The following is a 144,179-nucleotide window of genomic DNA, read 5'->3' on the forward strand; positions in this document are numbered from 1 at the left end:
TGTTTAGTTAGAGGGCCCCTTGTTATTACACTGCCTCGGTTCACACTTTGTCTCTCCTTAAGACCTGAGGGGGCATCGGAGTTGGGCAGACGTAATCCGCTCTTCAAACCCGGCTGCCATGGGCCCAAGAAACCATAGTCTCGCAAGAGTGAACTGACAGCACGGGTAAGACAACGGAGGTAGGGCGCCAGGGGCTATTCCCATTCCGTTTCCCCTTTCCAGCATTACATCCTGGTACTCAGGTCTCACAGTATAAGATCTCCCCTGACCTGAGTGTCTGGATCATAACAATTAGGTACCGAGATGAGATCCTCAGACCCCTTGTGAGACCATATGCTGGTGCGGTTGGCCCTGGGTTCCTCCTAATGCAAGACAATGCTAGACCTCATGTGGCTGGAGTGTGTCAGCAGTTCCTGCAAGACAAAGGCATTGATGCTATGGACTGGCCCGCCCGTTCCCCAGACCTGAATCCAATTGAGCACATCTGGGACATCATGTCTCGCTCCATCCACCAACGCCACGTTGCACCACAGACTGTCCAGGAGTTGGCGGATGCTTTAGTCCAGGTCTGGGAGGAGATCCCTCAGGAGACCATCCGCCACCTCATCAGGAGCATGCCCAGGTGTTATAGGAAGGTCATACAGGCACGTGGAGGCCACATACACTACTGAGCCTCATTTTGACTTGTTTTAAGGACATTACATCAAAGTTGGATCAGCCTGTAGTGTGTTTTTTAACTTTAATTTTGTGTGTGACTCCAAATCCAGACCTCCATGGGTTAATAAATTTCCATTGATAATTTTTGTGGGATTTTGTTGTCAGCACATTCAACTATGTAAAGAACAAAGTATTTCATAAGAATATTTTTTTCATTCAGATCTAGGATGTGTTATTTTAGTGTTCCCTTTATTTTTTTGAGCAGTGTATGGAGGAACCGCATCCCAGCATCCACAGCAGCGCCGGGCAGCCAATACGGAAGGAGAGGGGGATGCTGCAGCAGCGCTTACTACCAATGAAATAGCGCTGCTGCAGCTCCAGTCCTCCCTCCCTCCTCCTTCTCACCTGCCCGGCGCTGTAGCTCTCCTCCACAGCGCGGCGGCGGCGCACGGCGCAGACTTCAGAGGCATGTAATGAGTCAATTTGACTCATTACATGCCGCTGGCCGTGCGCCCTCAGGGCAACTGCGCTGTGTGCCAAGCCCACTTGGCACACACGTAGTTTCGGCCCTGGCGCCGGCCGCCAACCAATCAGAGCTGGCAGACCGGCAGCCAATCAGGGAAGCGGCAGCAGCCGCGGCTCCTGATTGGCTGCCAGACTGCCAGTTCTGTCTGGCTGGCGGCCAGCGCTACATTTGAAATGCCGCCAGCGCGGTCAGTGTGTGTGTGTGTCCATAGCTGCTGCCCGCGGCCCGCCTAATTAGTAAGTGATATTGCTACCTATACCCACACTCCCTCACTGCTCCAGACATCCTCCCTCTCTACTCCAGACATCCTCCCTGCTCCCTACACCCACCCTCCCTTCCTCCTCCTTACATGCTCCCTACACCCACCCTCCCTTCCTCCTCCTTACATGCTCCGTACACCCACCCTCCCTTCCTCCTCCTTACATGCTCCCTACACCCACCCTCCCTTCCTCCTCCTTACATGCTCCCTACACCCACCCTCCCTTCCTCCTCCTTACATGCTCCGTACACCCACCCTCCCTTCCTCCTCCTTACATGCTCCCTACACCCACCCTCCCTTCCTCCTCCTTGCATGCTCCTTACACCCACCCTCCCTTCCTCCTCCTTACATGCTCCCTACACCCACCCTCCCTTCCTCCTCCTTACATGCTCCCTACACCCACCCTCCCTTCCTCCTCCTTACATGCTCCCTACACCCACCCTCCCTTCCTGCTCCTTACATGCTCCCTACACCCACCCTCCCTTCCTGCTCCTTACATGCCTCCTACACCCACCCTCCCTTCCTCCTCCTTACATGCTCCCTACACCCACCCTCCCTTCCTCCTCCTTACATGCTCCCTACACCCACCCTCCCTTCCTCCTCCTTACATGCTTCCTACACCCACCCTCCCTTCCTGCTCCTTACATGCTCCCTACACCCACCCTCCCTTCCTGCTCCATACATGCAGTCTACACCCACCCTCCCTTCCTGCTCCTTACATGCTTCCTACACCCACCCTCCCTTCCTCCTCCTTGCATGCTTCCTACACCCACCCTCCCTTCCTCATCCTTACATGCTTCCTACACACACCCTCCCTTCCTCCTCCTTACATGCTCCCTACACCCACCCTCCCTTCCTGCTCCTTACATGCTTCCTACACCCACCCTCCCTTCCTGCTCCTTACATGCTTCCTACACCCACCCTCCCTTCCTGCTCCTTACATGCTTCCTACACCCACCCTCCCTTCCTGCTCCTTACATGCTCCCTACATCCACCCTCCCTTCCTCATCCTTACATGCTTCCTACACCCACCCTCCCTTCCACCTCCTTACATGCTCCCTACACCCACCCTCCCTTCCTGCTCCTTACATGCTTCCTACACCCACCCTCCCTTCCTCCTCCTTACATGCTTCCTACACCCACCCTCCCTTCCTCCTCCTTACATGCTCCCTACACCCACCCTCCCTTCCTCCTCCTTACATGCTCCCTACACCCACCCTCCCTTCCTGCTCCTTACATGCTCCCTACACCCACCCTCCCTTCCTGCTCCTTACATGCAGTCTACACCCACCCTCCCTTCCTGCTCCTTACATGCTTCCTACACCCACCCTCCCTTCCTCCTCCTTACATGCTTCCTACACCCACCCTCCCTTCCTCCTCCTTACATGCTCCCTACACCCACCCTCCCTTCCTGCTCCTTACATGCTCCCTACACCCACCCTCCCTTCCTGCTCCTTATATGCAGTCTACACCCACCCTCCCTTCCTGCTCCTTACATGCTTCCTACACCCACCCTCCCTTCCTCCTCCTTACATGCTTCCTACACCCACCCTCCCTTCCTCATCCTTACATGCTTCCTACACCCACCCTCCCTTCCTCCTCCTTACATGCTCCCTACACCCACCCTCCCTTCCTGCTCCTTACATGCTTCCTACACCCACCCTCCCTTCCTCCTCCTTACATGCTTCCTACGCCCACCCTCCCTTCCTCCTCCTTACATGCTTCCTACACCCACCCTCCCTTCCTCCTCCTTACATGCGTCCTACACCCACCCTCCCTTCCTGCTCCTTACATGCTTCCTACACCCACCCTCCCTTCCTGCTCCTTACATGCTTCCTACACCCACCCTCCCTTCCTCCTCCTTACATGCTTCCTACACCCACCCTCCCTTCCTCCTCCTTACATGCTCCCTACACCCACCCTCCCTTCCTGCTCCTTACATGCTTCCTACACCCACCCTCCCTTCCTGCTCCTTACATGCTCCCTACATCCACCCTCCCTTGCTACCCTCCACATATACTCTCCCTGCTCTCTACACTGATCCCTACTGCAATCCCGGGATCCCTGGATTAAGCATTTTTCAATCCCGAATCCCGGAATTGAAAAAATGCCCCGGGATTGGCCTCCCTATTCAGACCCGATCGTAGCTTTTGCACAGCTACGATCAGCCACCCTGACATGCGGGGGGATGCCCAGCACAGGGCTAGTCCGCCCGGCATGTCTTGCCCTCCCTCCCCCTGCTGCTCGGGTGCGATAGCATCACACGGCGGCAATGCTATCTCACCCGGCGAGTAAGTCCCTACCTGCACAGCATTGCTGCACTGGTAGGCAACTTTTTGCCGGGTTCACTACGATATGCCGGCGGTCAGGCTCCCGGCGACCAGCATACCGGCGCCGGGAGCCCGACCACCGGCTTACCGACAGTGTGGTGAGCGCAAATGAGCCCCTTGCGGGCTCGCTGCGCTCGCCACGCTACGGGCACGGTGGCGCGCTACGCGCGCCACACTATTTTATTCTCCCTCCAGGGGGGTCATGGACCCCCACGAGGGAGAATAAGTGTCGGTATGCCGGCTGTCGGGATCCGATCCCGTCAGTCGGCATACAGAAGACCACCCCTTTTTGCCACGACCCAGGTCGCAGCGGCTGCATGTGATGTCATGCAGCCACCGTGGCCTGCACCCTGCACGGTCCGGGCACGCCTGCGTTGTCCGGACCGCGTCCCCAAAACGGCAGCCAAATACCGCTGGCCCACCCCCTCCTGCCCAGCGTATGCCTCTGCCTGTCAATCAGGCAGAGGCGATCGCTGGGCTGAGATGCCGATCGCATCTCTGGCATGTACATGCGCAGTTCAGACCTGATCGCCCGCTGTGCAAAAACACACAGCAGCGATCAGGTGTGAATTAGCCCCAATATGCTGATATGTGTGACAAGTCTAGACAGAGCTAATGCAATATACATCTAATGATAACATAACGCTTCATTAAGGCTCAGACGTTGGTGATAGCACAGGAGAAATTATATAGTCCTTTGTGTGTGCAAATGACACTAATGATCTTACACACATGTATGAGCCCTTGTGCAAAGTGCTTCTCTTTAGCCCTCATTCCGACCCGATCGAACACTGCACTTTTTCGTAGCGGTGCGATCGGGTCTAGAATGCGCGTGCGCAATGACGCTGACAGCAAAGAAAGCAGTTGCAGCGGCGACCGCAAGAAGATTGACAGCAGGAAGGCGTTCCGGGGCACCAGCTGACCGTTTGAAGCCGTTTTCGGGGAGTGGTAAGAAAAACGCAGGCGTGTCCAGGCGAACGGAGGGCGGATGTCTGATGTCAAAGCCGTGACCATCATCGCTGGATCAATCGCACTGGGTAAGTAGCTGCAGGGCTGGTCTTGTTTTGTGTGAAACTTTTTTAGCATAGCAGGGCTGCACAAGCGTTCGCAGCCCTGCTATGCTAAAATACACTCCCCCATAGGCGGAGATTAGTTGATCGCACCAGCAGCAAAAAGTTGCTACGTGCAATCAACTCGGAATGAGGGCCTGTGTTCACATCCCATTATTGGTTACTAGCAGACAGATCTCTGAGGAGCTTTTACAAGTGTCCAAGCTCTAATCAGAAAGAAGAGGCAGCATCATGTTGGGGCGTATTTATTAACATTTTTTTACTAAAAGAATATGAAAAAGGTTGCTCAAATCCTTTTTATTCACTATTTATAGTAAGCAAGATCGCATTTCCCATACTTATAATGGGAAATGCAATCTAACCGATTTACTAAAAGAAAAAGTAAAAAAACACAGCAGTGAGCCCTGTGATAATTATGCCAGCTATAGCCGCGGATCCTGTATTCTTACACAGCTGTCACGACAAGGGAAGGGGGGGTTGACCCAGCAGCAGCGGTGCTTACGCAGCATATACTCGGGGTATTTTTTACGAAAAATACCCATATAATGCTGCGGAGAGGCATCACAGGGACGTGCGATGTAGTCAATTATCGCAATGTGGATTGGATCGATTTTATCACATCCGACCCATATCCTCAGATGCAGATGGTGATTAAGCGGCCCTTTTGTAGGTGTAAGGTGGACTCATGTGCATATAACTGCAGACAGACAAAGGAGCGGGGTTACATAAATAACCCCAATTTTCCATTATAATGCCTTATTATTTTATGAAAGAACTGCAGCCAGAAAACGACTTTGGAAACAGGGTCATTTATTGCATAGTCTGGATACCGGGTCCTGGTCCGGAAATGAGGAGCTGCGATAGTTACACGGTACAGATACACAAAGCGGTGACTGCGTCTAGGCGTGGGCAGGCTGCATAGGAATACACAGAGGCTGTAGCAGAGATCACATGGGGCGTCTCAGGACCGCTCAGCTTCGGAATAATCTCAGTATGGATCATTAAATGGATACATGGGGTGGCTGGCGTCCACTGGAACGGCCTTTCCACCCACCTGTAAATAGAAAAAGGAATTAAATGGATAGAATGTGTAATATTTATTATTTGCCATGGCTCCAACTACCACAAGATATTTATTATTTATTAACAGTTTCTTATATAGCGCAGCATATTCCGTTGCGATTTACAATTAGAACAGTTATAGAACAAAATTGGGTAAAAGCAGACAGACATAGAGGTAGGAAGGCCCTGCTCGCAAGCTTACACTCTATAGGGAAATAGGCAATGATACACAAGGATAGATGCTACCTGTTACATAATGGTCCCCCAGATTGCTAGGTTCTTAATGGGTTGTATGATATGATCACCCAGCAATGTTGGCCAAGGGTCAGGAGGGTGTGAGAGTCAAGAAAGACAAGATATGTGATGTTATGTGTACTGTACAGACAGGATGTAATTAGATAGGGAAGCACTGAAGGTTATGTGGGTGGGTCTGGAATTTGATAGGCTTGTCTGATATGACAATGACATGAGCGGGTTGTTTGAGAATGGACTACAATTCCCTTGTGATACATATGGGAACTGCAGAGATACATTTAGAAGTGCTTTTGTTATCTTATTAACGGAGTGTGCACAGGCCGAGTGGTCTAGGCACCATACAGCAAGTGCGCCCAAAGTGATCAGATTTGGACCAGAGTGTCTGGTCAACCGTTGTCATGTGTGGGGTGACCTGCTGACCAGACGGCAATGCTAAGGCTCCCATATGATCAGGGATAATCCCATTCCATATCTTCAACTCAAAATGTGTAGACAGGATTATCCAACCTGGGCAAGAGAAAGAAGAATATGCTCCTGCAATGGTTTTACATTATCTGGGACCTAATGTATGTTAGAATACCATCACTGTGTAGTCATCCTGGAAACTTATATAACAGAACTTTGTGGCAAAGCCTGCATCTACTGCTTACTAGACGCTTCACTAAAGCCACCTACCTCTCCCCACTGGCCCCCTCTCTCACCAGCGTCCTCTATCCGTGTCATCACCTCCAGTTTCTGCTCCAACCCTCTACCTCATGTGCAGGTCCTCCTTACTGTTGAATCTTCCAAAACTGGTTCCTTACCCTGCAGTGTCCCTCAGTGTTTAGTGGGTATTATGTATTTTCGCTCTGCATGATGCTACTGTCCAAAGCATATCCCTCTCATCAAAGCCTAGCAGCCAACGGTCACCATCATTACATGTAACAATGTAATGGCTGATGACTGCAAACTGGTAGCACTGGTGAGTGCGGGGCACCAAATTAACTGAAATGCCACTATCCTTTGTATAGGATAATGGGTAAAGTTGCAGCCACATTAGAAGCAGCGCTGGGTGAATGGCTAAAGTTGCAGCCAAATTAGAAGCAGCGCCGGGGGAATGGATAAAGCTGCAGCAACATTAGAAGCAGCGCCGGGGGAATGGATAAAGCTGCAGCAACATTAGAAGCAGCGCTGGGGGAATGGATAAAGCTGCAGCCACATTAGAAGCAGCGCTGGGTGAATGGATAAAGCTGCAGCAACATTAGCAGCAGCGCTGGGTGAATGGATAAAGCTGCAGCTACATTAGCAGCAGCGCTGGGTGAATGGCTAAAGTTGCAGCCACATTAGCAGCAGCGCTGTGTGAAGGGATAAAGCTGCAGTCACATTAGCAGCAGCGCTGTGTGAAGGGATAAAGCTGCAGCCACATTAGCAGCAGCTCTGGTAAATGGATAAAGCTGCAGCCACATTAGAAGCAGCGCTGAGTGAATGGATAAAGCTGCAGCCACATTAGAAGCAGCGCTGAGTGAATGGATAAAGCTGCAGCAACATTAGAAGCAGTGCTGGGGGAATGGATAAAGCTGCAGCCACATTAGCAGCAGCGCTGTGTGAAGGGATAAAGCTACAGCCACATTAGCAGCAGCGCTGGGTGAATGGATAAAGCTGCAGCCACATTAGAAGCAGCGCTGGGTGAATGGATAAAGCTGCAGCCACATTAGCAGCAGCGCTGGGTGAATGGCTAAAGTTGCAGCCACATTAGAAGCAGCGCCGGGGGAATGGATAAAGCTGCAGCAACATTAGAAGCAGCGCCGGGGGGATGGATAAAGCTGCAGCAACATCAGAAGCAGCGCTGGGGGAATGTATAAAGCTGCAGCCACATTAGAAGCAGCGCTGGGGGAATGGATAAAGCTGCAGCAACATTAGAAGCAGTGCTGGGTGAATGGCTAAAGTTGCAGCCACATTAGCAGTAGCGCTGGGTGAATGGATAAAGCTGCAGCCACATTAGAAGCAGCGCTGGGTGAATGGCTAAAGTTGCAGACACATTAGAAGCAGTGCCGGGGGAATGGATAAAGCTGCAGCAACATTAGAAGCAGTGCTGGGGGAATGGATAAAGCTGCAGCAACATTAGAAGCAGCGCTGGGGGGAATGGATAAAGCTGCAGCCACATTAGCAGCAGTACTGGGTGAATGGCTAAAGCTGCAGCAACATTAGAAGCAGTGCTGGGTGAATAGATAAAGCTGCAGCCACATTAGAAGCAGTGCCAGGGGAATGGGTAAAGCTGCAGCCACATTTGCAGCAGCGCTGGGTGAATGGATAAAGCTGCAGCCACATTAGAAGCAGCGCTGGGTGAATGGATAAAGCTGCAGCCACATTAGAAGCAGCGCTGTGTGAAGGGATAAAGCTGCAGTCACATTAGCAGCAGCGCTGGGTGAATGGATAAAGCTGCAGCAACATTAGAAGCAGCACTGGGTGAATGGATAAAGCTGCAGTCACATTATCAGCAGGCTGGGTGAATGGATAAAGCTGCAGCCACACAAGCAGTAGCGCTGGATTTATTGATAAAGCTGTAGGATACACCCAGTGTTGCTGAGCTGGTGCTGGAGTATCCTCTGGATACAATAAGACTGGGTGCACTGAGGGCATGGGTAAAGATCCCAGGGAAGGTACAGTGCCAGATTGAGCAGGGTGGCAGGGGTGCCATGTGCCCCTCCATGGCGCTCTGTCACAGAGTGTTGCAGAGCTCCTCCACATACAATGCTAAAATAGCCCTGGTGGTCCAGTGCTTTATGCGGCGGCAGCTGCGTCTGCTATCTGACCATGACTGTCGGCTGCAGCATCGGTCACGTGATCTCTCCACACCAGGGCCTTATTAGTGAATCCTCTGGCTGCTAGCTGCAGGGGAGGTCATATGTTACATGTAAAACCCACACAAGCATGGAGAAACATACAAACTCCACACATATACAATCTTCATCAGGGATTGAACCAATGACCTCAGTCCTGTGAGGTCCCACGCTCTCCTAGCTATATCTTACGCTCTCCTCACTAGATCTGATTTAATCCATTTTAGACTTTGTGAAATGGGAGCAGACTATATCATGCATGTATGTGGTATGCCCTAGTGCATTATATCTAGATATGTCCTCATAAACATAGAAGTCAATCCAATTACCAGCGACTTCAATGAGGCACTAATACAGTACTGCTGGACTCGCTGATTTTTTAGCACATCCCCACAGGACTGCGAAAAAGAATCTGAGAGTCCTTTGTGAGATCAGGCAAAATGGAGGGGGGTTGAAAGTTCTGCAGTTTGTTTGACACCGCAAAACAGCACTCACAGTGTACTAGGGATGCTGGACTTCCTCCAAAGCCGCAGATGAAGCACAACTAAACTTTTTAATGAGAAAAAGCTGTGATTGCTGTATCAATCCAGTTCAAATTCCCACTGCAAGGCACGCAGCCAATGTCCTGGGATGCAGTTAATTTGGTAACTGTCGTGATCCCGGCGGTCAGGATACCGACACTGGAAACCCGACAGCCGACAATGCCAACAGCTGGAAACCCACCGCACAGGAGCTATTCCCACTCGTGGGTGTCCTCGACACCCACAGAGTGGGTATAGAACCTGTGGCGAGCCCACAAGTGTACTTTCTCTGCAAGTTACATCTGTCCCCCCATGCAGTGCACATGGTTTTGCCCATTACAGAACAATTTTGCTGCTGCGATCAGGTATGAATTAGGCCCATAGTCCGTTGTTGGTAATAAAACATCTGCATGCTCCCTGTTCATTGCATAATCTGGGGGAGTGGTTTATTTAATGTGCGATTATGTAATAGATTGCAGCATAGTACAATATTGGATCGTTTTGCCAAAATATATACTAATATGCCTCCCGAATTAACAAACTTGTTTTTAATTGGCCAAAGGTGGATTCTGACAAGGATTGGGTGGCTATATGTGCCTTATTATAATTATGCTCAGCAGGAGTTTGTGTATCTGACATAGGAGTCAGAAGCCAGGAGCAACAGCCATAGCCTAAATAACCTTTTTGGATGGAAGAGGAACATATTACAACAATACAGTAGGATACACCCAGTGTTGCTGAGCTGTTTTATTAGCACATACTGGTATCTAACACAACAACCATCCCTTTGGAATTTGCCCCAGTAGAATTTTTGCAGACACGGATGAATTGCTGAGGATGTAGGCATCATGGGATGAACCAGGATAGCCAGTTACAACACTCTTTATATCATCCGACAAAATTGTCAGATTTTGTGCTATGCTGCATTCTATTGCACATTCATGGACTAGGTTTGATGCCAATTTGTATTAAAAATGTGTATTATTCAACTCATGAAGCTGCTGATGGTGCTCTGATTGATTCTTCAGGGTTATCTCATTCAAGTGGTGATTTGCATACTGCAGGTAGGTGCACAAAATAACATAACCATAATGCTCCACATGCTTTTGGGTACTTTAAAAGTCATCACAATAAATTTCCTACCAATAGAATGGTGTTTAGAAGCACAAATCGAATGTCTAACATGATTCAATCATTTGGGGATTTGAAGTTCGATTTCAAATTGATTTGCAAATCGAGTTTTAGTAAATGAGGGGATCTTATATCCAACTATGGGAAAACAGATGTTTTTCAGAAATTCAATTTTGAGTGGGACATGAGTTGAATTCTATTTTAGAATCGATTTGACATTTAATATTGACTTTAGTAAATTTCTTTAGTCAAAATCGAATGAAGATCAAATGGAGATCGAATTCCAAATCCTTAGAAAATAAAAATCGAATAGTAAATATACCCCATGGTACGGTTACCAGGTAAGGGGGGGGGGGGGGGGGGGAGTGGGGGTTAAGGCAAGATAGTAAAAATGTGTTGATATATTACATTATTGGCCAGCATTTTCCACTGACCCTCTATTCATACCCATTACTGGAATGCACTTTTTTTCATGGTTTAGCACCATATAAACAAAACCTCCCATAATCATATCTGTATAAAACCATTTTTACAACATCTGCCATTTCTATCATGGGTGAAATGTATGCAGTCCAGGTGGGCCCACACCGCACACACTGCACCCATGTTGTTTTAATACTTACCTTTCTGGAGTCCAGCAAATTGGTGCAGCAAAAATTGCTTCCAAAATGGCTGCTGCGTATGTGCAATAGGTAATTAGTTTCTGGACCATGGCAGGCGCCATGTTTCTGGAGACCTGAACAATGCCGAAGCCTATGGTGTCGTGGAGAGGAGGAAGCCCACCCAGAGCCTGCACATGGGCCCCCTCCTCTCTTAAAACGCCCCTCCTCCCCCTAATGTAATATGTTACAGATACTAGAAGTCACACAGGATTCCTGCAACATGTATACAGTATGTCTTTATACGACCTCTAACATCCTTATAAATTGCAGTATAGGGGTTCGGTTTCCCATATAGAATATTACCGGCATATGCGGAATAATATATCTCCAGTTCTTGTTAAGGGCTCCAATTTGTTTCATTTCCTCCTCAGTTAGACAGAAATCAAACACCTGAAAAATTAGAACAGAAATTTGTTTAATTCACAAATGCTGCGTCTGTTACTAAGCAGTAATCAGGGGCATCCCTATCCCTTGGCCAGGATGGCACTCGCCAGGGGTGCCGGCCAAGTAGGGGTGCGCCATCCGGTGGTGCCATCCATGGCCAGAGTGGTGCGTGAAGCACCTGCTATGCCCACCCGCCACCATGCAACACCCTACTGCCTGCCAGGTCACTAGCAGCGCACCCGACTCCTTCTCTGTATGGGGACTGGAGAATCATGAAGCAGATGGAGGAGGAGCATCCAGCACCCACAGACAAGCGCCAGAGGTTCCTCCCATCATACAGAGCTCACAGGGGTTTGTGGGAGAGCTCTTTGTCTGCCGAGATCCGAACTTGCACAGGAGGACAGGTGTGTAGTGTTATATGTAGTATTGGCATAATGTGTAAGGGGCAATACTACTGTGTGGGCATAATGTGTAATGGGCACTACTACTGTGGGCATAATGTGTATAAGGTGTATTACTGTGTAGTGTAACGTAAATAAGGGACACTACTGTGTGGCATAATTTGAATTGGGGGCTACTATTGTGTGGAAACACCCCTTACCCATAAGACCATGTGACTTTTTCGGCACACACACCTTTCTTGTGTCAAATATGGAGGGGCACCAATCCCTTGCTTTGCCAGATACACCTCTGGCAGTAATCATGTCAGGATAAATGTGAACAAAGTAGTACATAAGAAGCATACAATGACCTTCACCACAGTTAAGTGCTACTGAACAGAACTGGGGGGGGAGGAGGGGGGGACACGACACAAACACCTACCTTCCCCAAATACATACACACTCCCCACAAAAAGCCTACTTATTATATGGGAGGGAGTGTCAGGACATAGGGGACTATTTACTAATCCTTGGCTGGAGATAAAGTCGCTGGAGATAAAGTATCAGCCAATCAGCTCCTATCTGCCATGCCACAGGCTGTGTTTGAAAAATGACAGGAGCCGATTGGCTGGTACTTTAACTCCAGCGACTTTATCTCCATCCAGGGCTTAGTAAATAGACCCCATAATGAGAAGGAGGAGGGTATTGAAGATGGCGGGCCAAATGTAACATCTACTAACTGCCATTTTAAACTAGTGACTATATGACTATCTTGCCAGAATGGCGCCTCCTCCCTCACACTGCAGGCTATTACCTCTGGCCTGGAGGGAGAAGCAGCCACAGACAGACAGTGTGCACAGACCACAAGCAGGAGGCACTGCTGAAATCATTTAATTTTCATTCACTACAGAATACTACTGATGCAGTGGCATTAGTGACACTTGCAGGGGTGCCCTGGATTGGTGGTCCAGGACCAATTCAAATTTATTTCTGTCAATGTAATAGACAAAACCAGTGCTGGTGGCTTCCAATCACAAAATATGTGGACAAACAGAAGTGAATCCTGTCCCTCACCTCATAACTGAACATAAGGATGACATAGAAACACAATTCTCTTAACTTAATATTTTTTTTCTGAATTGCTCAATAATCAACTTCTGGCCCAGGGGTGCTGTGAAAGAATTTCTAATACTCTGGGGCGCAGTGATTTTAAAAAATTTGGGAACCACTGACCTAATGTATAGAACCAGTTTCCCCACAAGGTATAGGATACACAGGGACGGTTCTAGGCCTTGTGGTGCCCCGGGCGAAAATAGGGGTGTGGCTTCGTAAAGGGGCGTGGTCAGTTATGCCACCTGTAAAGTTGTGCCCCTAGTAGAGTTGTGCCCCCAGTAGTATTGTCCCCAGTAGAGTTGTGCCCCCGTTTGTGCCCCCAGTATAGTTGTGCCGCTTACAAAAAATAAAATAAAAATAAATTAATTAATACTCACCATTCCCGCTCCTGATTCCCGACCGCTGCTGACCTCCGTCTCCGTCCGCCGGCGCCACTCCTCGAATCTATGGGAGAGACATCATGATGTCTCTCCCATAGCACAGCATAGACACTAGAGGTCAATTATGTCCCCTAGCGTCTATGTGCCGATGACGTCATCGCGCACCGCACAGCAGTGAAAGCACAGCACTGCTCAGCACCGGGGGGCACCACCAGTAGCGGATCTTGCCTTCCGGGAGGCGGAGCCCCGGGCAAAAATCCAGTGTGCCCGTACCAAGATCCGCTACTGAGGATGCAGAAAGATCCAGTTAAAATGCCACCTGACGGGATCCCGGCGTCCAAAATACCTACACCGGAATCCCGACCAACAACAGAATCTCTGCGTCAGAATGCTGGCATGAATCGGGATCCCGGCATCATCATACCGACAGCAGGAATCCAGATTTCAATGGGACACGCTCGCGTCCTGCCACGTGGGGATGGGGGGAGTTTAGGTTTAGGTATTAGAAGAGGTAGTCAGGGTTAGGGTGCAGGAACGGGAAGGTTAGGGTTTGGTAATCGGGAGGGAGGGTTAGATTTAGGGTTTCACATAGAAAGGTAGGTTAGGCTTAGGCACCAAGCGGGGAGGGTTAGGTTTACGCAGCGGGGAATGGAGGGTTAGGGTTAGGCACCACCTGGGAGGGTTAGGGTTAGGCCCACACAAGGGAGAGATAGGGCAGGGGGCAGGGGAAGGTTATGGTGCTTTTGAAAGGGGCTGTCGGTATTCTGACAGCCGGCCAGAGGCGGAACTACCGGCAGTGCAGGCAGTGCACTGCACTGGGGCCCGCCTCTGTCCAGGGGCCCAAGCATGTAATGAGTCAAACTGACTCATTACATGCCGCTGTGCGCTGCGGGCAACCGCTGCCCGCAGCGCACAGCCGCCCGGCGAAGAGAGGAGAGGAGAGGAGCAGCGGTACTACAGACGGGGGAAGGAGGAGGAGGGAGGCTGAGAAGGGAGCCGCAGCAGCGCTTTGTTACTGGTGGAGGCGCTGCTGCTGCTGCCCCTCTGCTTCCCTATAGGCTGTCTTCCGAGAACAGCCTATAGGGAAGCAGAGGGGCAGCAGCAGCAGCGCCTCCACCAGTAACACAGCGCTGCTGCGGCTCCCTTCTCAGCCTCCCTCCTCCTCCTTCTCTCCAGCCCGGGAATCGTCTCTGACGCTGCACCGAGGAGCCTGAGCCAGCGAGAGGGTAAGTATAATTCTTCTTTCTTTCTTTCTTTCTTTCTTTCTTTCTTTCCTTCTTTCCTTCTTTCCTTCTTTCTTTCCTTCTTTCCTTCTTTCTTGTGCCTGCCTGCCGCAATGTGTAAAAATGGGGGACTACCTGCCGCACTGTGTAAAAAGGGGGGACTACCTGCTGCACTGTGTAAAAAGGGGGGACTACCTGCCGCAATGTGTAAAAAGGGGGGCATACCTGCCGCAATGTGTAAAAAGGGGGGACTGCCTGCAGCAATGTGTAAAAAGGGGGGACTGCCTGCAGCAATGTGTAAAAAGGGGGGATTGCCTGCCGCAATGTGTAAAAAGGGGGGACTGCCTGCCGCAATGTGTAAAAAGGGGGGACTGCCTGCCGCAATGTGTAAAAAGGGGGAATCAGCCTGCCGCAATGTGTAAAAATGGGGGACTGCCTGCCGCTATGTGTAAAAAGGGGTAATCTGCCCGACGCAATGTGTAAAAAGGGGAATCTGCCTGCCGTAATGTGTAAAAAAGGGGGACTGCCTGACGCTATGTGTAAAACAGGGGGACTGCCTGACGCTATGTGTAAAAATGGGGAATCTGCCTGCTGCTATGTGTAAAAATGGGGAATCTGCCTGCCGTAATGTGTAAAAATGGGGACGCTGTCTGCCGTAATGTGTAACAAGGGCACGCTGTCTGCCGTAATGTGTAACAAGGGCACGCGGTCTGCCGTAATGTGTAACAAGGGCACGCTGTCTGCCGTAATGTGTAAAAAGGGCACGCTGTCTGCCGCTATGTGTAACAAGGGCACGCTGTCTGCTGTAATGTGTAAAAAGGGCACGCTGTCTGCCGTAATGTGTAACAAGGGCACGCGGTCTGCCGTTATGTGTAAAAAGGGCACGCTGTCTGCTGTAATGTGTAAAAAGAAGAATCTGTTCGCTGTAAGGTGTAAAAGGGTCTCTACCTGGTGTAGTGGTGCTACTGTGCGGCGTAATTTGAATAATGGAGACTACTGTGTTGGTATTATTTTGTGGCCACACCCCTTCCCCACGAAGCCACGCCACTATGTATTTTTGCGCGCGCCTACGGCGCGCACTGCCCCTGGGGTGGACTTCGATGGGGGGGGGGGGCCCAAAGCATTTTGTCGCACCTGGGCCCACCGCTTGCTTGTTCCGCCACTGCAGCCGGCATTCCGTTCATCGGGATTACATTCTGAGCCCGATACAGATCATACACATGAATATAGATTGGGAGATTATACATCATAGACAAGAACTGTACCTGGATATTCTGCAGAATCCGAGCAGGGGTGACACTTTTTGGGATGACAACGACCTTCCGCTGCACCACCCACCTGGTAGATTACAGTGAAATGTTAAATGAATTCCACAGATAACTCTGTATATAGGGGGTCATTTCGAGTTGTTCGCTCGCAAGGCGATTTTAGCAGAGTTGCTCACGCTAAGCCGCCGCCTACTGGGAGTGAATCTTAGCATCTTAAAATTGCGAACGATGTATTCGCAATATTGCGATTACAAACTTCTTAGCAGTTTCAGAGTAGCTTCAGACTTACTCGGCATCTGCGATCAGTTCAGTGCTTGTCGTTCCTGTGTAGACGTCACAAACACACCCAGCGTTCGCCCAGACACTCCCCCGTTTCTCCGGCCACTCCTGCGTTTTTTCCGGAAACCGGTAGCGTTTTTACCCACACGCCCATAAAACGGCCAGTTTCCGCCCAGAAACACCCATTTCCTGTCAATCACACTACGATCGCCTGAGCGATGAAAAAGCCGTGAGTAAAAATCCTAACTGCATAGCAAAATTACTTGGCGCAGTCGCAGTGCGGACATTGCGCATGCGCACTAAGCGGAAAATCGCTGCGATGCGATGAAATTTACCGAGCTAACAACTCGGAATGACCACCATAATGTAGAATTCTGCTGGAACACATGGTAAGACCTTCCTAATCTACTGTCTACAAATACCCCCTCCTAACAACCCGGACCATTTACCTGATGACGTGGTCATATACGAGTGTGTCGTTTGCTGCGTTCCTGTGGCTGGTAATGTGGAAATCCGTGTGCAGAACGGATGTCCCCCCCCCTGACCCAGCCCCCTGGCAGTGATATAAAAGGTATGTGACCACGTATGGTATTCTGGGGTGCATGTGCCAAATTCAAAACTGCTATGAGGGGAACATAGTTCCCCTCCGAGCAAATATGCTCATCTCATGCGTAGAGACCAGCTGCAGCGGGAGGGACTGCAAAACACCCCTTTAAGTATATATTTTTAATAAAAATGTATAAATCTATTTTAAAAAATACTTTAGAAATGACATACTTTCAAAAATGTCAATTTCTGTCCGTTTGTGGGAAAATAATGCATCAGTTAAGTGGTTATAAAAGCTTTAATATGCAAGAGTGCCTCATTGGGAAGCTGCAGGTCTCGCCTATAGGAGGCCATTTATCATAGAGTGCATATTCAATGCGATCTGGGCGGGCTATTATCGTACAGGATCGAACTGCAAAATGCAATCATATCGGCTTGATGTATTATCCAGCACCCGCAGGGACAGGAGCTTGGAGATGAGCCTGTCCATGCAATAGCTGCCTGGGAGTGGAGGTCTCGGCATGTGCGGTCAACGCGCCCGCACAAGCACAGTGGGCACTTCTGTGCAGAGTTTTGGGCGAACAATGGGCATACCGCCATCTTCAGATGGCAGTAGCTGTGGGAGCCAATCAGAAGCCTGGTTGGCTGATATTGGTCAGAGCTACCTGTAATTTAGAACACTTTAAAAAAATGCCCCCAGTTGTATCATGATGTGGTCACGGATCAGTGGACACGCCAGTGACAGGAGCTCATGGCTACCCGCCAGGGCAGGGATCATACATGTACCTGAGAAGGATCTGGGCTTCAGATTTCCCATATTTTTTGGCCATCTCCAGTAGACATGGTTCCTCCAGCAGAATAGGTTCCCCTGGCTTTCTCCAACCACGGTCTGGAGAACCTAGCGGACTGTACGCAGTGACAACAAGTCCATTGGCATGACAGTAAGCGATCAGCTCGTTCTGAGCCAGGTAGGGGTGGCACTCCACCTGCAAGAGACATCAATGTGTTATACCGGCTACACGCCGTGTGTGCGCTGAGTGACGGGGTCGGAGTGCAGGAGAGGTCCCTATGAGCCGCGTTCTGATATTGGGCCAAATACTGATATTGCAGCGCACATTACCCTGCTCCACAGATCTCTATGGGGTTTTAGGTGGGTTACCAGAAAATGACACTAGATCCTTATATCCGAGACACAAAGTTATAGAAGGGACAAGTAAAACAAATCCCTACAAGATCATCGCCATTTGCCTCCAGCTGACCAGGGGGTTAATAAAATATCTCCAAATGTTTAGTGGACCCAAGGGCTGGTAATGTTCCATCAAAATGTACTAACCAGAGAATTATCCTTCATTTCTAGGTCACATCTTTATAGCACAAACATTCTGGAACATCTCCACCAACGTGAAGGTACATTTGCACTGTAACATAACCAGATTTATAAAAAAATAAAAGTGTTGTCATGTTTCTCTATGGTCTAGTACGGTCTAGTAAATGTGATGTTTCTCTATGGTCTAGCAAATGTTATGAAATACACTGCTTTATCTTTCTGGCTTTTATCTGTGTTTTTCATTAATGCATTTATATCATAGGACAGGGTTGTTTATTCTTATTGTTCTAGAACAGTGGTTCTCAAACTCGGTCCTCAGGACCCCCACACAGTGCATGTTTTGCAGGTCACCCAGCAAGTGCACAGGTGTATTAATTACTCACTGACACATTTTAAAAGGTCCACAGGTGGAGCTAATTATTTCACTTGCGATTCTGTGAGGAGACCTGCAAAACATGCACTGTGTGGGGTCCTGAGGACCGAGTTTGAGAACCTGTGTTCTAGAATATGACTCTCGACATTGGATAAGACAACACCTACAGCGTTTTCCTCATTGTATACAGCTGTATCTAGAGATGCCATTTGCGTCTAGCCCAGCACGATGACATCTAACAACTCTGCCTGATATAACTATAGGGCGGAAAAGCACAGAGGGAATCCAGAAATGTAGGGCCTAATGCAGTGTGCGAAGTGTGTGCGTAGCTCAATACTTACTCCTCCAGTGCGAAGAAATCAGGCCGAGGACACTCCTAGAAAATGGGCAGTTACCACCCACAAACATCCGCTTGCTGTCAATCACCTTGTGAACGGCCGTGCAATCGAAATTTTCGCACTGTCCTGTCGCTGCTTGGCGATGCGCGTGCGCATTGCGTGGCATATGTATGCACAGTAGTCTGATTATCGCCCGCTGTGCGAAAACGCACTGCAGTGATCAGGACTGAATCGGGCCCGTAAAGCAACATGATTGGTACAATTTGCAGGATGATGTGTGCAGGAAGACAAAATGGGAGCTATATCAAGTCTTCTGAAGAGTGGATTTTTTGACAAGTGATGAAGTTGCCCATAGCAACCAATCAAGTTCTAGATAGCATATATCAAGCACATTCAATAAAATGATAAGTAGGAGGTGGTTGGTTGATATGGGCAACATGCCTACTCTCTAAAATGCTTGACACAGATATATTGCTTAAAATCCCCACCGGGAGACGCCCTGCAGTGTGACCCTGGTGATCTCTGTCACTCCTTCCTGTGGGAAGGTCAGAGAGATTCCTACCTGCAGTGCGGCCGGCTTTATGGTGGCAATGCTGAGGATATCATCAATTTGCCTTTTGTTAAAGTTGGACAAGCCAATGGCCTTTGTCAGCCCCTTCTGTACCAGCTTCTCCATGGCTTTCCATGTATCCTTGTAGTCTGTGCAGTCGTACTGCATTGTCCCATCTGGGTTGTGTGGGAAGCTGTCATCCCCTCTCCTGTAACAGAGAAATAGCCTCAGCTGCTTATACATCTCACCAGATCCCACTTACACTGGTCACACACGCCGCAACTTCACTGCCAACACGCAGCATTGGCTCATCGGTGTGACTGGTACCCTCAAACGCAGCTCGGGACTGACTTTCACATTCAAACTTAGCTGGGGATCAAGGACCTGTAAAATCTGTCCCCCTTGTTCCTCTGTAAAATGTAGCCTCATATTTGCCTTGTTACACAAATTACCTGGTGCTACAGTATTTTCTGCTTCTCTGCAAACGCTACCAGCTTAAATCAGACCCCTACACTCTCAATAGGTATCGAAGCTTTACCGCACACTGGCCAAATTTTATTACCCAATGAAAAGATTATATCATTCACCAGTCTGGTAAAGGTCAGATCATAATTACTAGTAAACCCCATCCTGGCCTTGTATAGCCTCCTCCAGAACCTGCCCTCACCCCTTGTTCTGTCCTGCCCCATCCCCTGATCTATGTGTTTCAGCTCCCTTTGGCCGCTTCTTCACCCTGTCCAACTGATCTGTCCCACTCTCCCCCTCTCCATCCGCGGCTCCGTCCTGCCTCCTCCCACAGGTACACACTTGCCTCCTGGTGGGTCCTCCCCTCCTGCTAGGATCTGTCCTGTCGCACTAGCAGTGGGAGCGGCTGTAGATGTAGCGCGAGCTCTGGCTCCCACTACCCATGCATGTTAGAGAAGGGGCAATTTTAGTAGATTATAATATAGACTGGACTTCAAAGCTCACACTCACTTGAATGAAAACGGAAAGTGTATGAGATACAGGTCCAGATAGCCCAGCTTGAGATCTTTCAGTGTCTTCTTCAGGGCGCCTTCCACATCATCAGGGTGGTGTTTGTTATTCCACAGTTTAGAGGTGACAAATATTTCTTCTCGTTTTAAACCCTGCATATAAATCCAGGATAATGTATTAAATATAACAGTGCCATGTAATACATGTTCTGGGACAGCAGGAGAGATCTACCCTACAAGGTGAAGCCATGGATTGATAAATCAGAGTGAGATAACTAGTACCCATACAGATATCATACTTTCCTTATCTCGCAAATGAGTTCCTGATTAGTCGTGTATCTCCAACTGTACTATAACTCCCATCATACCCTCCCAGCCTGCGTCAGGCACTCCTGGCAGGTCTCTTATGTGAGCAGTGCAATGTTTGGAAGAAGGTTAGTGAGCAGAACCTGGGACTGTGCTCACCATTGATGGTTGCTATTGATTGGTTAGCCATCAATGGTAACACACTATGCAATGGAAGACCATTGATGGTTTTACCCAGTGATGGTCATCCCTGTACTTTCACTGATTGGCCCACACTCCAAGCATAGCCTTGGGGCGGGGCTTTGTGGGCGTCAGCGATGGAGCTATGTTCTGTGTCCCCGCACTCAAAGAAGGAATAAATCGTTGAGGCCTTCTCTGAGACCCGAGATCCCTTGCTGTTACTGTCACTGGATACAGAGAAGGCCTTTGATAAACTTCTCTGGGGCTACCTTAATGCAGTGCTTTGTAAATTTGGATTTTGCTGGGCGTATTTTGACATCGATAGTTGCTTTGCACCCGTATTCGTATAGGGTATTCGTGAATGGTCTACCCCCCATCTCCATTGGTCTTCGCGCTAGCTATTGAGCCATTGCCCGAAGCATTTCAAACAGCAGACACGGTAAGGGGCCTGACTATTTCTGGCAAGATGTATAAAATCTGCTTATTCGCAGACGATGTTCTGTTGACTATTATAGGCCCAGAAACGTTGTTCCCAATCTACATAGTATCCTTGCTGACTGTTCTATGGTCTCTTATTATAGCTTGAATGGGTCCAAAATTGAAGAGCTCCCTATTAATTTCAACCCTGATTTTCTTCGAGTTATACGCTCTGATTACTCATACAACTGGCAGGATGGAAGCCTCAAATATCTCGGTATCCAGATTACCCCTAATTTAGAAAATGTTATATCAGCTAACTATAATCCTCTTCTTCACAAATTATCCTTGATGTCATCTGATTGGATGATGTTGAATGTTTGGTGGTTGGGTTGAATCGCGGCTCTGAAAATGATGCTACTACCCAAAATCGTATATCTTTTTTTCTATCATCCATAAGGGATATTGGAGGAATCTAGTACGATGGGGTATAGACGGGGTCCAAAGGAGCCGGTGCACTTTAAATTTTTTCCACTGGGTGTGCTGGCTCCTCCCCTCTATGCCCCCTCCCACAAGCAGTTTAGAAAAAAGTGCCCTCAGGAGAGGAAACACACTCTGGAGTTCCAGAGAGTTTTCTTCAGTTTCTTTTAAATCTTTGTTATTTTCGGTATGCTGTTTTGGCAACAGCATACCTGCACCGTGGGAGTTAGGGGGGAAGGGGGCGGTCACCAGCCTTGCAAGGTGTCAGAGCCGCTTCCCCGCTTCAGGACCACCCTCCTGAGAGGTTTTTGCACAGCGGGGCACTGCGCCTTAGCGGTCACAATTGCAGCACGCCGCACACCCCTAACAGTAGCCTGAAGGTGACGACAGTGGTGAGTACACACCGCTGGCGGGGATATAGAGGAGGCGGTGCAGTGCATCCTGGGAACAGTCAAAGCTTTAGCCTGTTGGTGCCTGGGATCAAGATCCACCTCTACACCCTGTTATTCCCTGTGGAATACCAGTGTACCCCACTGCAGAAAGTATTTGACAATGGGCATAGACCATCAATGATGTTGAATCATCGATGGTAGATGTCCATCCCTAGCCTGTAGCAGAGTTATGGGGTTGGTTCTGAGGCGGACGCATCCTCTGTCTCTTTTCCGTCTGTCCGCAGCTGCCTGCTTACTACTGCATTATGGGAATGCGAGAATGCAACTTTGTATAGTAACATCTGTATGGGGAAGCCTGTCCCACCCACTGTTCTTACGTCCACACCACACCCATCATTGCACAAAATACAATACAAACAACTACAATATATACACTGAGTGGCCAGTTTATTATGATCGCCTGGAGACAGTTCCACAGATAATGCTGACGTAGGATGTCCGACTCTAGGGCAGCACGGAACGGCGAAGGTCTGCAGAGACTCATGAAATAATGGGGTGAGGATGCTATCTGATGGACATTGTACGTTGAATGATTGTTGGCGCCCGCAGCAGCTGTGTGAGCATTAGACAAATGGCTACACTGGTGAATCGCGAGAGAGCGGCAACTTGTAAAGTGTTACACAGAATGGACCAGCAATCAAAACACAATGATGAGATTTACTAAGCCTTGGAGAGAGATAAAGAACCGAACAATCAGCTCCTAACAGCCATGTTACAGGCTGTGTTTGAAAAATGACAGTTAGTAGCTGATTGGTTGGTAGTTTATCTGTCTCCATTTTCTCACTCTCAAAGGCTCTCTTAATACATCTGCCCCTAGGTCTGAGCACAAGGCCCGTGGTCATAAATGCTTGAGTGGAACGGAGAGTGGGCAGGCTTGTTCAGTCCCACAGACTGGCAACAGAGCACTTACAGATATTCTGAGTCATGGGCCAATTCAGATGGCTTCTCTGTGAACAGTACGCAGCACATTACATTGTATGGGCTGCAGAAGCAGAAGGCCTGTACGTACGCCATTGTTACCTGCTGCAAACAGGGTGACCCACCTCCAGTTTGCTCAGGAACACAGGAATTGGACAGCAAATGTTTGGAAACGGGAGATGTGGGGGCTTATGTAATAGAAACATAGAATGTGACAGCAGATAAGAACCACTTGGCCCATCTAGCCTGCCCACTCTTATGCACTAGGGTACATTTTGGTCAGGCGCCAATTAACCTACCAGTATATTTTTGGATTATGAGAGGAAACTGGAGTACCCTGGGGAAACCCACGCAAGCATGGGGAGTATACACAAACTCCACACAATAGAACTGTGATGGGAATCGGCCCGATGACCTTCAGTGCTGTGAGGCAGTAATGTTGTCCATTACGCCATCCGTACTGCCCCAATAGCCTGCAAGCTGGTTATACCTGGTTTTACCTTTTAAATGATTGCCGCTTCAAAAATATGGGCAGGCTCCTCTGAATTCCCACACAGCCTGCAGCTCGCGGTCAGTTACATAGGCCCCACGGACAAGTCACGTTTTCAATTGCACCATGCAGGTGGTAGTTTCATGATAAGGAGACAACAGCACAAAACCATGGAGATCCTTCCTGCATTGTCCCCACTCTTCAGGCTGATGAAGATGCAGCTCATCGTATTTGGGCTAATATTCCCCACGAAACATACTAACAGTAGGTTCCATGCCCAGCACAATTCAATCTGTATTAAGGGCAAAAGGTAGCCCAAAAAGAGCCTGATTTTGATTTGGGAATAAGGAGCAAGTAACTGTTATTGCTGGCCCTCACACCCGACTTTGAGGGACGTATTTAATATGGCAATACCAATACATACAAATACCCATGAGTCACACTAGCTGTATAATTGGGTATAAGCAGTTCTATGATTGATGTACATTAGACGTTTTACCTTGTTAGATGAGAGACTTTCTTTGATACCTTCTCCCACTTCAGTTTCATTTTCATACACCGAGGCGCAATCTATGTTGCGATAGCCAACTCCGATCGCGTATTTCACGGCTTCTTTCACCTGTCACCAGAGACGACACAGTGGGTCAGTCTTTTTACTAAATGCATACACTGCAGCTATTGGGATCAATCATTTCTAGACAAATACTGAACATCAAATTATTGCTCCAATAGAACAAATGACGCAGCTGAGGCTTTCTTACAATTATGAAAATGCTCCATAATTTCTCCCAATTCTGTTAATGTGATGCCACAGACGGCAACTCATCTGCCCATCTGAACGTACATAATTCTCAAGTATTATTTTAACATGTGATATCTGTTATGAGTTTGAGTTGAGGAGATAACAGAATCCTAATATAGTATAAAACAAAAGTCCCAGGAAGGCATCTGTCTGTTTTTTCGGGCTAATCTCATGAACCATTGGGCGGATTTTGATGCCGTTTCCAGAATTCTTTAGAGCATTTGTCGCGGAAGGTTTAGGTGTATGAAATATTAATCTATGACAAAAGGAAGCTGATCAGTGACAATTTTAGTAAAAAGTAAATTTGCTGATGGAAAAGTGAAAAACACGCTTTATCCACTAGAGGGCAGTGTTGGATCATTAAATTTTACTGACAAACGTAACTACATAGCATAAAAAATAAATCCATGTTACAGGAAAAGCCACCAACAAATTGAAACTACATTACAATCTCTTCATCTCTATATAGTATAAAATGAAGTCCCCGATAGGTGTCTGTCGGTTTATTGGGGTTAATCTCGAGAACCACTGGACAGATTTTGATGCGTTTATCACAATACCATAGAGCATTTGTCTAGGAAGGTTTAGGTATGAAACATTAATCTATGACAAAAGGGAGCCGAGCAGTGGCGATTTTAGTGAAGTAATTCAAAGAAACAACGGTTGTCTGAGCACTTTCTTGGCTTAAGATGCCTAAACCCATTAAAGATATATCACAACAATGGACTTTGGGGGTGATTCAGACCTGATCGCTGGGCTGCTAAATTGTTGTGCTGCGTTCAGATAGTCACCGCCCAAAGGTAGTGTATATTTGCCGTGCAAGTGTGCAATCGCATGTGTACGCCGAGCTGCTAAAAACCCCTCAGTCAGCGGACTGCTGCAAATCCGTTCGCACCTCATTCCCCAGTGAATGATTTTTCCAGTGTGCGCAGTCTGTGCGCAGCCCAGGACTTACTCCTTACAGTGTGATCAGAACGGGCTGATCGGGTCCGGATCTGACGTCGCACACCCTCCCTGAAAACGCTTGGGAATGTCTGTGTTTTCCTTGACACTCCCAGAAAATGGTCAGTTACCACCAACAAACGGCCTCTTAATGTTAATCACCTTGTGAACACCCGTGCGATCTAAATTTTCGCACCATCCTGTCACTGTCCGGCGATGCCTGTTGTTTGCCAATGCGCGTGTGCATTGTGGTGCATACGCATGCACAATCTATTCCTGATTTCAAGTTTCCCACTTTTTACTATTGCTATTTAATTTATGTGAAAAACAATTGTTTTTCCTCAAAGCGATCTTTTAAGACCTCAGTTAAAAAAAAAGCCTAAACGTAAATTCAAAATTGCTCCTGTGTAAAGCCATGGCATGTCGCTAGTGTTAGCTTAATATACTGCACATACAATACAATAGAATACAATACATCCAATACTATACTGGCACACAATTAAAGTGGTGCGATTTGACAACTGACCACAAGAGGTCACTGTTGAGCAGTAACTCAGAATTCTACGTTGACATTAGAATATTTACCACTATGGTGGTTCCCAAACATTTCTTTCCTGCTGACACAGACATTTGATTTGTTTTTCCATGACACACTTTTAAAATACTGTGTTTAATACCAGAATCAAGGCTAAAATAGGATTTTAGTACCTACCGGTAAATCCTTTTCTCCTAGTCCGTAGAGGATGCTGGGGACTCCAAAAGTAGCATGGGGTATAGACGGGATCCGCAGGAGCTTGGGCACACTGAAAAGACTTTGACTGGGTGTGAACTGGCTCCTCCCTCTATGCCCCTCCTCCAGACCGGAGTAACAGTAAACCAGATAACAGTATGAATTAACTACAGCAACAAGCTGAAACAACAAATACATAACCCGTGTGTAAACTAATGCAACCAGCAAGAATACACTGCAAGTAACCGTCCGCACTGGGATGGGCGCCCAGCATCCTCTATGGACTAGGAGAAAAGGATTTACCGGTAGGTACTAAAATCCTATTTTCTCTTACGTCCTAGAGGATGCTGGGGACTCCAAAAGGACCATGAGGTCTATACCAAAGCTCCAACACGGGCGGGAGAGTGCGGACGACTCTGCAGCACCGATTGAGCAAGCATGAGGTCCTCCTCAGCTAGGGTATCAAACTTGTAAAACTTAGCAAAGGTATTTGAACCCGACCACGTAGCTGCTCGGCAAAGCAGCCGCCCAAGATGAGCCCACCTTCCTGGTAGAATGGGCCTTCACTGATTTCGGCACCGGTAGCCCAGCCGAAGAATGAGCTTGCTGAATCGTACTACAAATCCAGCGTGCAATAGTCTGCTTCGAAGCAGGATGACCAATCTTGTTGGAAGCATACAAGACAAACAGCGCCTCTGACTTCCTGGCCACCGCCGTTCTGGCGACGTAGATCTTCAAAGCTCTCACAACATCAAGAGACTTTGGAACTGCCACAGCATCCGTAGCCACAGGGACCACAATAGGTTGGTTAATGTGAAACGAACAAACCACATTCGGCAGAAATTGTTGACGAGTCCTCAATTCCGCTCTATTCGAATGGAAAATCAAGTACGGAGTCTTGTAAGATAAGGCCGCCAACTCTGACACTCGCCTGGCAGACGCCAGAGCCAACAGCATGACTACCTTCCAAGTGAGAAACTTTAACTCAACCTTACGCAAAAGTTCAAACCAGGAAGACATAAGAAACTGTAAGACCACGTCAAGATCCCATGGTGCCACCGGGGGCACAAACGGAGGATGGATATGCATCACTCCCTTCACAAAAGTCTGAACCTCTGGGAGAACAGCCAATTCCTTTTGATAGAAGATAGATAAAGCCAAAATCTGCACTTTGATGGAACCCAATTTCAGGCCTGTATCGATGCCTGCCTGCAAAAAAATGGAGAAACCGACCCAAGTGAAATTCTTCCGCAGGAGCAGCTTTAGTCTCACACCACGAAACATACTTTCTCCAAATACGGTGATAATGTTTCGCCGTAACCTCCTTCCTCGCCTTAAGGAGAGTGGGAATGACCTCCCCGGGAATACCTTTTTCGAGCTAAGATTTGGCGCTCAACTTCCATGCCGTCAAACACAGCCGCGGTAAGTCTGGAAACACGCATGGTCCCTGCAATAACAGGTCCTCTCTTAGAGGGAGCGGCCAAGGATCTTCCACAAGTAATTCCTGAAGATCTGGATACCAGGCCCTTCTTGGCCAATCTGGAACGACAAGAATCGCTTGACCCCTTGCTCGTCGAATGATTCCCAGTACCTTTGGAATGAGAGGAAGCGGAGGGAACACATACACCGACTGAAACACCCACGGAGTTACCAGGGCGTCCACTGCACTGGCTTGGGGGACCCTTGCCCTGGAACAATACCTCGGAAGCTTCTTGTTGAGGCGAAAACATCTTTTATAGCCACAATCATGTACTGAATACTCTTAACTAACCGTGGGTGTAAAGCAGCCTCAGTGAAGTCTACATCGGAATCAGAATCCGTGTCGGTATCCGTATCTACCAACTGGGTAAACGGCCGCTTTTGCGACCCTGATGGGGTCTGCACCTGAGACAAAGCATCCTCCATGGATTTCCTCCACACCTGTGTCTGAGACTCCGATTTATCTAACCTTTTAGACAAAGAGGCCACATTTGTATTAAGTGTACTTAACATTGCAAGTAAGTCAGGTGTCGGCTGCGCCGACAGTGCCAACTCCAGACCCACACTGCTCCCCCAGCAACCTCCTCCGGGGAATAACACTCAGCCTCGGACATGCCGACACGGAGCATCGACACACCGACACACACACACTGCCTCAGCTAGGGGACAGACCCACAAGGAAGCCTGGATAGAGAAACACAGAGGGAGTATGCCAGCCCACACCCCAGCGCCCATATATCCCACTAAACAATATATGTTGAAAGCGCTGCTAGAAATAACAAAAATTATTACCCACAACTGTGCCCCCTCCCCCCCCCCCCCCCCTCCCCGATTAGCTCCCTGTTACTTGTAGTGGAGCTTGGAGGTCCCGGGCCAGCGTCTCATGCAGCGGCGTGGATGAAAGAAAATGGCGCTGGTGAGCCGCGCTGGTGAGCCGCGCGGCTAAGCCCCGCCCCTTCCCGGCGCGCTTCAGCCCGCTAAAATGTGAAAAATGAAAATGCTGGCGGGGGTACGAAAATGGTGCCGAGGCACAGAAAAGCCTTCTGCCAGCTTCCCAGACCCAGTAACATGCTGCCCAGGGCGCTCCCCCCCCCCCCCAGCGCCCTGCACCCTGTGAGTGCCGTTGGTGAAGTGTGTGGGAGCATGGAGCGCAGCGCTGTACCTCGTTACTGGAGTCTTCTGCCGTCACTGAAGTCTTCTGTCTTCTGCATACTCACCCGGCTTCTTTCTTCTGGCTTCTGTGAGGGGGGTGACGGCGCGGCTTCGGGAACAAGCAGCTAGGCGCACCAAGTGATCGAACCATCTGGAGCTAATGGTGTCCAGTAGCCTAAGAAGCAGAGCCCTTAACTAAGTAGAAGTAGGTCTGACTTCTCTCCCCTCAATCCCACGATGCAGGGAGCCTGTAGCCAGCAGGTCTCCCTGAAAATAAAAAACCTAACATAAAGTCTTTTCTTAGGAACTCATGGGGAGCTCCTCTAGTGAGTGTCCAGTCAGTCCTTGGCACAAAGTCTAACTGAGGTCTGGAGGAGGGGCATAGAGGGAGGAGCCAGTTCACACCCAGTCAAAGTCTTTTCAGTGTGCCCAAGCTCCTGCGGATCCCGTCTATACCCCATGGTCCTTTTGGAGTCCCCAGCATCCTCTAGGACGTAAGAGAAATATATTTGGTAAACCAAAGTGAAATGTAACCAAGTTGTTTTATATGCATTATTAGTATAGTGGAGAGATAAATTCATGTTTGCACATTTAGGGGTTTATTCAATTAAAGTCAGATCCATTCCGACATGCATTTATCGCAGGCATTCCCAACCACGGTCCTCAAGGCACACCAACAGTGCAGGTTTTAGTGATATCCAGGCTTCAGCACAGATGGTTAAATCAAAATAACTGAGGTACTAATTAAGTCACCTGTGTTCAAGCCTGGATATCACTAAAACCAGGACTGTTAGTGTGCCTTGAGGACCGAGGTTGGGAAACACTGATTTATCGGAATGGATCCAACAAGGGCTATTCATGTCGGATTTGGCCGTTCTTGACCTTCTCAATCCGACTTAAAAAAAAGTCGGATTGAGATGAGGGGCTGCAGCAATGTTCTACACACTGTATTTCTACAGACGCAAGAGAGAGTTCATCTTTCTACCAGCTCCCAGGCTACTGAGACACCAAGAAAAACCACAAGAACAACTAATATAGATGTCTGGCCAGTAACATTCTGTGCGCCCCTCTTCGCTGTGATCTGCCCTACACAGGCAGATCCTGGGGAAATGCCCCCTACATGGCCTGGGTCAGGAAGCCTTACCTACACAACCTGAGCCAGACCGGCAGTATATATGAATAATTAACAATCACTGTTATCAATTGTATATCAGTTTTTTGTTTTGCAATTTTTTTGCAACCTTCATACCCACGTCAGCTCAGTCATAATCTGGTAATCATATTTATATAGTAATGTGGACCTAGCCCCGATCACTGTGCACTGCTCCTGGGGTTCCAGCAGGAATATGTTCTACTTACAGACTATAATGGAAGTCTCAGTTCCTGCTTCATCGCTGCTATAACAGATTATCAGTGATTGCATATTATGGTCTTGCACTTTATAATCAGCTGTAACCGCCAGAAGCGGGATACTGACACTAATACACCTTGGGGGTAATTCCAAGTTGATCCCAGCAGGACATTTTTTAGCAGTTGGGCAAAACCATGTGCACTGCAGGGGGGGGGGGGGGGGGGGGGGGCAGATATAACATGTGCAGAGAGAGTTAGATTTGGGTGGGGTGTGTTCAATCTGCAATCTAATTTGCAGTGTAAAAATAAAGCAGCCAGTATTTACCCTGCACAGAAATAAAATAACCAACCCAAATCTAACTTTCTCTGTACATGTTATATCTGCCCCCCCCCCCCCCCCCCCCCCCCCCTCTGCACTGCACATGGTTTTGCACAACTGCTAAAAAATTTCCTGCTGCGATCAACTTGGAATTACCCCCCTTGTGCAGAGCAGTCGGAGCTGGACTGTCATCTGGAAAATTAGCTTTAGGTGCGGTGGCGTTATAGACACATGTTAGACAATACTTACACATGTGACCTTGCGCCCTTATGGTTTAATTTCAACACAATTACGGCTTACAAGTGTCATAAAAACGTAAACGCATAATTTTCCACTTTGCAAAGATGAACAGGAGAAGATGGAAGAAACATTTAGTTATTGCGCCGTTTAACAAATGCTCCACACACAATCAGTCCCCCCTCCCCCCAGGCCAACAGTACAATTAACAAGCCTTACACGCGGACGCCCTTTATGTTTTACTCTTTCATGTATTGATTAGCAGCCATTGTGTCTACATCCAATATCATTTCACTTCATAAACAGGCCAGCCGCTGACTCTCAGTGATAGCAGAATCTCATTACTACAGAGAGCCGCCAGCTGCAGCCTCTGAGCTCACAGAGCAAAGACTTAAGCTCAGTACACACTATTCAATTATTGGCCCAATTTGCCAATAATCGGGAGAATGACCAAAGTTATTGTATAGCGTGTACAAACAATTGTTTCAGTATTTTGCAGATCATTCTGAATAATCTTGCCCACACACACGAATCGCCCCAAACCAAAAATCTCGGCCAAAACCCCCCGATATTGACCAGTGTGTGCATTCTCAATAATCTGACCACATATGTCATTCGATTTTTTTGTCCATACATCATCCGCCTTGTGGGCGGCAACATACTGTGTTTGCAAATCGGCTGTTAGTAAGTACCTTGGACAGCTCAGACAGCGTCCCAGGCCCTGTGTAAACCCTACAATGCATGTTGTACAGTTATTTTGTAAGGGGGTAATTCAGACCTGATCATAGCAGCAAATTTGTTGGCAGTTGGGCAAAACCATGTGCACTGCAGAAGGGGGGGGGGGGGTTAGATCAGATATAACATGTGCAGAGAGAGTTAGATTTGGGTGGGTTATATTGTTTCTGTGCTGGGTAAATACTGGCTGCTTTATTTTTACACTGCAATTTACATTTCAGTTTGAACACACCCCTCCCAGATCTAACTCTCTCTGCACATGTTACATCTGCCTCCCCTGCCATGCACATGGTTTTGCCCAACTGCTAACAAATTTGCTGCTGCGATCAACTCTGAAATAAGCTCCATGGGGGTCATTCCGAGTTGTTCGCTCGTTATTTTTTTTCGCTACGGAGCAATTAGTCGCAAACTGCGCATGCGCAATGTTCGCAATGCGCCTGCGCCAAGTAAATTAGCACAAAAGCTTGGTATTTTACTCACGGCCTAACAAAGTTTTTTCATTGTTCTGCTGATCGGAGTGTGATTGACAGGAAGTGGGTGTTTCTGGGCGGAAACTGGCCGTTTTATGGGAGTGTGCGGAAAAACGCTGGCGTTTCTGGGAAAAACGCAGGAGTGGCTGGAGAAACGGGGGAGTGTCTGGGCGAACGCTGGGTGTGTTTGTGACGTCAAACCAGGAACGAAACTGACTGAACTGATCGCAATGTAGGAGTAAGTCTCGAGCTACTCAGAAACTGCTAAGAAATTTCTATTCGCAATTCTGCTAATATTTCGTTCACAATTCTGCTAAGCTAAGATACACTCCCAGAGGGCGGCGGCTTAGCGTGTGCAATGCTGCTAAAAGCAGCTAGCGAGCGAACAACTCGGAATGAGGGCCCATGTTCACTGCAGGGTCGGCAGATGTGCAAAGAGAGTTAGATTTGGCTGGAGTGTGTTCAAACTGAAATCTAAATTGCAGTGTAAAAATAAAGCAGCCAGTATTTACCCTGCACAGAAACAAAATAACCCACCCAAATCTAACTCTCTCTGCAAATTTTATATCTGCCCCACCTGCAGTGCAGATGGATTTGCCCAACTGCTAACAAATTTTCTGCTACGATCAGGTCTGAATTACCCCCTAAGAATGCACGACACACTATTACTACGGTTTATGGGGGTCATTCCGAGTTGATCGCATGTAGCAACTTTTTGCTGCTCGTGCGATCAACTAGACGCCGCCTATGGGGGAGTGTATTTTAGCATAGCAGGGCTGCGATCGCTTGTGCAGCCCTGCTATGCTAAAAAAGTTTTGTGTGAAACAAGACTAGCCCTGCAGTTACTTACCCTGTGCGATGGATCCAGCGATGAAGGTCCCGGAATTGACGTCAGACATCCGCCCTCCAAATTCCTGGACACGCCTGCGTTCGGATCCCACGCCCGGAAAACGGTGAGTTGACGCCTCGGAACGCCTTCCTCCTGTCAATCTTCTTGCGGTCGCTGCTGCAACCGCTTTCTTCGTACGCGCCATCGCCAGGCAACAACGCACCTGCGCAATGCGGCTGCCGCGCATGCTCAGTTCTGACCCTTTTGCACCCCTGCGATGAACCGCAGCGTGCGAATGGGTCGGAATGACCCCCTATGTTTTAGTATGTATTAAACCCTAAAGCAGGCTTTCCCAACCACGGTCCTTAAGGCACACCAACAGTGCAGGTTTCAGTGACATCCAGGCTGCAGCACAGATGGTTACATCAAAATAAGTGAGCTACTAATTAAGTCACCTGTTCTGAAGCCTGGATATCACTAAAACATGCACTGTTATGGGCCCTACTGACACGGCGATCCGCCGCCGAGCTGCTCAACCGGCGATACGGCAGACGGGTGACCCGGCGGCAGGGGGGGGCAGTGACGGGGGAGTGAAGTTTCTTCACTCCCCCCGTCACCCGGCTCCATACAAGTGCAGGCAAATATGGACGAGATCGTCCATATTGGCCTGCATGCACAGCCAGCGGAGTACCAGCGATGAACGAGCGCGGCCGCGCATCGTTCATCGCTGGTGACTCCACACTCAAAGATATGAACGTTATCTCTTTCAATAATGAACAAGATCGTTCATATCTTTGAGGATTGTTGGCCAGTGTGTAGGGTCTATAAGTGTGCCTTGAGGACCGTGTTTGGGAAAGCCTGCCCTAAAGCCACTTTCACACATGAAAAACAAAATGTGAAAATATATGGCAAACATTTTTGATATACTGCTGACCACATGAAAACACTTCGTTTTCTCAGGAGAAACTCCTACAATCAGTAATGTGGCTATTTAATTAAGCACAACAATTTACATAAACCAATGCCAAAGCCAAAACTGGTTCCTCAAGGAACCCCCACAGTCCAGGTGTTAAGGATATCCATGCATAACCACAAATCACTTAATTATTAAGTTGCCCAGTTTGTTTCAAGCATGTTACACAAACCACAGATATCCTGGCCTGTTGGGGTGGCTGAGGAACCCAGTTTGAATTCCCCACAACTATTGCGTGACTGCACTCCAACAAACGCTCACAAATGGGGTTATATGTCCGACATGTGACTATATGTACTTTACATAAACAGGTGCAGTCGGAGGGCACACATCATTTACCTCACAACATGGCTCATTTCTATGATAAACTGTATTACAATAACTACACACATTGTACTGTCCCTTTGGTAGAATGTTGCTATTACAGTCTGATGTAGTCACATTCAGGATATATTTTTAGGTAGACTCCACATTACGAGTTCGTTCCTTTATGAGGATTGTTTTAGCCATGCACTCCTTCACCAGAATGGCAAGCTCTTCTGCTGGGCTGTGTTTGCTTATGTGTTGTTGCTGTCTGGACACCACGTCTCTTCCATCCTCCATTTGTGTAGGTATGTCGTCCTCAGTGCCTCCATTTGCTATCACTATAGGATCTTTAGCAGAAGATACGTGTCGTTACTGATTTCCTCTATGTGAGTGTGGGCCTAATTCAGCATGAGACGCATCTGCGATACGTTAGCATGCTGAAGCCCCCATGCAGTGTGCGCACGCGCAGGAGCCGTACTGCACAGGTGCACACAGTGAGAGGCGTTCGTGGGGTGGGCGGGGGTATCGACACAGCGTATTGGAGGCATCGACGTGGCATTGGGAGGGCACAGTCTGGACAACAGAGCCGTGTCCAGACCGTTAGTGTGGCGGCCTGCGGTGGCTGTGTGATGTCACACGCAGCCGCTGCGACCCAAAATATGGCTACCCTAAACATGCGAGCGCTTCGCTGTTTAGCAAATCGCGTGTGTTGTAGGAGGTCCTTCTGCTTAAAATATTGTCACTAATAAACGTTCCTTTGTGAGGGATGGTGAGACACACACACACCGACACTGTCGGGTTATGGTTGTAAACAATGTTTAAGAGCATTATTGTATGCATGATGTGTTGATTATTACATTACCTTAAAATGTTGATCCTTCAGAGCAGCAAATAGTGCTGTACAGGTTTCTGGTATTATGAGCCCCAAAGCTTGAGGAGATATAGCACATGCAACTTTCAAATCTTGCAGGGACCTCCCAGTGGCCAAACCCTTAATGTTGCAAGTTGGTCAGGTGGAACGGCTGTTCTTAAGATGGTGTCTTGTTTCTTGATGTATGGGGTGACAAGTTCCAACAACTCCATATAATATTCATCAGTCATCCTGAGATCATTTCATCAGGATCATTCTGACAAATTAGCATCAGCTAATGCACATGGGAGAACATTTGTCTATTTAGCAGCCATTCCTTTGTCCAGCAGAGCCTTCTCCTAAATCTTCCCCTTCTTTTCATGTCATTTAAAATAGTGACAGCAGCAAGTGCAAATTTGCAAATACAGCACGGGGCTCTTGCACAGGATCCTGTGTGGTGGGCAAAAGCAAGAGAACACACAGGAGACCACTAAATATATAGGCCCAAAATAAGGTAATGATACCTTCCACTTGGGATTAAAAAAACATCCATCTTTTCCTTTAACCCAACCTTTTACCCCAAAAACACACCAATGATCCATGCCCCCAAGTGGAGAAATTGTGTAGTGTGTAGTGGAAACAGATTTTTTTAGCGACCGTCTTATTTACAAAAAAAACCCCGAAAAATCAGCCGATTTTTCTGTGGTAAAAATAAAGTGTGTATGACGGATATCAGCAGCGCCGTCTAGACAAAAAATTGATCAGATTATCGGGTCGAACAAAAATAACTGCCAGTGTGTACCTAGCTTAATTCTGAGATCAAAGGAGGTGACCTGGGGAGGTTCCAGTGATAAATACCGGACCCATCTCAGGTAAGGATATAGGACTGATGCCATGACCCAGCACATACCAACTCTGGAAAACAATATAGTAAGGTTAGATTTGTATTTTCTATAGCATGAAAAAAGCCTACTCATCTGACTTAGATAACCGAACAAATGGGAAGCTCTTGGGGGTCATTCAGGTGCGGCCGTTGGTGCTATCACAGCTGCTTCCTTGGAAGTGATAGCGTTGTATGATGACGTAGCAGCAGGCGTCTATTACAAGCAGACGCCTCCTGCTAGAGTAGTGATCTGACCTGCGTCCTAGGACTTAGCATCAGATCAGGCACCCACCATCCGGCAGCTTACATCACCCATGGTTCTGTGCAAGCCGCACATCGCAGAGGCCAGGAAATTGTCATCCCAGGACAGAGATTCCTGACCTCTTCCCTCCACCAAAACTGTGGCGACACGCCTCCATTTTCACAAAAGGAGGCAGTCACCGACCCCTCCCCCCCTGAAAACGGCATCAGACTGTCATTAATTGCTTGCGCCGTCTGTACTTTGCGCCGATGGTCGCAGGTGCAACCGCACCTGAATGACCCCCCTTATGAGCAGAATGGTCACTCTATTTGTCTAATTTTCTGTAATGTATGTAATGTTTATATATCTCCATTAGACGGTAAAACAAATAAAATTCAGTAAAGGTGATAAAATGCATTTATGTCTCTATAGATAAGGTATTTGAGTCTGGGGGCACGTGTATTAATGCTATAATGGAATCGCCCACATTCAATGACTGATTTAATTCTGGATGCATTTTACACCTAAACATAAGTGTATATTGTCCAATTTATGGAGCTTGCAGGCTAGTTGTATCTCAGGATGTATCCTACCCTACAGCTGTACAATACGCATCAGTTTAATACTAGGGGCGGGATGTACTAAAGACTAAAAATGCTGCCAAAAGTTTGAAAATCAAGTTTTTTAAGTTTTGGCTACATTTTCATTAGTGATGAGCGGGTTCGGTTCCTCGGAAACCGAACCCCCCCGAACTTCACCCATTTTACACGGGTCCGAGGCATACTCGGATTCTCCCGTATGGCTCGGTTAACCCGAGCGCGCCCGAACGTCATCATCCCGCTGTCGGATTCTCGCGAGATTCGGATTCTATATAAGCAGCCGCGCGTCGCCGCCATTTTCACTCGTGCATTGGAAATGTTAGCGAGAGGACGTGGCTGGCGTCCTCTCCGTTTATTAATCTTGATGCAAAAATATTTGTGCTTATTCCTTAATTGTGGGGACTGGGGAGCAGCTGTATTATATAGGAGGAGTACAGTGCAGAGTTTTGCTGACAGTGACCACCAGTATACGTTGTCTGCCTGAAAAACACTCCATATCTGTGCTCAGTGTGCTGCATATATCTGTGCTCACACTGCTTAATTGTGGGGACTGGGGAGCAGCTGTATTATATAGGAGGAGTACAGTGCAGAGTTTTGCTGACAGTGACCACCAGTATACGTTGTCTGCCTGAAAAACACTCCATATCTGTGCTCAGTGTGCTGCATATATCTGTGCTCACACTGCTTTATTGTGGGCACTGGGGACCACCAGTATATTATATAGGAGGAGTACAGTGCAGAGTTTTGCTGACCAGTGACCACCAGTATACGTTGTCTGCCTGAAAAACACTCCATATCTGTGCTCAGTGTGCTGCATATATCTGTGCTCACACTGCTTTATTGTGGGCACTGGGGACCACCAGTATATTATATAGGAGGAGTACAGTGCAGAGTTTTGCTGACCAGTGACCACCAGTATACGCATACTTGCCGACTTCTGGGCTGCTCTCTCCGGGAGAGAGCAGCCGGTCGGCTCATCAGGGCAGGCAGGAAGTGAGGTGACGTCCAGAGGGGGGCGGGCCAGAGGCGGAACGGGGCGGGCCAGAGGCGGAATGGGGGCGTGGCTGATTGATCGTGTCATGTAAGCCACGCCCCCCGCTGTGTAATGCCGCTATTCTCAGCATTATACAGCAGGGGGCGTGGCTATGATGACGCGATTCAACAAGAATTGCGTCATCGCCTGCTCGGACCGCCCACTTTACTCGCTAAGTGGGCGGCCGGGCAGGGGGTGACCGCTGAAATCGGGAGACTTGTCTGCCCTTCCGGGGGGCCGGGAGGGTCACCCGATTTTCGGGAGCCTCCCGCCCATACCGGGAGGGTAGGCAAGTATGAGTATACGTTGTCTGCCTGAAAAACACTCCATATCTGTGCTCAGTGTGCTGCATATATCTGTGCTCACACTGCTTTAGTGTGGGCACTGGGGACCACCAGTATATTATATAGGAGGAGTACAGTGCAGAGTTTTGCTGACCAGTGACCACCAGTATACGTTGTCTGCCTGAAAAACACTCCATATCTGTGCTCAGTGTGCTGCATATATCTGTGCTTACACTGCTTTATTGTGGGCAGTGGGGACCACCAGTATATTATATAGGAGGAGTACAGTGCAGAGTTTTGCTGACCAGTGACCACCAGTATACGTTGTCTGCCTGAAAAACACTCCATATCTGTGCTCAGTGTGCTGCATATATCTGTGCTCACACTGCTTTATTGTGGGCACTGGGGACCACCAGTATATTATATAGGAGGAGTACAGTGCAGAGTTTTGCTGACAGTGACCACCAGTATATATAGCAGTACGGTACGGAAGGCCACTGCTCTACCTACCTCTGTGTCGTCAAGTATACTATCCATCCATACCTGTGGTGCATTTCAGTTGTGCGCAGTATATATAGTAGTAGGCCATTGCTATTGATACTGGCATATAATTCCACACATTAAAAAATGGAGAACAAAAATGTGGAGGTTAAAATAGGGAAAGATCAAGATCCACTTCCACCTCGTGCTGAAGCTGCTGCCACTAGTCATGGCCGAGACGATGAAATGCCATCAACTTCGTCTGCCAAGGCCGATGCCCAATGTCATAGTAGAGAGCATGTAAAATCCAAAAAATAAAAGTTCAGTAAAATGACCCAAAAATCAAAATTGAAAGCGTCTGATGAGAAGCGTAAACTTGCCAATATGCCATTTACGGCACGGAGTGGCAAGGAACGGCTGAGGCCCTGGCCTATGTTCATGGCTAGTGGTTCAGATTCACATGAGGATGGAAGCACTCATCCTCTCGCTAGAAAACTGCAGTGCCACTCCTAGATGGGCCAGGTGTTTGTGTCGGCCACTTGGGTCGCTTAGCTTAGTCACACAGCTACCTCATTGCGCCTCTTTTTTTCTTTGCATCATGTGCTGTTTGGGGACAATTTCTTTGAAGTGCCATCCTGCCTGACACTGCAGTGCCACTCCTAGATGGGCCAGGTGTTTGTTTCGGCCACTTGTGTCGCTTAGCTTAGTCACACAGCGACCTTGGTGCGCCTCTTTTTTTCTTTACATCATGTGCTGTTTGGGGACTATTTTTTTGAAGTGCCATCCTGCCTGACACTGCAGTGCCACTCCTAGATGGGCCAGGTGTTTGTGTCGGCCACTTGTGTCGATTAGCTTAGCCATCCAGCGACCTCGGTGCAAATTTTAGGACTAAAAATAATATTGTGAGGTGTGAGGTGTTCAGAATAGACTGAAAATGAGTGGAAATTATGGTTATTGAGGTTAATAATACTATGGGATCAAAATGACCCCCAAATTCTATGATTTAAGCTGTTTTTGAGGGTTTTTTGTAAAAAAACACCCGAATCCAAAACACACCCGAATCCGACAAAAAATTTTCAGGGAGGTTTTGCCAAAACGCGTCCGAATCCAAAACACGGCCGCGGATCCGAATCCAAAACCAAAACACAAAACCCGAAAAATTTCCGGTGCACATCACTAATTTTCATACTGTATGTACCAAGCTCCGGGATGAGATACATTCTGGAGCTTGGAGCCGGGGAGTAGCACATTGTTACCCAATAGAAGCCTATTGGCTTCATCTTGCATTTTCCCCTGAGAGGGATCCAATTGGATCCCTTCCAGCACACCCCAGGCACCATGCTCAAAAGGATTACTTGGTCCTAAACCTGGAAAATTAAAAAAAGCTGTCTTCTGTAATTTTAATCGCATTTGTAAGTACATACCGGTGTTACTATGTACTAGATAAGTGGTGGGATGTATTACGCATAGTACATCCCGGGCAAGGAGAAAACAGTTGTGTATACTCCAGGAGATGTGGGCAACAGTGTTAGTAGTAAATTATAAAGGGTGGGATGTACTAAAAGGAAAATGCAGTGAAAACCCTGAAAACGGGCGTTTTTTGGACTTTGGCCGCATTTTCCATATGTGCCAAGCTCTGGAATGTGATGCATTCTGGGACTTGGATGTGGTGGGTATCGTCAGCTTTTGCCATAGATTTTATCCTATAGAAGCCTATGGGCTTCATTCACAGCATCGGGCATCTAAACAGCAAACGGCGGCACCAGCAGCGGATCTTGCCACGGCGGCAGCGCCCTCCGGAAGGCGGTTCCCCCGGGCAAAAATCCTGCTTGCCCGTAGCAAGATCCGCTACTGGGCAGGATGTACCGCATTGCGGATGTGATACTTACTGTAGTCACCCAAAGTCACACACAATATACAGTACTTTACGTATCATAAGTAGGTCTGCGTCTGACCAGTGTTATTAATATTTACAAAGTCACATTTGTCATGTAAGATATATTTAAATATAGATGCAAATACACAATAATAGCACTAATTAAGTTCAATTAAATAAACACATCCATGTATTCCCTCTTCAAATAAAAATCTGTGTTTCTACTGCAGATTGTAGATATCCAATAAGTTATGCGCACAGATCGCAGCTGCCGCTCTGATACCAGTAACAGGAGGATATGTATCAAGCAGTGTAAAGAGTCTAGAAGTGGACCAGTGAAGAAGTTGCCCATAGCAACCAAATCAGCCACGACCTATCATTTTATTGAATGTACTTGATCAATGCTACCTTGAAACTAGCTGGTTGCTATGGGCAACTTCTCCACTCTACACACTGCTTGATACTGTACATCTCTCTGTGGGAGGGATCAAGCCACAATCAGCCAATCAACAGCGACTGCTGCTCTTCCTCATCATCTACATAGGGAGGGATGTGTTTGAAGTTTTTGAGCACTTACGCTCTAGAAAAGCGCTTGATCTGCCCACAAATAAATAACAATCAGTGCACTTACGCCCAACTTTATATTAGCCCCTCAACATCTATGAACTGATCTTATCCCAATAAGGTTTTTTTATGTTGACTCTGGAATCAGTGGCATATCTATAATGGGTGCAGTGTGTGCGGTGCACACGGTCCCCTGGTCCAGAGGGGGCCCACACCGCACACACTGCACCCATTTCGTCCATACTTACCTTTCTGGTGTCCATCGGCGTCTCCGCGTGGGTTGTGTCTATGTTCCCTTCATGATCAGAACCAGGAAGTGACAGCACGAGAGGGCAGTAGATAACTTCCGCCCTTACAGCATCTAAATATTTTCTCTGTTCTCCGTTTGTTTGAGTTTATTTCGTTTTTTCTATGCACCATTGGACGCTCGCCACGCTTTGGGCTCGGTGTCTCGCTCCGCTTCGCTCGCCACAGGTTACTACTCCAAATAATTTGTGACATGGACCCAGGGGCTTATGGGAAAGGTCCTCTTCACTAAGGGAAACTAGACACTACCCTCCAGCGTGTGGGCCCCCTCCTCCTCCGTAGCCGGCAGCGCAGTTAGTGCTCTGAGCACTAGAGAGACTCTGGCACTGTGCCAGAGTCTAAAGCGCTTGTGCAGGTCTCCGGAAAAATGGCCGCCGTGCCATTTACTCGGACACCTGCGCAAGCCGTTCCGCCTCCACCACGCCACCGTTCCGCCTCTGGCCCGCCCCTCTCTGCACGTCACGTCACTGCCCGCCCCCCTGCTGAGCCGACCTGGCTGCTCTCTCCCGGAGAGAGCAGCCATAGAGTCGGCAAGTATGGTCTGCTGGGGCAAATAATACTTATCTCTTTTGCAGGGCAAATGGGAGTTACACCCACAGCAGTGAGACAGTCAGGCTCTCTCTACATTCTCATCCTGCGCAGAGGATTTCACGCATGACAGGGCAACTTACCTGTCCAGGTTCACTCTTCCAGGTGCCGAGTCCTACCATCGGCATCTTCTGGCCAGTGCGTAATGTCTGGAACAGCTGAACAGCTTTCGCCATGTTTGCCTTAAATGGAAAAGATTAGAAAGAAATGCAAAATGTGAAACAGAGCAGCAAGTTATATAGCTCGTTAACAGTAATTAAAACAATGTGTGCTTACAGATCAGGAAATAAAGGTAACGAGGCTGTGGCGTAGGGCGGGGCCATTTGTTTGTACAGCAGGCGTATCTTGGGCACCATTTTCTTGGCATAGTTATTGAGTAAATAGTAATTTTGATTACAGCAAATGACAAAGTCACCGATCATTTGGTCAGTAAAAGAAATAGGTGAGGTCTGAATATTTTATGTTCTGCTCCTGAAGTAGATTTACTTTTAGGCTGAATTTATATTTAAATGAGGCCTCATACAGGCCAAATACATAATAAGAGCTGGACGTTCCCTGTGTGAGATACGTCCAGTGTCCATAAATCTTTGTCTGCGGCACATTGTCACGTGGAACCTAGAGACAGGGCTGCCACCAAAAAAAATGGGGCCCAGGGACTGACAAAATAGACAGTGCCCCTCCCTGCCCCCCAAAAAAAGATTCTGCCGCACTGCTCTTCCCCTATGTGATGTCCTACATTGTGACGTTACATGCAGGTGGAGTGCTGCGGACCTACAGGAACATTTACAGAGAGCAGATAAGGCTTGAAGAAGTCCTCCTTGCGCATCAGACTGCTGTTGAGTCACAGACTGGTGAAGCGCTACAGGTATTGGTGGTAGGAGCCAGGGGTGGGGCCCCCCTCTGTGTATGGGCCCGGGACACCAGTCCCCACAGATGGCTGCCCTGCCTGGAGATATTTTATTTCAGTCTCCTCCTGAAGATAAACTGAGAGCAGAAAACCTCCCATCTGTGGCCCTCATTCCGAGTTGTTCGCTCGCTGCTAATTTTAGCAGAATTGCTAATAGGCTCAAATCCAGCAGTTCTGCGCATGTGTATGCATCTCAGGGCGCACGCGCTAAGCAAATTTACACAAAACTATGCTATTTTACTCACAGGCGAACAAAGCTTTTCAATCGCTCTGCTGATTGGCAGGAAGTGGGTGTTTCTGGGCGGAAACTGGCCGTTTTCAGGGAGTGTGCTAAAAAACGCAGGCGTGCCAGGTAAAAACGCAGGAGTGTCTGGAGAAACAGAGGAGTGGCTGGTCGGACGCTGGGCATGTTTGTGACGTCAAACCAGGAACTAAACGGACTGAGGTGATCGCATTCTAGGAGTAGGTCTGGAGCTACTCAGAAACTGCAAGGAAATTGCTTTCGTTAGCAATTCTGCTATGCTAAGATACACTCCCAGAGGGCGGCGGCTTTGTGTTTGCAATTCTGCTAAAAGTAGCTAGCGAGCGAACAACTCGGAATGAGGGCCTGTGAGAGATCGCTGAGAGCCGGGGCTGTCTCTATACATGACACAATCTCCCAGCATGCCCTGCAGGACCACCTGCCAGTACTACGGCGCTTGTGATTGGTGGGGATAAACATAGACACACTCTACAATCATTTATTAATATAATACAGGACACACAGTGTCAGGAATAACAGTAATTATAATTTCTTTATATGATGGCAGCATAATCTGCATTGTTGTTGTGTCAATCAGAGTCATTTGTGCAGGTCAATGGCAGTGGTGTAACTAGAGTGGGCAACTCGTTTCCCCAGTCAGTTTGGGGTATACACTTGTCTCAGGAGCTAACACTCACTAGGTGGGTTCTTTTCCTAAATCTCTTAGCGTGAATCCGCTGTCTTGAATTCTGATCCCCCAGGAAATCAATACACGCATATAAACTCTACCCAGCAACCTAGCTGGGAATCAAAGCCAAGGCCACAGAAACGGTGACACCAGCAATATGTCTTTCAGTGGCGATGGATAGACACAGGGATAATAGGGAGTCGTACAACCCTTTACCACCAGCCGAGGAGAGAAACCAGAAAGAGCAAGAGACAGGACTAGTCTGTATTTATTTATTATTTATTAGCAGTCTCTTATATAGTGCAGCATATTCCGTTGCGCTTTACAATTAGAACAACAGTAATAGAACAAAACTGGGTAAAAACAGACAGACATAGAGGTAGGAGGGCCCTGCATCTCAAGCTTACAGTCTATAGTATTTAGCCATTTGCTATAGTCCTGCCAGAGTGTAATATAAGAAGCGGGTGGCAGCGATTATACAGAGCCAGCAGGGGCAAACGCAGGAATTCTAGAGGGGGGTTGTCCCCATGAAAGGTGCATAATTATCATGTAAGTTTAAGTTGTAGTCTGTCCAAAACAAAGTGTAGGTTATGTTATACCCCTTTCAGATCGCCTGAGGCAGGTCGCAACCGGGAGCCTGACACGGGAGCTCCCAGGGTGCGATATGCCTCAGATGCCCCTCGGCCGCTGTCTGCAACCTGGCATATCGCCGGGTTGGTGGCGTCAGTGGTGACGCGGCAGGGGCGGCACTTGGAGATCTCATGATCTCCAAGTGCCGCCTGTCCACACAATGTGAACGGGAAATGGGTCGCATTGACCCGGCTCCCGTTCACACCGCACAGCGAGCCGGGTTGAACACGAGTTCATCCCTGCTCACGACCAGGGTTGAAATACCGACCCGGTATATTTCCCCTGGCATCTTTCAGACCGCACAGGAACACGGGTTATGCATGCTCATGTGCCAAGCAATAACCCATGTTTAAAGCTGGCGGTCTGAAAGGGGTATAAGGGAGTGCTGCAGACGTATGCAGGCCATACTTACCTACTCTCCCGGATTCTGCGGGAGACACCCGGTTTTTCGAGTAGTCCCCCGCAGCCCCGGAAGAGTGGGCACACCTCCCGCATTGTGCCCACTTCCTAGTGAAGTGGGCAGAATGTGGAGAAAGACAGAGCAAAATCGCGGACTGGTGGAGGGGGCGGAGCCTAATGACGTGATTATATGCTAATCGTGTCATTTAGCTCCGCCCCTATGCAAATATTAACCTGCTGTGGGCTTTTCCTGGCGAGTAGGTGGGGCTTAATGATGTAATTATCTCAGCCCCGCCCTCGCCGCCGCCCACCTGCTTCTCCTCTCCGGGCATCTCCCGGAGAGGAGATTTCAGATGTTGGTAAGTATGATGCAGGCCCAATGATCAAAGTAAGCCACTTACTAGATTCTCTCTCTGGTGCACTCAGATCCCCAGACACACACACTGCAGACTTGATAGGAAAATCTGCTGACACTGGGCATATGCAGCAACTCCATTCTGCCCTTTGTACTGCATATAGTGGCCGCTGGCCAGGCTGTGGGGTAGGGGTGTTTTCGGGCAACTGGAAACCCCTCCTGCATTTGGCCATTGGGGCTAATTTAGACCTGAGCGCTGCTGTCTTATGACTGCCTGCATCCTGAACGCCGGTAAAATGTTTCACACCCTGCACAACCTACTTTACCCTCATTATTCATATCTGCATATTTACCTTTTTTTCTTTTTGTAAAGCTTTCCAACCCTTGTATGCTGCATCTAAGCCTCATGTTTACTATAACTGACTCACACTGCCGGCTGTTCCTAATTCCAGCGCTTGGGTCATGTCAGGCAACCACACAAGTATTTCAGTACAGAAGACGCAAACTGAGAAAGTGATATTTTATGTCAGATCCATTCCACCCAACATGCACTGGGAAAATGCTATCTGCAAAAGGAGAGCAGAATAACCATACTTGGATGGAGGGAGGTAAACCTCCTTGACTGGGGGTGGATCGATATGGCATGACAGGTTATGGGCCAATAGGAAAGATAGGGGGCGGGGTCAGTGGATAAATCTGTCTGTGTCTGGTTTTTTATTGTCTCTTTCTTTTTGCCTTCTCACCCTCCCACCCCTTTCAAGGTTAGTTATTCTCAGTGGTGTTATGGTTTAGGGTTGTTAGCGTTTGTTTTTCATTGCTATTTGTTTGGCAAAAAATAGCGTCAGGTTCTCGGTGTTTGAGTTAGAAGTCGCAGTTTTTTGGGCCCTACACACTGGTGGGGGGGGGGGGGGAGGAGTGAAGTTTCTTTACTCCCCCTGTCACCCGGCCCCATAGCCCTGCATGCTACTATGGATGAGATTGTCCATATTGGCCTGCACGTATATACGACCAGGCACCAACGATGAACGAGTGCGGGGCTGCGCATCGTTTATCGTTGGTGCCTACCAGAGCCGGCCCTAACCAATATGATGCTCTAGGCAAGATTTTGGCTGGTGCCCCTAGCACCACCGCTAATTCCGCCTCTGACCTTGCACCCCGTTCCCAGCACCATCACCCCCCACCCATAGAAGTACTTTTTTTTTTCCCCTACCCCCTGTAATTTAAATAAGAACAGTGTGCACATTCAGTGCACAGCCCAAAAACGTATGTGTGTTTGCTGGCAAGGGGCATAGCCACACAATAGTACCCCCTATTTAACTTATGCCTCACAGTAGTGCAACTTTATTCACAATTTATAATGCGATAGTGTCCCTTATTCACATTACATGCATCACACAGTAGTCACATAGCATCATACTGGATTGCTCTTTATTCTCATTACACCACACAGTAGTGCCCTTTCTATACGTTACGCCACACAGTAGAGCACCTTATGCACATAATGCCACACATTGGTAATGCCCTTATACACATAATGATACACATAATGTCCCTTACACATATGCTGCACATTATTTGTGCCCTTATACATATAATGACACACATAGTGCCCCTTACACATATGTTACACATTATTAATGCCCTTATACACATAATGACACATATAGTTCCTGGCGTGAGTCAACTGGCAGCTCTGCTAACGTCGGGTGCCTATTTTTTATGAAAATGCATCTTACTTGCATTGCTATGTGGCTAGGATGCACAAGCAGCTTCTGTTGATTAAAATGATATGCAGCATGCCTATATACTGTGTGCGACCTGTATCTGCATCCGAAATGCTACACACAGAATATAGGCATGTCACATATCATTTTAATCAGCAGAAGCTGCTTGTGCCCCTAGGCATACCAGATGCCCTAGGCAATTGCCTGGTTTGCCTATGCCTAGGGCCGGCTCTGGCGCCTACACACTGAAAGAGATATGAACGAGCTCTCAATCATTAATGAACAAGATTGTTCATATCTTTCAGTGAAATCGCTAAGTGTGTAGGGCCCTTTAGTCGGTTTGGTGCTGTTTAGGTGCACTCGCTTTCATTGACTGTTATAGTTGCTGGACCACCCAGTGCAGCGTCATCACCCTTCAGGGTGGGTAGTGAAGGTAGAAGGTCTGAGTGGATACCTATGTTTGTCTGGTAGTTTGATTGGTTCACTGATTGATGTTTGGGAGGCATGACATGCGGTTACTGCTCCGTTTTTCGTCATGCAGAGGAGAGGGCTTGCTCAGCGGTCCAGCCCCCTCCTGCAGCGTGTGGATGATGTGGCCATTCACCACTGCTCAGATATGCAGACTAGCTCTCCCCTTCCCCCACCACGGAATGTGGCCAAATACCGGGACTGTCCCACTGAATTCGGGACAGTTAGAGGGTATTGTGCCATACACAATGGTGGATGGAGCTTGTATCTCCTATTAGATAATGATTCATTTGGTTACCAGGCTTTTTTAGGCCATACCGACCCATCAGGCAATCAGCCCTTCTGGAATTTGCCAGAAATGCCAGATGGCCAGTCCAGGCCTAGTTACTGATAGGGTGTGGTTGTGTGTTGACACAAGTCCACTCTTGTCAGATATCAGTATTTGGACGTGAGCATAGAACACTGTAACACTACCAGGTGTGTCAGGTTATGTGAGGTAATCAGTGCTATACACAATAGGGGTTGGAGCTGGTATCAGGACACTCCTATTTAGAGAATGATTCATTTGGCTACTGCTGGCATTTGCACCAGCAAGTGTACCATGGGACATTTACTAAGCAGTGATAAGAGCAGAGAAATGAGCCAGTGGAGAGGTTGCCCATGGCAACCAATCAGCACTGAAGTAACATCTATAATTTGCATACTATAAAATGATACAGAGCTGCTGATTGGTTGATGGGACCACTTCTCCACTGGCTCACTTCTCCGCTCTTATCACTGCTTAGTAAATGTCCCCCATAGTGTCCCACTAAGAATGTTAAGCCAACAGGAGAAGCCTGAATTCCAAGCGCTCAGCACACATCTCTCCCACATCGGCCCGTGAATACGGGCCTTTAGAATCCAGGTCTGTCTACAATACTGAGATCATCCATCCTATTTGTTGGCAGAGTGTTGCGGTGTCGATATGGATGTTAGTCCAACCAGATTGGAGGTTTATTCAGAGAACAGAGGTAGCAGTTCATTATACACAGAAGAGGTTCTGCAGCAGCAGGAACTTACATCAGAATGACAGCACAGTACAGCAGTTTCACAGCGGCTACACATATGCATGATGCTGCAGCAGACAGACAAGGTCACACTACGCAGGAGAGCATAAGCTGTCTCTCCCAGGAAGAACTCGGAAGAAGTGCGCGGTCCCGCCCGGACAGCAACATCGGGCACCTCCTCCCACATTGAGCTGACACTAGAGGGTAAACGCTAGAGCAGGGAAGCTGCCTCTAGCGCTGGGACGGAGACAAGTCACTGAGTGCTCTCTTGTCTAACATTATTTACAATATCAAAGCATTTGCACCTTCCAGAGCTCAATGTCTAGTATTCCTTGGAGAAAGTACAGTACACGTTTAAAAGCAGAAATGCGGCCTTCACAATGAACATATAATTCTATTTTGATTTTCCATCACCCTCTGTATCTGTCCGTGTCCAATATTGATCTTCTAGAGGGAGGGGCTACTCTGACAGGGCAGACAGAGAGTGACTGACAGCTTTACCCAGCTTTGATTTGCAAAAGCAGGTTGTGAGCTATTCAATTCTGTGTGAGGGCTGCACAGTGCCTCCAAGATGGCTGATGGGAGTCACTTGGTGACTGGCGCCTTTGCTGATTTTTTCCTGCAACCCTGTAGAGGAGGCTGGACAATTATCAAATATTGAACAATAAAAATAAGGTGTGTGTGAATTCTGGCGCGAATAAAGTTAGCAGCCCAATCCTAACCCTCCTATGATCTGCCCAAATCCAGATCACGTGAAGAACAAGTGAAAAACAGTAAATGGAAAGAAGATCAAAGGCGCTACTTTACATAAAACTTGTATATAAAGAAAGAGATATAATATACATCACATTAATTCTTTGTAGTCCCTTGTTAGTCTCTTTATATTATTCCAGTAATTGCCGGGTGTTTACATGCAAAAAAACAGAATTGAACACAAAATGTGTAGTAATGTTTGTAATAAAGTCAATTTCTGTGAGTTCTCCGGCGGAAAAGAGCCCTATATTGTTGTGAGGATTTCTTGATAGCAGATAAGGATAGTTTCTCACCACCACTTCATAGGCACAGATAAACGTACCAAAACTCACTTAGAATTATATACAGGTTGAGTATCCCATATCCAAATATTCCAAAATACGGAATATTCTGAAATACGGACTTTTTTGAGTGAAAGTGAGATAGTGAAACCTTTGTTTTCTGATGGCTCAATGTACACAAACTTTGTTTAATACACAAAGTTATTAAAAATATTGTATTAAATGACCTTCAGGCTGTGTGTATAAGGTGTATATGAAACATACATGAACTGTGTGAATGTAGACACACTTTGTTTAATGTACAAAGTTATTAAAAATATTGGCTAAAATGACCTTTAGGCTGTGTGTATAAGGTGTATATGAAACATAAATGCAGTCTGTGCTTAGACCTGGGTCCTATCGCCATGATATCTCATTACGGTATGCAATTATTCCAAAATACGGAAAAATCCGATATCCAAAATACTTCTGGTCCCAAGCATTTTGGATAAGGGATACTCAACCTGTATCACCATACATGTAAAGGTTTCTTTTACACTTCTGATCATAGCACATGAAGCAAGCTCTGTTCAATAAAACGTACCACACTCACTTTTCGGCAGATGGAGTTCCATACATAGCGGTTTCTTTAAACAGATGAATCACTCTTCTCTCCAAATTTTTTTATTTATTTCCATATAATAAAATTAAACAATCAGATAAAAATCTCCATATTCAAAATCCAAAAACTTAGTTCCAAGATAAAACAAATGTGTGTCAGAATAGAATAAGACAATCACAAGTAAATTCCGGACTTATACTTGTGGACACAAATGCTATATTACCTTGGAATGGTATGAATGGAGAAGGATAAAAAGCACTGTCTGTTTAATTTTATTATATGGAAATAAATAAAAAATTTTGGAGAGAAGAGTGATTCATCTGTTTAAAGAAACCGCTATGTATGGAACTCCATCTGCCGAAAAGTGAGTGTGGTACGTTTTATTGAACAGAGCTTGCTTCATGTGCTATGATCAGAAGTGTAAAAGAAACCTTTACATGTATGGTGATATATAATTCTAAGTGAGTTTTGGCACGTTTATCTGTGCCTATGAAGTGGTGGTGAGAAACTATCCTTATCTGCTATCAAGAAATCCTCACAATATAGGGCTCTTTTCCGCCGGAGAACTCACAGAAATTGACTTTATTACAAACATTACTACACATTTTGTGTTCAATTCTGTTTTTTTGCATGTAAACACCCGACAATTACTGGAATAATAGAAAGAGATTAACAAGGGACTACAAAGAATTCATGTGATGTATATTGTATCTCTTTCTTTATATACAAGTTTTATGTAAAGTAGCGCCTTTGATCTTCTTTCCATTTACTGTTTTTCAATTATCAAATATTGTCAACCATAATAAACTGTAAAATGCGCAGCCAGACATCATTCGGCCAGGGCTGGTTCTACACCTTGTGGCGCCCAGTGCGAAAGTTTCCACTGGCGCCCCCCGTGGTAAAACAAAGCGCGGCGGAGGTGCGAGTTAAAAAATAGGGGCGTGGCTTCATAGGGGAGGGGAGTGGCTACAGTTATGCCCCCAGTAGCTGTGCCCCCCAGATTTGCCCCAAGTAGTTGTGCCCCCCAGTTGATTTGCCCCCAGTTGATTTGCCCCCAGTAGCTGTGCCCCCTGTAGCTATGCCCCCAGTGGATTTGCCCCAGTAGATTTGCCCCCTATAGCTATTCCCCCAGTAGATTTGCCCCAGTAGTTGTGCCCCGTCGCTCTGCCCCCTGTTGCTTTGCCCCCAGTTGTTGTGCCCCCTGTCGCTGTGCCCCCAATAGTTGTGCCCCCTGTAGCTATGCCCCCAGTAGATTTGCCCCAATAGTTGTGCCCTCTGTTGCTTTGCCCCCAGTAGTTGTGCCCTCTGTTGCTGTGCCCCCTGTTGCTTTGCCCCCAGTAGTTTTGCCCCCTGTTGCTGTGCCCCTTAGTAGCCGCTTACAAACACACACAAAAATAAAAAACAATACTTACCACTGCCCCGCTCCTGCTTCCCGACCGCTGCTTCTGCTGCTCTGTCTGGCCTCCCGCGTCTCCTCTCTATAGGACAGACGTCATGACGTCTCTCCCATAGCAGTGCCGCACTGACACTAGAGGTCAATAATGACCTCTAGTGTCTATCACTGGAGCCGGCTGCAGCGGATGCCCACGGCGTCTGCTGCAGCCGGGGAGCAGGGTAGGCAGCGGTGCCTGTGGGGTGACTGCGGCCGCGCCCACAGCCCACATCGCCTCGGACGCAGGCACTGCTTGCCCGCACCAAGAACCGCTCCTGCATTCGGCACATAGTGAGGAATTACCTATGCCCAGTTATGTATGATGGATGATTCCTATATCAGGGACAGGGCAATTCAGCTTTTAAACAGGTTTCAGATACTACCAGGACACTGTCCTACAGATGTGGGAGGAGCTTTTGCTCTCTGTATTGGGAGATGGGCGGGGTGGTGGAATAAATGATCAGAGGGCCTGATTCAGTGATGGAAGCAATGCCGGTGTTTGCAGACCTGAGCAAAAATTTTTCGATTGCACACGTGTAAGAGTCTCACTGCTCCTGTGCCAATTTAGATTACAGGCGGCTGCAGCGTGGACTTGGGCGCAGTGTGATTGACAGGGAGCATTTGTGAGAGGTAAAAGGCATGTCGCAACCATTTTAGGGGCGTGTCTGAACTTGCGACTATGGGCCTAATTCAGACCTGGTCGCTGCAGTGGCAGTGATCGCAGGCTGAAGCCCTATGTGTTGTGCACACGCGCAGCAGAACGTTGCTGGGGCGGATCGCGACGGCTGCGTGACGTCACACGCAGCCACTGCGACCAAAAACATGGCAGGTAGCTGCGTAGGAAGGAAGCTACTCGCCAGGTGCGAAAGCATCGCTGCTGCGTGATGCTTTCGCAAATGTGTGTGTGTGTGTGTGGGGGGGGGGGGGGGAGGGCCTGGCATGCGAGGCAGACTAGCCCTGTGCTGGGAGTCCCCCCACACGTCAGAGTTTTTGATCGTAGATGTGCGTTTTTACTCTGAGCGACCATAGGACTGGGTTTAGGTCATTAGGTTGACCACACTTACTGTAGGTTGACAGCCATTAGGTCGACCACTATTGGTCGACATGCATTAGGTCGACATGGTCATTAGGTCGATATGAACAAGGTCGACATAGAAAAAGGTTGACGTGCATTTTTTTAAACTTTTTTTGGTGTCATTTTCTTCGTAAAGTGACGGGGAACCCCCAATTAGTGCACCGTGTCCCCTCGCATACTATTCCCAATCGTAGTCCACGTGGATCATAAAGTATGAAAAAGGAAAAAAAAAGGAAAATAATTCATGTCGACCTTGTTCATGTCGACCTAATGACAATGTTGACCTAGTTACTATGTCGACCTAATGGCCGTATCCCATAGGGCTACATAGATGTCCGATAGTGGGACTGACATGATATCCATTCGACATTGGATCTTTGGGGATAATTCAGACCTGATCGCAGCAGCAAATTTGTTAGCAGTTGGGCAAAACCATGTGCAGTGCACAGGGTCGGACTGGGTTAATGCTAGATTCAAGTGGCCTAAGGGACCTTTTACATCAGGGGTAGGAGCCACGACACAAGGGGGAGGAGCTAGGCCAGCGGGATAGTTCCTCTACTATCCACGCCACCAACTATTACCTTTAGAAATGAGGTGGCGAGTGAAGCGGAGCGGAGCGAGCCACCGAGCCCAAAGCGTGGCGAGTGAAGCAAGCCCGCGAGGGTACTTTTCAGTTACCCTCGTCGGCTGTAGCTCCTCCCCCTGGTGGCGTGTCTCCTCCCCTAGTGACGTCAGAAGGTCCCTTCTCCCACTCCGATTTAGACCCAACCTATCGGACTGGCCCACAGGGGAACAGTGGAAACCACCAGTGAGCCCCACTGCCTGTGGGCCCTCCTCCTCCTCTAGAGATCAGGTGCCAGACTCTATCCTAGTGCACTTGAATTATGCATTATACTTATGTTACATAACATTATACTTCACAAGAATATGGTTTATTATATATTTACCAAGGGGAACAGAACATGTACACTGTAATTGTTAGCCAAACCTCTGTGGTGGCCGGCCACGCCCCAGTGGAGCCTAGCCACACCCTTAAGCATGGGCCCCTACAACAGCATCCCCCCGGTGGGCCCTTCATGCCCCATTCCGACACCGGCACTGCAGTGGGGTAGTGTGTGTGTGTGTGTGGTGTGGGGGGTGTGGGGGCAGATGTATCATGTGCAGAGAGAGTTAGAATTGGGTGGGTAATATTGTTTCTGTGCAGGGTAAATACTGGCTGCTTTATTTTTACACTACAATTTAGATTTCAGTTTGAACACACCCCACCCAAATCTCTCTATGCACATGTTACAGCTGCCCCCCCCCCCCCTGCACTGCACATGGTTTTGCCCAACTGCTAACAAATTTGCTGCTGCGATCAACTCTGAATTACCCCATTGTACATAGGGGGTCATTCCGAGTTGATCGCTAGCTGAATTTGTTCACAGCGCAGCGATCAGGCTAAAAATCGGCAGTTCTGCGCATGCGTATGTGGGGCAGTCCGCACGCACGACGAACAATGTCATTTCGCACAGGGTCTAGCGATGCATTTCAGTCACACTGCTTGCCGCAGAGTGATTGACATGAAGTGGGTGTTTCTGGGTGGCAACTGACCGTTTTCAGGGAGTGTGCGGAAAAACGCAGGATGACTGGGCAAATGCTGGGCGGGTGTGTGATGTCAAATCCGGGATTGAATAGTCTGAAGTGATCGCAAGCGCTGAGTAGGTTTTGAGCTACTCTGAAACGACAGAATTTTTTTTTGCAGGCGCTCTGCGATACAACCGTTCGCACTTCTGCTAAGCTAAAAATACACTCCCAGTGGGCAGCGGCATAGCGTTTGCACGGCTGCTAAAACTAGCTAGCGAGCGATCAACTCGGAATGACCCCCATAAGCAGTGGATTTGAGGTACGGAATGTGAGTGTCTAAGTACGGAATTGTAGTGTTTTTAAAGCTTTCCATCCCTTGTATGCTGCATCCAATGTTTATTGTAACTGACTCACACTGCTGGCTGTTCAATAGACCACAGGCTGATCACTATGTAAAAAAAGTTAGAAAAACAAAGTTAAGGGTAAATCAAGTAATACCTGCACCCAGGGTCCAGTGATTGGTGATCCGGCGAAGTAGCTGTAGCAATACATCACATCTAAAATGTTACCTTCAAAATGAAATCATACCCCCCTTATTGATTAGGTGCAGGGTGCTAGAATGGACACTAAGGATGGTTAGGGACCTGCTGGGGGGTAGGGAGTGTATGGGGACAGCCATAACATACCAGAACTGCCACTCATCACACCTGACTCACATGACCGCATGGACCAAGTAAGTGACCGCTGGGCCACCAGAGATGTTAGGTCGACATTCCATCATGACGTCAACATGATTAATATGGATTTGGTCACTGTTGACATATTAAGCATGCTGTGTTGCATTAGGACCTAGTGGTCGTGGCAACATTCTCATGTCGCCCTGATGCATTTAGACCTAACAAGCCACACCCCATCATGACAACACGTACCGATACAATGGTTGCAGAATCAAGTTCTGGTCCCTAAATCACGGTCCTGACCACTAGTTATTCATCTTTGCCCATCAGACCACACAAACTGATCTAGCAGCGGAGAGACCCCCACCCAGCACAGGATAACCCTGGAATTGCAGTATGGTAACTGGCAGCAGCCGCTGCGGAGCTGTAGGTTATATGGAGGGCACCAGAACTGTTCTGCAAAAATCTGCTGGAGCAACGTTACATCAGCATTTTCTGTTATTTACATTATTGTATCTGGGAGCAAGATAGGGCCCATCCCAGTGTAATTACTGAGTACACAGAGCTGCAGGCAGCGGTCACACCCTGAGCTGTGATACAACGGTTACTACCTACAGTACTGTTAGTATAATGATATTATACTCTGGAGATTATACTTAGATGACTAAACAGAATGAATAGTAAAAGTGCTCAGCAATTAAATATGTAGAGTTTTAAAACCAGATGGAACGGTTAAAAAGCATACATATTAAATAAATAAATATCACTGATTTCATGTGAAATTTCATATATGAGCAAACAACAATATCTCTGTCCACAGTCCATGTAGGTACTTAAAACTCTAAGAGGGGGGTATTCAATTGTTTGAAAGTTATGTTGGGAGTCTGTTTTTCCTATCTAATAGACAGGAGAAAACAGACACCAACCGACTTTTCAAACAATTGAATTCCACCCTAAGTATATATAGAAGCCTGTTCCCCTCCAGTCAGTGACCCAAGTATCAATCAGAGATGTGCCACTCCTTTCGTTCTGCTTTAGTTCTAATGAATCCTGTTCCTATTGTATCCTCCAGTTAGTGACACATGTATGAGATATAGCACTCTGTTACAGTCCAGCAATGTATAGTTACCACCTCTGCATGTCAACTGATGGGGTCCTTTTAGTGGAAAAACATCACGCCCACAACTGGATCCCTTATAGACTGTGGTATATCCAGCCGGGATGGAGCCGAGTGCCGGAAGATAGGGCTCAGTAATAGATAGAGTTTTGTAGTAAGTGGTCCAGAAGTTTAATGTAAGCTTCTTAATACCATGATGTAAATCCCATGAGATAGAGGCAATGGGGGATAGCTGTACAACCGACGCGTTTCAGTGTTATCTACAGCTTTTTCAACAGTAAAACGCGTCAGCGGTACAGCTGTCTCTCAATCTAACTCATGGGACTTGCAGCATGGAATTAAGAAGCCTGAACCAAACTTCCACACCACTTATAACTACATCTATCACCGAGTCTATCATCCAGCACCAGGGCCCATCCCGGCTGGAAATACCACTGTCTACAAGGGATCCAGTTGTGGGTGCTATGTTTTTCCGCTACAAGGACCCCATCAATTGACATGTAGAGTTGGTAACTATACATTGCTGGACTGTAACAGAGTGCTATAGCTCATACATGTGTCACTAACTGGAGGATACAATAGGAACAGGCTTTATTATAAACTTCATGTTTTTAGTCCCTACATGAACAATGGACTGATATTCGATTTCTAGAGGAACGGGGATTTTTTATTGTTGTTTGCTCATATATATATTTCACATTAAATCATTTATATCTATTTATTTTATATTACAATGTATGTTTTTAACCATTCCATCTGGTTTAATAAATCTATATATTTAATTGCTGAGCGCTGTTCTATTCATTCTGTTTAGTTCTACATGTATAGGGGCTGATTTCCCTTTTATCAACAGCTGGTAGGGAAATGCAGCCTTATGTAGCACCCAAAATAAATACATATTTCTTCTTCTGTTGCACTTATACCCCTTATTCACACAGTACATACTGGGAAATTGCCGTGTCAATCCAGCCGACAAATTCCCGGATCTCAGCCAGACCCTGGTAAAGAGCAAGGTCGTGGATCCGGGACTTTGTCCCATGTAGTTTTCTTTGACACGTACCAAAAACTCGGGTTGCAGCGCATTCACAGGCAAAAACCCAGATTTTTAGATCTATGGACCTGATTCAGTAACATTGCAAATTCTGCTAAGTAGCAAAATTTGAGATCCTTTGGATCGCATGTTGGGGGCCGTCCATCGCAGGGCACGGCCGCCCAGCATGCTAACAGACCCCCCCCCCCCCTTGACCACGCTGAAATTGTGGCAGCTGCGTTTGAGGTCACGCAGCTGCCCCGATCACGCCCACCATTCGCACCACCTCGCCCCTGGTTCTTATGCCACGCCCCTGCAACGCTCCATCTCTGCCGGATCTTTCCACACCCCAGCGAAGGCTGCTGCTTGATTGACAGGCGCATTTTCTGCGGGGCACCGCAGAAAATGCGGGCGCATGCGCAGAACGGCTCCTGCGCATTCGCCAGCATCCTGTTAGCAGATTTTGCGGTTGGATTGCGTATTGCGACCCAACCTGAATCAGGCCCCATGTGTGAAAGGGGAATTTGAGGAGCATTACATGCAAGTGAATCCAAATACATGAAAACGCTTATTCTGAAAGTCTGTATCATGACTCACAATGTATACAGAAGAAAGAGAAAAACTAGATTAACTGGTGATTAAATTATTAAGACACTTAAAAGACATATTAAGCTGTGTCAGTTGGCATTAACAATTAGATCACTATAAGACCACTGGCTGCAGCGGAGGATAACACTATTTGTAGAGGACACTATAATAAATGATTGACAGCTTTCAGTGTCCTGGCACCTTCCTCCGGGCTGCTGAAGAACCTCTTGGTTAATATTGTGCTTATTCACTTTTACAAACTCCTGAATGGTAATCGATCAGGAACTACAGAGATTGTCAGTGATAAATAGCTGCTGATTCACAGCTACAGACGGGTCTGGTATCATAAACCAGTAGATGGGATGCCAGCAGCGGTATCCGTTCACATGGTCGACCATGTTATGGTCGACAGTCATTAGGTCGACCACTATTGGTCGACATTGACATGGTCGACATGGACACATGGTCGACACATGAAAATGGTCGACACGTGAAAGGTCGCCACATGAAAAGGTCGACATGAGTTGTTTAACTTTTTTTTCTTTTGGGGAACTTTTCCATACTTTACGATCCACGTGGACTACGGATGGAATGGTAATCTGTGCCGAGCGAAGCGGTAGCGGAGCGAAGGCACCATGCCCGAAGCATGGCGAGCAAAGCGAGCCATGCGAGGGGACGCGGTGCACTAATTGGGGTTCCCAGTCACTTTACGCAAAAAACGACACCAAAAAAAAGTTAAAAAACTCATGTCGACCTTTACATGTGTCGACCTTTCATGTGTCGACCATTTTCATGTGTCGACCATGTCAATGTCGACCAATAGTGGTCGACCTAATGACTGTCGACCATAACATGGTCGACCATTCATACCGGAACCGCCAGCAGCGAGGCAGCTTTCCTCGCCACAGTTTCTAGTCCCACTCAGTTGGTAGGCGTGGACCCACCAACTGAGTGTGATTTAGGGGCGGGTGTCAGCATGACGACCGTCGGCAAAATGCTGGCTGTCGGGATTCCAGCGTCGGTCTCCTGATCCAGACCGTCGGCATTTTGACTGCATCCCCTATAGACAGCACACAGTGATTGATGGGATGACAGTGAGTAATAGACTGACAGCTACAGATTATTACAGTGATACTGACAGTGATAGATACAGGTTGAGTATCCCATATCCAAATATTCCGAAATACGGAATATTCCAAAATACGGACTTTTTTGAGTGAGAGTGAGATAGTGAAACCTTTGTTTTTTGATGGCTCAATGTACATAAACTTTGTTTAATACACAAAGTTATTAATAATATTGTATTAATTGACCTTCATGCTGTGTGTATAAGGTGTATATGAAACATAAATGAATTGTGTGAATGTAGACACACTTTGTTTAATGCACAAAGTTATAAAATATATTGGCTAAAATTACCTTCAGGCTGTGTGTATAAGGTGTATATGAAACATAAATGCATTCTGTGCTTAGATTTAGGTCCCATCACCATGATATCTCATTATGGGATGCAATTATTCCAAAATACGGAAAAATCCCATATCCAAAATACCTCTGGTCCCAAGCATTTTGGATAAGGGATACTCAACCTGTATAATGACGGTGATTTATAGTAATTGGTAGTGACAGGCTGTCAGCGATTGGTAGCTATAGACGGGTGGTCTTCAGGTTGCCGACTGTCGGGATCCTGGCACACAGTATACCGGCGCCGGAATCCCGACAGCCGGCATACCGACAGTTTTTCTCCCTTGTGGGGGTCCACGACCCCCCTGGAGGGAGAATAAATAGCGTGGCGTGCATAGCGTGCCACCGTGCCCGCAGCGAGCCCGCAATGGGCTCATTTGCGTTCGCCACGCTGTCGGTATGCCGGCGGTCAGGCTTCCGGCGCCGGTATGCTGGTCGCCAGGAGCCCGGCCACCGGCATACCATACCACACCCACTATAGACAGCAGGCAGTGACATATATACTGGCAGTGATTGGTAGCTATAGACAGCAGGCAGTGCCATATATACTGGCAGTGATTGGTAGCTATAGACAGCAGGCAGTGCCATATATACTGGCAGCGATTGGTAGGGGATGTAGTTATGTGACCGGCGGTCAGGAGACCCCCGGTCACAATACCGGCACCTACATTCCACCCCCTCACAATCCCTACAGATGGCATGCCGACTAACAGGGTTCTATTCCCACTCGTGGGTGTCCACGACACCTACAGAGTGGAAATAGAACCTGCGGCGAGCGCTGCGAACCCGCAAGGGGCTCCGTTGCACTCGCCCCACCGCCGGGCATCTCAGTGCCAGGATCCCGGCGTTGTTATGGTGACCAGTCTCCACTTTTATCTGCATCAATGTGTAGATAATGTAGTTCGCAATGGTATTAAGGGATTTTTAAGTACTATGACCCCATTCAACCTAATAGAAAATAGCAGCCAGTCCCACTATAACCTAATAACATAGCACAGCAGAGACCCTGCTGCAGCCGCCAATATATAACAGAACAGCAGAGACATATAACAGGACAGCAGAGACCCTCCATCCCAAATATATAACAGAACAGCAGAGACCCTCCCTCCCCAATATATAACAGACTAGCAGAGATCTTCCCTAACCCAATATAACAGACCAGAACAGCAGGGACCCTCCATCCCTCCCTCTGATGTAATGGAGCAGCAGAGCCCCCACCGACCTGTGGCAGCACAACAAGTATAAGTTGGAGTGCAGAGTGCTCCTGCATGTCCCCCGGGGAACTTCCCCCCCAGCCTCCCCCCAGGACCCCGCACAGCAGCACTCTCACCTGTGTATTATGCTGCCCACAGCTCAGTCACAGAGTGTGCCTGTCATGCTGGAGAGGGTGTATTATGGGCACAGTGAGTGGGGAGTGGAGAAAACTGGGAGGGCCGTTTCCCGAAAGGAGAACCTGCACAATATTAACCCATACTTGCCAGGACTCCCTGAAATAGCAGCAATCTCCCTGACTCCCTGAAGAGTCTAGCGATCTTCCTGATTCTACCTTACCCCCACTATGTAGCTAAATAAAAAGAAATCATGTAGAAATCATATATATATATATATATATATACACTAGGTGATTCATCGCACCCTACGGGTGCTCTTCACACCGGCGTAAGGGGCTACGCCCCCTTAACCCTTGCACACCCTTGTGGCGTGCAATATTTTTAAATATGGTGTATTACATCCAATCATAATTGTGTGAGTGGTTAAATATTGCACGGACAAAGGGCGTGCAATGGTTAAGGGGTGGAAGGCCCTTGCAACGGCGTGAACAGCGCACGCAGGGCCTGGTGAATCACCTAGTAGGTGCTTTGGTTGGGGGAGTAGGGGGTGCGGGGAAGAGGTGGATGGGATCCTGGGGTGCCACGGGAGGGGCGGTTGCAGTGGTGCCGCAGGTGGGGGAGGGTGCGTGGGTGCTGCGGCTGGTGGTCCGGAGCCACTGCGGGTGGGGGAGGAGCAGTTTCAGGGTTGGGCCGGGTGGGGGAGGGGCGGATGCGGTGGTGTGGCGAGAGGTACGGGTGCGGGGTCGCTGTGGGTGGGGGAGGGGTCCGGAGCTATCGCGGTTGCTAGAGGGGGTGTGTGGGGGTGCCGCGGATGGGGCCCGGAGGTACTGTGAGTGGGGGAGGGGCGGGTAATGCTTATCCTGCTTCTCCTCCTGTCAGCAGCTAAGCTGCTGTCTTCCCTTTGGCAGTGGCTCTCCCGGAGACTCGCACAGCAGGCAGTCACTATTGTTTGCGCCGGTGTCCCAATGCGCCGCATTACAGGGAAGAAGATGTACGCAATAAACTACAGCTCCCAGCAGGCCTAAGGGGCGGAATGCTTCTGTGCTAAGGGCTGCTGGGAGCTGTAGTTTATGTAGTGCGTCTACTTCCCTGTAATGCGTTGGGACACTGGTGCTAACAATAGTGACTGGCTGGCAGAACTGTGTGACTGGCTGAATCAGTGTAAAAGATGAGAGTGTTGTGCAGTGTCAGCTGACACTGCACACAGGGCCGGCGCTAGCTGCTCAGCAAAGGGATGCAGTGCAGGGAGGCACCAGGAAGGAGAGACGTTCTCCCTGCTCTGCATCCCTGTGCTGAGCTTCTGCTGCTATCCCTGCTACTGGCGGCTGCTGTCACACATGCAGCTGTGCCGGAAGCACAAAACCTTTTCTCCCCCTCGGCACCGGCAGCACAAAGCCTCCTCTCCCCCTCGGCGCCGGCAGCACAAAACCTCTTCTCCCCCTCCCCTTCCCTCCCCTCCCCTGTGGGACATTCAGTGGCCGGGAGGGAGGCAAAGTGGGCAGAGCTAGATGGGAGTAAGGGGCGGAGCTACACGGGACCATGCTGCAGCAGGAGGATGAGCTGCTACAGCTTCGGCCAGCCAGACTTCATTAGATAAGTGTCTGGAAAGAAAGGGAGTGTGTGTGTGTGTGTATACAGTGTCTGTGTATACTGTATATATGTGTGACTGTGTATGTGTGTAATGTATGTACAGTATGTATGTGTGTGTGTTTGTATATATATATATATATATATATATATATGTGTCTGTTGTGTGTGTGTATGTATGACTGCTGCATAATGGGGGTCATTCCGAGTTGTTCGCTCGTTGCCGATTTTCGCAACGGAGCGATTAAGACAAAAATGCGCATGCGCATGGTACGCAGTGCGCATGCGCTAAGTATTTTAGCACAAAACTTAGTAGATTTACTTAGTGATGAGCGGGTTCGGTTCCTCGGAATCCGAACCCCCCGAACTTCAGCCTTTTTACACGGGTCCGAGGCAGACTCGGATCTTCCCGCCTTGCTCCGTTAACCCGAGCGCCCCCGAACGTCATCATCCCGCTGTCGGATTCTCGCGAGGCTCGGATTCTATCGCGAGACTCGGATTCTATATAAGGAGCTGCGCGTCGCCGCCATTTTCACACGTGCATTGAGATTGATAGGGAGAGGACGTGGCTGGCGTCCTCTCCGTTTAGAATAGAAATAGATAGAGAGTGAGAGTGAGACACTTGATTTACTGGAGCTTAGGAGTACTCAGAGAGTGCAGAGTTTACTAGTGACTGACCAGTGACCACCAGTGCAGTTTTATTATTATTTAATATAATCCGTTCTCTGCCTGAAAAAAAACGATACACAGTGACACAGTATACCATATCTGTGCTCAGCCTCAGTGTGCTGCATCATCTATGTATATCTGACTGTGCTGAGTGCTCACTGCTCACACAGCTTAATTGTGGGGGAGACTGGGGAGCAGTTTTAGCAGGAGTACATTAACAGTGCACACTTTTGCTGCCAGAGTGCCACTGCCAGTGTGACTGACCACCCAGTGACCACTGACCACCAGTATATTGTGATTGTCTGCCTGAAAAAGTTAAACACTCGTCGTGTGGTGTTTTTATTCTATAAACGCATTCTGCTGACAGTGTCCAGCAGGTCCGTCATTATATAATATATACCTGTCCTGCAGTAGTGATATATATATATTTTTTATATCATTATCATCCAGTCTATATTAGCAGCAGACGCAGTACGGTAGTCCACGGCTGTAGCTACCTCTGTGTCGGCAGTCGCTCGTCCATCCATAATTGTATACCACCTACCTGTGGTGTTTTTTTTTCTTTCTATCTTCTTGATACTAGTAGCTTACTTTAGGAGTCTGCAGTGCTGACAGTGTCCAGCAGGTCCGTCATTATATAATATATACCTGTCCGGCTGCAGTAGTGATATATATATATTTTTTATATCATTATCATCCAGTCTATATTAGCAGCAGACGCAGTATGGTAGTCCACGGCTGTAGCTACCTCTGTGTCGGCAGTCGCTCGTCCATCCATAATTGTATACCACCTACCTGTTGTGTTTTTTTTTCTATCTTCTTGATACTAGTAGCTTACTTTAGGAGTCTGCAGTGCTGACAGTGTCCAGCAGGTCCGTCATTATATAATATATACCTGTCCGGCTGCAGTAGTGATATATATATATTTTTTATATCATTATCATCCAGTCTATATTAGCAGCAGACGCAGTACGGTAGTCCACGGCTGTAGCTACCTCTGTGTCGGCAGTCGCTCGTCCATCCATAATTGTATACCACCTACCTGTGGTGTTTTTTTTTTTCTTCTATCTTCTTGATACTAGTAGCTTACTTTAGGAGTCTGCAGTGCTGACAGTGTCCAGCAGGTCCGTCATTATATAATATATACCTGTCCGGCTGCAGTAGTGATATATATATATTTTTTATATCATTATCATCCAGTCTATATTAGCAGCAGACGCAGTACGGTAGTCCACGGCTGTAGCTACCTCTGTGTCGGCAGTCACTCGTCCATCCATAATTGTATACCACCTACCTGTGGTGTTTTTTTTTTCTATCTTCTTGATACTAGTAGCTTACTTTAGGAGTCTGCAGTGCTGACAGTGTCCAGCAGGTCCGTCATTATATAATATATACCTGTCCGGCTGCAGTAGTGATAAATATATATTTTTTATATCATTATCATCCAGTCTAAATTAGCAGCAGACGCAGTACGGTAGTCCACGGCTGTAGCTACCTCTGTGTCGGCAGTCGCTCGTCCATCCATAAGTATACTAGTATCCATCCATCTCCATTGTTTACCTGAGGTGCCTTTTAGTTGTGCCTATTAAAATATGGAGAACAAAAATGTTGAGGTTCCAAAAATAGGGAAAGATCAAGATCGACTTCCACCTCGTGCTGAAGCTGCTGCCACTAGTCATGGCCGAGACGATGAAATGCCATCAACGTCGTCTGCCAAGGCCGATGCCCAATGTCATAGTACAGAGCATGTAAAATCCAAAACACCAAATATCAGTAAAAAAAGGACTCAAAAATCTAAAATAAAATTGTCGGAGGAGAAGCGTAAACTTGCCAATATGCCATTTACCACACGGAGTGGCAAGGAACGGCTGAGGCCCTGGCCTATGTTCATGGCTAGTGGTTCAGCTTCACATGAGGATGGAAGCACTCAGCCTCTCGCTAGAAAAATGAAAAGACTCAAGCTGGCAAAAGCACAGCAAAGAACTGTGCGTTCTTCGAAATCACAAATCCACAAGGAGAGTCCAATTGTGTCGTTTGCGATGCCTGACCTTCCCAACACTGGACGTGAAGAGCATGCGCCTTCCACCATTTGCACGCCCCCTGCAAGTGCTGGAAGGAGCACCCGCAGTCCAGTTCCTGATAGTCAGATTGAAGATGTCAGTGTTGAAGTACACCAGGATGAGGAGGATATGGGTGTTGCTGGCGCTGGGGAGGAAATTGACCAGGAGGATTCTGATGGTGAGGTGGTTTGTTTAAGTCAGGCACCCGGGGAGACACCTGTTGTCCGTGGGAGGAATAGGGCCATTGACATGCCTGGTGAAAATACCAAAAAAATCAGCTCTTCGGTGTGGAAGTATTTAAACAGAAATGTGGACAACATTTGTCAAGCCGTGTGTTGCCTTTGTCAAGCTGTAATAAGTAGGGGTAAGGACGTTAACCACCTCGGAACATCCTCCCTTATACATCACCTGCAGCGCATTCATCATAAGTCAGTGACAAGTTCAAAAACTTTGGGCGACAGCGGAAGCAGTCCACTGACCAGTAAATCCCTTCCTCTTGTAACCAAGCTCACGCAAACCACCCCACCAACTCCCTCAGTGTCAATTTCCTCCTTCCCCAGGAATGCCAATAGTCCTGCAGGCCATGTCACTGGCAATTCTGACGAGTCCTCTCCTGCCTGGGATTCCTCCGATGCATCCTTGCGTGTAACGCCTACTGCTGAAAAGACTCACCAGTGTCCTAAAAAATGCAGTTGTACCCAATGTCCACTTAACCACGGACATGTGGACAAGTGGAGCAGGGCAGGCTCAGGACTATATGACTGTGACAGCCCACTGGGTAGATGTATGGACTCCCGCCTCAAGAACAGCAGCGGCGGCACCAGTAGCAGCATCTCGCAAACGCCAACTCTTTCCTAGGCAGGCTACGCTTTGTATCACCGCTTTCCAGAATACGCACACAGCTGAAAACCTCTTACGGCAACTGAGGAAGATCATCGCGGAATGGCTTACCCCAATTGGACTCTCCTGTGGATTTGTGGCATCGGACAACGCCAGCAATATTGTGTGTGCATTAAATCTGGGCAAATTCCAGCACGTCCCATGTTTTGCACATACCTTGAATTTGGTGGTGCAGAATTATTTAAAAAACGAGAAAGGCGTGCAAGAGATGCTGTCGGTGGCCAGAAGAATTGCGGGACACTTTCGGCGTACAGGCACCACGTACAGAAGACTGGAGCACCACCAAAAACGCCTGAACCTGCCCTGCCATCATCTGAAGCAAGAAGTGGTAACGAGGTGGAATTCAACCCTCTATATGCTTCAGAGGTTGGAGGAGCAGCAAAAGGCCATTCAAGCCTATACAACTGAGCACGATATAGGAGGTGGAATGCACCTGTCTCAAGCGCAGTGGAGAATGATTTCAACGTTGTGCAAGGTTCTGCAACCTTTTGAACTTGCCACACGTGAAGTCAGTTCAGACACTGCCAGCCTGAGTCAGGTCATTCCCCTCATTAGGCTTTTGCAGAAGAAGCTGGAGACATTGAAGGAGGAGCTAACACAGAGCGATTCCGCTAGGCATGTGGGACTTGTGGATGGAGCCCTTAATTCGCTTAACAAGGATTCACGGGTGGTCAATCTGTTGAAATCAGAGCACTACATTTTGGCCACCGTGCTCGATCCTAGATTTAAAACCTACCTTGGATCTCTCTTTCCGGCAGACACAAGTCTGCTGGGGTTCAAAGAACTGCTGGTGACAAAATTGTCAAGTCAAGCGGAACGCGACCTGTCAACATCTCCTCCTTCACATTCTCCCGCAACTGGGGGTGCGAGGAAAAGGCTCAGAATTCCGAGCCCACCCGCTGGCGGTGATGCAGGGCAGTCTGGAGCGACTGCTGATGCTGACATCTGGTCCGGACTGAAGGACCTGACAATGATTACGGACATGTCGTCTACTGTCACTGCATATGATTCTCTCCCCATTGAAAGAATGGTGGAGGATTATATGAGTGACCGCATCCAAGTAGGCACGTCAGACAGTCCGTACTTATACTGGCAGGAAAAAGAGGCAATTTGGAGGCCCTTGCACAACCTGGCTTTATTCTACCTAAGTTGCCCTCCCACAAGTGTGTACTCCGAAAGAGTGTTTAGTGCCGCCGCTCACCTTGTCAGCAATCGGCGTACGAGGTTACATCCAGAAAATGTGGAGAAGATGATGTTCATTAAAATGAATTATAATCAATTCCTCCGTGGAGACATTCACCAGCAGCAATTGCCTCCACAAAGTACACAGGGAGCTGAGATGGTGGATTCCAGTGGGGACGAATTGATAATCTGTGAGGAGGGGGATGTACACGGTGATATATCGGAGGATGATGATGAGGTGGACATCTTGCCTCTGTAGAGCCAGTTTGTGCAAGGAGAGATTAATTGCTTCTTTTTTGGTGGGGGTCCAAACCAACCCGTCATTTCAGTCACAGTCGTGTGGCAGACCCTGTCACTGAAATGATGGGTTGGTTAAAGTGTGCATGTCCTGTTTATACAACATAAGGGTGGGTGGGAGGGCCCAAGGACAATTCCATCTTGCACCTCTTTTTTCTTTCATTTTTCTTTGCGTCATGTGCTGTTTGGGGAGTAGTTTTTGGAAGGGCCATCCTGCGTGACACTGCAGTGCCACTCCTAGATGGGCCAGGTGTTTGTGTTGGCCACTTGGGTCGCTTATCTTAGTCACACAGCTACCTCATTGCGCATCCTTTTTTTCTTCTTTGCGTCATGTGCTGTTTGGGGAGTAGTTTTTTGAAGGGCCATCCTGCGTGACACTGCAGTGCCACTCCTAGATGGGCCAGGTGTTTGTGTCGGCCACTAGGGTCGCTTAGCTTAGTCACACAGCTACCTCATTGCGCCTCTTTTTTTCTTTGCGTCATGTGCTGTTTGGGGGGTGTTTTTTGGAAGGGCCATCCTGCGTGACACTGCAGTGCCACTCCTAGATGGGCCAGGTGTTTGTGTCGGCCACTAGGGTCGCTTATCTTAGTCACACAGCTACCTCATTGCGCATCTTTTTTTTCTTCTTTGCGTCATGTGCTGTTTGGGGAGTAGTTTTTTGAAGGGCCATCCTGCGTGACACTGCAGTGCCACTCCTAGATGGGCCAGGTGTTTGTGTCGGCCACTAGGGTCGCTTAGTTTAGTCACACAGCTACCTCATTGCGCCTCTTTTTTTCTTTGCATCATGTGCTGTTTGGGGGGTGTTTTTTGGAAGGGCCATCCTGCGTGACACTGCAGTGACACTCCTAGATGGGCCAGGTGTTTGTGTCGGCCACTTGGGTCGCTTATCTTAGTCACACAGCTACCTCATTGCGCCTCTTTTTTTCTTTGCGTCATGTGCTGTTTGGGGGGTGTTTTTTGGAAGGGCCATCCTGCGTGACACTGCAGTGCCACTCCTAGATGGGCCAGGTGTTTGTGTCGGCCACTAGGGTCGCTTATCTTAGTCACACAGCTACCTCATTGCGCATCTTTTTTTCTTCTTTGCGTCATGTGCTGTTTGGGGAGTAGTTTTTTGAAGGGCCATCCTGCGTGACACTGCAGTGCCACTCCTAGATGGGCCAGGTGTTTGTGTCGGCCACTAGGGTCGCTTAGCTTAGTCACACAGCTACCTCATTGCGCCTCTTTTTTTCTTTGCGTCATGTGCTGTTTGGGGGGTGTTTTTTGGAAGGGCCATCCTGCGTGACACTGCAGTGCCACTCCTAGATGGGCCAGGTGTTTGTGTCGGCCACTAGGGTCGCTTAGCTTACTCGCACAGCTACCTCATTGCGCCTCTTTTTTTTCTTCTTTGCGTCATGTGCTGTTTGGGGAGTAGTTTTTTGAAGGGCCATCCTGCGTGACACTGCAGTGCCACTCCTAGATGGGCCAGGTGTTTGTGTCGGCCACTTGGGTCGCTGAGCTTAGTCATCCAGCGACCTCGGTGCAAATTTTAGGACTAAAAATAATATTGTGAGGTGTTCAGTGTTCAGAATAGACTGAAAATGAGTGGAAATTATGGTTATTGAGGTTAATAATACTTTGGGATCAAAATGACCCCCAAATTCTATGATTTAAGCTGTTTTTTAGGGTTTTTTTAAAAAAACACCCGAATCCAAAACACACCCGAATCCGACAAAAAAAATTCGGTGAGGTTTTGCCAAAACGCGTTCGAACCCAAAACACGGCCGCGGAACCGAACCCAAAACCAAAACACAAAACCCGAAAAATTTCCGGTGCTCATCACTAGATTTACTCACGTCCGAACGAAGAATTTTCATCGTTGAAGTGATCGGAGTGTGATTGAAAGGAAGTGGGTGTTTCTGGGCGGAAACTGACCGTTTTGTGGGAGTGTGCTGCGTGCCAGGATAAAATGCGGGAGGGTCTGGAAAAACGGGGAAGTGGCTGGCCGAACGCAGGGCGTGTTTGTGACGTCAAACCAGGAACGAAATGGGCTGAGCTGATCGCGGTGTAGGAGTAAGTCTGGAGCTACTCAGAAACTGCTAAGAATTTTCTATTCGCAATTCTGCTAACCTTTCGTTCGCTATTCTGCTATGCTAAGTTATACTCCCAGAGGGCGGCGGCCTAGCGTGTGTAATGCTGCTAAAATCTGCTAGCAAGCGAACAACTCGGAATGAGGGCCAGTGTGTGTAAGCGTCACTGGTACAGGGGGCGTTACGTATGTAAGCGGCACTGGTACAGAGGGCGTTATGTGTGTAAGCGGTACTGGTAGAGGGGGCATTACGTGTGTAAGCGTCACTGGTACAGGGGGCGTTACGTATGTAAGCGGCACTGGTACAGAGGGCGTTATGTGTGTAAGCGGTACTGGTAGAGGGGGCATTACGTGTGTAAGCGTCACTGGTACAGGGGGCGTTACGTATGTAAGCGGCACTGGTACAGAGGGCGTTATGTGTGTAAGCGGTACTGGTAGAGGGGGCATTACGTGTATAAGCGTCACTGGTACAGAGGGCGTTACATGTCTAAGCATCACTGCTACAGGGGGCATTACGTGTGTAAGCGTCACTGTTACTTGTGTAAGCGTCACTAATACAGGGGGGGGAGTGACATGTGTAAGCGTCACTGCTACAGGGGGCATTACGTGTGTAAGCGTCACCTTATACAGGGGTCATTATGTGCGCTGTGTGTTTGTAAAGTATGCGAGGGTGCAAATATATAGTTTGCAGGGGGGGCGCCGAACACTCTAGCAACGGCCCTGACTGCACACCCACTGCACTGCACAGCACTGTCACCTTTTACATTGATTCAGCGTCCATACATTACCCTCCATGATATCACCCTCTCTATCCGCTACATTAGCCATCTCGGGGCTTCCAGGCCGGCAGCCCAGGTGCTGTGTTGCGGAGTCAGGGCCTCTGGGGATCTGGGTGCGGCTGTGCCTGGGAGGTACTTCTGTGACATCACACGCAGAGCAGGCTCCGGGGCTCAGAGAGTATGCGGCGCAGGGAGGCCTATGAAAGTCTTCCGCTGCGCCGCTTTCATACACATCTATGCCAGTGGCCGCAGCATCTTTTGTTCCACCTGCGGCGCGGCTAGGGAGTGGGGGTTGATGCCGGAGGGGGCAGGTGGACTGGCAGCAAGACATTGGTGGTCATTCCGAGTTGATCGCTCGCTAGCAGTTTTTAGCAGCCGTGCAAACGCTATGCCGCCGCCCACTGGGAGTGTATTTTAGCTTAGCAGAAGTGGGAACGAAGGGATCGGAGAGCGGGTACAAAAAATTTTTGTGCAGTTTCAGAGTAGCTTCAGACCTACTCGGCACTTGCGATCACTTCAGACCATTCAGTTCCTGATTTGACGTCATGACACTCCCTGAAAACGGTCAGTTGACATCCAGAAACTTCCTGTCTTCCTATCAATCACTCTGCGGCTGCCTGTGCGACTGAAAAGCATCGCTAGACCCTGTGTAAAACGACATAGTTCGTTGTAATAGTACGCCGCACGTTCGCATTGCGCTGCATACGCATGCGCAGAAGTGCCGAGTTTTTGCCTGATCGCTGCACAGCGAACGAATGCAGCTAGCGATCAACTGACCCCCATAGGACGCTGCAGTAAAAGGATTGTTTTTTCCCCTATCTACAGCGCAGAGACTTGCTGCAGATGCAGTGGCATACCCTCCAGCTGGACCTTCTTGGCAGGTACAGTCCCTTTTTTTTATGGTCTGTACCGTTTTTTGACTCTCCAAGCTTCCATTGAAAGTATAGAAAACAGGGCGTGGCCACACAGCTGTAGCCGTGGCCACGCCCTCTTTTCGAATTTGCATCAATGTTTATGTGTAAATTGTTGGAGGGTGTGTTGCTGCAGATGCAGTGAGCATATTTTGGGGTCTGGGGCTGGAGCTACAGCTCCATCAGTCCCATTGCTAATCCTGCTCTGTGAAAACACAGCAGGCAAAGGGCAGAGCCTCCCATTGGATGTAACCTGTGTGGGAGGGCATTTCTCGCCCAATCAGCTGTGGACTGGGTGTGATAGACCTGCCACTAACCCAATGAGAGCTCCTAGCCATGCCCAGCGTTAGAGACCCAGGCACAGAATCACAGGGCTATTATATAGGAGATATATATATATATCTCCACGGGATGCGGCTATGCTCCCGACTGCTGTGTCTGTTGTGACTGTTGTGTCTGCGGTGTCTGTTACGCTCGCGCCATCCCCCACACTGCTGGCCATCTAATAACCGGGATCCTGGCGTCGGTATGGTGACTCAAACCTTGCAATATCACAACGATCCCTATGGCTACATGCAGTTTCAAAAAAGGTTTCTTGTGGTAGGGATAGCCATCGGTGTGGTTCCGATATGGCAAGTAGCTATTGATGATTGCCAAATATGCAATGGATGTCTATCGATGGTTTCACCCAGCACCTTGTAGAAAAAAAACAAAATGGTTATGCTGTGCCATTGATGGAGGAAAATCATCTGGGTCTTCCCCATTGATGGTAAAAGCATTCATCATCTATAAACCATTGATGATTATGAATCATCGATGGTCAATGGCCATCCATATCTCGTGGTCAATTATATGGAACCACTTGCTAATAGAACGCAATACATGAACAAGACGTGAAAAGTACCAGTGTGGTTTCATAAACATGTCAATGTCACTGAGTAACAACATTCAGTAACTCTGCGCTCATAGGGACTATGTCACGATCCGGGTATCTGGACGCCATTTCTTACCTATCAGATGCCTCCTAAGGCTGGCTCAGCGCTCCAGGACCGGATCCCATCTGTTATCCTGATGTGCACATTCCCGCATCCTCTCCTGTCTCTCTGGACGCAGTCACAGTAACGCCTTATACATCTGGCATGGCGTCTCCCGCGGCCTCCGCCGCCGTCCCTGAGCTTCTGCATTCAGAGTGGCGATTACGTCAGCCGCGGCCTCCGCTGTGTCCGCGTGGTCGGATGTGCATCTGTCAGCCTGGCGTCTCCTGTCTCCGGTGGCCGGCGCCGCCATTACTGTTTTCCAGACCACATGGAATACAATCCAAACTTCCCTCCAAGTGTCTGCATGGGCGCAGCCATCTTGGATTCTGTCAGCTGATCTTTCCTACCAATCCGTTGTCAGTATTATTAATTTGCATAATTGCCTAGCCAATGCCTTCCTTGCTGCAGGTATAAATAGGTTGTGCCTGAGCAAGGAAGGCGTCAGTGCTTTGGTTGTCAAACCTAGTTCCAGTTTGTCTCTCTTCTGTGAATGTCTTCCAGGTTCCAGCTCCTGTCTCCAGACTTCTGCTATAGAGACCCGCACCAGCATTCCATCTGCGGTGTAGCCTGACTCTCCGATCCATTCTGGACTCACCTGTTTCCAGCTACAATATCACCTGCTTCCAGCTCAGCTTCCAGCAGTGTACAGCTTCTCTTAAAGGGCCGGTGTCCTTTCTGCAGTTTACCACTCTCCACCGGTATTATTATTTCTCCGCTCTCAAATTCTACATTTCATCTACATTTCATCGCTCTCAAGCTTTATTTATTATTTAACTGGTTCCAGCTAGTATCCACTCCGTGCCAACACCTGTCTGGTTCTAACCAGTACCCACAGCAGCATTTTATCTACAGCAGTCCAGCTTTCCCTGGAACACCAGCTGGTACGACCCTGGGCTTTCCTCATTGCTACAGTTGAGCCTGGTAAGGACTTTCCAACTTGCAGATAATAAGAACTGTCTCATACCACCAGAGCTCTGTGGCCCCTGCCACCCTGTAGTACCCAGGAACTGTATTATTATTTCTCTGCTGATTTTTATGTTACTTTTTACTGCTACTGTGATGCATGGAGTTTGTCATAAATAAATATCATTGACTTTTACTCAAGTTGTCGTGGTCACGCCTTCGGGCGGTTTCTCTTCATGTTACTTACATGTCCAGGGGTCTGATACAACCTCCCAGGTTCCGGTACATCTCAGCCCCTACAACTGAGGCTGCCTTCCGTCAGCTTAGGCCCTCAGTTGTGACAGTAAGCACTGACCAAATGAATCCAGCCGGAGACCAGGATCAAGCGGCCAGGACGATGCAAGAACTGGCAGCCCGACTTGAACATCAGGAGGCTGCACAGGGCCACATCATCCGCTGTCTCCAGGATCTCTCTACTCGGCTGGATGGGATTCAGACAACTCTCCGTGGATCAGGCGCATCTGGGGCGTCAACCACAGTGACTCCAACTATAACCCCACCCACCTTACCCGTTTCTGCTCCACGTCTTCATCTTCCAACGCCAGCAAAATTTGACGGATCTCCAAGATTCTGCAGGGGATTTCTCAACCAGTGTGAGATTCAGTTTGAGCTACAACCTGGCAATTTTCCCAGTGACCGTACAAAAATTGCCTACATCATCTCTCTTCTCAGTGGCTCAGCCCTCGACTGGGCATCACCGTTATGGGAGAGGTCCGACACCCTGCTATCTTCTTACACTGCATTCGTGTCAACATTCAGGCGCATCTTCGACGAGCCAGGCCGGGTAACTTCAGCTTCGTCTGAGATTCTCCGTTTACGCCAGGGATCACATACTGTAGGACAATATCTTATACAGTTCCAGATCCTGGCATCTGAACTGGCATGGAACGACGAGGCCCTGTATGCTGCATTCTGGCATGGTTTATCCGAGCGTATTAAAGATGAGTTAGCTACCAGAGACTTACCCTCTAAGTTAGATGAGCTAATCTCACTTTGTACAAAAGTTGACTTACGTTTCAGAGAGAGAGCAACTGAGCGTGGAAGATCATCTGCTCCAAAATCTTCTGCTCCTCCTCCTCGCCAACTGTCACCAACTAAAGATGAACCCATGCAAATTGGCCGTTCCCGTTTAACTCCTGCTGAGCGCCGAAGACGTCTCTCTGAGTCTCTCTGTCTGTATTGTGCAGCCCCGTCTCACACCATTAATGCCTGTCCCAAACGTCCGGGAAACTCCAAATCCTAGCTCGCCAAGGAGAGGGCCGGCTAGGAGTAATGATCTCCTCTCCATCTCCTCAAGATTGTAATCTCCCAGTCTCGCTTCAAGTTGCTCAACGTTATCAGAACGTCATTGCCCTCCTGGATTCCGGAGCAGCTGGGAACTTTATTACCGAAGCCTATGTTAAACGGTGGTCCCTACCCACCGAGAGACTTCCTTCCTCCTTTTCCTTAACTGCCGTGGATGGCAGTAAAATTTTTGATACAGTTATTGCTCTAAGGACTCTACCAGTTCGTCTGAGAGTGGGAGTTCTTCATTCCGAACTTATTTCACTTTTAGTGATTCCAAGAGCCACACATCCTGTGGTCCTGGGCCTTCCATGGCTCCGTCTTCACAATCCTACAATTGATTGGACGACTACGCAAATTCTGGCATGGGGTCCCTCCTGTGCGGAAACATGTTTGTTTAAAGTGTTGCCTGTCTGTTCTTCCTCCCCCAGGTCGTCTGATGTTCCACCTCCTCCATATCAAGATTTCACGGATGTGTTCAGTAAAGCTTCTGCTGATATCCTTCCTCCTCATAGAGAATGGGACTGCCCGATTGATCTCGTTCCAGGGAAGGTTCCACCTCGAGGCCGAACTTATCCGTTGTCTCTGCCTGAGACGCATTCTATGGAGGAATACATTAAAGAGAACCGAGCAAAGGGGTTCATTCGACCTTCTTCTTCTCCAGCCGGCGCAGGCTTCTTTTTTGTAAAAAAGAAAGATGGTGGTCTGCGGCCGTGCATCGACTACAGAGGTTTGAACGACATTACCATCAAGAACCGCTATCCTTTACCCCTGATTACTGAGCTCTTTGACAGAGTTAGCGGAGCTACCATCTTTACAAAGCTGGACTTGAGAGGTGCATACAATCTCATCCGGATCCGTGAGGGTGACGAGTGGAAGACCGCATTTAACACCCGTGACGGACATTATGAGTACCTCGTCATGCCCTTCGGATTGAGCAATGCTCCAGCTGTCTTCCAGCATTTCGTCAATGAGATTTTCAGAGACATTCTATACCGTCATGTCGTGGTCTATCTAGATGATATCCTCATTTTTGCCAACAATTTAGAGGAACATCGTTTTTGGGTAAAGGAGGTTCTGTCCCGTCTCCGTTTCAATCATCTCTATTGCAAATTAAAGAAATGCGTCTTTGAAGTCAAGTCCATTCCGTTTCTAGGGTACATTGTGTCCGGTTCCGGACTAGAGATGGATCCTGAGAAACTACAAGCAATCCAGAATTGGCCGGTACCCTTAACCCTCAAAGGGGTCCAGAGGTTCTTAGGGTTCGCCAATTATTACCGAAAGTTTATACGAGACTTTTCCACCATTGTGGCGCCTATTACTGCTTTCACCAAGAAGGGTGCTAACCCGTCCAAGTGGTCTGAAGAAGCCATGCAAGCTTTTCATCTTTTAAAACAGAGGTTCATCTCTGCGCCTGTCCTGAAACAGCCTGACATCGACTCTCCTTTCATCTTAGAGGTGGATGCCTCCTCCGTTGGAGTAGGAGCGGTGTTATCTCAGAGGGCTAAAGATGGCCATTTACATCCTTGCAGTTTCTTCTCACGGAAGTTCTCCCCAGCGGAGCGCAACTATGCCATTGGCGACCAGGAGTTGCTAGCCATCAAACTCGCTCTAGAGGAGTGGAGATATCTGTTGGAGGGAGCTTCTCATTCAATCACCATCATTACAGACCACAAGAACCTTCTATATCTGAAAGGCACACAATGTCTCAACCCTCGTCAGGCCAGATGGGCACTTTTCTTTTCCAGGTTCGACTTTAAACTCCAGTTCTGTCCGGGCTCTCAGAATCGCAAGGCCGATGCCCTTTCCCGCTCATGGGAGCAAGAAAATGAGTCAGAGTCTTCAGACAAGCATCCTATTATCAATCCGTTGGCATTCTCCACGGTAGGGATGGACTCTACGCCCCCACTAGGGAAAAGTTTTGTGAAGCCGGTACTGAGGAAGAAGCTCATGCATTGGGCCCATGCTTCCCGTTTTGCCGGACATACAGGTATCCAAAAAACCCTGGAGTTTATCTCTAGGTCCTATTGGTGGCCAACTCTGAGAAAGGACGTCATGGAGTTTATTGCATCTTGCCCAAAGTGTGCCCAACATAAAGTATCCCGCCAGTCGCCTGCGGGGCAACTGGTTCCACTATCCGTTCCCCGTCGACCATGGACCCATTTGTCGATGGATTTCATTACAGACTTACCCATGTGCAACAAGTTCAATACCATCTGGGTGGTAGTTGACCGGTTCACCAAGATGGCACACTTCATTCCTCTTACCGGTCTTCCGTCAGCTTCCAAGTTGGCTCAAGTATTCATACAAGAGATCTTTCGACTCCACGGTCTTCCAGAAGAAATTATCTCAGATCGAGGAGTTCAATTCACAGCCAAATTCAGGCGAAGTTTATGTCAAGTCCTCCAAGTCAAGCTAAAGTTTTCCACGGCTTACCATCCTCAGACCAATGGTCAAACTGAGAGGGTGAATCAGGACTTGGAGTCCTTCCTCCGCATTTATGTGTCCTCCTCTCAAGATGACTGGGTTCAATTACTTCCCTGGGCCGAGTTCTGTCATAACAACCAGTATCATTCTTCATCTTCTTCAACACCATTCTTCACCAACTTTGGATTCCACCCTAAAGTCCCTGAGTTCCAACCGCTTCCAGCAACTTCTGTTCCCGCAGTGGATATCACCTTGCATCAGTTTGCCAATATCTGGAAGAGCGTACGATCAGCTCTGCTCAAGGCATCGTTCAGGTACAAGAAGTTTGCGGATAAGAAGCGTCGAGCAGTTCCTGCTCTCAAGGTGGGTGATCGGGTATGGTTATCCACGAAGAATTTGAGGTTAAGAGTTCCCAGTATGAAGTTTGCACCTCGCTACATCGGTCCTTTTAAAATTGATCAAGTCATCAATCCTGTTGCTTACAGACTCCAGTTGCCTCCCTTCTTAAAAATACCCAGGACATTCCATGTTTCCCTGTTGAAACCGCTAATCTTGAATCGGTTTCATTCCTCACTTCCTCCAACTCCGAAAGTCCAAACTCAACGAGGCGTTGAGTATGAAGTAGCCAAGATCCTGGACTCACGTCACCGTTACGGTCAACTTCAGTATCTTATTGACTGGAAGGGTTATGGCCCTGAGGAACGTTCATGGACCAATGCTTCTGATGTCCATGCTCCTGCCTTGGTCCGGAGATTCCATTCCAAGTTTCCTCAAAAGCCAAAGAAGTGTCCTGGGGCCACTCCTAAAGGGGGGGGGGGTGCTGTCACGATCCGGGTATCTGGACGCCATTTCTTACCTATCAGATGCCTCCTAAGGCTGGCTCAGCGCTCCAGGACCGGATCCCATCTGTTATCCTGATGTGCACATTCCCGCATCCTCTCCTGTCTCTCTGGACGCAGTCACAGTAACGCCTTATACATCTGGCATGGCGTCTCCCGCGGCCTCCGCCGCCGTCCCTGAGCTTCTGCATTCAGAGTGGCGATTACGTCAGCCGCGGCCTCCGCTGTGTCCGCGTGGTCGGATGTGCATCTGTCAGCCTGGCGTCTCCTGTCTCCGGTGGCCGGCGCCGCCATTACTGTTTTCCAGACCACATGGAATACAATCCAAACTTCCCTCCAAGTGTCTGCATGGGCGCAGCCATCTTGGATTCTGTCAGCTGATCTTTCCTACCAATCCGTTGTCAGTATTATTAATTTGCATAATTGCCTAGCCAATGCCTTCCTTGCTGCAGGTATAAATAGGTTGTGCCTGAGCAAGGAAGGCGTCAGTGCTTTGGTTGTCAAACCTAGTTCCAGTTTGTCTCTCTTCTGTGAATGTCTTCCAGGTTCCAGCTCCTGTCTCCAGACTTCTGCTATAGAGACCCGCACCAGCATTCCATCTGCGGTGTAGCCTGACTCTCCGATCCATTCTGGACTCACCTGTTTCCAGCTACAACATCACCTGCTTCCAGCTCAGCTTCCAGCAGTGTACAGCTTCTCTTAAAGGGCCGGTGTCCTTTCTGCAGTTTACCACTCTCCACCGGTATTATTATTTCTCCGCTCTCAAATTCTACATTTCATCTACATTTCATCGCTCTCAAGCTTTATTTATTATTTAACTGGTTCCAGCTAGTATCCACTCCGTGCCAACACCTGTCTGGTTCTAACCAGTACCCACAGCAGCATTTTATCTACAGCAGTCCAGCTTTCCCTGGAACAACAGCTGGTACGACCCTGGGCTTTCCTCATTGCTACAGTTGAGCCTGGTAAGGACTTTCCAACTTGCAGATAATAAGAACTGTCTCATACCACCAGAGCTCTGTGGCCCCTGCCACCCTGTAGTACCCAGGAACTGTATTATTATTTCTCTGCTGATTTTTATGTTACTTTTTACTGCTACTGTGATGCATGGAGTTTGTCATAAATAAATATCATTGACTTTTACTCAAGTTGTCGTGGTCACGCCTTCGGGCGGTTTCTCTTCATGTTACTTACATGTCCAGGGGTCTGATACAACCTCCCAGGTTCCGGTACATCTCAGCCCCTACAACTGAGGCTGCCTTCCGTCAGCTCAGGCCCTCTGTTGTGACAGACTAATTCAGACCTGATCACTGCTGTGCGTTTTCACACAGCGGGCAATTAGGTCTGAACTGCGCATGCGCAGGTGCCGCAGTGCACCGGTGCATGCCAGAGGTGCGATTGGCATCTCAGCCCAGCGATCGCCTCTGCCTGATTGACAGGCAGAGGCGTTCACAGGGTGAGAGGGGGTGGGCCGGCGGTGTTAGGCAGCCGTTTTGGGGGCATGATCCGGACAATGCAGGACTGCCAGCGTGCAGGAGCTGCGCTGGTAAGGAGTTATTCTTCAGGTTCAAAAGCATAGCTGCCGTACAATACTTTTGTACCTGTACGTGGGGGAAGGGGGGGGGGGGCATAGCTAGAGATGCGGTCCGAACTAGCCCTGTGCTGGGTGCCCCCCCTGCATGTTTGTGAAAGTGATTGTAGACGTGCTAAATTTAGTACATCTACGATCAAGTCAGAATTACCCCCGTAGGACCTTATCAGTTGCCCAGCATGCAAATGGCTGCCAGTGATGCGATGGTAATTCAATTGCGATCACATTGCTGAATTAGGGATGCCCCCTGACTGAGCAGCCTTGATGTGAAGGCAGATGAAGAACGGCCATGTTTCCTGTTGCAGCAGCCATGTGTGATGTCACGCGACTTCCCCGAAAATGGCCCAGACCCACCCCTGCGTTCGCCACACTACCCCCTCAATGCCACGCCGCTGCCCCACGAACTCCTCTGCTTGTCAGTCAGGCAGGGGCATTTGCATCACTGAGATGCAAATGCATCTCCCGGGCTGCGCAAGTGCTGTGCGTGCGCAATGGCCAGAAAATCGTAAGATGAGATCCATACAGCATACGGTCCTTAGGTGTTACTTTCACAATCTCCCTGAAATGCTTTTTCAACAGTAGGCAAGAATGCGCTACCCTTCCGTCTCCCCTATACCTTTTTCACATCTCTGTGAAAATCAAATATATTTCTAATAAATATTTAAAATGGCAGTATTAATATATACTGCGGATGCAAGGTGCATCTTATTACATATACAATAAAAGTGCGCTGTACGTCGAAAACACTACAGCTCCTAAGAGAAAACAAGCACTCACACACATTGTCTGAGTGCCAAAGCTCATTGATGTATATATTTGATATTTAAAAGGATATGCATACAATATAACACATGTACAGTATATATATGGTTACAGATTTACAATTACTCCAGAAGCAGATAGATACAAAAGAATCCATTACAGTTACAACCAGCATACTTCACCCTATTTACTCAATGTACCGCCCTCTCCATTTTAGAATCTGCCCCAACACCAACAAACAGCAACTGAACAGAACAGCAACCAGCAAACAGAGTTTCTTGTGTTTGCAATCACCTATATCCTGTGTATTTTTGGGGGAGTACATGTCTTCTGTTACTGGTCCAGGGGAGGGAACTTTCTCATTCATGATGTGTCATTGATCAGTTCATATGCAAGCAATGTCCAGCCTTGAAGATGACATCATAGGGGTTTAATTGTGGATTCATATTCCTACATTTAATCATAACTAATTGTTGCAATGAGCTACAACTTAACCACAGCTATCAAACCAACACACTCATTCCCTTGATCATTTTGACACCAAGCATGACATGTTTATCTTGTTCCGTTCCATTAATACATATACATGATGTTATACTCCATTATATAATTTAAAGCATTATAATGTCTAGTGCTTGACATGTTTAATTTATGTGTGGTATGAAATATGTGTTGAATATATCCTTGTGGCTTGTCTGTGTGAATGCGTATGCTACCATATATTGCTGTGCACGCTGCGCGTATTCACACGCACTGCAAGTTATAATGTGTGGAGTTTGTATGTTTTCTGTATGTAATATTTTGACTTCACAGTCCACCCTTTGGCAGTAAACAATAACTGCCAAAAATTATTAACAGAAGAAAAATATTTCAAACACATAATCGGTGACTTAGACACACGTATGTATTCATTTCGCAAATCAGACATTGACCATATTTGGGGAAGACAGGGAGGAGGACGAGACATCCTCTATATGCACTCGGCAGTCACGGGACTACTGGTTGGGTGTGGGACGACATTCAACCTATAGAGTATGCTGGGACAGTGCTATGGCCTATGATGTCTGATTTGAACGAACGTTTCACACATACACGTACCTACGTCTTTGCACACTGATGTTCGGATTCAATAGAGGTTCTGCTGGGTAGAGGGAGAAAACACAAACAAATAAACTTTTCAAGGTATATATTCCTATCACTCTCTGAACATTGTTTCCATTTCTGGAACGTATGCTAGGTCTGTTTCATCACTGAACAAGGGTTATTAGTAGTGTCCTTCCTAGATAACATAAACCTTCGGAGTTTGGGGAGAGCCATTCATAAACCTTTCTTCCACATATTTTAATGAGCTCTTTATCTGCTAAGTGTGAATAGCCATTGTCTGATTGTTCCTGATTACCTCCCAATTTTCTGATTTCATGAAATTGGTGAGATTTAAACATACCAGGGAGTTATCTATGGTACTGGTGGTTCTTAAGACTAGGGGGTCTAGTTATATTATATTCCTTGTCTCCCCCCCCCCCCCCCCCGTGTAGTTCAAGTACCTCAGCTAACTCTAAAGAATATGGCACTAATCCTGCATCATTTTGTCTTAGAGGTACCTGTGAGCGCATCCAGCATTCTGTTTGGTTTAAGACCACACCCACTAGTGAGTGGTTTTCACTCCGGGGATGTCTGTCAAATGCTGCCTTATTGCTAGACTGACATCTCTGGATGCACTCATCTTCAATTATGGGTCACAATAACTACAAAATACAGTATTCCTCAGACAATAGCCTATCACGTTACCTCCGAACTCCGTAACTACTAGACCATTGATTTTCTCTGGCTTTAACAAAGTGATAGGCTGATCCTGGGATCCTATAAAGACATCACTCCTTCCTCCAGAACCAGTTCCAGTCCCACACTCGACTCCTCATTAAAAACCTCACAAAAATAGAATGTCCTGAAAAAAAAATGTTTGTCAACGGGAAAAAAGAAAGATAGAACAAAACAAATCTTGTCCATAGCAAATCAATTACAACGACTGGTCTTTCTGTAATTCTTTAGTACGCTCAGGTAGTGTTCAACAGTGCCGCCTCTCAGTCTTCATGGAACAGACTCTTGGGTGATACTTCTGCGATCTCACTCCATTTACGAGTTCCTTCCGGACTAACGACTTTCCTGCGATGGGAATCGTGGACCCAAGTCTCTCTCTCGGCTACTTTCACTGGGATCATGCTGTCAACAAAACTTGGTACGGTCCTTCCCACCTGTCTATTAGGCAACCTGAGCGTAAGAACAATCACACAGTCTCTTGGTTCACAATCAAGACAGTTAGTAGTTGGCATATCAGGAATCAACAGTTTCAAGTTCTTTTGTCAAGTTCTCAAATACTGGCTCATCTCGATAAGGTACTGTACTGTTACCTCATTGGTGTATTTCTGATCATTGTGCTGATCGATCATGACATGAGGTTGTCTTCCAAAAAAAAACAAAAAAAAAACAAATCAAAAATTTAAAAAAGGGTGATTTGTTAAGTGGGAATCTGGGAGTGGTTCCGATGCTACATAACACTAGGGCAGTGTCTATGACCACAATAGTCCAGTTTCAAGCTATCACTTTGCTCCTACTCCTAAGGATACCATATCTACCCACAAATTTCTGCACAATTTTCTTTGCGGTAAACACAGCAGTATTTGTGGCGGCAGGAAATGCCTCTACCCAGTTTGAGAAATCATCAGTACACACCAATACATAATTCCAATTCCTACAGGGTGTTAACTGTACGAAGTCGATTTGTATTACCGGAAAAGGTCCGTCTGCAGGAGGGATATGGGATGGCTCTGTTAGTATTACCTTACCAAATGTTCTTCCTCATGCAAGTAAGGCAGGTCATTGCTTTCCTGCTTGCCTGAGATGAGAACCCTGGTACACGCCAGTATGCTCTTACCAATTTGCACATACCTTCCTTACCCTAGGTGAGTCAGACAATGTGCCTGTCACAATCCTGACTGTAGGTTCATATTTGGTGACTTACCCCTGCCATCTGTCCCGGATCCTGTGTCTTTCTTAAACAGGTTGTCAGCTCTGAGTTTTCCTGAGTTCTCTGCCTGAAAGGTAATAGTTAATTAGCTCCATCTGTGGTGATCTCCTGTGTGAGGCTGAATTCAGTAATCTGAAGTTTAGGCCTAAAAGCCAGCATCCTATGTTTTGCAGAAGTTCAGGCTTCAGTGTTCTCTCGGCCTGCTAGGCCTCATTCTACATCACAGCCTTGGCTAGAGTAGTCACATGACAGTGACTGTTCACCTGACCCAGAGTTGTTCAATCCTCTGCCAGCCTGAGACTCTCTGCATCACCTAATTCTGCTCACCAATCACCAAGAACCAGGAAGTATAAATCGGGAGGCTGAGTTAGAAACTGGGCCAGTTCCTTGTGTCACACACAGCTATGTGTGGGCCTTAAAGCTGAGCTCCCTATAGTTGTGATCTCCAGAGCTCCCGTATCCCTGTGGCCTCAGTACCTCCGTGCCTCAGTACCTCCGTGCCTCAGCACCTCAGTGCCTCTGTGCCTCAGTATCTCCGTGCCTCAGTATCTCCGTGCCTCAGTATCTCCGTGCCTCAGCATCTCCATGCCTCAGTGCCTCAGCACCTCAGTGCCTCAGTATCTCCGTGCCTCAGCATCTCCGTGCCTCAGCACCTCCGTGCCTCAGCACCTCCCAGCACCTCCGTGCCTCAGCACCTCGTGCCTCCAGCATCTCCGTGCTTCCAGCATCTCCGTGTCTCAGCACCTCGTGCCTCCAGTACCTTCGTGCCTCAGCGCCTCTGTGCTTCCAGCACCTCGTGCCTCAGCACCCCCGTGCCTCAGCACCTCGTGCCTCCAGCGTCTCCGTGCTTCAGCACCTCAGAGCCTCCAAGCACCTCAGTGTCTCTACGCACCCCAGTGTCTCTACGCACCCCAGTGTCTCTACGCACCCCAGTGTCTCTACGCACCCCAGTGTCTCCAAGCACATCCATGCCTCCTAGCACCTCAGTGTCTCCAAGCATCCAGTGCACTTTAGCGCAGTTGTACCTGGTATTCTTCACTGATTCATCAGCGCCTTTCCAGTTCTGTCTTTCAGGAGACCTTCAGCGCCCACACGTGCTTCCTGTCTGCCGACCTAATCCTGCATGAGAAGAACCTAGATTCGGCCATCTCTGCCGCGGTTCCTCTTCCCAGTCACCGGAAGAAACCCCGAGTCCACAACATTCCCAAACCAGGTCAGTGGTAGTATTCATATAATCCTCCAGTCGCCCGCACAGACTTCACTAACACCGGGTTCACAAAACCTCAGTCATGACAGTAGGAACTGGCCACATGGACCCGGCCGAAAGTGTTTGTCTGACGCAGGACCTCCTAAGCAATATTGCAGGACGCTTGGAAGGTCTGGAGTCGACTCAGCATCAATTGGCACAGTGTCTGCAGCGGAATTCGTTCTCCAGAGATTCTCTGACCTTCTGCACTAAGACTCCTGACCAACTGCAGATTTTCTACCAGATGTTATTACAGTTACAAGAACTTTTGTCGAGTATTCTTTCTGTGATGCCTGATCTCTTCAGGAATACTGCCAACGTTGTTGATCCTGTTTTGTCCCAACCAGTTAATAGAGTCTCTTCCTCTGTGCAAGGAAAAGTTGTTCATCAGAGCTATCCACGGCCCAAACTCTCTGAAGCTGAACGTCAGCGGCGTAGGGAGCTACACCTCTGTCTTTACTGTGGAAATTCCGGTCATTTTGTTAAAGACTGCATTCTTCGTAAGCCAGGGAATGGTGACAAATCTCAGTATCACAGTGCTCATGTCTACAAGTCATCCACAGTAGCCGATCCTGCTACTGCTGACAGGGGTATCAAGATGGCTACTCTGAAAGAGACTCAAATTTATGACTGGGGTCCGGTGATTAAACGACCTTATCCCAAGTTGGGTGTCCAGAGAAGAATATTCAAGCCATTTAGAGTCACAGAGGAATCCGTGTCATTAGCCCAAGGAGGGGCGTCCGTGTCATTAGCCCAAGGAGGGGCGTCCGTGCCTACAGCCCAAGGAGGGGCGTCCGTGTCTTCAGCCCAAGGAGGGGCGTCCGTGTCTTCAGCCCAAGGAGGGGCGTCCGTGTCTTCAGCCCAAGGAGGGGCGTCCGTGTCTTCAGCCCAAGGAGGGGCGTCCGTGTCTTCAACCCCAGTGAGGGGTTCAGAGTGTCCAGCCCCAGTGAGGGGTTCAGAGGGTCCAGCCCCAGGGAGACTACAGAGCGCTGCCCAGCCAGAGAGACTACAGAGCGCTGCCCAGTCAGAGAGACTACAGAGCGCTGCCCAGCCAGAGAGACTACAGAGCGCTGCCCAGCCAGAGAGACTACAGAGCGCTGCCCAGCCAGAGAGACTACAGAGCGCTGCCCAGCCAGAGAGTCTACAGAGTGCTGCCCAGCCAGAGAGTCTACAGAGTGCTGCCCAGCCAGAGAGTCTACAGAGTGCTGCCCAGCCAGAGAGTCTACAGAGTGCTGCCCAGCCAGAGAGTCTACAGAGTGCTGCCCAGCCAGAGAGTCTACAGAGTGCTGCCCAGCCAGAGAGTCTACAGAGTGCTGCCCAGCCCCGTGAAGTGGGGGCTCTTGCCTCAACCCAGCCCCATGAAGAGGGGGCTCTTGCCTTAGCCCAGCCCCGTGAAGAGGGGGCTCTTGCCTCAGCCCAGCCCCGTGAAGAGGGGGCTCCTGCCTTAGTTCAGCCCCGTGAAGAAAGGGCTCAGCCCGTCCCGGTTCCAGCCGGTCCAGCAATATTCCAGGCTCCACCTGGTCAGTCCGTCCCGGTTCCAGCCGGTCCAGCAATACTCCAGGCCCAGCCTGGTCAGTCCGTCCCGGTTCCAGCCGGTCCAGCAATACTCCAGGCCCAGCCTGGTCAGTCCGTCCCGGTTCCAGCCGGTCCAGCAATACTCCAGGCCCAGCCTGGTCAGTCCGTCCCGGTTCCAGCCGGTCCAGCAATATTCCAGGCTCCACCTGGTCAGTCCGTCCCGGTTCTAGCCGGTCCAGCTATACTCCAGGCCCAGCCTGGTCAGTCCGTCCCGGTTCCAGCCGGTCCAGCAATACTCCAGGCCCAGCCTGGTCAGTCCGTCCCGGTTCCAGCCGGTCCAGCAATACTCCAGGCCCTGCCTGGTCAGTCCGTCCCAGTTCCATCTGGTCCAGCGATACTCCAGGACCAGTCTGGTCAGTCTTCGTTGGCTCCAGCCAATTCAAGTATCCTCGGATCCAATCCAGTCCTACTCGTCCAGCCAAAGCTTTCTTCAGCTTCAGCCTCTAAGCTTTCGTCTGATGGTTTTCCACCTATTTACTTTGATGGAGATTTATTGCAATATGCCGCTCTGGTTGAACAATTTCTCTCTCGGATGGAGTCTGATCCTTTAGGTGCAGTAACTCCTTCCAACGTTACTCGATATCTGTTCCTGGCATTCAGCGGAAGAGCTTTGGAGTGGGCCAACATGCTTTTTGAGAGTAATGATCCTGTGTTCCATGACTTACAGACTTTAAGTAATGCTGTGGTTAAAGAATTTGGTCCTAAACCTTTGGAATCTGACTCGGTAAAAAATCATGCTCTAAAGGGAATGCAGAAGGAAGTTTGTGCTGTCCTCCCAGGGATAATCTAAGAATCTCCTTCGGACATTCCGCTGTCCTTGGTTAAAACCAAATATTCCCGTAAGAAGAAGAGGCATCAACGAAGGTCCTAAATTCTTCTGTATGAATTTCTCAAGTTCATCTAAGATTCAAGATGGGTGTCCGGAGTCCACCCTTGAAGAGGGGGATACTGTCACAATCCTGACTGTAGGTTTCATATTTGGTGACTTACCCCTGCTATCTCTCCCGGATCCTGTGTCTTTTTTAAACAGGTTGTCAGCTCTGAGTTTTCCTGAGTTCTCTGCCTGAAAGGTAATAGTTAATTAGCTCCATCTGTGGTGATCTCCTGTGTGAGGCTGAATTCAGTAATCTGAAGTTTAGGCCTAAAAGCCAGCATCCTATGTTTTGCAGAAGTTCAGGCTTCAGTGTTCTCTCGGCCTGCTAGGCCTCATTCTACATCACAGCCTTGGCTAGAGTAGTCACATGACAGTGACTGTACACCTGACCCAGAGTTGTTCAATCCTCTGCCAGCCTGAGACTCTCTGCATCACCTAATCCTGCTCACCAATCACCAAGAACCAGGAAGTATAAATCGGGAGGCTGAGTTAGAAACTGGGCCAGTTCCTTGTGTCACACACAGCTATGTGTGGGCCTTAAAGCTGAGCTCCCTAAAGTTGTGATCTCCAGAGCTCCCGTATCCCTGTGGCCTCAGTACCTCCGTGCCTCAGTACCTCCGTGCCTCAGTACCTCAGTGCCTCAGCGCCTCCGTGCCTCAGTATCTCTGTGCCTCAGTATCTCTGTGCCTCAGCATCTCCGTGCCTCAGCATCTCCGTGCCTCAGCACCTCAGTGCCTCAGTATCTCCGTGCCTCAGCATCTCCGTGCCTCAGCATCTCCGTGCCTCAGCACCTCCCAGCACCTCCGTGCCTCAGCACCTCGTGCCTCCAGCATCTCCGTGCTTCCAGCATCTCCGTGTCTCAGCACCTTGTGCCTCCAGTACCTCCGTGCCTCAGCGCCTCCGTGCTTCCAGCACCTCGTGCCTCAGCACCCCCGTGCCTCAGCACCTCGTGCCTCCAGCGTCTCCGTGCTTCAGCATCTCAGTGCCTCCAAGCACCTCAGAGCCTCCAAGCACCTCAGTGTCTCTACGCACCCCAGTGTCTCTACGCACCCCAGTGTCTCCAAGCACTTCCGTGCCTCCTAGCACCTCAGTGTCTCCAAGCATCCAGTGCACTTTAGCGCAGTTGTACCTGGTATTCTTCACTGATTCATCAGCGCCTTTCCAGTTCTGTCTTTCAGGAGACCTTCAGCGCCCACACGTGCTTCCTGTCTGCCGACCTAATCCTGCATGAGAAGAACCTAGACTCGGCCATCTCTGCCGCGGTTCCTCTTCCCAGTCACCGGAAGAAACCCCGAGTCCACAACATTCCCAAACCAGGTCAGTGGTAGTATTCATATAATCCTCCAGTCGCCCGCACAGACTTCACTAACACCGGGTTCACAAAACCTCAGCCATGACAGTGCCCCCTCAGCTAGGCCTGGGAGGTACGTCCTGGGGGCCACTGGCTTATCTTGTCCATCTCTCCAGAATAGAGGTTGGTGACAGATAAGTTTGTAGAGGTGCAGAGGATTTTATTAAAATGACAACTGGATTGGGCACTACAGGGAATTGATTAACTACTTGGTCTACCCCCCTTAAAGCTTGTGCTTGCTGTGTCACTACTGGTACTACCTCAGCCATCAATCCAGTGTCCTGTCCATCCTAAGTTCATAGGGAACCCGGTATCTGTGAGATAATTTCCTCTACCTGTCATGGACATGAATCTAGAACAGTGGAATGCAACATTAGTCTTTGAGGAGTATCTAACATACCTTGTACTTCCTGAGCGGGAGTACAATATATGTATTTCACATTTAACAAAATCTCTGTCGATTAAGTTAGTCATGGGCCACTGCTGCTAGGAAAAAAAAAAGAAAAGGGTTTAGCATCATAGAGGCCCAATCGTAACTTCTGCAGGTTTTGTCAAAGGGTAATGTTTCACTTCTCTCGTTCCTCCCATTTGCCGAATTAGTGTTTACCAGTGATCTTATCCTGATGGAGAATTTTCACGTACAGCAAAAAAAAAAACCCAACAAGCTTCTAGGTCATGCAAAGTATTCATTCAATCCTCCTCATCCCGTATTAAGGGTCTGTACATGTTCCAACAAACATTTGCGAGCTTATCTAGACTAGGGAATTACTAGAAATGAATACTTCTTATGTGGTAATTAAAAAGAAACACCCGGGGTTTACCCTATCTCTGTCCGCTTACCTAATGGGAAATACTAAATGTGCGGACAGGATATTTTCCAATGGCGTTACTTTCTTGATTTTTATTTTATTTTTGGGTTTTACTATATATGTACTTGAATGACTCCATACTTACCAGTTCCACTTCCCCTGCAGGCTATAGCTCTTCTTTTACCGGTAGGATACTCCTCTGAGTGCATGAGAAATGGCTGAAACCAGAGTTGGGTCACCATCTCCTCCTAAATAAAACTTCGACATTCATTAGTACATATATAGGTTACATTCATATTTTTCATATTTTTATTTTTATTATTTTCTATAACTTGTATACTGGCTGTAGCTGCTTCCACATCCACATATGGCGGTGTACTTGCTTTCTCTTTTTTCTGCTTATTTATTGTTGTTACAAGTTCAAACAGTTATCATGTTTTCGTTCTCATAAGACTTTGATTAAACATATTTGTTTTCATATTACCTGCAATACCTCAGGATCAAAACTACCAACCCTAGGAAAAGATGCCCTATCCTCAACAGTCATACGTATCCATGCATCACAAAAAGCCTCCGTGTAGGGACTGTACTTCCTACTCATAATATACAGAGCGCACCCTCTTGGTCTCCGCTCCTCAGCCTGAACCCTAGCTCCAGAACGCCCCTCACGTGCCCATTTGGCTCCCATTGTGGGCTTTCTCACAACACAACAAAATGGCTCACACGAGACGACGGTGAAAAGTCCTTACCGAGCGCTTTTCACCCGCTCCTGCCTCCGCTGGCCAGTACCACGACTCACTCCATTAGTGACAATCCCCTGTACCCAGACTAGACCCCTTACCAGACCCCTCAGCACTGGAATTATTGAAGTATCAACAGAATTAATACAACACCTTTTCCAGTGGAGGTTAAAAGTCTGTTGGAATGTTTTCCTGAGAGAGAGTCAGTGAAAAATTCCTTTTCGGTATCTATCCGCTGGAATTTTTCTTGGGTGAGAAACAACTTATCGATCACCCTTTCCAGTGAATGTTCACTGGAACTCAGCGAAAAACCCCTTTATTTACACAAATTCCGTCTGCGTATGCTCTACATAACGCGTATGATGACACAATTGCGTGAAATTATGCAAATGCTATCATGCTGCGCCGCGTATCACACACATAGACGCGCGGTCCTACTTCCTACTCATAATATACCGAGCGCACCCTCTTGGTCTCTGCTCACTGTTGGAATGTTTTCCTGAGAGAGAGTCAGCGAAAAATTCCTTTTCGGTATCTATCCGCTGGAATTTTTCTTGGGTGAGAAACAACTTATCGATCACCCTTTCCAGTGAATGTTCACTGGAACTCAGCGAAAAACCCCTTTATTTACACAAATCACGTCTGCGTATGCTCTACACAGCGCGTATGATGACACAATTGCGTGAAATTATGCAAATGGTATCATGTTGCGCCGCGTATCACACACATAGACGCGCGGTCCAATCGCGCAGCCTATAGATACTTGTTATCTATATGCCCTACGATCACAGGAGTCAAATTCACAAGCTGCGCACCACAGGTGGAGCGTGACACCAACCCTTTGGTCAGTCTTTAATCAATACAATACACAATCTATCACACTCCTCTGCACGTTTTTCCTGCAATAATAAACACACACACACTACATGCCTCAATACCAATAAAAACATAAGGTAGCCAACCTTCACGCCACCGAGCCTCTGCTAACTCAGTGCCTTCACAGACGAAATCCCGATTTGTCCTGGTTCAATCCACTCACACTTGCTTTCAACACCTCCACACTTTCAGGTTTTCTGTACAGAAAAAAAAATCACTCCCTTTGGTCGGTAACTTGTTCCAGAGGTACTACACTTATAATAAGAATTTTTCAGTAATCTGTCTAAAATCGGATAATTACTTGTAAATGTGCGACTATAATCCTTTATCCCACCTTTAAAATGAAAACGAACTTCTATTATGCAGCTTACCTTCGCTGCGTACGTACACACTCATGTTTCTCTAGTGCCACGTGCGTATCCGTGCAGCGCTATATACACATCAATGTACTATTGTCTATGTCACGTGTATATCTGCGTACGCGAGTGTGTATCGCTGCGTACCACTGTACGCAGCTTGCCACACGGTTTTACCTAACTCCCGCAATACAATAATAACAATAAAACACTATTTGTACTGTATTGTTGTAGTTAGATAAATGGTTCCGCATTCCCTTTGAGCACCGAAAGTCCCCTGCCGGAGAGTTTCCGCTTGCATGCTACCCAAACTTTTAGGCAGAAACGGAGCTTCACTAATAAAATGCAAATATTTTGCGATTAATACACAATACCCTTTTGTTCCTTGCACTCGCTAGAAGTCGCCCACACGGGTAATCCTCCTTTGAGTGCTACCTAAAACTTTAGGCCGGAACTGCGTTTTGTGTTTTTACAATTTCCCACTTAAAGAACTACACCAAATGTATAACAAATAAATGTATCCAATTCTTTGCCGATCTATAATGACTATTTACTATAATATAAATGCTATGATTCAGATTGGATAGCTATCTTGCAGAACATATGCTGATATAAATACCCATATAATAATAATAATAATAATAATAATTATTATATATATATATATACACACACACACACACACACACACACAGCCACCATTTACTGCACTTCTATGAAACCCCTCACCCATTCAGTGCTTCTAATTTGCATATCAACAGATTGTTCGCCAGCTTGTACTAAAGTGGCTTGACAATGCTAAATTCCTTTGTCGTATAAACAACCCTTTATGAAGCTAAGAACACTGTACGCTGTTTACTTAAGAAGTACCGTAATGGTACGCTATCTGCGTAGCGATCGCTCAGCCGTAGGCGAGACGCTCAAGCGTCACGTTCGCTCACGGCCCAGTGATCACAGGACACGTTATTGGTTATGTCTAGGGGAATGATTCGCTGTAGCGTAGCATACGCTCGAGACCACGAGGAGGTCACCAGCGATGCAGACGCTTACAACACTATACCTTTATGTTAAAACCTTATACCAATGAAATACACTGAATACCTTAATGTGAGTACAGGGTGTAAGTGCAACCTTGTGTAACCTGACTATCTACAAAGCTACATGAGCGTCACCGACGCTCAAATGAACACTTATCACTATAGAAAATACACAGATGCTGGTTTAGGTTCCAAGGCCTATTAACTGTATTATATCTAATATACTTGTAAAAGGGGATAACAGTACAAATGATACACTACAATATAACAAAGACTTCCTAACCAGATAACTACACAAGAAATACAATACAATACAATTACTATTTATGGGAAAATGGAAGGGGAAGAGAAGAAGAGAGAGATAGAGAGAAATGGCTCATGATAACATTAAATAAGAGACAACATGGTTGCAGATAAAACTACACATGTGAGAGACAATCGCTGCGCAGTTAGTCAATGCTGAATACAGCATGGGATGGAAGCTAGACTCCATTTTGAGAAACCTCCACTTGATTCCAAAGACCACACCACATGGCTGAAAGGGGGAGGGGAAGACATCCAGCAGCAGCCATTTTAGATTTGCAGGTCCAAACACATGGCACTCTATACTAAACCACAATCACATAGCAGAAAACACAAGACTCCATTTTCTTCCAAAATGTCCAAGCCTCAAAACAATGCATATGTTCTGATTTTACAATTCCAAACCATCTAAAACACCTTTCACAATGTAATCCAACTTCCTAGAACCATCTCATAATTTCACATCCCAAACAACTTCAGTATCTCAATAACCAGAGCATATGAGTTATCACAAGACCAGACCACCAGGTACTCACAAGTATCAGCCTGCCATTGCTACCAGCACATATTCAAAAGTACTGCATGGTGGTATTTATGATTAACAAGATCCCAGCTACCATCACAGATTCCACAGGGCACCAACACTAACACCCAACAATCATCACAGCCAAGTTACAATATCCTATTTAAACCAGAAAGCAATATGTCTATATTTCCTTCTATAGCCATGTGATTATATACTTAGCCTTTAGTTTGGAAGATGTCCTGGGGATTCAGCCGCCATGCTGCTTGGTGCCAGGTAGCTGTGTGTGTGTCTGTGAGTGTAGCTACATTACATCTGTTCTCTGAGGCCACACCTGACCACTACCTTCCTGTTTGACCAGTACCTGGGGGAGGGGTCTTTCTTTCTCCTTTGTATTGAGTCACCATTCTCTTTATATATGCTAATCAGGTTCAGCCCTGAAAACTTAGTAAAAGGTTGTTTTGAGCATCCATTATTCTAACAATATGATCTTAGCTTTTATACATATAATCATATCTATCCGCTGCAATGTCCCACAACAACACAACAGGCCTCAAACTAACCCACACCTGATTCTGCTTGCTTCAATACCAAACATGATGTGTTTATCTGGTTCGGTTCGAATGATACACATCCATGACATTAATTCATTAGCCAATTCTAAATCTCCTTGGTGTCTGGTGCTGTTCATTATTATAACCATGTACTGTATGAAACAAGTGCCGAATCCATCTCTGTGCCATGTCCGAGCAAATGCGTGTGTTTCCATATATTGCTGTGCTCGCTGCGCATATTTGCAAGTATAGCGACTTATATGTGTGCAGTTTATATGGTCTCTCTATGTAATATTTTTGACTTTGACAGTCCACCCTTTGGCAGTCACCAATAACTGCCACTTCCTAAAACATTTCAAAAAGAGAAAAATATATGTCAGGGGTTAATACATTTCAATGGTTGGGTAAGGGAGGAGAGAGGAGAAGGTGTGAAGAGGGTATGACCTAGTGAGATAGCAGAAGCATGTGTGTATGAATCCATGTTTGGGGGGGTCATGTATCATCGTGCCGTACGTGTTGTACATCAAGCTTCGAGGTATTGCGAAGTATACATTTGAATTCCTTCTTATCCCGTACTAAGGGTCTGTGGATGGGCTGTCAAACTCTACCGAGCTCATTTCGGCTGTGGTTGTAACAAAATGGGGATGCACATTTTAATTGGTGATACATGAATGGGGGAGGTATGTGGTTGCTGATATCTGTGCCTGTATTCCCTATCGTCTATGTGTGTTATTACCTGAGGGTTGTAGAGATGAAGATAAAGAACACTTATGGAAAATGCAATGATATTCTATGTCAGGGAAATGTACATCTGTCGTTGAGGTTGTGTTCGGTATCTGTTGAGAGTCGTCTTCTTTGCGCTGTATTGCTCCTTAGGCATGAGCAAATAGCTTTGTCTGAGCCATCAGATTTACAAAAATGTTGGGCTAGCGTGAGTTTAAAGATACTAGGGAAACTGGGGATCCATGGCAAAGTTCATCAAGTGTCCATATTTAAAGTTGTCAAATCTTCTTCTTTGGTGCTTGTCTGTTGTCTGTATACATCTCGTCTCGTCAGCTTCCTCGTCCAAGGGGGTCTTTGTATCTGGGAGAAAAGCAGAAAAACAGGTGAAAGAAACGGACCGTATAATCGCATTTTCATCACATTCTGGTTTCTATCATTGGGTCATAAATCAAATCCAGGTTAATTACAGTTTCCTCACTCCTCAAGCTCATCACTTTTGTACTTTGTTTGCACCTCATTAAAGCCTGCCCGCATCTAAATATCAATCCAATCGATATAACGACACCTAAGATACATAGTAGAAACTTTCCAACATCCATTATGACTCCTTGAGCCCACTCTCCTAAACCGGAGAACCAATTTCGCGGGTTCAACCATGACACCCAACCAGTCAGCTCATTACCTACAGCAGCAAGGGTGAGATTGTGTTTTCGACGAAATTCCCACTTCAATTAAAGAATATCGTCCATCTTTTGGTCTATGACCTCTACCGGATCCTCGGTGCTATTTGTGATATACGTGCAACACTTTATGCCGTACTGTGTTGCCAATGTAACACAATATCCGCCTGTTACTGCTGTAAGATAATTAAGAACCATCCTATGCTGAACTAGTTCTGTTTTATAAGCTTGAAGTTCTCTTCCAGTGTATCTAAACGTGTCATCATACATTTCAGTGATATTATCTAACAAATTGGCGAGTGCGGAAATGTATCTATAATTCATCACTCCCCGAGCGGTACGAGTGAAATCTAACGCTACCAGAACCTGAATCCCGGTGGATTCATGGATAAGATCAGAGGCCGGATGCTCTAACCTTTCTGACAGTTGTCTTTTAACTCGGTGCTCGTAATGAGTGTGAGTATAAGGAGCTTGGGCACCACGGTGTATGTCCTTCATTTTGTCATGTGTAACAGTCATCACTTCGGGCAATACTTTTCCAATATAACACAATCCTTCAGAGTTTGGGGCAAGCCATTTGTACGCCTTTCTCCCGCATATGAAATATGCATCATCGGGGAGAACATATGGGACGGAGAAGGACATGACCATGTTACAAACCTTCCAGGTGAAATCTCCTGACCCTAATTCTTCCAACTGCTTAATGCACGTATCGGTTTGTACGATATGTGCACAGTATCCTGGTGATACCTCTCCAACTCTAGTAATCCTATTCCCTAAGGTATATCGATACCGGAAAGATTTTCCTCTACTGGCTATGTGGCGTACGAGCTCTGTATCTGTAGGCATTCTATCTGCTCTGTGTGAAAAGGTCATGGTAAGGTTGCTCCATGACACTTCCCAATTTCCCGGTTTTCTGGGATTGGAGATGTTAAAACATAAGAGGGACCTATCCACATGGTATTGGTGGAGCTTCAAACTAGGAGGGCTGGAGATGTTAAACCTCCGGTCCACCGGTCTCCCACCACTTAGCTCAAGTACCTCCCCTAACGTTAAAGGAAATGGTACTAGCCCTGATTTGCTGTGTCCCTGAGGTACTTGAGAGCATACCCAACAATCGGTCTTATTTAACACATTACCCACTAAGGAGTGATAGTCACTCAATGGATGCCGGTCCATATGGATATTAAAACTGGATTGGCATTACTTTGTTACAGAGCCTACAGATACAACTTTCTTTTTGAACTAACATTCCTTCACAGTTGTTTACAAATAACATGGTTGTTAGATCGTGCCCGGTACTCGCCTTTGCTTGGTGATTGGGTTGCTATTGGAAATTTACACCTCCGTCTCAGTCATCAGGACCTTTCTGGATCCTTTCTCGACCTCACTGGTACTCTCACCGAAACAGACTGCTCTGGTCAACATCATGGTTAACGGGAAAATCCATATCACAGTCTCTTGGGGCAAGTCCATCTTACAGGAGGGGAAAAATAAGAATTTACTTACCGATAATTCTATTTCTCGGAGTCCGTAGTGGATGCTGGGGTTCCTGAAAGGACCATGGGGAATAGCGGCTCCGCAGGAGACAGGGCACAAAAGTAAAGCTTTTACAGGTCAGGTGGTGTGTACTGGCTCCTCCCCCTATGACCCTCCTCCAGACTCCAGTTAGGTACTGTGCCCGGACGAGCGTACACAATAAGGGAGGATTTTGAATCCCGGGTAAGACTCATACCAGCCACACCAATCACACCGTACAACTTGTGATCTAAACCCAGTTAACAGTATGATAACAGAGGAGCCTCTGAAAGATGGCTTCCTAAACAATAACCCGAATTAGTTAACAATAACTATGTACAAGTATTGCAGATAATCCGCACTTGGGATGGGCGCCCAGCATCCACTACGGACTCCGAGAAATAGAATTATCGGTAAGTAAATTCTTATTTTCTCTATCGTCCTAGTGGATGCTGGGGTTCCTGAAAGGACCATGGGGATTATACCAAAGTTCCCAAACGGGCGGGAGAGTGCGGATGACTCTGCAGCACCGAATGAGAGAACTCCAGGTCCTCCTTTGCCAGGGTATCAAATTTGTAAAAATTTACAAACGTGTTCTCCCCTGACCACGTAGCTGCTCGGCAGAGTTGTAATGCCGAGACCCCTCGGGCAGCCGCCCAAGATGAGCCCACCTTCCTTGCGGAATGGGCCTTAACAGATTTAGGCTGTGGCAGGCCTGCCACAGAATGTACAAGTTGAATTTTGTTACAAAACCAACGAGCAATCGACTGCTTAGAAGCAGGTGCACCCAACTTGTTGGGTGCATACAGTATAAACAGCGAGTCAGATTTTCTGACTCCAGCCGTCCTTTAAATGTATATTTTTAAGGCTCTGACAACGTCCAACAACTTGGAGTCCTTCAAGTCGTCTGTAGCCGCAGGCACTACAATAGGCTGGTTCAGGTGAAACGCTGATACCACCTTAGGGAGAAAATGCGGACGCGTCCGCAGCTCTGCCCTATGTTGAATGGAAAATTAAATAAGGGCTTTTATAAGACAAAGCCGCCAGTTCAGATACTCTCCCGGCCGAAGCCAGGGCCAGTAACATAGTCACTTTCCATGTGAGATATTTCAAATCCACATTCTTTAGTGGTTCAAACCAATTGGATTTGAGGAAATCTAAAACTACATTTAGATCCCACGGTGCCACCTTAGGCACCACAGGAGGCTGTATATGCAGTACTCCTTTGATAAAAATCTGGACCTCAGGGACTGAGGCCAATTCTTTGTGGAAGAATATTGATAGGGCCGAAATTTGAACCTTAATAGATCCCAATTTGAGACCCATAGACAATCCTGATTGCAGGAAATGTAGGAAAACGACCCAGTTGAAATTCCTCCATCGGAGCACTCCGCTGCTCGCACCACGCAACATATTTTCGCCAAATACGGCGATAATGCTTCGCGGTGACTTCCTTCCTTGCCTTTATCAAGGTAGGAATGACTTCTTCTGGAATGCCTTTTCCTTTTAGGATCTGGCATTCAACGCCATGCCGTCAAACGCAGCCGCGGTAAGTCTTGAAAAAGACAAGGACCCTGCTGAAGCAGGTCCCTTCTCAGAAGTAGAGGCCACGGATCGTCCGTGACCATCTCTTGAAGTTCCGGGTACCAAGTCCTTCTTGGCCAATCCGGAGCCACTAGTCTTACTCCTCTTTGCCGTATAATCCTCAATACCTTTGGTATGAGAGGCAGAGGAGGAAACACATATACCGACTGGTACACCCAAGGTGTTACCAGCGCGTCCACAGCTATTGCCTGCGGATCTCTTGACCTGGCGCAATACCTGTCCAGTGTTTTGTTGAGGCGAGACGCCATCATGTCCACCATTGGTTTTACCCAACGGTTTAATAGCATGTGGAAAACTTCTGGATGAAGTCCCCACTCTCCCGGGTGAAGGTCGTGTCTGCTGAGGAAGTCTGCTTCCCAGTTGTCCACGCCCGGGATGAATACTGCTGACAGTGCTATCACGTGATTCTCCGCCCAGCGAAGGATCCTGGCAGCTTCTGCCATTGCCCTCCTGCTTCTTGTGCCGCCCTGTCTGTTTACATGGGCGACTGCCGTGATGTTGTCCGACTGGATCAACACCGGTCTTCCTTGAAGCAGAGGTTCCGCCTGGCTTAGAGCATTGTAGATTGCTCTTAGTTCCAGAATGCTTATGTGAAGAGACTTTTTCAGGCTCGACCACACTCCCTGGAAATTTCTTCTCTGTGTGACTGCTCCCCAGCCTCTCAGGCTGGCATCCGTGGTCACCAGGATCCAATCCTGCATGCCGAATCTGCGGCCCTCCAATAGATGAGCCTCCTGCAACCACCACAGAAGGGATACCCTTGTCCTCGGCGACAGGGTTATCCGCAGGTGCATCTGAAGATGCGACCCTGACCATTTGTCCAACAGATCCCTTTGCATGGAATCTGCCGAAAGGGATTGCTTCGTAAGAAGCTACCATTTTTTCCCAGGACTCTTGTGCATTGATGTACAGACACCTTTCCTGGTTTTAGGAGGTTCCTGACCAGGTCAGATAACTCCTTGGCTTTTTCTTCGGGAAGAAAAACCTTTTTCTGAACTGTGTCCAGAATCATCCCCAGGAACAGCAGACGAGTTGTCGGCATTAATTGGGATTTTGGAATATTCAGAATCCATCCGTGCTGCTTTAGCACCTCTTGAGATAGTGCTAAACCCATCTCTAGCTGTTCTCTGGACCTTGCCCTTATTAGGAGATCGTCCAAGTATGGGATAATTAATACGCCTTTTCTTCGAAGAAGAAATATTATCTCGGCCATTACCTTTGTAAAGACCCGAGGTGCCGTGGACAAACCAAACGGCAGCGTCTGAAACTGATAGTGACAGTTTTGTACAACGAACCTGAGGTACCCCTGGTGTGAGGGGTAATTGGAACGTGGAGATACGCATCCTTGATGTCCAAGGATACCATAAAGTCCCCTTCTTCCAGGTTCGCTATCACTGCTCTGAGTGACTCCATCTTGAACTTGAACTTCTTTATGTATAGGTTCAAGGACTTCAGATTTAGAATAGGCCTTACCGAGCCATCCGGCTTCGGTACCACAAATAGAGTGGAATAATACCCCTTCCCTTGTTGTAGAAGAGGTACCTTGACTATCACCTGCTGAGAATACAGCTTGTGAATGGCTTCCAAAACCGTCTCCCTTTCTGAGGGGGACGTTGGTAAAGCAGACTTCAGGAAACGGCGAGGTGGCTCTGTCTCTAATTTCAACCTGTACCCCTGAGATATTATCTGCAGGATCCAGGGATTTACCTGCGAGTGAGCCCACTGCGCGCTGTAATTTTTGAGACGACCGCCTACCGCCCCCGAGTCCGCTTGCGAAGCCCCAGCGTCATGCTGAGGCTTCTGTAGAAGCCGGGGAGGGCTTCTGTTCCTGGGAAGGAGCTGCCTGTTGCTGTCTCTTCCCTCGTCCTCTGCCTCGTGGCAGATATGAATAGCCCTTTGCTCTCTTATTTTTAAAGGAACGAAAGGGCTGCGGTTGAAAGGTCGGTGCCTTTTTCTGTTGGGGAGTGACTTGAGGTAGAAAGGTGGATTTCCCGGCCGTAGCCGTGGCCACCAAATCCGATAGACCGACCTCAAATAACTCCTCTACGCATCGCCTGTCCACTGTCGTGTCCATAAAGCTCTTCTGGCCGAAATGGACATAGCACTTACCCGTGATGCCAGTGTGCAGATATCTCTCTGTGCATCACGCATATAAAGAAATGCATCCTTTATTTGTTCTAACGACAGTAAAATATTGTCCCTGTCCAGGGTATCAATATTTTCGATCAGGGACTCTGACCAAACTACCCCAGCACTGCACATCCAGGCAGTCGCAATAGCTGGTCGTAGTATAACACCTGCATGTGTGTATATACCTTTTTGGATATTTTCCATCCTCCTATCTGATGGATCTTTAAGTGCGTCCGTCTCAGGAGAGGGTAACGCCACTTGTTTTGATAAGCGTGTTAGCGCTTTGTCCACCCTAGGAGGTGTTTCCCAGCGCTCCCTAACCTCTGGCGGGAAAGGGTATAAAGCCAATAACTTCTTTGAAATTAGCAGTTTTTTATCGGGGCACCCCACGCTTCATCACACACGTCATTTAATTCTTCTGATTCGGTAAAAACTACTGGTAGTTTTTTTACACCCCACATAATACCCTGTTTAGTGGTACCTGTAGTATCAGCTAAATGTAACATCTCCTTTATTGCCAAAATCATATAACGTGTGGCCCTACTGGAAAATACGGTTGATTCGTCACCTTCACCACCGGAATCAGTGCCTGTGTCTGGGTCTGTGTCGACCGACTGAGGCAAGGGACGTTTTACAGCCCCTGACGGTGTTTGAGGCGCCTGGACAGACACTAATTGAGTGTCCGGCCGCCTCATGTCGGCAAACGACTGCTTAAGCGAGTTGACGCTATCCCGTAATTCCACAAATAAAGGCATCCATTCTGGTGTCGACCCCCTAGGAGGTGACATCCTCACATTTGGCAATTGCTCCGCCTCCACACCAATAACGTCCTCATACATGTCGACACACACGTACCGACACACAGCAGACACACAGGGAATGCTCTATACGAAGACAGGACCCACTAGCCCTTTGGGGAGACAGAGGGAGAGTCTGCCAGCACACACCAAAAAGCGCTATATATGACAGGGATAGCCTTATGATTAAGTGCTCCCTTATAGCTGCTTTTATATTAATATATTGCCATTTATTCTGCCCCCCCTCTCTGTTATACCCTGTTTCTGTAGTGCAGTGCAGGGGAGAGACCTGGGAGCCTTCCTGACCAGCGGAGCTGTGACAGAAAATGGCGCCGTGTGCTGAGGAGATAGGCCCCGCCCCTTTTTCGGCGGGCTCGTCTCCCGCTATTTATTACATTTAGGCAGGGGTAAATATCTCCATATAGCCTCTGGGGCTATATGTGAGGTATTTTTAGCCTTTTTAAAGGTTTTCATTTGCCTCCCAGGGCGCCCCCCCCCAGCGCCCTGCACCCTCAGTGACTGCCGTGTGAAGTGTGCTGAGAGGAAAATGGCGCACAGCTGCAGTGCTGTGCGCTACCTTAAGAAGACTGCAGGAGTCTTCAGCCGCCGATTCTGGACCTCTTCTTGCTTCAGCATCTGTGAGGGGGCCGGCGGCGTGGCTCCGGTGACCATCCAGGCTGTACCTGTGATCGTCCCTCTGGAGCTTCATGTCCAGTAGCCAAGAAGCCAATCCATCCTGCACGCAGGTGAGTTCACTTCTTCTCCCCTCTGTCCCTCGTTGCAGTGATCCTGTTGCCAGCAGGAATCACTGTAAAATAAAAAACCTAAGCTAAACTCTCTAAGCAGCTCTTTATGAGAGCCACCTAGAATTGCACCCTTCTCGGCCGGGCACAAAAATCTAACTGGAGTCTGGAGGAGGGTCATAGGGGGAGGAGCCAGTACACACCACCTGACCTGTAAAAGCTTTACTTTTGTGCCCTGTCTCCTGCGGAGCCGCTATTCCCCATGGTCCTTTCAGGAACCCCAGCATCCACTAGGACGATAGAGAAAGAAGAAATTTGTAAAGGGGGTATAAGAAAACAGTTTGAGGGGGAGAGAACTTGTTACGATAATAAGTTCTCTCGTCTTGTTGTTCTTCTTGTTCTGCTGTCCTCTCAAAGGTGCTGTCTCTCAGTCTTCCAAACGAACATTCTGGTGATGCAATATTCCTTCCTAACCGGCGATCTTTCTGTAAGGAGAAAAAATCTGGCATTACCATTGGTCCAACTGAGGGATGACATACCATCTTTAAACCATGGAAACATGAGTGGGAAGAGAGAGACAACAAAAAAACAAAAGAGATAGAGAACAATTCATGTGCATATATACATTACATAACTCGACAATAACCACCAATGAGAAAAGAGAAACAAAACATTTTTAAACATTGTCAACATTAAGAAAACATTGTTAGCATTAGAAAAACATTGTCAGACTTATTAGGCTGTCGTATCTACGTGTCTAATGGTTTCCTTGAGCAGTCCCTCCCCACCAGCACTTGCATTATTCCACTGTCTGTATCTGGCCAGAATACATTGTGGTGGATAGGTCATGCTGGGGTTTGGTAGACTTCTGCAAGGACCAAGCGAATATGCAATGTTTGAATTCTTACCAATAATCGTCAGAGATGGGGATAGAGAGAGAAAGAAAAAACATTTTTCACAAATACATTTACAACGTTTAACCTGGTCATTCCTGTGTCTTCAGTGAATGACCTCCCAATTTATTAACCGTTACCTCAGGCTTGCCTCCATTCCTAATAATCACCTTTCCTAACTATATATTATGGGTGTGGCCCAAAATTCTTCCTATATGATCCCTGCTTGTAATTTGGTGTGTCATAACTTTTGCTCATTTTCATGTCTAGGGGGTCTAACTTTATGTGGGTTATTGCAGTTCTCTTTTGCACAGATCACAACTCCTTAAGTTCCTCCATGTGCCAATGGCCTGGGGTTTTGGTTGATTTGATGCCTCCTCAAACGTTTGGATGCTCATCACCCTCAACCGCTTTCCCTGTACCTACCTGGTTCCTTGGATACCATGATTATGTCGTTGTCTAGGGAGTTGATATGCCTTCTGTGAATCTTTGATCATACAGTTAGATCTTTCCTAGGATCTGGGTAATCAGACATGATTGATCTCAATTCTGTCCGGGACCAGGGATGGCGCATTGCACTGTCCTTGACGGGAATGATTCCCTGATCGTCAGTCTTCCCATTGGGGACTGTGATCACCCTGACAGGACTAAACTCAATTACATCACCTTGTTTTGGTCTTACAATATGGGGTACATTTGTTTGTGCGTGATATAAAACATTGTACGTACCTGTGGACACGACCTCACCTGACCCTCCGTTAGGGGGTTTGATTATTGCCTTTACCAATTTGGTCGCGTCCACCTGGATGTCTTGTAGGATGGCTTCTTTAAGAGGTGCCGACATCGTTCTGGGCTCACTTTCTTGTTGGTAATCCTGAGGGAAGTTTAACATGGGGTGCGACTTGCACAGGTTAACATTTGTAATTTTTACACTTTCATTTTCATAAACATTATTACATTTAACACTTTCATTCTTAATACAGTTACTAAGTGCATTTTTATCGTACAACATTGTGCCATTTCTCTGCAACCATAATCCTCTTCAATGCCATGTCTCTCCTCTCAAGATGAAAGTTAGATATGTAAGTTACATTTCTTTGCATTTCACTTTCCTGTTGCCATAACTGCAAACAATCATCATGTTTAACTCGTTGTTTCCAGGATTTTATGAGACTGATCCTTTGCCTTAAATTATGCAACACCTCTAAGTCAAAACTACCTATCCCGGGAAATGGTGCCTTATCCCCCGCAGTCATTCGTGTCCATTCATCACAAAAGGTCTCAGTGTGGGGACCATATTTCCCCCACATTACTAACCGAGCAGACCCTCGGGGTCTGCAAGCCTCTGGAGTCTGAATCCTGACCTCCGACCGTCTCTGTGTTGTGCACTTGGCTGCCATTGTGGACCTTTTTAACACAGAAAAACTTCCTAAAATGCACCAAACACAGAACTTCGTTGGAAATCCTTAAAGCTCTTCCACTGAACTTCTTCTGCTCCGGGTATCTCCGGTCCGCCTTCTAGCAGACACGTGTAGCCGTTGCAGGCCCTATCTCTAGAGATTTTCCTGAGAAAATTCCCTTCCTTTTTCTTTACACAAATCACGCTTGCATGTGCTCCCTACAACACGTATGAGGGCATGATTTACGCATGGATATACGACCTCATATCACGTTGCGTTATTGGTCACACATACAACCGTGCGGTCCAATCGTACCACTTATAGACACTTGTTGCCCATAAATGGTAGGATCATTGGAGTCTCCCTACTGTGCTCCAAAACAGCCAGAGCGTAATACAACGAAAACTTTATCACACTCTGTTGCACGTTTTCACTCAGATCGTGCTCATCACGTTCCACATAGATCACAAAGTTCACAAAGTCCACAAAGCGGAATTCAATACCGTTTTATCACATAGATCACAAAGTCCACAAAGCGGGATTCAATACACTCATACCGTTTTCAACCCACTATCATTCTTATAGTTTTCTGATCAGAAAAATCATTTCCCGTAGTCTGATAGCTCTCCCCAGAGGCGTTACAGTAAAGTAAGGTATTTAAACTAAATTTTGGAAACTGAACAAATGTGTGCTATTGTCTTGTGGCTTCTGTATCGCCTTACTATAAGCGATATTTCACTATATAAACGCTTACCAAACACCACACAGTATCTTCTATGCTGTGTGCTTGTTTTTTCTCAGCACGTTATCAATGCAAATGGCAAACAGGAAGGTGAGATGTGAAACTTACACAGATGAAAATGCAATTCTAAATTTAATCTAATAACATACATTGATGTAAGCACACGCATATGAAATTACATATAAGTACCAATCACTATTACTTATGATTGACTATGATATAGATTAAATAAATGCATTAAAAAAAAAACTCATTAAATGATGATTTCTTTTTGACAGTGGATGGCTGATTGTTTCCTGAGTCAACTGAAAACCAGCCGCTCAGAAAAAAAAAAAAAATTGACCTTCCCAAAATGGCCGCTGCTCCTCCCCCTTCCACCTCCATGAGGGTCACACAAAATGGTGGACAGACCATGCGGCCTCTTGTCACAAAGAAAGTCATCATTCAAAACTCCTAAAGTTATTCTAGGCCTGAGTGTGTAGTTGGCACCAAATTGAAATAAAAACCAGATTTTCAAAGACAATAGCGTACTGTTCTTACCTCCGGTTACCGGGTTCCTTCAGCACTCTTTATCTAAGCGAAGCAGACGCTTATCCCGTCAGCACTGTGAGACAACCTCCCACCCTTTGCTGGAGGGATAATGTCTGCTGATCTACCTAGTGCAGATATGAGAAGTATAGGACGAGCCCGCAATTGACAATGCTAAATTCCTTTGTCGTATAAACAACCCTTTATGAAGCTAAGAACACTGTACGCTGTTTACTTAAGAAGTACCGTAATGGTACGCTATCTGCGTAGCGATCGCTCAGCCGTAGGCGAGACGCTCAAGCGTCACGTTCGCTCACGGCCCAGTGATCACAGGACACGTTATTGGTTATGTCTAGGGGAATGATTCGCTGTAGCGTAGCATACGCTCGAGACCACGAGGAGGTCACCAGCGATGCAGACGCTTACAACACTATACCTTTATGTTAAAACCTTATACCAATGAAATACACTGAATACCTTAATGTGAGTACAGGGTGTAAGTGCAACCTTGTGTAACCTGACTATCTACAAAGCTACATGAGCGTCACCGACGCTCAAATGAACACTTATCACTATAGAAAATACACAGATGCTGGTTTAGGTTCCAAGGCCTATTAACTGTATTATATCTAATATACTTGTAAAAGGGGATAACAGTACAAATGATACACTACAATATAACAAAGACTTCCTAACCAGATAACTACACAAGAAATACAATACAATACAATTACTATTTATGGGAAAATGGAAGGGGAAGAGAAGAAGAGAGAGATAGAGAGAAATGGCTCATGATAACATTAAATAAGAGACAACATGGTTGCAGATAAAACTACACATGTGAGAGACAATCGCTGCGCAGTTAGTCAATGCTGAATACAGCATGGGATGGAAGCTAGACTCCATTTTGAGAAACCTCCACTTGATTCCAAAGACCACACCACATGGCTGAAAGGGGGAGGGGAAGACATCCAGCAGCAGCCATTTTAGATTTGCAGGTCCAAACACATGGCACTCTATACTAAACCACAATCACATAGCAGAAAACACAAGACTCCATTTTCTTCCAAAATGTCCAAGCCTCAAAACAATGCATATGTTCTGATTTTACAATTCCAAACCATCTAAAACACCTTTCACAATGTAATCCAACTTCCTAGAACCATCTCATAATTTCACATCCCAAACAACTTCAGTATCTCAATAACCAGAGCATATGAGTTATCACAAGACCAGACCACCAGGTACTCACAAGTATCAGCCTGCCATTGCTACCAGCACATATTCAAAAGTACTGCATGGTGGTATTTATGATTAACAAGATCCCAGCTACCATCACAGATTCCACAGGGCACCAACACTAACACCCAACAATCATCACAGCCAAGTTACAATATCCTATTTAAACCAGAAAGCAATATGTCTATATTTCCTTCTATAGCCATGTGATTATATACTTAGCCTTTAGTTTGGAAGATGTCCTGGGGATTCAGCCGCCATGCTGCTTGGTGCCAGGTAGCTGTGTGTGTGTCTGTGAGTGTAGCTACATTACATCTGTTCTCTGAGGCCACACCTGACCACTACCTTCCTGTTTGACCAGTACCTGGGGGAGGGGTCTTTCTTTCTCCTTTGTATTGAGTCACCATTCTCTTTATATATGCTAATCAGGTTCAGCCCTGAAAACTTAGTAAAAGGTTGTTTTGAGCATCCATTATTCTAACAATATGATCTTAGCTTTTATACATATAATCATATCTATCCGCTGCAATGTCCCACAACAACACAACAGGCCTCAAACTAACCCACACCTGATTCTGCTTGCTTCAATACCAAACATGATGTGTTTATCTGGTTCGGTTCGAATGATACACATCCATGACATTAATTCATTAGCCAATTCTAAATCTCCTTGGTGTCTGGTGCTGTTCATTATTATAACCATGTACTGTATGAAACAAGTGCCGAATCCATCTCTGTGCCATGTCCGAGCAAATGCGTGTGTTTCCATATATTGCTGTGCTCGCTGCGCATATTTGCAAGTATAGCGACTTATATGTGTGCAGTTTATATGGTCTCTCTATGTAATATTTTTGACTTTGACAGGCTGGACAGGTTAATTAACATTTCAATGTCTATCTTGTAGCAAACAAAGGGGTAATTTTACACACTCATTATTTTTTCAAGTCTAAAACAAATCCTGGGAAAAAAAAAACTCTCATCTGTGAGTATTCTCTTACATCAAGTATTCATCTCACTATTAACTCTCACTAGGCCCAATTGAAACTATTTGTAATTAACAATGGCATGGGTTAAATAAATTCATTGGTAGCTTTTAAATGGTGTTGAATTTGTACATATATGTTGTTTCTGTCACAACTGAAGACTGGTGACCGTGACTGGGAGCCTCAGTTGTAGGGGCTGACAGGTACTTGAATTTAGGAGGGCATGACCACGACAACAAGAATATCTTTAAGTGCTTTTATTAAACGAAAAGTCAGATAATGTGCAACCAAACAAAACAGTGACAAGTGAGTCTCTGAAATATTACTGGTTGTGACCAGTAATCTGAGGTGTAAGTGGTATGCACTATTGTACTTAGAAGCACAGGTGAAGCATAAGTGATGCTGGGGATCGTTGGTAAGCTTTGAGTGAAACTGGGGTTCGCAGATAGAAATGCACTATTGTACTTAGAAGCACAGGTGAAGCATGAATTGATGCTGGGGATCGCTGGAGAGCTGTAGAAGAAGCTGGAGAATGGCTGCTGGGAAGCCGGAGTTCAGACACAGGTGAATCAGGGTAGACTGTAGAGGGTTAATCACTGGAGTGTCGGGTTACACTGCAGAGTGTAATCACCAGGGAGTCAGGCTGTACTACAGAGAAAGTTCATGGGAGAACTGCACACTGGAATCACTGAAGACAATTGAAGCACTGACATCTTTCCACCCCAGGAACAGGATATTTATACCTGCTGGGAAGCAGGGATTGGCTGGATGATTAACCAGAGACCAGACTGCAGCTGCTGTGGAATCAGGCTGAGAGCAGAGTGCAGCTGATAGGCTGAAAGGTAACATGTGATTAGGAAAACATGGCTGCGCCCATGTTAGCTTTTGGAGGGAAAGATTGTTTGTAACTTGAATGTGAGCTTTAACCATGAAGCTGCCAGAATCACAGTAAAGAGATTTGAGACAATGAGATGCAGCGTACTGCACACAGACAGTGCAGATAGAATCCAGGCTTGGAACACTGGGACAGTCTCAGGAGGCATTTGGAAGGTAAATACTGATAAGGAATTACCTAGATCGTGACAGTTTCTTTGTGACAAAGGAAACTGATTGCTTTAACCGACTGAAAGTTAGCTATTAGCTAGGTGGATAGTGACCTTGCCTAAAATGCCCACTGCTCCTCCCCCTTATTCACCAGCCATGTGGGCAAAATGGAGGACAGACCATGCAGCTAGCTCTTTTGTCACAAATAAATCACAATTTATACAAGCACCGGAAGTTTGTTACTTTAGGCCTGCGTTTAGCAGTATGCGAATTGGACGCAGCATGCTAATACAGCTATATCATACCTATGCACCAACTTTTAAATGCTCTTTAAATTTACTTAACAGATAAACAATCCAATCTAAATCAAACACAATATGACTTATTTGAACTTTGTTTTGCAACAATAAAAATACGCTGTAGCATTTCCAATATTGTGAGAAATATATTGTCCCTTGAATTTCATATCAGCGCCTTACCAGGGCCGGATTAACAATGGGGCGGATGGAGCTGCAGCTCCAAGCCTCCCATTGAAAATAGGCCCACAGATCCCCTGCAGTGCAGCCAGCGCTGACAGGAGAAAAAAGATCCTGTCATCACCAGCATCTCACTCACCTCCACCCCTGATCGGCTGGCCAAAGTCCGACTCCCGACAAGCGACAACCCCAGGGATTGTCCAGAAGGGGCTGCTTCCCCTGTCTGTATCTGCCTGAGGCTCCGCCCCCTGTTCCTTCCGAGGCCCCACCTCCTTTCCGCCCGAAGCTCCGCCCCCGCACTCGATGTGTCACTGGCAGCACATAGGAAGCCTCTTCAGTTTGCCCAGTCTGGTGTGCGGCTGCTGCACATAATAAATAGAACAGTAGGACAGCAGAAGAGCAAGGTAGGTGGTGGGGTGGTGTGTCATAACTTCAGTACATATATTAGAGAACAGGGGGCATAAGTTAAATAATTATATTGTAATAAAAGGGGGGGCAGGAAGTTCAAGTTACACAAATATATAAAAGGGGGGTTAGTGGGCATAAGTTAAATATAAGGAGGAACAGGGCCACAATTTTAATATAAAGGGAGTCACTCAGGAAGCACAACTTAAATATAAAAGGGCGGATATGGGTACAAAGTAAATATATATCGCGAGGCAAGTGACAATATAAATGCTGTATGTAAGGGGGCATGTGGCATAAATTTATAAAATATCTTAATATATTATTTAAGATGAGGTAGCGACATAAGTTAAATATATAAGAGGAGGATGGGCACAAGTTACATTTATATATTATTGGGGACAGAAGGCACAACTTAAAAATAAATGGGGGGGACTCAGGTGGCAGAACAATATTATCTAACAATGGGACAGTGGCATAAGTTAACTATTACCCCTTTTCCACTAGAAGTCTTGGGTCTGACCCGGGATCTAGAACACGTTTACACTGCACCCGGGGGCAGTGTCGTCTGGCCGGTGCTTGGAGATGACGTCATCTCCAAGCGCCTGGAAAACCAGCAGATCGAGACCCTCGGTGCATGGCCTCGGTCCCATAAGGCCACGCCCCCAATGTGATGCTGCCCACTGTCACGCTGCTCCCAGCCAGCGCTGCTGTCTGCATAGCAGGACAGACCGCAGCACTGATAGCATACTCTTCCCCCCCAACCGCCTGCGGGACACTGCAGTCAGGGAGGAATGGGCTCAACATGCTGTAAACGGGTCCTGGGTCGGATGACCCGGGTAACCCGTTTACACTATACCCTTACCCGGGTCATTCCCGAGTCCAACCCAGGTAGCTACCCGGGTTGGATTCCCGAGTCACTTGATCCGGGTTTTTTCAGAGGGAGATGTTTTTGCTACCAAAACACCCAGGTCAATGTGTGCCCCCATGCAAAAACCTGTTTTTTTTGAGCTAGTGGAAAAGGGGTATAAATAAGAGAGAACTGGAAGCTCACAATAAAAATATATGGGTGTGCAGGGGACACAAATTGAATATGTAAGAGGAGACCGGGGCTACAACTTAAATATATATATATATATATACATAGTCCAGTTGTCCGGCACTCCCTCCTGGATAGTACAATACTTGCTGTGGTGCCTTCTTAAGCTCCGTAGAGCTATTGTATAGTAGGCAAATAAGCGGCACTCACCAGACTTCTCATAAATGGATAAAATGGTCCTTTATTAGATCCTACGTTTCGGGGATACCCCCGTCGTCAGGGACAGCATAGACTATGCTGTCCCTGACGACGGGGGTATCCCCGAAACGTAGGATCTAATAAAGGACCATTTTATCCATTTATGAGAAGTCTGGTGAGTGCCGCTTATTTGCCTACTATATATATATATATATATATATATATATATATATGTAAGGGGAGGGCATGTGACATAAATAAAGTACACATTAATTAAGCATAAAAGGGAACAGGTTGCACGCATTAATGAGACATTATGGGCCTGATTCAGTATCATTAGCAGAAGTGCGGAAATCGCTATTTGCCGATTTCCGCACTTCTGAGAATGCACATCGCTGTGGGCAGCGTGAGGAGTTAGATTGCGATCGTACGCAATCTAAGTCCCGGTGTGGGCGGCGTTTTGGGGTCGGCGATGCAGGGGTGCAGTGCGGGTCCGGACCGTTTGTGGGGCAGGCTGTGGTGGCTGCGTAATGTTAAATGCAGCCACTGCGATCCAAAACATGGTGGCCCGGAAACTGGCAAGGGGCTTCCCTTAAAATTAGCGAAGGACCCGGCATGCGGGGCGGCCTTGCCCTGTGCTGGGTGGCCCCCCGCATGCTAGAGAAAGTTTTAATTTTGCGATTTTTCGCAAGACTACAGCACAAGCTGAATCCATGCCTATATAAGGAGTGAAGGCAGGTGGCATATAAGAATTAAATACTGTATAAATATTTATTTATAGGGAAATTACACAAAAATGAAAATGGTTCATGTTATTTAACCCCAGGTATTGGCAGAGTTTTGGTATGAGTCTAACTTAATGTAGGATGTGCTTGAGGGTGGTATTCAGAATGCCGGATCCTGGCGCTCAGTATACCGGCACTGGAATCCCGACACCCGGCATATCGACAACTATTCTCCCTCCACGACCCCCCTGAAGGGAGAATAAATAGTGTGGCGCGTGTGCCCGCAGCGTGGCGAGCCTGCAAGGGGTTCATTTGCGCCCGCCCAGCTGTCGGTATGCCGCCGTTCAGGATCCTGGCGCCAGTATGCTGGCTGCCTGGATCCCGGCCGCTGGCATACCATACTACACCTGTGCTTGGTATTGCTCTCATAGAACAGAACTTGTGTCAATAATCTGAAAATGTATTATAGAGGGGTGGAGTTCTCTCATATCAAAGGTTATTTATGTATAATAAAGTTACAGATTACTCAGCTTATTCACAGCACTGAGGTTGTGGGTTTGATTTCTACAATGGTTCTGTGTAGAGTTTGTATATGCTCCCCATACTTGTGTGTATTTCCTTTGGTCGCAATGTTCATCTGTGACTGCAGGCTAGTAAGCCTGAGTTTACCCAGACTAGCAGATGCTGTGCGGCTTGCGTGGCCAAGGAAACTGCGTCTGGGACATAGCCCTTGGCCTCGCCACTCCCTATGAATGCCCCTGCCTGTCAATCAGGCAGAGACGTTAGCATCCCTGCAACCACACCAGGCTCGGGGGTCTCCTCTCCCATATTTAAGTGGTGTCTGTGTCAGTAAGTTTATGTGTTTTTTGTGTCAGTAAGTGGTATCTGAGTAAGTATGTGTGTGTCAGTAAGGGGTATCGATCATTTAGTGGCGTCTGTCTCAGTAAATGGTATCTGTGTCAGTAAGTGATGTCTGTCATGTGTGTCAGTAAGGGGTATGAGTGTCAGTAAGTGGTATCTGTCAGTAAGGGGTATCTGCGTCAATAAGTGTGTGCATCAGTGTGTCAGTAAGTTTGACTGTTAGTATGTTTGTCAGTAGCTGGAATCTGTGTCAGTAAAGGGTGTCTGTGTTAGTAAGTGGTATCCATAAGGGGTGTTTGTGTCAGTAAGTGTGTTTGTCAGTAAGTGTGTATGTATCAGTGCACCATGTCAGTAAGTGGAATCTGTTTTATTAAGGGGTGTCTGTGTCAGTAAGTGGAATCTGTTTTAGTAATGGGTATCTGTGTAAGTAAGGGTGTCTGTGTCAGTAAGTGGAATCTGTTTTTGTAAAGGGGCGTCTGTGTCAGTAAGTGGAATCTGTTTTAGTAAGGAGTGTCTGTGTCAGTAAGTGGAATCTGTTTTAGTAAGGGGTGTCTGTGTCAGTAAGTGGAATCTGTTTTAGTAAGGGGTGTCTATGTCAGTAAGTGGCATCTGACAGTAAGGTGCGTTTGTGTCAGTAAGTTGTATCTGTGTCAGTAAGGGGTGTATGTCAATAAGTATGTGCCAATAAGTGATGTCTGTGTCCACAATGGGTACAGTATCTGTCAGTAAGTGGTGTCTGTATCAATAAATGTGTGTATCAGTATGTGTTTGTCAGTAATGTACTGTATGTCAGTATGTGTCAGTGTGTGTGTGTGTGTGTGTGTGTGTGTGTGTCTATATCAGTGTGTTTGTGTCAGTAGGGGGTGTATGTCAGTAAGTGTTGTCTGTGTTGATAAGTGTGTCACTGTGTTGATAAGTGTGTCACAGGAGCCCTCAGTTCCCTGTCTACTTTGTATTGCCCCCATATTTTCTAATCTTTCCACATCTGTTCTGTTTTGCCCCATCATTGCCCTTCATCCTTCTTTGCATGTTATATGGCGGTCACTGTGATGCTCCATGCTTGATATTGTGGTCACGGGAGTTCTGTATTATATGGTGGTCACAAACTTTTTCTTGTTATAGTTAACTATGAAGTGGTAATAGGTAAACACTAGCTATGATCTTCATGGAGATAGCCACACTCATGGCACAGGCCACACCCCCTATTTAGACCACACCACACTTCAAAGGTACACAATAGGCCCTTCATAAATTTCAGCTCCAGGCCCATGCGAACCTTAATCTGGCACTGCGCCTTACTGATAACACAAAAAAACAAACGGCATGTGGTTCAGCAGAATGTCAATGCGTCCATCGTTAGCTGGTAGACCACAGCGGCATCTGTACAGTGAATCATTAAGAACGTGATATCGCAGACGCAGCCCCCAAACTGAGAAGTTCAAATTATTTCTAATAAATATTTAAAATGCCAGCGTTAATATATACTGCGGATGCAAGGTGCATCTTATTACCATATACTATAAAAGTGCGCTGTACGTCGCAAACACTACAGCCCTTAAGAGAAAACAAGCACTCGCACACATTGTCTGAGTTTCAAAGCTCATTGATGTATATATTTGATATTTAAAAGGATATGCATACAATATAACACATGTACAGTATATATATGGTTACAGATTTACAATTACACAGGGAGCAGATAGATACAAAAGAATTCATTACAGTTACAACCAGCATACTTCACCCTATTTGCTCAATGCACTGTCCTCTCTATTTTAGAATCTGCCCCAACACCAACAAACAGCAACTGAACAGAACAGCAACCAGCAAACAGAGTTTCTTGTGACATCATTGGGGTTAGCCACTGGTTTAATTGTGGCTTCATATTCCTACATTTAATCATAACTAATTGTTGCAATGAGCTACAACTTAACCACTGCTATTAAACCAACACACTCATTCCCTTGATCATTTTGACACCAAGCATGACATGTTTATCTTATTCCGTTCATTAATACATATACATGATGTTATACTCCATTATATAATTTAAAGCATTATAGGGGTATATGCAATTGCGGTCGAATTCCCGAAATTGTCGAAAAACTGGACTTTTTCGCCAAAAAAAAAAAATCGACAATGCAATTCAGTACTTTCCGTCAAAAAAACGGACTTTCAAAATTCGACTTTTTGAAATTCGACATTTGTCAAATTCGACATTTCTGCAATGGTACAAATGCGGCAATTCGCCAAAAGTATATTCAATTGAAGTTTGGAAATTCGACAACAGTGCTTTTAGACAGTAAATTCTTCATTTTCAATCCGCCACACTTTGGTGGGGGAATCTAATAAAAAAATTTTTAAAACATGTTTTTTTTTGGTGGTTTTTTTATTGGTAATAGCATATCTATTTATTTTAGAAGGGATTAGGTAATTGGCTTGTCTTTTTGGAGGCACAAGTACTATTTATATATTTTTAAAAATATATATTTTTTTATTTTAGTTTATTTAAATGGAATGGTAAAATCCCGGAAAAAAATGGCGTGGGGTCCCCCCTCCAAAGCATAACCAGCCTCGGGCTCTTCGAGCCGGTCCTGGTTCTAAAAATCCGGGGGAAAAAATGTCATGGGATCCCCCGTATTTTTAAAACCAGCACCGGGCTCTGCGCTTGGTGCTGGTGCAAAAAATACGGGGGACAAAAAGAGTAGGGGTCCCCCGTATTTTTTACACCAGCATCGGGCTCCACTAGCTGGACAGATAATGCCACAGCCGGGGGTCACTTTTATACAGCGCCCTGCGTCCGTGGCATGAAATATCCAACTAGTCACCCCTGGCCGGGGTACCATGGGGGAGTGGGGACCCCTTCAATCAAGGGGTCCCCCCCCCAGCCACCCAAGGGCCAGGGGTGAAGCCCAAGGCTGTCCCCCCCATCCAAGGGCTGCGGATGAAGGGCTGATAGCCTTTGGAAAAATGAAAGAATATTGTTTTTTCCAGTAGTACTACAAGTCCCAGCAAGCCTCCCCCGCAAACTGGTACTTGGAGAACCACAAGTACCAGCATGCGGGAGAAAAACGGGCCCGCTGGTACCTGTAGTTCTACTGGAAAAAAATACCCAAATAAAAACAGGACACGCACACCGTGAAAGTAAAACTTTATTTCATACATGCCGACACATACATTTTTCCAAAGGCTATCAGCCCCCCACCCGCAGCCCTTGGATGGGGGGGACAGCCTCGGGTGACTAGTTGGATATTTAATGCCATGGCCGCAGGGCACTGTATAAAAGTGACCCCCCGGCTGTGGCATTATCTGTCCAGCTAGTGGAGCCCGATGCTGGTGTAAAAAATACGGGGGACCCCTACTCTTTTTGTCCCCCGTATTTTTTGCACCAGCACCAGGCGCAGAGCCCGGTGCTGGTTTTAAAAATACGGGGGATCCCATGACATTTCCCCCCCCGGATTTTTAGAACCAGGACCGGCTCGAAGAGCCCGAGGCTGGTTATGCTTTGGAGGGGGGACCCCACGCAATTTTTTGGGGGGTTTTTCCGTTTTTTCCCGTTTTTTAAAAATCGGAACAAAATCCGTGAAATCGGCCATTTTTCGTCAGCGGGACTGTCGAATCCGTTTTTTATTGAATATAGTCAATTTCGGCACCCACTTGCCGAAATTAGACAGTAGAATTGTGTTGAATTTAAAAACGGCCGAAAAATTGCCGCAATTCGCCGCTAATTGCATATACCCCATAATGTCTAGTGCTTGACATGTTTAATTTATGTGTGGTATGAAATATGTGTTGAATATCTCTTTGTGGCTTGTCTGTGTGAATGCGTATGCTACCATATATTGCTGTGCACACTGCGCATATTCGCACGCACAGTGACTCATAATGTGTGGAGTTTGTATGTTTTCTGTATGTAATATTTTTGACTTCGACATCTCCAATGCCGGATCCTACCCGGGAATTGGAAGCGGGTCCTTCCCGAGCGGGATCCGGCATTGGAGCCTCAGCGATGGCTTCCCGACCCGGCAATATGCCGAGCTGGTTGCCATAGTGTCAGGGGGCAGGGGGGCGGAGCCAGCAGCGGGAGACGCCTCTCCCTATGTAGTAAAAGGGTCCCGGGTTGCATCGACCTGGGAACCCGTTTACACTGCCACTGACCCGGTAGTCAACCCGGGAATAACCCTTCTTATTTCCCGGGTTGAATTACCAGGTCAGGCGACCCGGGAATTCGTCAAGGCCCTATTAACATCGCACATTGACCTGTGTCGACCTGGCAATATGCCGGGTTGATACCGGGTTATTTTTGTGATGTGAAAGGGGTACTAGGGGTCTATTCATGCAGATGTGTGTGTTTGGATTGTTACTTTTCACTATATATTGGTTCAGTGGTACAGTAAAAAAAAAAAAAAAAAGTCCCCCACAGTAAAGAAAATAAAACATACACTCGCTGCCGCAACCCCCACAAAAGACTTACCTGACCTGTCTGCAGAAGACAGACTGTCCTTGGGCACTTTACTCTGAAGAAGTCACAGCATCAGTTAGCCAGCAGAGCAGACACAGCTTTAACATGAGTTACTCCCATGAGGCTGTGCTGCGGATCTCCCCATGTGAGAGGAGCATGTGATGGGCATGTAAAGGACCTCTGTAGTCACAACCATGTGACTCGCAATGACCGAGGGAGGAGCAAGATCGGTGGGCACGCAGTTTCACTATCCACATCAACATCTATTCCCGTTTAGTAGCTTGGTGGCTCAATTGCCACCGAGCCTGAAGCATGGCAAGTGTAAACTTTGGGTCCCTTGTCCTCGCCCTGCTGTCATGAGTCACGTGGTTGTGATGGCAAAGGTCCTTTAACATACCTCCCAACGTTAAAAATCCTTGAACCGAGACATCTCACTCCCACTTCTTACCCGTCACGGTGGGGGCATGCCCAGTGCTCTATGAACTGTTGGCATGCCGCTAGTCCCTCTGTCACCCATGAGTAGACGCTGCGCACATCGTCTATTCACCGCAGAGCAGCATGTGACAGGAGCCTCCCAACTGCTCCCCCCTCCCCACCTGTGGAAAACTGCGGCCAGCAGGTGGGACAGCAGGACAGTCCCAAAAAAAAAGGACTGTCTCACGAAAATCGGGACAGGTATGCTTTAAGCTGGTCGAATTTAGCCTTAACCATAGTGCATTGCTCCAGTAGCTACCTGCCCCATTAATCTGGCCGCCACCTGCATCCCTCAGGTCAGTCACAACAGCCTTAATGACTGACCCAGCAAGCAGCTGCCCTGCTTTACTGACCAGTGCTGCAGCCGTAGCCCCTCCCCCAACAATGGAGGGTGTTTCTATCAGTGGGAAATCCAGCATCCAACCCTTCCCACTAGTTTCCTCTACTGGAGTAAATGTAGTAAATCCGGTTTTCGCCGCTGTAACTAAGCTGCTTTGCAGGTAAATCAGGCCCCATAATGTGCGGAATTGCTACCTGTACACACATGTGCAATGTACCAGTAATTTGGGTGAAGGGTATTAGTACCTGGAGCTCAATCGTGCTCTCGGTCGGCTGAATCCATTTCTCAACGATGTCGAGGTCAGTAACTCTTCTTCACGTCACCTGTATAGCTAAGGCAGAAGGACAAGGAGACCCCCCAGGAAGACAAAACAATATACTCAAGGACCACTATACGTGGGAACGGTGACAACCATTTATTGAACGGGAAATTACTGGTCACCACTACAAATCAATAATGGTTAGGATCACTTACATAAATTACTCATTATTGCAATACTCCATTTAAAGTAGAGTTTATAACATCAATCACAATTTACTAAGTTGAAAGGCACAGAAATGGTTTAGTCGATTAATCACGTACAACAGCAAACATCACGGTACAATTACCAACTTCAAATATTTTAAGTATTTTAAGTCAAGAAATGTCCTGACACTAACTTGGAACAATATCTAATTTGTCCACAGGATGGCGCTATACACCAAACAATAACATTCAGTTCCTGTGCCTTGTTTTCGTTTAATATCAGCATCTCCGAGTATGAAAACCTGCACATTAATGGTGAACTCCTAGAAAAATGTCAACGAACATCAAGTAAGTATTTGTAGGAGGGAGTGCAGGATGAGTAAATTTAAATGTAACACAGCAGTAATGAATAACAGTGTTAAAGGTATGTGTAGCCACAAAAAGGTAAGTCAATTAGCAGAGTTATGCGCCTTTGTGTTCGTAAAGATATTTGTATCAAGGAAAGGTAAGTCAATTTGTAGAGTTATGCGACTTTATGTTCATAACGAAATCAGAGCAATTAAAGCTATTCCGGATAAAGTGTCACTCCACACATGCAATCACTTAGTGTGAGTTGGTGGAATATAGAATAGTTTTAGCTGGCAGGAGGAGAATAGGGGCTTACACAACTCTGTCTCTAAATTCTATTTTTATTCCTGGTGAAGCAGCAACATGTAATTAAAGTCCCGGCATAGGACACAATTAAGGCACTCACTGTTAGAGACAGACCCCCTCAATACATCAGATGACTGGGGTGGAGATGTGACAGGTTACCTGTAACTCTGATCGGTGCCTGTCAGCTCCCCTGGTGCTTGCAGCTGCATTGGTGCCCGGGGCTCCTCTCCTGCTCCTCTGGTAGAGCAGCGCCAATCTGTGCGCACTGTCCGCTCCCCTGCGCTCAGGCTAGCTGCGTCCTCTGCATAGATATGGCAGTTCTCTACTCCTCCCCGCGTAACTCAGGCCGGGGTCCTCTTCTTACTGCGTGCGGCAGTAACAGGTGGCTTTACGCTACCGCCAGCCGCATCTCCCTTCCTATCAGTGGCGTGGCCATCCTCCGCTTACTGGTACACCCGGCGGCTGGTGGCTTCCTCACAGATGCGGCGGTCACACCTGCTCCAAACATGCCGCAGGTCTTCTCCAGCTCACCTGGCTCACTCTGCCCGGCTCCTCCTCTCTCTTTCTCATTTGCAGAGAGAGTTAGATTTGGGTGGGTTATTTTGTATCTGTGCAGGGTAAATACTGGCTGCTTTATGTTTACAGTACACTGCAATTTAGATTTCAGATTGAACACACCCCACCCAAATCTAACTCTCTCTGCACATGTTATATCTGCCTCCCCTGCAGTGCACATGGGTTTGCCCATTAGCTAACAAATTTGCTGCTGCGATCAGGTCTGAATTAAACCCTTACTTAGGGTGACCCAGAGGCGTCACAAGGTGGGTGCGGGGGGTGCAGCCCACACCCAGGTGTCACCTCCAAGGGGGTGACACCAAAAACAGCCACATTCCCACCTGCACCGACCCTGCACTAACAGTCACTTATGCCCGCACCCCCACTGACACCAACAACTCACCAACAACTCAGTACAGTGCTGCCTGGTGCGCTGCAGCTGCTCCCTCTCACCTTCCTTCCCAGAATGCCAGTGTGGGCGTGACATCATCACGCATGGCATTCCGGGAGCAGCTGCTGGGGAGGGAAGACGGAGGAGCACAGCGCAGCAGCACACACAGCCGCCCGCCCTCAAGTACCCGGCGTGCAGCCTGGCTACAGCCTGCCTGCCTGCCTGAACCCTCAGCCCTGAAGAGAAGTCCCATCCAGTAGCGGCTCTTGCTACGGGCAAGCAGGCTTTTGCCTGGGGCGCCGCTACCCTGAGGGCGCCGCCGCTGCCGTGGCAAGAGCTGTTACTAATCCTCCCTCCCCGCCGTGTACACCCGCTGCAGCCGGCATCGCTGACTGACGCTAGAGGTCAAAATTTACCCCTAGTGTCAGTGCGGCGCTGCTATGGGAGAGACGTCATGATGAGGTAAGTATTGTGGGTTTTTTTTTTTAGGGTTTCAAAGCGGCACTTCTACTGGGGGCACATACTTGGGGCGCTATTACAGGGGGCACATACAGGGGGCACAGCTACAAGGGGCACAGCTACTGGGGGCAGATCTACAGGGGGCACATACTGGGGGCACTGCTACAGGGGGAACAGCTACTGGGGGCAAATCAACTGGGGCCACAGCTACAGGGGGCACAGCTACAGGGGGAACAGCTACAAGGGGCACAGCTACAAGGGGCACAGCTACAAGGGGCACAACTACAGGCGGCACTGCTACAGGGGCAAATTAACTGGGGGCACAGCTGCTGGGGGCACTGCTACTGGGGGCAAATGTACAGGGGGCACAACTACTGGGGACACAACTACAGGGGGCACTGCTACAGGGGCAAATTAACTGGGGGCACAGCTACTGGGGGCAAATGTACAGGGGGGCACAACTACTGGGGACACAACTACAGGGGGCACATACTGAGGGCACTGCTACAGGGTGCAAATCAACTGGGGGCACAGCAACTGGGGGCACTGCTATTGGTTGGCACAGCTACAAGGGTCACAACTACAGGGGGAACAGCTACTAGGGGAAAATTAACTGGGGGCACAGCTGCTGGGGTTGCAGCTACTGGGGGCACAACTACAGCGGGGCACAAGAACAGGGGGATAACTGTGGGCACGTCCCTTCCCTATGAAGAAGCCACGCCATACTTGCCTGTTGCCTACCCTCCCGGAATGGCCAGGAGGCTCCCGAAAATCGGGTGACCCTCCCGGCCCCCCGGAAAGGTGAACAAACCTCCCGCTTTCCCCCTCGGCCGCCCGTAGCAATGAACAAGTAGGCGGGCCGAGGGGGTCCGATGACGCGATTCGCGCTGAATCGCGTCATCGTAGCTCCGCCCCCCGCTATGCAGCGCCTCGTTTCTCGGCACAGCACAGCGGGGGGTGGAGTCACGATGACGAGACCCTGATGCAACGCCCCCAGCCCGCCCATCCTGCTGCCGACCACGCCCCCGAACCAACCCCCTGCTGCCGGCCACGCCCCCGGAGGAGGAGGCAGCAAAGTAGGTAAGCCTGAGCCATGCCCCTGTTTTAGGGCGCGCGCCCTCGGCGTGCACCAACTGTATTTTATCTGGAAGGGGGGTGGGGGCGCCACAGGAAACTTTTGCCCTGGGCGCCACAAGGTCTAGAACCGGCCCTGGTCCCATCACCCAGGAAGGCCCCAGAAGCAGCACCCCCCCGTAAGTATGCTCCTGCTCTGTCTTAGGTAGTATTTTAGAAGGGCTGTAATAGCAACACACATTTTAGGTATATATATGATATATTTTATTAACATGTGACATGTGATTGTCTTTGATTGATTGGTATTTATACAGCGAGAGTGCATCCCCACTTCGTGGACATTTTCTCTAAATTAGTGGACCTTATGGTCTATTGGAAGCACCCGCGGCCTTGTCTCTACTTTAGGATGTGAGTGCAGGAGCACCCTTGGTTTTATATATATATATATATATATATATATACCAGATATTATCCAGATCCACAACAGGGTCCAGAATAGAGGGCACTCACCAATCCAACTTCATTAAAGATTTTATTGGTACATCAAAGTCATCACATAATGTCGACGTTTCGGCTCTAGTAAGCCTTTTTCAAGACAGCCTCAGGAGACATCTGCTCAGCATGCCAGGAATAAGCATACTGACACCCTCTCACGGGCTCCCTTATATAGCACACACACTCTCAATTAATCAACTTAATTACCGGAAATGCACAAATGGATTAGCCACACATGGCTCATGATATACCATCCGTTTATCTGTACAACAATACCTATTTTTCAAAAAAAGCTAAATACCGACACACTGCATGATAGAAATGTATTTTAGACTGGCCGTTTATTCTAACAAGATAGACAATAGGCTATATGCATACTTAATTTAATAATTACCGGAGTCCCACGCTATCGGCATTTTACCGGAAGCGCCTCATTCGCACTCCACCGGTACTAGATATGCGTTCCACCGCTAATGATGACGTCATTGCCGGAAGTCATCTCACGCTCATCCGGCAATGTTCCGAGCCGTGTACTATCCTATCATGTGCGCTCCACAGACAACACTGCCATGCGTTCCACCAATGTAACACCTAAACAAAACAACAAAGCCTATTATATATTACTATCGGACACCAATTCAACATTGTCACTGCAGTATATATCTATGCTATAGAAAGGAGCTCGTGAGATACCAACACACATAAAAAAAAAACTAACAAACAACTAAACTATAATGCTAATCATATCACCTCTGTCCCCGAGGAGAAAACTACTAAGGGGCAGAGGGCATATATCAGCAAATCACCTCTATACACCCAAAAAAAAAAAAAAAAAATATATATATATATATATATATATATTCTTTATATATTATTTTTAAAAATTAAGATAAAATTGCATAGGGTATAATACTAAAGTGTACTGTACTTCTCGCTAAAAAATGCATCATGATCAAAATTAGATCCCCATTATAGTATTCTGAGATTAGTGAATAAAGATCTTTAGAGGGTTGTTCTCATTAAGCCCGCGTGGTACAACCGTATCAAGTGTATAGATCCATCGTGCTTCAAGTTTCTTCAAGGCGAGGACACGATCTCCACCCCTCACTGGTTCTGGAACTTGGTCAATGACCATACAACGCATGGATGACACCTGATGATTATGCTGTAGAAAGTGCTTAGCCACAGGTTTATCGGTCTCCTTTGTTTCAATCGCCGATCTGATTGAATATCTGTGGTTTGCTGTTCGATCCCTGAATGGCCTACTTGTCATCCCAGTGTAGTATAAGCCACACGGGCAGATCACCACATAAATGACGAAAGCACTCATACAGGTCAGGTTATACCGAATCCTGATTTTGGTACCATTATGTGGATGTCGGACGTCTCTTCCACTTATCATTGAATTACACGTGGTGCATTTAAAGCAGCCTGTCCTCCCTGATCTTAACCAGTGTAAGGGAGTCTTGGTCGGCTGCATAGTTGGTCGCATTAATAATTGGCGTAAGTTAGGGCCCCTTCGATAGGCTCTCATTGGGGGTTTGCTACCCTTCAGATTCAATTGCGGATCAGACGTCAACAATGGCCAATGCTGATTATAGATGTCCCCAGTGATATGTGATGTATGGTCATGGGTGCTCACATGTACCATTCGATCACTTCTCCCAGATTTCTCTGTTTCACTCAACGGGTTTCTGAAGCGATGATATGCCTTTTTGATACATCTATTCAAGGTTATAGGTGAGTACCCTCTTTGCAAAAATCTGGTTTTCATTTCTTCTATCTGCAGTTCATCAAGCTCACTTGACAAATTTATTCTGAGTACTCTAAGGAACTGTGATATCGGCAGACTTTCTTTTAACATTGGTGGATGTTGACTTGTAGCCTGTAATGTGGTATTACGGTCCGTCACCTTTCGGAACAGTGTTGTACTAAGTCCAGTTCCTTCTCTCCATACTTTCACGTCAAGAAACGTGACTGTAGTCAGATCCATGTTGTAAGTGAATCTAATAGGTCCCTCAAGTCCATTGAGAGTATCTATCATATTGATCAATTCGTCCCTCGTGAGTAAAAAGATATCATCAATAAACCTCATATATTTAATCAAATTAGATGCATGATGTGACAATATATGTCGCCGTTCATATAAAGCCATGTATAAATTTGCGTAAGCAGGTGCAAGATTAGAGCCCATTGCTGTACCATTAATTTGGGCAAAATAGTCACTCCCATACATAAAGTAATTCTGTTTCAAGACCAATGTGATCAAATTAGCTAGAAATTCTACAGGGTTTTTTTTATGTTGGGCTTCGATCAAATGCTGTTCAATCGCCTCAATCCCCTCTTGGTGCGGAATTACAGTATACAGTGACTGTACATCAAGCGTTGCTAACCACACTTCAGACTCGGGTAGCTTAATGTCTCTAATTTTAGAGAAAAAAATCAGATGTATCATGTACATAACTACTGGTCTTACCTACCAGGGGTTGCAAAAACTGGTCAACATAAATAGCCAGCGGTTGGAGAAGTGACCCTTTAGCTGAAACTACCGGACGTCCCGGCGGGTCCTCCAATTGTTTGTGGACCTTCGGCAAGGTATACAATATTGGTGTAATAGGGTATTCGACCTTCAAAAATTCAACTGTGACCTCATCGATCCAACCTGCCCTAAAACCTAAATCAATGGTCTCATCTATAGTTTTTTTGTACATATTAGTTGGATTACATATAAGCTTCACATATGTGCAATCATCAGATAACTGGCGTCTGACCTCCTTGTCATATTGACACCAGTCCTGTATCACCACCGCCCCACCTTTATCGGCAGGGCGTATGGTGATATTTTTGTTATCCTTTAAGGATTTTAGTGCAGTCCTTTGTTCAGATGACAGATTGTAATATTTAGGCGTAGTTCTAACCCTCGTCATTTTTTCAGTTTCAACAAACCGTGTAAACGTTTTAATTCTGGCATTATAGGAAACTGGGTCATAGTGGCTTGGTTGTTTACATTTAATTGGATCTTTGAGGTCACTATTACTGCCAAATTGTTCCCTTAGTCTCAATTTACGTCCCAAGCGGTAGTTATCAATCATCCAATTAAATGGATCATGTTTCGTTGTAGGGACGAAAGAGAGACCAAGTGACAATACTGACAACTCAACTTCGTTTAGGGCATATGAGGAAAGATTAAACACTGTATTCAGGTCCGTGCTTTCGGACCTCTTCTTTTTACACTTCCCTCCCCTCTTTTGTTGGCCCCTCGGCCGCCTCCTCTTCGGAAGGGGGGATATACATGATCGCCTGTCCCTAAAAAACGCTCCCTTCTAGTTTCATTGGAGTCAGTAGTATCTCCCTCAGATGACGATTGTGCTACCGAATTACCTTCTTGTCGACCTAATCTCTGTCGACGATGTCTAAATGGACGTCTGGTTTGATTGTCATTGGAATTTCCAAGTAACCACCTATAAACAGTATGCAGTTTATAGTCATTGTTTACGGTCTCAAGCTTTTTACGTTTAAATTGTAGTAATTCTTGTTGATATATATCAATCTGTCCCTTAAGTCTCTCCACCCAAGGTTCCGTTTTGTCACTTACAATTTTTTTCATATATAGACCTTTAAAGGCATCAATTTTCAACCGTAATTTCTTAAGTTCACTAGTCACCTCCTCTATTACGAGGAGGATAAGGTCGGACGAACACTTATTGAGGACAGCGCACCATTTCGCACAGAATGTAGAGTTATTTCTCCCTAGGGTTGGTAATTATGTACCCTAAAACCCCTGGGTATTTTTTTAGACCGATGATATTCGCTGAGAAATTGACCATGCAGGACCAGGTCTGTTTCCTTTTTTCTCATTCTAAGAAGTTTACTATATAAATCAGGTACTGTTTCAGCAGGTAATTCGGAAAACTCAATCTGGTCAAAATAGATTTTATCTGCGTCGTCATCAGTAAGCGATAAAAAATTGGTTTTCGCTGCCCTCAACAAGTCTTCATCAAACACATTAGCAACTGTTTGAGACATGATAAATTACTCTAGTCTGGCACAAGTCTGGACAAACGCGAGAAGTACACATTATGCAATAAAAAATTTTTTTACACATATAAGCCATCAACATGTGTGGTTATATGTCAGCATATCCTCCCAGCAAGGAGTATAATATCTCTGGCATTAAACAGGTAAAAAACGAGACAAACTATTTGAAGAGAGTCATTCATAAATCAACCTTATAAGCGGGTGCTTGACAAAGTAATCCAAAACAATGTAGTCCTGGATCCACCAATATTCAATGTGAAATGTCTGCACTCACAGCAATAAATGATCACCAATGGGGTGCTCCTCAAGAAAGTCCAAAATCGGACATCCACATATACCAGATATTATCCAGATCCACAACAGGGTCCAGAATAGAGGGCACTCACCAATCCAACTTCATTAAAGATTTTATTGGTACATCAAAGTCATCACATAATGTCGACGTTTCGGCTCTAGTAAGCCTTTTTCAAGACAGCCTCAGGAGACATCTGCTCAGCATGCCAGGAATAAGCATACTGACACCCTCTCACGGGCTCCCTTATATAGCACACACACTCTCAATTAATCAACTTAATTACCGGAAATGCACAAATGGATTAGCCACACATGGCTCATGATATACCATCCGTTTATCTGTACAACAATACCTATTTTTAAAAAAAAGCTAAATACCGACACACTGCATGATAGAAATGTATTTTAGACTGGCCGTTTATTCGTACAAGATAGACAATAGGCTATATGCATACTTAATTTAATAATTACCGGAGTCCCACACTATCGGCATTTTAAGCTGGTTTGATAATTCTACAGTGAATAAAGTCATTCAGCGGATATGTTTCCAACTTTCCATTGCATAGGTCTTCAAACCACTTTCACTGCTCTGCAGAGACACCTTGTGGCGACACACTGAAACACGTCATAATGTAACGACATGTGAAGGGGTGAAGATGGTCACGTTCTCATAAAGATTTATTACTTATTTATATAACTGTTACGGTCTGCCTAAATATTCCACCCCCTGCGCTGTAACTTTCCCTAAAGGTAGAACAGAGCAATGCATTCCTCCTGCTATACATTTCTATCAGTATCTGCCCCACGCAGTGGCGGAGCTAGTAAGTGGTGGGCCCAAGTGCAACAATATGCTTTGGGTCCCCCAAACTGAACCCTTAGTTAGAGACTATTTGTGTGTGCCAAATGCACTAAAAGGGCCATGACCTCGTGGTGAAGGAGACATGGCCTCGCAGCACACAGGGTATCAGTATTATTCATGTACAACGCAAAATAGCCTTCAGTCAAATCAGGTCAATCCTGACTTAATTGAAGACTATTTTACATTGTACGTGAATATATTACATTTCTCTGACGTCCTAGTGGATGCTGGGAACTCCGTAAGGACCATGGGGAATAGACGGGCTCCGCAGGAGACTGGGCACTCTAAAAGAAAGATTAGGTACTATCTGGTGTGCACTGGCTCCTCCCTCTATGCCCCTCCTCCAGACCTCAGTTAGAATCTGTGCCCGGCCAGAGCTGGATGCACCTAGTGGGCTCTCCTGAGCTTACTAGAAAGAAAGTATTTATTAGGTTTTTTATTTTCAGTGAGATCTGCTGGCAACAGACTCACTGCTACGTGGGACTAAGGGGAGAGAAGCAAACCTACCTGCGTGCAGCTAGCTTGTGCTTCTTAGGCTACTGGACACCATTAGCTCCAGAGGGTTCGAACACAGGGCCTGACCTCGATCGTCCGTTCCCGGAGCCGCGCCGCCGTCCCCCTTGCAGAGCCAGAAGACAGAAGAAGGAGATAAAATCGGCGGCAGAAGACTCCGGTCTTCATTAAGGTAGCGCACAGCACTGCAGCTGTGCGCCATTGCTCCCACTGCACACCACACACTCCGGCCACTGTAGGGTGCAGGGCGCTGGGGGGGGGCGCCCTGGGCAGCAATAAGTATACCTTTTGGCAATATATACACATAATACAGTCTGGAAAACTGTATATGTGTAAAACCCCCGCCATTTTTAGTCAGAAACAGGACAGAAGCCCGCCGCTGAGGGGGCCGGGCCTTCTTCCTCAGCACACCAGCGCCATTTTCTCTTCACAGCTCCGCTGGAAGGAAGCTCCCCAGGCTCTCCCCGGCAGTATCCTGGTACATAAAGGGTTAAAAGAGAGGGGGGGGGGGGGGGGGGCACATAAATTTAGGCGCAAAATTTGTATATACAGCAGCTACTGGGTAAACACTGAGTTGTAGTGTAATCCCTGGGTTATATAGCGCTGGGGTGTGTGCTGGCATACTCTCTCTCTGTCTCTCCAAAGGGCCTTGTGGGGGAACTGTCCTCAAATAGAGCATCCCCTGTGTGTGTGGTGTGTCGGTACGCGTGTGTCGACATGTCTAAGGTAAAAGGCACCTCTAAGGAGGTGATAGAGTGGATATGTGTGTGAGAGGGTGTCTCCGTCGACAACGCCGACACCTGTTTGGATATGTGTAAGTGCTAAGGTGAATTTATTGCACAAAAGGTTAGGGAACAGACAGGAAATCTACCCATGTCTGTCCCTATGTCACAGAGACCTTCAGAGTCTCTCAATGCTCACTATCCATAATAATAAACACTGGTATCGACATGGAGTTTAACTCCACTGTCGACTACGATAATGCAAAGTTACAGCCAAGATGGCTATAAGGTATTCAATATATGATTATTGAAATAATAGATGATTTGCATATCACTGATGACTCATCTGTCCCTGACACGAGAGTACACATGTTTAAGTGGAAGAATGCTGAGGTAAATTTCCCTCCTCTCATGAGGAAAAAGAGCGGGAATCTCCAGACAAGAGACGGCAGCTTCCCACAAGAGAATTCTCAGGCTGTATCCTTTCCCCACTAGGGCCAGGATATGTTGAGAATCTTCCCCTGGGGTGTCCTGTTTGCACAGACGGTAGCACTTGCTATTCTCAGGGATCCTGCAGAACGCGTGCACATTCTAGTATACTACCCAGACCGGCGATTGTGTCGGCATGGGTTTATAGCGCTGTGGCAGCGTGGACAGATACCTTATCAGCAGAGATGAGACCCTAGTATGCAATGTAAATATATTAAAGATGCTGTCTTAAGTGATAGATATATAGTTATAAAGCATGCCCAAAGAGACATAAGTATACTGGGTCCTAGAGTCAAAGCTATGTCGATCTTGACGTGTCCTGTAGAATATGCATTGGACAGATGATGCCGACTTAAGAGGCATATGGAAGGCTGAGGATTGTGTGGAGAAGGGTTCTCGGGCCTGGTCTCCACAGCTATAGCTGGTAATTCTGCTAGTTTGCCTTATATTCCTGCTCAGCCTAAGAAAGCACGACATTATTAAATGCAGCCTTTCGTATAAAGAAACAAGAAAGTCTGAGGGGCGTCCTTTCTTGTCAGAGCCGGGCAGCTAGTTCCCAGGAACAGAAGTCCTCCCCGGCCCCTACAAAAATCCACCAATGTCGCTGGGGCTCCACAGGCGGAGCTAGGCCCGGTGGGGACATGCCTTCGTAAGTTCAGCCACAAGTGGGTTCACTCCCTGTTCGATCCCTGGGCAATAAATATTGTGTCTCAGGGATACAAGCTGGACTGTGAGAAGATGCCCCCTCACCGACGGCCCTGCGGGCTTCCCCCCAAGAGAGGGAGCCAGTGTTATCTGCAATTCACAAATTGTATCTTTAACAGGTGGTGGTCAAGGGTCCCCTCCTTCAACAAGAGGGTGTTATTATTAGACCATGTTGTAATCCCGAAACCAGACGGTTCGGTCAGACCCATATTGAATAAAAATCCCTGAACATATACCTGAGAAGGTTCAAGTTCAAGATGGAATCACTAAGAGCGGTCAGTGCAAGCCTAAAAAGGGGGAGACTTTATTGTGAATCGGGACATAAGGGATGCATACCTTCAGGTCCCCACTTATCCACCTCATTAGGCGTACCTCAGAATTGCGGTACGGGATTGTCATTACCAATTTCAGATGTTGCCATTTGGTCTCTCCACGGCCCCGAGAATATTCACCATGGTAATGGCGGATATGATTGTGCTCCTGCGGAAGCAAGGTATCACTATTATCACGTACTTGGACGATCTCCTCATAAAAGCGAGATCAAGAGAGCAGTTGCTGAACAGCGTATCACTTTCTCTGGAAGTGTAACGGCAACATGGCTGGATTCTATATATTCCAAAGTCGCAGTTGGTTCCTACAGCTCATCTGCCTCTCCTAGGCACGATCCTAGACACAGACCAGAAAAGGGTTATCTCCCGATAGAGAGAGCTCAGGAGCTCATGACACTGGTCAGGACTCTATTAAAACCAAAACAGGTGTCAGTGCATCACTGCACTCGAGTCCTGGGAAGGATGGTGGCATCATACGAGGCCATCCCCTTAGGCAGGTTCCATGCGTGGACCTTCCAATGGGACTTACTGGACAAGTGGTCCGGATCACCTCTTCAGATGCATCGGTTAATCACCCTATCCCCCAGGGCCAGGGTGTCTCTCCTGTGGTGGCTGCAGAGTGCTCACCTTCTCGAGGGCCGCAGATTCGGCATTCAGGACTGGATCCTGGTGACCACGGATGCAAGCCTCCGAGGGTGGTGGGCAGTTACACAGGGAAGAAATTTCCAAGGTCTGTGGTCAAGTCAACTGACTTGCCTTCACATCAATATCCTGGAACTAAGGGCCATATACAACGCCCTAAGTCAAGCGGAGATCCTGCTTCGCGACGAACCGGTTCTGATCCAGTCAGACCGCAGGGGTTCATGTAAACCGCCAAGGCGGCACAAGGAGCAGGGTGGCTAGGGTAGAAGCCACCAGAATTCTTCGCTGGGCGGAGAATCAAGTAAGCGCACTGTCAGCAGTGTTCGTTCCGGGAGTGGACATCTGGGAAGCAGACTTCCTCAGCAGGCACGACCTCCACCCGGGAAAGTGGGGACTTCATCAGGAAGTCTTCACGCAGTTTGCAAATTGATGGGAACTGCCTAAGGTGGACTAGATGGCGTCCCACCTCAATAAAAAGCTAAAAAAGGTTTTACGCCGGGTCAAGGGACCCTCAGGTGATAGCTGTAGTCGCACTAGTAACACCGTGGGTGTTCCAGTCGGTCTCTGTATTCCCTCCTCTTCCTCTCATACCCAAGGGCTGAGAATTGTAATAAAAGGAGGAGTGAAAACAATATTCTTTGCTCCGAATTGGCCACGAAGGACTCGGAACCCGGAGCTGCAGGAAATGCTCTCAGAGGACTAAGGGCTTCTGCCTCTCAGACAGGACATGTTGCAACAGTCTGTTCCAAAATTTACCACGGCTGCATTTGACGGCATGGCGGTTGAACGCCGGATCCTAGCGGAAAAGGGCATTCCGGATGCAGTTATTCCTACGCTGATAAAGGCTAGGAAAGACGTGACAGCAAGACTTTTTCACTGTATATGGCGAAAATAGGTTGCTTGGTGTGAGGCCGGGAAAGCCCTACAGAGGAATTCCAGCGGGGTCGATTCCTGCACTTCCTACAGTCAGGAGTGACTATGGGCCTAAAATTAGGATCCATAAAGGTCAAGATTTCGGCCCTATACATTTTCTCTAAAAATGAACTGGCTTCACTGCCTGAAGTTCAGACGTTGTTCCGGGGGTGCTGCATATTCAGCCTCCTTTTGTGCCACCGGTGGCACCTTGGGATCTTAACGTTGTGTTGGATTTCCTGAAATCCCACTGGTTTGAGCCTATTAAGACCATGGAGCTAAAATATCTCACGTGGAAAGTGGTCATGCTATTGGCCTTAGCTTCGGCTAGGCGTGTGTCAGTATTGGCGGTTTTGTCATGTAAAAACCCTTATCTGATCTTCCATATGGACAGGGCAGAATTGAGGACTCGTGTCCAATTTCTTCCTAGGGTGGTATCATCGTTTCATTTGAACCAGCCTATTGTGGTGCCTGCGGCTACTAGGGACTTGGAGGATTCCAAGTTGCTGGACGTAGTCCGGGCTTTGAAAATTTATGTTTCCAGAAAGGCGGGAGTCAGAAAGTCTGACTCGCTGTTTATTCTGTATGCAGCCAACAAGGTTGGCACTCCTGCTTCGAAGCAGACTATTGTTCGCTGGATCTATAGCACGATTCAGCTGGTTCACTCTGCGGCTGGATTGCCGCATCCAAAATGGTGAAAGCCCATTCCACAAGGAAGGTGGGCTCTTCTTGGGCGGCTACCCGAGGGGTCTCGGCTTTACAGCTTTGCCGAGCTGCTACTTGGTCGGGGTCAAACAAGTTTGCTAAGTTCTACAAGTTTGATACCCTGGCTGAGGAGGACCTTGAGTTTGCTCATTCGGTGCTGCAGAGTCATCCGCACTCTCCCACCCGTTTGGGAGCTTTGGTATAATCCCCATGGTCCTTACGGAGTTCCCAGCATCCACTAGGACGTCAGAGAAAATAAGAATTTACTCACCGGTAATTCTATTTCTCGTAGTCCGTAGTGGATGCTGGGCGCCCGTCCCAAGTGCGGACTCTCTGCAATACATGTATATAGTTATTGCTTAACTAAAGGGTTATTGTTATGAGCCATCCGTTAAATGAGGCTCAGTTGTTGTTCATACTGTTACCTGGGTATGGTTATCACAAGTTGTACAGTGTGATTGGTGTGGCTGGTATGAGTCTTACCCTGGATTCCAAATCCTTTCCTTGTTGTGTCAGCTCTTCCGGGCACAGTTTCCTTAACTGAGGTCTGGAGGAGGGGCATAGAGGGAGGAGCCAGTGCACACCAGTTAGTACCTAATCTTTCTTTTAGAGTGCCCAGTCTCCTGCGGAGCCCGTCTATTCCCCATGGTCCTTACGGAGTTCCCAGCATCCACTACGGACTACGAGAAATAGAATTACCGGTGAGTAAATTCTTATTATATGCTACGCCGTATACTACAGACAGCATTAGCTCCTCAGCACCATCCTCATCACCTTCCTCAACCCTCTGCCCCTCATCAGTGTCCACAGACCATCAGCACCATCTTCATCACCTTCCTCAGCCCCTCATCAGTGCTCACAGACCATCAGCACCATCTTCATCACCTTCCTCAACCCCTCATCAGTGTCCACAATACTGTCCTCAGCTCCACAGCACCTTCCTCAGCCCCTCATCCATTTCTACAGCACCTTGTCAGCATCCATAACACCATCCTTTACCCCTCATTAGTGTCCACAGTCCCTCATCACCTTCCTCAGCCCCTCATCAGTGTCCACAGACCATCAGCACCATCTTCATCACCTTCCTCAACCCCTCATCAGTGTCCACAGACCATCAGCACCATCTTCATCACCTTCCTCAGTCCCTCATGACGTCACGGACCCCGCAACGCTTATTCCAGATGTGAGTTCCGTGGAGCATGCTGGCGGCGTCTCCCAGGTGAGTCAGTAACGGTCTCTAATTACAGGGTTCTGGTATAGGTATAAATGTTGTACATATACATATATATATATTGCGATGTGTGTGAGCGGCAATCTCGGGACTTCTTATGAATAACACAGGACATCACCCCGTCAGTTACTGCAACGTTTCGGTTTTATTCTAAAACCGTCATCAGGCGTACATGAAGTAATATAAAACAGTGCTTACCTATATACATTCATCAAGGGGATCTTGATGAAGTCCTTTGCATTGGGACGAAACGCGTCGGGAGTTACCCTGGACCCTCTTTTGATGGACAGATAAGCTTTTATATCTATTGTTTCTTGTACGTGTGATACCTGCTCGTTTTAAACCGTGGTTTAATTTATGTACTAAAGTAAATGTGAAGGGAGATATCCTGGACCCTATTTTTATGGACAGATAAGCTTCTATATCATTTGTTTCTTGTACGTGCGATACCTGCTCGTTTTAAACCGTGGATATATTTTATGTACTTAATTAAATGTGAAAAATTATCTTTCTACTACGCTATTGTGGAGTGTGATATTCTGGGAGCATTTCCAATTAACACTCACTAAGTAGAAAAATGCTATAAGTACATATAGGTTTAAACGGTACACACTATTGGTTGTTTATTTTTCTCTTTTGCATATTACGGTGATGATATTGGTCTGAGGACCGAAGATTCCTATCTGAGATAAGTGCTCGTCCCATTTTTTTCACTAAATATCATTCTATGTCCCCACCGTCATTTTCTAGGCATTATTAGGCGCTGATTACTTCTATTTTATATATATATATATATATATATATATAGTGGTGTATGTATTAACCCAGCACTCCAGTCACTTCCCAGGTATAACTTGCTGTGGTGCCTTCCTAGAGCCCCAGCAGGTACTCACAACAGCAGAAAAGTGAAGGCAGTACTCAGCAGACGATTTCCGGATATTTAAAAGTCATTTCTTAATCCGAGTACTTTCGAGGACGCAGCCTCTTCATCAGCCTGTTGTCCCTGATGAAGAGGCTACGTCCGCGAAAGTGCTCAGATCAATAAATGACTTTTAAATATCTGGAAATCGTCTGCTGCCTTCACTTTTCTGCTATATATACTGTATATATATTAGTGATGTGCACCAGAAATTTTTCGGGTTTTGTGTTTTGGTTTTGGGTTCGGTTCCGCGGCCGTGTTTTGGGTTCGAACGCGTTTTGGCAAAACCTCACCGAATTTTTTTTTGTCGGATTCAGGTGTGTTTTGGATTCGGGTGTTTTTTTCAAAAAACCCTAAAAAACAGCTTAAATCATAGAATTTGGGGGTCATTTTGATCCCATAGTATTATTAACCTCAATAACCATAATTTCCACTCATTTTCAGTCTATTCTGAACACCTCACACCTCACAATATTATTTTTAGTCCTAAAATTTGCACCGAGGTAGCTGTGTGACTAAGCTAAGCGACCCAAGTGGCCGACACAAACACCTGGCCCATCTAGGAGTGGCACTGCAGTGTCACGCAGGATGGCCCTTCAAAAAAATACTCCCCAAACAGCACATGACGCAAAGAAAAAAAGAGGCGTAATGAGGTAGCTGTGTGACTAAGATAAGCGACCCAAGTGGCCGACACAAACACCTGGCCCATCTAGGAGTGGCACTGCAATGTCACGCAGGATGGCCCTTCAAAAAAATACTCCCCAAACAGCACATGACGCAAAGAAAAAAAGAGGCGCAATGAGGTAGCTGTGTGACTAAGATAAGCGACCCAAGTGGCCGACACAAACACCTGGCCCATCTAGGAGTGGCACTGCAGTGTCACGCAGGATGGCCCTTCAAAAAAATACTCCCCAAACAGCACATGACGCAAAGAAAAAAAGAGGCGCAATGAGGTAGCTGTGTGACTAAGATAAGCGACCCAAGTGGCCGACACAAACACCTGGCCCATCTAGGCAGTGCCGTTTCTAGCGGCGGGCGAGCCGTGCAACCGCACGGGGCGCCCGCCGCGGCACTTTAAGTGTTATTTCCCCCTCTCCTCCCTCTCCCCGAGCGCTCCTGCTCGAGGGGGCGGAGTTTCGCGAAATGACGCGTTTGCGTCGTGACGTCATGACGCAAACGCGTCATTCCACGAAGCCCCGCCCCCCGAGCAGGAGCGCTCGGGGAGAGGGAGGAGAGAAGCTGGAAGGAGGCGGCGGCGGGGGGCGGCTGGCGCGAGGGACGTCCGGCGGCGGGATCCGAAGAGCGGAACATGTAAGTATATCTCTCTTCTCTCTCTCCCCCTTCCTTCCCCCCCACCACTTGACACCTGCCTGCCACACTGGGGATACCTGCCTGCCACACTGGGGACACCTGCCTGCCGCACTGTGTAAAATGGGGACACCTGCCTGCCGCACTGTGTAAAATGGGGACACCTGCCTGCCGCGCTGTGTAAAATGGGGACACCTGCCTGCCACGCTGTGTAAAATGGGGGCCTGCCTGCCGCACTGTGTAAAATGGGGACACCTGCCTCACTGTGTAAAATGGGGACACCTGCCTGCCGCACTGTGTAAAATGGGGGCACCTGCCTGCCGCACTGTGTAAAATGGGGACACCTGTCTGCCGCACTGTGTAAAATGGGGACACCTGCCTGCCGCACTGTGTAAAATGGGGATACCTGCCTGCGTACTGTGTAAAATGGGGATATCTGCCTTCCGCACTGTGTAAAATGGGGAAACCTGCCTGCCACACTTTGTAAAATGGGGATACCTGCCTGCCGCGCTGTGTAAAATGGGGATATCTGCCTGCCGCACTGTGTAAAATGGGGATACCTGCCTGCGTACTGTGTAAAATGGGGATATCTGCCTGCTGCGCTCTGTAAAATGGGGACACCTGCCTGCCGCACTGTGTAAAATGGGGACACTTGGCTGCTGTAATGTGTAAAATGGGGACTTTTTTTATTTTTCCCCCCCTGTGGTGGGCGTGATGATATCAGATGAGGCCACGCCTTGTTGGGAGCGCGCGCATACTTTTTCTTTTTATAGCTATAAGGGGGGGCGCAATTTTTTTATAGCAATGGGGGGGGGGGGGGCGCATTTTTAAATCTCGCACTGGGAGCCAAATTGTCTAGAAACGGCCCTGCATCTAGGAGTGGCACTGCAGTGTCACGCAGGATGGCCCTTCAAAAAAATACTCCCCAAACAGCACATGACGCAAAGAAAAAAAGAGGCGCAATGAGGTAGCTGTGTGACTAAGATAAGCGACCCAAGTGGCCGACACAAACACCTGGCCCATCTAGGAGTGGCACTGCAGTGTCACGCAGGATGGCCCTTCAAAAAAATACTCCCCAAACAGCACATGACGCAAAGAAAAAAAGAGGCACAATGAGGTAGCTGTGTGACTAAGATAAGCGACCCAAGTGGCCGACACAAACACCTGGCCCATCTAGGAGTGGCACTGCAGTGTCACGCAGGATGACCCTACAAAAAAATACTCCCCAAACAGCACATGACGCAAAGAAAAAAAGAGGCGCAATGAGGTAGCTGTGTGACTAAGATAAGCGACCCAAGTGGCCGACACAAACACCTGGCCCATCTAGGAGTGGCACTGCAGTGTCACGCAGGATGGCCCTTCAAAAAAATACTCCCCAAACAGCACATGACGCAAAGAAAAATGAAAGAAAAAAGAGGTGCAAGATGGAATTGTCCTTGGGCCCTCCCACCCACCCTTATGTTGTATAAACAGGACATGCACACTTTAACCAACCCATCATTTCAGCGACAGGGTCTGCCACACGACTGTGATTGAAATGACTGGTTGGTTTGGGCCCCCACCAAAAAAGAAGCAATCAATCTCTCCTTGCACAAACTGGCTCTACAGAGGCAAGATGTCCACCTCATCATCATCGTCCGATTCATCACCCCTTTCACTGTGTACATCCCCCTCCTCACAGATTATTAATTCGTCCCCACTGGAACCACCATCTCAGGTCCCCGTGTACTTTCTGGAGGCAATTGCTGCTGGTGAATGTCTCCATGGAGGAATTGATTATAATTCATTTTAATGAACATCATCTTCTCCACATTTTCTGGAAGTAACCTCGTACGCCGATTGCTGACAAGGTGAGCGGCGGCACTAAACACTCTTTCGGAGTACACACTGGAGGGAGGGCAACTTAGGTAGAATAAAGCCAGTTTGTGCTAGAGATGAGCGGGTTCGGTTCCTCTGAATCCGAACCCGCCCGAACTTCATGTTTTTTTACACGGGTCCGAGCGACTCGGATCTTCCCGCCTTGCTCGGTTAACCCGAGCGCGCCCGAACGTCATCATCACGCTGTCGGATTCTCGCGAGGCTCGGATTCTATCGCGAGACTCGGATTCTATATAAGGAGCCGCGCGTCGCCGCCATTTTCACACGTGCATTGAGATTGATAGGGAGAGGACGTGGCCGGCGTCCTCTCCGTTTAGAAATAGATAGGAGAGTGAGAGTGAGACACTTCATTTACTGGAGCTTAGGAGGAGTACTCAGAGAGTGCAGAATTTTGCTGATAGTAGTTAGTTAGTTATACTAGTGACTGACCAGTGAGACCACCAGTGCAGTTTTATTATTATTTAATATAATCCGTTCTCTGCCTGAAAAAAACGATACACAGTGACTCAGTCACATACCATATCTGTGCTCAGCCCAGTGTGCTGCATCATCTATGTATAATATCTGACTGTGCTCACACAGCTTAATTGTGGGGGAGACTGGGGAGCAGTTATAGGTTATAGCAGGAGCCAGGAGTACATATTAAACAGTGCACACTTTTGCTGCCAGAGTGCCACTGCCAGTGTGACTGACCAGTGACCTGACCACACTGACCACCAGTATATTGTGATTGTCTGCCTGAAAAAGTTAAACACTCGTCGTGTGACTTGTGTGGTGTTTTTTTATTCTATAAAAAACTCATTCTGCTGACAGACAGTGTCCAGCAGGTCCGTCATTATATAATATATACCTGTCCGGCTGCAGTAGTGATATATATATATTTTTTATATCATTATTTATCATCCAGTCTATACTAGCAGCAGACACAGTACGGTAGTTCACGGCTGTAGCTACCTCTGTGTCGGCACTCGGCAGTCCATCCATAATTGTATACCACCTACCCGTGGTTTTTTTTTTCTTTCTTCTTTATACATACTACATCTCATTATCATCCAGTCTATATTAGCAGCAGACACAGTACAGTATGGTAGTCCACGGCTGTAGCTACCTCTGTGTCGGCACTCGGCAGTCCATCCATAATTGTATACCACCACCTACCCGTGGTTTTTTTTTTCTTTCTTCTTTATACATACTACATCTCATTATCATCCAGTCTATATTAGCAGCAGACACAGTACGGTAGTCCACGGCTGTAGCTACCTCTGTGTCGGCACTCGGCAGTCCATCCATAATTGTATACCACCTACCCGTGGTTTTTTTTTTCTTTCTTTTTTATACATACTACATCTCATTATCAACCAGTCTATATTAGCAGCAGACACAGTACGGTAGTCCACGGCTGTAGCTACCTCTGTGTCGGCACTCGGCAGTCCATCCATAATTGTATACCACCTACCCGTGGTTTTTCTTTCTTTCTTCTTTATACATACTACATCTCATTATCATCCAGTCTATATTAGCAGCAGACACAGTACGGTAGTCCACGGCTGTAGCTACCTCTGTGTCGGCACTCGGCAGTCCATCCATAATTGTATACCACCTACCCGTGGTTTTTTTTCTTTCTTCTTTATACATACTACATCTCATTATCATCCAGTCTATATTAGCAGCAGACACAGTACGGTAGTCCACGGCTGTAGCTACCTCTGTGTCGGCACTCGGCAGTCCATCCATAATTGTATACCACCTACCCGTGGTTTTTTCTTTCTTTCTTCTTTATACATACTACATCTCATTATCAACCAGTCTATATTAGCAGCAGACACAGTACGGTAGTCCACGGCTGTAGCTACCTCTGTGTCGGCACTCGGCAGTCCATCCATAATTGTATACCACCTACCCGTGGTTTTTTTTTCCTTTCTTCTTTATACATACTACATCTCATTATCAACCAGTCTATATTAGCAGCAGACACAGTACGGTAGTCCACGGCTGTAGCTACCTCTGTGTCGGCACTCGGCAGTCCATCCATAATTGTATACCACCTACCCGTGGTTTTTTTTTTCTTTCTTCTTTATACATACTACATCTCATTATCAACCAGTCTATATTAGCAGCAGACACAGTACGGTAGTCCACGGCTGTAGCTACCTCTGTGTCGGCACTCGCAGTCCATCCATAATTGTATACCACCTACCCGTGGTTTTTTTTTTCTTTCTTCTTTATACATACTACATCTCATTATCAACCAGTCTATATTAGCAGCAGACACAGTACGGTAGTCCACGGCTGTAGCTACCTCTGTGTCGGCACTCGGCAGTCCATCCATAATTGTATACCACCTACCCGTGGTTTTTTTTTCTTTCTTCTTTATACATACTACATCTCATTATCAACCAGTCTATATTAGCAGCAGACACAGTACGTTAGTCCACGGCTGTAGCTACCTCTGTGTCGGCACTCGGCAGTCCATCCATAATTGTATACCACCTACCCGTGTTTTTTTTTTTCTTTCTTCTTTATACATACTACATCTCATTATCATCCAGTCTATATTAGCAGCAGACACAGTACGGTAGTCCACGGCTGTAGCTACCTCTGTGTCGGCACTCGGCAGTCCATCTATAATTGTATACTAGTATCCATCCATCTCCATTGTTTACCTGAGGTGCCTTTTAGTTGTGCCTATTAAAATATGGAGAACAAAAATGTTGAGGTTCCAAAATTAGGGAAAGATCAAGATCCACTTCCACCTCGTGCTGAAGCTGCTGCCACTAGTCATGGCCGAGACGATGAAATGCCAGCAACGTCGTCTGCCAAGGCCGATGCCCAATGTCATAGTACAGAGCATGTCAAATCCAAAACACCAAATATCAGTAAAAAAAGGACTCCAAAACCTAAAATAAAATTGTCGGAGGAGAAGCGTAAACTTGCCAATATGCCATTTACCACACGGAGTGGCAAGGAACGGCTGAGGCCCTGGCCTATGTTCATGGCTAGTGGTTCAGCTTCACATGAGGATGGAAGCACTCAGCCTCTCGCTAGAAAAATGAAAAGACTCAAGCTGGCAAAAGCAGTAGGACCGCAAAGAACTGTGCGTTCTTCGAAATCCCAAATCCACAAGGAGAGTCCAATTGTGTCGGTTGCGATGCCTGACCTTCCCAACACTGGACGTGAAGAGCATGCGCCTTCCACCATTTGCACGCCCCCTGCAAGTGCTGGAAGGAGCTCCCGCAGTCCAGTTCCTGATAGTCAGATTGAAGATGTCAGTGTTGAAGTACACCAGGATGAGGAGGATATGGGTGTTGCTGGCGCTGGGGAGGAAATTGACAAGGAGGATTCTGATGGTGAGGTGGTTTGTTTAAGTCAGGCACCCGGGGAGACACCTGTTGTCCGTGGGAGGAATATGGCCGTTGACATGCCTGGTGAAAATACCAAAAAAATCAGCTCTTCGGTGTGGAAGTATTTCAACAGAAATGCGGACAACAGGTGTCAAGCCATGTGTTGCCTTTGTCAAGCTGTAATAAGTAGGGGTAAGGACGTTAACCACCTCGGAACATCCTCCCTTATACGTCACCTGCAGCGCATTCATAATAAGTCAGTGACAAGTTCAAAAACTTTGGGCGACAGCGGAAGCAGTCCACTGACCAGTAAATCCCTTCCTCTTGTAACAAAGCTCACGCAAACCACCCCACCAACTCCCTCAGTGTCAATTTCCTCCTTCCCCAGGAATGCCAATAGTCCTGCAGGCCATGTCACTGGCAATTCTGATGATTCCTCTCCTGCCTGGGATTCCTCCGATGCATCCTTGCGTGTAACGCCTACTGCTGCTGGCGATGCTGTTGTTGCTGCTGGGAGTTGATGGTCATCCCAGAGGGGAAGTCGTAAGCCCACTTGTACTACTTCCAGTAAGCAATTAACTGTTCAACAGTCCTTTGCGAGGAAGATGAAATATCACAGCAGTCATCCTGCTGCAAAGCGGATAACTGAGGCCTTGACAACTATGTTGGTGTTAGACGTGCGTCCGGTATCCGCCGTTAGTTCACAGGGAACTAGACAATTTATTGAGGCAGTGTGCCCCCGTTACCAAATACCATCTAGGTTCCACTTCTCTAGGCAGGCGATACCGAGAATGTACACGGACGTCAGAAAAAGACTCACCAGTGTCCTAAAAAATGCAGTTGTACCCAATGTCCACTTAACCACGGACATGTGGACAAGTGGAGCAGGGCAGGGTCAGGACTATATGACTGTGACAGCCCACTGGGTAGATGTATGGACTCCCACCGCAAGAACAGCAGCGGCGGCACCAGTAGCAGCATCTCGCAAACGCCAACTCTTTCCTAGGCAGGCTACGCTTTGTATCACCGCTTTCCAGAATACGCACACAGCTGAAAACCTCTTACGGCAACTGAGGAAGATCATCGCGGAATGGCTTACCCCAATTGGACTCTCCTGTGGATTTGTGGCATCGGACAACGCCAGCAATATTGTGTGTGCATTAAATATGGGCAAATTCCAGCACGTCCCATGTTTTGCACATACCTTGAATTTGGTGGTGCAGAATTTTTTAAAAAACGACAGGGGCGTGCAAGAGATGCTGTCGGTGGCCAGAAGAATTGCGGGACACTTTCGGCGTACAGGCACCACGTACAGAAGACTGGAGCACCACCAAAAACTACTGAACCTGCCCTGCCATCATCTGAAGCAAGAAGTGGTAACGAGGTGGAATTCAACCCTCTATATGCTTCAGAGGTTGGAGGAGCAGCAAAAGGCCATTCAAGCCTATACAGTTGAGCACGATATAGGAGGTGGAATGCACCTGTCTCAAGCGCAGTGGAGAATGATTTCAACGTTGTGCAAGGTTCTGCTGCCCTTTGAACTTGCCACACGTGAAGTCAGTTCAGACACTGCCAGCCTGAGTCAGGTCATTCCCCCCTCATCAGGCTTTTGCAGAAGAAGCTGGAGACATTGAAGGAGGAGCTAACACGGAGCGATTCCGCTAGGCATGTGGGACTTGTGGATGGAGCCCTTAATTCGCTTAACAAGGATTCACGGGTGGTCAATCTGTTGAAATCAGAGCACTACATTTTGGCCACCGTGCTCGATCCTAGATTTAAAGCCTACCTTGGATCTCTCTTTCCGGCAGACACAAGTCTGCTGGGGTTGAAAGACCTGCTGGTGAGAAAATTGTCAAGTCAAGCGGAACGCGACCTGTCAACATCTCCTCCTTCACATTCTCCCGCAACTGGGGGTGCGAGGAAAAGGCTCAGAATTCCGAGCCCACCCGCTGGCGGTGATGCAGGGCAGTCTGGAGCGACTGCTGATGCTGACATCTGGTCCGGACTGAAGGACCTGACAACGATTACGGACATGTCGTCTACTGTCACTGCATATGATTCTCTCAACATTGAAAGAATGGTGGAGGATTATATGAGTGACCACATCCAAGTAGGCACGTCACACAGTCCGTACTTATACTGGCAGGAAAAAGAGGCAATTTGGAGGCCCTTGCACAAACTGGCTTTATTCTACCTAAGTTGCCCTCCCACAAGTGTGTACTCCGAAAGAGTGTTTAGTGCCGCCGCTCACCTTGTCAGCAATCGGCGTACAAGGTTACATCCAGAAAATGTGGAGAAGATGATGTTCATTAAAATGAATTATAATCAATTCCTCCGCGGAGACATTGACCAGCAGCAATTGCCTCCACAAAGTACACAGGGAGCTGAGATGGTGGATTCCAGTGGGGACGAATTGATAATCTGTGAGGAGGGGGATGTACACGGTGATATATCGGAGGATGATGATGAGGTGGACATCTTGCCTCTGTAGAGCCAGTTTGTGCAAGGAGAGATTAATTGCTTCTTTTTTGGTGGGGGTCCAAACCAACCCGTCATATCAGTCACAGTCGTGTGGCAGACCCTGTCACTGAAATGATGGGTTGGTTAAAGTGTGCATGTCCTGTTTATACAACATAAGGGTGGGTGGGAGGGCCCAAGGACAATTCCATCTTGCACCTCTTTTTTCTTTAATTTTTCTTTGCGTCATGTGCTGTTTGGGGAGTGTTTTTTGGAAGGGCCATCCTGCGTGACACTGCAGTGCCACTCCTAGATGGGCCCGGTGTTTGTGTTGGCCACTAGGGTCGCTTATCTTACTCACACAGCTACCTCATTGCGCCTCTTTTTTTCTTTGCGTCATGTGCTGTTTGGGGAGTGTTTTTTGGAAGGGCCATCCTGCGTGACACTGCAGTGCCACTCCTAGATGGGCCCGGTGTTTGTGTTGGCCACTAGGGTCGCTTATCTTACTCACACAGCTACCTCATTGCGCCTCTTTTTTTCTTTGCGTCATGTGCTGTTTGGGGAGGGTTTTTTGGAAGGGACATCCTGCGTGACACTGCAGTGCCACTCCTAGATGGGCCCGGTGTTTGTGTCGGCCACTAGGGTCGCTTATCTTACTCACACAGCTACCTCATTGCGCCTCTTTTTTTCTTTGCGTCATGTGCTGTTTGGGGAGGGTTTTTTGGAAGGGACATCCTGCGTGACACTGCAGTGCCACTCCTAGATGGGCCCGGTGTTTGTGTCGGCCACTAGGGTCGCTTATCTTACTCACACAGCTACCTCATTGCGCCTCTTTTTTTCTTTGCGTCATGTGCTGTTTGGGGAGGGTTTTTTGGAAGGGCCATCCTGCGTGACACTGCAGTGCCACTCCTAGATGGGCCCGGTGTTTGTGTCGGCCACTAGGGTCGCTTATCTTACTCACACAGCTACCTCATTGCGCCTCTTTTTTTCTTTGCATCATGTGCTGTTTGGGGAGGGTTTTTTGGAAGGGACATCCTGCGTGACACTGCAGTGCCACTCCTAGATGGGCCCGGTGTTTGTGTCGGCCACTAGGGTCGCTTATCTTACTCACACAGCTACCTCATTGCGCCTCTTTTTTTCTTTGCGTCATGTGCTGTTTGGGGAGGGTTTTTTGGAAGGGACATCCTGCGTGACACTGCAGTGCCACTCCTAGATGGGCCCGGTGTTTGTGTCGGCCACTAGGGTCGCTTATCTTACTCACACAGCTACCTCATTGCGCCTCTTTTTTTCTTTGCGTTATGTGCTGTTTGGGGAGGGTTTTTTGGAAGGGACATCCTGCGTGACACTGCAGTGCCACTCCTAGATGGGCCCGGTGTTTGTGTCGGCCACTAGGGTCGCTTATCTTACTCACACAGCTACCTCATTGCGCCTCTTTTTTTCTTTGCGTCATGTGCTGTTTGGGGAGGGTTTTTTGGAAGGGACATCCTGCGTGACACTGCAGTGCCACTCCTAGATGGGCCAGGTGTTTGTGTCGGCCACTAGGGTCGCTTAGCTTAGTCATCCAGCGACCTCGGTGCAAATTTTAGGACTAAAAATAATATTGTGAGGTGTGAGGTTTTCAGAATAGACTGAAAATGAGTGGAAATGATGGTTTTTGAGGTTAATAATACTTTGGGATCAAAATGACCCCCAAATTCTATGATTTAAGCTGTTTTTTAGGTTTTTTGGAAAAAAACACCCGAATCCAAAACACACCCGAATCCGACAAAAAAAATTCGGTTAGGTTTTGCCAAAACGCGGTCGAACCCAAAACACGGCCGCGGAACCGAACCCAAAACCAAAACACAAAACCCGAAAAATTTCCGGCACTCATCTCTAGTTTTGTGCAAGGGCCTCCAAATTGCCTCTTTTTCCTGCCAGTATACGTACGGACTGTCTGACGTGCCTACTTGGATGCGGTCACTCATATAATCCTCCACCATTCTTTCAATGGTGAGAGAATCATATGCAGTGACAGTAGACGACATGTCAGTAATCGTTGGCAGG

The 144,179-nt window shown here is 47.3% G+C and overlaps 1 protein-coding gene across 1 annotated transcript; it reads right to left on the reverse strand.

Annotated features, from left to right (window-relative positions):
• Positions 1 to 5,635: 5,635 nt before the first annotated feature.
• On the reverse strand, positions 5,636 to 60,154 carry LOC134957453 (aldo-keto reductase family 1 member A1-like). Its single transcript, XM_063939396.1, has 9 exons — positions 60,071 to 60,154; positions 41,782 to 41,880; positions 24,170 to 24,289; positions 20,429 to 20,580; positions 19,466 to 19,661; positions 17,652 to 17,851; positions 16,038 to 16,110; positions 11,596 to 11,682; positions 5,636 to 5,896 (listed from the first exon to the last, which is right to left on the reverse strand). Exons 2-9 carry the CDS (start codon positions 41,872 to 41,874, stop codon positions 5,831 to 5,833), a joined length of 987 nt encoding a protein of 328 aa, XP_063795466.1. The 5' UTR covers positions 41,875 to 41,880; positions 60,071 to 60,154; the 3' UTR covers positions 5,636 to 5,830.
• Positions 60,155 to 144,179: the final 84,025 nt, after the last annotated feature.

Source organism: Pseudophryne corroboree, chromosome 9 (genome assembly GCF_028390025.1).
Source record: "Pseudophryne corroboree isolate aPseCor3 chromosome 9, aPseCor3.hap2, whole genome shotgun sequence".
Taxonomy (NCBI): domain Eukaryota; kingdom Metazoa; phylum Chordata; class Amphibia; order Anura; family Myobatrachidae; genus Pseudophryne; species Pseudophryne corroboree.

What these genes read in the sequence shown, in the direction of transcription:
- LOC134957453 (XM_063939396.1), bottom strand. Translation starts at nt 41,874, where the DNA reads ATGGCGAAAGCTGTTCAGCTGTTCCAGACATTACGCACTGGCCAGAAG. An exon ending in AAAGTCTCTCATCTAACAAG is followed by an intron (nt 20,581 to 24,169) that starts GTAAAACGTCTA and finishes ATTTATATGCAG; the next exon opens with GGTTTAAAACGAGAAGAAAT. An exon ending in CACTTTCCGTTTTCATTCAA is followed by an intron (nt 19,662 to 20,428) that starts GTGAGTGTGAGC and finishes TCTCTGTTACAG; the next exon opens with GAGAGGGGATGACAGCTTCC.